This window comes from Prinia subflava, chromosome 5 (genome assembly GCF_021018805.1).
Source record: "Prinia subflava isolate CZ2003 ecotype Zambia chromosome 5, Cam_Psub_1.2, whole genome shotgun sequence".
In the NCBI taxonomy this organism is placed as follows: domain Eukaryota; kingdom Metazoa; phylum Chordata; class Aves; order Passeriformes; family Cisticolidae; genus Prinia; species Prinia subflava.
The window spans coordinates 44,922,004-45,066,182 of record NC_086251.1 but is presented as its reverse complement, the minus strand read 5'-3'; the positions used below and the strand labels follow the sequence as shown (position 1 = coordinate 45,066,182).

The following is a 144,179-nucleotide window of genomic DNA, read 5'->3' as shown; positions in this document are numbered from 1 at the left end:
CTTGGTGTCACTTGAGGCTTCTCAAGGTACCAGCAGCTGAAATGTTCAAGTGCTGAACATTTTCTGTTTGGAGAAGATAAGCTAATGTGAGGCAATCTGCAGTATTTATGAGTCTCTTACCACCTCAAGGAAGCTATATTTTTCAATTCTAGAAATAGATTTCTAGAATTATGCATGCAATTCTGGAAATATATGCACTGAGGGATTCAGGTCTTCCTCTAAAATATTTTCAGTAATGAGGTACATAGAAGCAGGTTCTACACCTTAATGTCTTTTCTGTTGAAAATGATCACAGGCTCTACACTTAATATCCTGTGGTTTACAAAGAAATCCATGTCCAAGAATACAGCTTTTCTGTTAAATTAGCTCTATTTATCAAATAGGTATCATTCCAATTATAAGATAGTTAGGATGACACTCATTAAATAACTTCTGAACACAAGTTGTAACACGTGCCAAGTCTCTACATATGGTGAAACTTTAAAGAAATACTTAGTAGGATAATAACTCACAAGGGAGTTAATTGTCCTGGTTGTCCATTTTTTCCTTGCACAGACTGTTAAAGTTCTGGCCTTTTTTGTTTTTGTATGAGCATGTCATTTTGCTAATGGCTTTAACACCATGATTTGGTCCAATATCCTCATGTCTACTTCAATCAGCACACAAACCACTACACAGAAAGAAATGCATAGAGATTCATCTCCTCCATTTCAGAGCCCTCAAGGAGGAAATCTGTTGTTCCTTTTCCTTTGAAAAACTGTATTTAGTGATGGGTTAAGAGACTGAAGGACAGCACGCAGTGAGACCTTCCCCAGAGCAGAGCTGACTTCAGAACCATTGAGATAAATGCTGTTGCCGTACAAATTACAGAAAAATATATTGATCTTTCCTAATTTTTAGTTCTCATCACAGTTTTGTCTGTATTGCTATTTACTTTCTTGTTTCTTTGAACTTTCTTTACCTCCTTTCCTTAGATCATAAATTTAATTCTCACGCTCGTAGTCTTTTGACTATCTCCATTTGCCTTCATTGAGATCTGATTCTGGGAATTGCTCTTTTGAAGGCGAGATGTGTATCAGTTCTCATTTGTTGTTTTTCTCTTTTGTGGAGTCCTCTCAGAGCAGTAAGTGAGTAGTGTAATGCTTCATATAGCAAATCTGATTAGGAAAATGTAATCAAAGTTGATTGCCTTTCAAGCTTCACCTTTTTATTAAAAATTGTCTTTTTCATGCACAATTCAAGGCTTTATCACTACAAAAGGTGCCAGCATGCCAAAAATGTCTAATGACCCACTCAGTCTTTTAATGATAATATCTGAAACTTAAAAGGTATTTTCTCCTGTTTTAGTGTAATACTACCTTATTTGCTGTTATGGCATTTAAAAAAACCCAAACAAAAACAACGAAACAAAAATCCATTGTAAAATTATTAAAGTAAATAATCATGAAGGAAAATACTAATAACTAAGCTATTTGGAACAATATATTTTGCTGTCAGAAATCAGTGATTGCTCTTTTCATTTCTCTTGAGATTTGTCTGTATATTAAGAAGGGGGAAAAAATGAACCTAAATCACATTATTAGTGATTTTATTTTCTTGATGAAGATGGAATACATTAATATTTCCTTCTTTTTCTTTTGGATGACTGCTTTCAAAAAATTTAAAATTTCTAGAATCAGTGGAAATCTGATTTCCTCCAAAAATATATGGTAGAAGTCATTATTCACTGCTTTCTGAGACATTTCCCATGTGACTCCTACAGTTAGGAGAGAGGTGTTAAAATTTTACTCTCTCCATTAACATTAAAGGCAACAAGCACCTACATTGACTACACAATTTATTATTTTTATATAGTTTGTGCTACTCAAAAGAGATTTTAATGTGGTTTCCTTAATGAGACTTTCACCCACTGGACTTGCATTTTCTACTGAATTTGAATTTTACTGGCTGTGATGCTTTGGAAGGCAGCTTCCAGATACCTGTCTGTGACTTATCACAGAAACCAACTGGTGACAATAATAATGCTTTTTTATGTATCCACCCACAGAACAGAAACAACACCACATGACTGCTCTGGCCATTCTCAGATTATTAAAGTCTGAAAACTGACAATTCCTACAAAAATTTTGATAAGAAAAATGCATTCTTAGTTGACAGAATATTCAATAAAGAATGACTGGGAAGAAACTGTTAAGTTTTCATAAATAAGAGGGGATGACACTATAATAGCATACTACTATTTTAACATGTTTCACTGAATGTATGCTTGTTTAGTATTTAAAAACTATATTTTTAAAAAATTTGATTTTGTATTCAATTTTATGTTATATGCTGATTTTTTTACATGTCCCCCACACGTTGTTTGAAATGAAGGGACAAAAAACTGAACATTATATCAATTTTCATACACTGACACCTAACATCGTTTGTTCCAAGAACTCTCCTGCCAGATGAGGTCTGTGAAATGCAGTATTTCATGAACATTCAGCATTTGAACTGCAACTATTTTATATTCTTATGACAGACAAGGAAATTATCTGTGATACTTTTCACTGCTATTCCTAGGCCCTAACTTCTCATACAACTTCACCTTGTTATGTATCAGTGGAAAAAAAATGAACTATTTCCTAGATAAAAAAAAAAAAAAATAAAAACATGAGTATGACCTGTGGCAAAGAAGGTCTCAAAGGGATGGTTAGAAGACTGTTCACACATCATTTCTTTGTCAAGACAAACTTTGATGGGTAACATTACTAACTTGAGGCTGTTGCATGGTCAATTTAAGCTGATTGATGGCCCCGTTTCTGTTCATTCTAAATGTCTTGGACATCACAAAAGTACTTCAACATCCTTAGGAAAGGTCAGGAGTTTAACAAACTGTACTGTTATACTACTTTGTCACTGGTGGAGGTGACAATACCTGGATTTATCAAGACAGTTAAGGGGGCAGTAGTCTCCTATGCTGCAGTCTAATTATGGTGTGTACAGTCTCAGTCCTGTAAGCAACAGAGTATTTGGTATAATCATCCCATCCATGTTGGTCTCTGTCAAGCTGTTCACCTAAGGGAGGCTAATAAATGTTTGTTGCAATGTTTTCTCTTGAAATAGATTGTAGATACAAGACAGATTTCTTTCCACAAAAACATTTCAAGGCACTTAGAAATTTTTTTCCCTAGTAAAATTGAAAGAAGAGTGCATCTTATTGGTCCCGTGGGAAGGAACTCAGCAGCCAATGTTAGAAAGTGAAAAATTGAATAACTTGGGCTCTTAATACATTTAGCTGAAACCCAGTAAATTTATAACTGCCTCTATTGTGAGGTTTTGTACGGTTTTCTACTTCAAAAATTAACTGAAAAAGTAAACTATTTTCTGGATCAACTTGGATTCATTTGAGAACTTGCAAGTGTCCTGAATTTGTTTTCTTATATATGATCCTAACTCTGTATTCTTTGAATAGAAGATTGATAGTCAGGAACTTAAATTGTCATCTAGTATTATATTTTACTCCCATAGTCACTGTTGGTTTTTCTTTTCCCTAATCACAGGCATAATTTTACAGCAGTGGGATGGTCTTTTTCTACCTTTGATCAGAGCGAATTACTTCATTGTTTATAAATTTATGTCAAAACTTTATGAAAATAAATTTCAACTTCTGCTTGGCTCATGAATGATTTAAATATTGCTCATGGCAACTCACTGTTTGAACAGAGAATTGTGTCACCCAAAAGTGATATGTTTTTGCTCTATGACTAGATGAACTCCAAGCAAAAAAATTCTGTTTTATGTAACAAATTTTTCTGAAATTAACATTTCTGTAAATATTTTCCACATGAAAGTGAATAAATGTTTTCAAGTAGATGAAAGTTTTATTCAAGGTAACACTTGTGAAAAGTTTTTAATACTTGCTAAAATCCAGACTTTAGCTGCTGTCAGATGATTGCATTTTGTACAGTTTTTGATCAATCTCCTGTAATCTAATTCAGGTCTTTTTTTTTAATTTTACTTTTGTTGGGGTTGTCTTTCCTTTGCAATGAAATATAAGGATTGAAATATATTTCATGTTATACCAGACATTTATTTTAATTAGACTTGAGAATTTCTTGTGAGATATGCAAAATTTGAAGCCACAAGAAAAGTATGAGAGAAAAAAAATGAAATAATAATATCTCTATGGACAAAAAAAAATCTTTCTGCCAACAAGTATCTTTCTATATGCCTAAGCGGGAAAAAATTAGATTAGAAATGAAATGGGAGCATTATCTGCATATTCATGTTTTACAGACAGGTAATGAACCCTTTGGAAAGAGTTGTTCCCTTCCCTAACACTTTGTAAAGAGTTTAGACCACTTGCTTAAATTGACTTTGCTCCTAGATAAGTCAAATGCACAGGAGTCAAAGTAAAAATATACTGACATTTATGCCATTGAAATGGGTGTCACCCTATTTTATTGAAGGAAAAATTTTCATGTTTCCCCATATAGACATATAAAATCAGTTAGAAGTTACAGTTGTGTATCATTGCTTGCCCTTTGTCAAGCTCAGACAAACTATATCTGCCTTTTTGCTTCAAGTATCATACAAAATCTAAATCATAAAAAACATACAAAGAATAACATTGGAAGTCTTAAAAGCAATATTTGAACCTACAGCCTTGCCTTTTTGGAGATGGAGTTTCTGTCTCCTAAGTTCACCACCCATAAGGAGGAAAGAAGAGAAAGGCTGGTCTTGAACCAGATAGGTAATTTGGAAATGTTTTGCAACCAATGACTGCCACTATGGAATTTATAGTTGGCATGCAAAACCCTCCTTGGTGGATTAAAGGCCAGATTTTAGCACTCATTTTCATAGGTAGAACCCATGGATTTTGTTGACTGGTGTCCTATTCATTACCTTTCCCCAGGAGAAGAAAATTTGCTTTGCTGTGATAGCTGGTTGGAAAGTCCACAGAACTGTCCTGACAGCACATGGGGTGCAGAGATTCCTGCTAGCAGCAGATGGCAGATGTTAGCATCTGTCTCACAGGAATTTAATTAATATTTAGCTTGCTTTTCAGGTCAGGAATTCCTTTCAAATCTAGTTGCATATTTTACAACCATCTAGGAAAATAAACCCATCTAATTTGTAACTGACAATGGATAAATAAATAAATTATGTGTCTGAGGGACAGGAAGGCCTAAGAACTTCATGTTTCAGAATCCTTTGAATCAAATCTGAATCGGTAGGAAACTGAACGCTGGAGTCACTTAATGTTGTTTGCTAGAAAATGAACTGCCAGTCTCTGCTCAAAATCAACAGCTGTCTAGACCTCCACATCCAGAGTTTCAAGAAGTATTATTTGTGCAGAGGCAGGAAATATCACATTTGTCATACATGCAGAGTTTTAAAAGATCTTATGACTATAGATGCTGAATTTTTGTTTCAATCTTAGACAAAAGTCTTTTTAAAATCTGGAAGAAAAAAAGAGTATAGAAAATTTCCCCTGTCATTTCTCATGTTATTCATGGGTGAAAGGTGTTCAGGCTTCCTGAATAAAAAACCTTTATTTATAACTTGAGCTATCTAAAATTTCAATATTTGGTCTAAGAAAGTACATTTGCCTTTCCTGTATTAAGTGTTATTGAAAGTTATGCATCTGAAGGACAATTAATTTAATTTTATAAACAAGTGACAATTAAGTGAGATGAGCTTCTCTTTGATGATATTTTTTTCTCTTCCATTCTCTAATTAGGACACCTAGGCTCCTAGATTACAAAAAGAAAGAAATTTGTACACAGAAAAAGTGAAGAGGGAGAAATAGTAATACAGGGCTGTTAATCCCATATCTTTTGACAGAAACTTAATTTCAATTTCCTCTCCCTCCATAATCTTCTTTTTTTTTCCTTTTATTGTTGTAGAAATAAAATATGGTTTTACAAAGAAAACATTGTTTATGAAAGTTAGTAGGAAGAAGAGAAATTATATATATATCCATAAAAACACCACTAGGATTCATCTGAACAACGTCAGCCTACTTCTAGTGGGAGTTGTAAACATGGACCTGCCTAAGAAATCTAATGTAAGACTTCTATCTTCACATCATAGCCTGGAGCAAAACAAGAAAGATGAATAGTGTAGACCAACTGGTGCTTTGAGTCTCCATAATTAGCTGTGTGTAATTTAAATCCTTGTTTCCTTCAGCAATTATAGAAACAAGGACAAAAATCAGAGCTTGGACTGAAATATATGTTACCAAGTTGGTAATCTGCCATCCTCACATTCTCCTGTAAAAAATAAAGTTGTGAGTCAACAGAAACAGAAGACATCATCCCAGAATAACTATCTGGAGAAAGCCCAACTATTATCTCATCAGAAGTTAATGCAACTATATTTAAAATTAAAAGCCAGAAAAAACAACAGACGGAAGGAGTGCAGTCAGCAGCAGAGAAGCCTTGCTGTTTAACTGTAATTTTGATCCTGAACCTTTCCCCAGGGTGCTCTTCCATCAACCAGCTGGCTCACCCAGTGCTGTGCACACGATGAAGATAAGCTGCACATGCTGCTGTGTGTGCTTGGCACACGGGGGCTGCTCTGCACGGCTCTTTGCAGAGCTGGAGTTAGGCTGAGAACTTCCTATCTCCCCCACACTGCTTTAAGTTTCCCTTGCCATGCCTTCAACACCCTTCATGCTGTTTAATTTCAAACAGAGTATCTCCAGAAAGCAGAGAGTAATCTTGTTCGGGCAGTTTTCTAAATTATCGTAAAAGGAACAGTAACATGATTATTTAGGCCTTGTGAATTTCATTCATTAACTGGAAGGGAAAATGAGACAGTAATTGTTGTTCTCTTGTTTTTTAGGGAGAGAAAGATATTAAAGAAATGGTAATACCTTTTACTAGATCACCTCATAAGTGAAGGAAAATCTGACTTTTGTACATGCAGATCTCTCTTTCCTCAAAGAAAAACAGAAAAAAAACACCACTTTATGTTTTCCAAAATTACAGCATTTAATGGTTGGTGGTAAAGGAAGGAAGATTAGTAGGTTGGGGTATTTTTCTAGAAAAAACTGAAGCTGAAATATATTCAGTGTTATATGGATAGAGATATAGATGCATAAGTGATTTGGGGTCTTTGTTTGTTTTGTTTGTGTTGCTTTGTTGTTTTTTGGGGTTTTTTTTAAGCAAAACTTCAGACTCAAACAAAACTCATTTTACACTTCTAAACAGTTTTGGCAAAATTCTAAAGTTGTAATATGTCTTGACTGCTCATGGGTTTTTCTCATGTCTTTTCCAATACAAAGGGTTAAAGATCAGAGGTGTCTGAAACTTATCTAATTTAGGAGAATGCCCAGGATTTGGACGGTGGAACCTGTGTGAAAGCAAATAATCTCACAAAATTTCTTTCTCTTTTGAGCTAGGAAACTACAAGAACAGCATATGAAATTTTGTTTTTGGCATTCATCTTATTCCCTGGCTTACTTTTTACTGACACTTGATTTGGAATGACACTTCCTTGCCCTACTTATTCATAATTAGTCATCTCTTATAGAAAACAAAGGAAAGGAAATGGTGATTACACTAAGAGATAGGGAAAGAATGTGTTCACTTATAAGCCCAGAAAAGCTACAATTATGTGTAGATTTTAAATCTCCTTGCTGTTTATCAGAGACATTCAGAAAGAATGACTACTATTTGTTCTTGTGTGACCTTGGCAAGATACACAAAAACATGCAAGAATCTAATAGGTAAAATTAGAAAGAGAAAAAGAGAGACTGACAAATGCACTATGAAGGATAAAACCAAATATATTAAAAGGTGAAAAGATTACATAAAATGATGATTATGTAGGAGCTGTGATAACATGGAGGATAAATTGGCAGGAGAGGATTCAATTTACATTCTGAATCTGTACTACAGATGGGGAGAACTAAAGCCCCCAGTGTGGTTATTTTATGTTCTGGCTCTTGGGTACTCTTCCTGCCCATACATTTAATCCATAGAATAATCAGGGCCGTGAGCAAGTGCAGGTGACGACAAAGGCACTTCTAGAGTTAATGGCATTTTCAAATGTCTGTCTAAAGTGCATAACTGAAGACTATAGATCTCAAACAAAATACAATCTGAATTTGGAAATGTGGGTGAGAGGTTTAATAAAAGATTAGCCTCAGTATTCAAAAATGAATAACTGATTAAAAGACTTAATGATGCATTTTTCACCTGCCTATTTTTCAGAATTCAAGCTGTGTACATATGTGGGCCTGACATTGGTCTGAATTTAGGCTTCAGGCTCTGCTAGTGTCTGTGTGAAAGGCAAGTGAGCAACTTTCTCATGTTAGCCTGAGAAATCTAAAGGAGGAATTCAAACAAACCTTGGGAAGTGAGAAACCATCCGCAGGTGGTGTTTTTCCAACATGTTTACTGGAAAGAAATATTTACAAAAGAGTGTAGACGCTGAATAACCAATCATGTTCTTTGTACCGAACTACTCTATAAAAGTAGAATTTAGAAGAATAAAGTTTGCTCTCATCTTTACCATCATGGAGAGTCATGTTGTTATTTCTGTGCCGTCCGAAAACCATAGCAACATACATACTAAATTTATAATGCAGAAACTGGAACACACAGACATACACATATATTTAATAACAAGGAATGTTAGATTGCTGCAATGTACAAGCTGGCACAGCCAACTGAAACCCCATTAGCAAAAATGTGTATTTAATTAACACAGTAAAAAGGATTGTCAAACTTCTTTCTACCCCACTACAAACCAAATCCAAAATTAAAACCATGCATGAATCTTAAAAGGAGATTTCCTGTTGTAGTTAGTGTGTAGTACCAGCAAGGTTTTTGTTCTTTTTTTTTTTTTTTTTTACAGGGATCACTTTAAATGTGCAATGTGCTCTCATGTGTGTTTCTGTACATTTGGCACAGATCTCAGATTGGTAAAGATGAATTTTCCTGGCAGACAAATACTTGGGTCTATCAGATCATGGAAACAAACTCTTTTGGACTGAGGTCTGCATGGAATTGTACTCTATGTGTGCACTGACCCCAAGTTGACTAAAATGTTTTATTTCAACAATCTTAATGGAAACTGATAGTTTCTGTTGTTTTCAGAAGACTTTTTTTTTAAAAAAAACATTCTTTTTGTTTTGCCGTGAAAAAGCTCAAGAGACATCACAATACTTTTGCCAGAGAGAAAATCAAGAGGGGAAAAGTGCAAGTACTGGTTAGCTCATATAACATTTAACAGGATTAAATAAAAATGCTAGTGATGCAGAGGGGTTTACCCTAGTCTCTTCCAGCACTAAGATTTCTTGACTTCATGTGGCAAAGCAATTCACATGAAAAAAAAATTGTGAAGATGCACTCAAAAAAACCCACAAAACACAACTACAACCAAAGACAAACCCCATATAACCAACTAAACCAGTTCATCATATTTTGTAGCTGATATATTTTTTACCTTTTGCATGCTGGAGATCTTGCTGTCTACCCTCAAATTTATAGAGATATGCAGGTGTACTAGGCTTTCATAACCTAGTTTGGTAGGCTTCTGTGAGGAGCTGCCAGGAGCTTTCCTTACATCCAACAGAGCCAATGCCAGCTGGACCCAAGGTAAACCTGCTGCTGGACACAGCCAAACCAGCTGACGACAGTGGTAGCACCTCTGCATTCAGAAAGGGTAAAAATGCCCTGCACATCCTCAGTGGGAGAGGGGGGAGTGTGTGTGAGAGAAGCAGCTCTGCAGCCACCCAGGTGGGTGAGGAAGGAGGAGAAGCAGGTCTCCTTGTGCCAGGGCAGAGGCTCCTCTGGTGAACACTGTGGTGAGGCAGCTGTGTCCTGCAGCCATGGAGGACAGGGGGACAGAGGCCACTGGCAGCACGGGGAGAAGGCAACGCTGGGGGATGTGCCCGAGGGAGGGTGAGCCCCCGTGGGCAGCCTGTGCTGGAGCAGGGCCAGGGAAAGAGGAGCTCAACTGGAACAGGTCTGCTGGCAGGGCTTGTGGCCCATGGGGGACCCACGTCAGAGCAGGCTGCTCCTGAAGGAGCCTGGGGAAAGAACCCATGCTGGAGCAGTGTGGAAAGAGCTGCAGCCCATGGGAAGGACTGCAGTGTATTGGAAGGGCTCACATGGAGAACTTCATGGAGGACTGTCTCTTGTGGGGTGGAACTCCTGCTGGAGCAGGGGAAGAGTGTGAGGAGTCCAGCCCCTGAGGATGAAGGAATGAAAAATATAATGTGATGAACTGAGTTTAACCTTCACTCCCCATCCTCTTCTACCTCTTGAGGGTGAGAAGGAATGACGAGTGGGAAGGGGACAGTGAGTGATGGTGGAGTGAGGGCGGGAAGGGGAACCAGGAGTGACGTTGAGCCTGGGAAGGAGAGAGAGGTGGTGTGAAGGTGTTTTTAAGATTTGGCTTCCCTTCTCATTATTCCACTTTGATGTGATTGATAATAAATCAGATTATTTTACTGAAGTTGAGGCTATTTTGCCAGTGAGGGTAAGTGGAATAAACAGAGCACTTGATTGGAGATATCAACATCATAAAGTCACCCTTGGACAGCTAGTTATCTCCATCTCTATTCAGTCTGTACCTGTCCTGACCTTTGAACCTTTCCTTATATATTCTTCCCCCTGTTCAGCAGAGAAGGGATTTGATAGATTTATTTGATGGGCACCTGGTGTCCAGCCAGGGTCAACCCACCATGCCAAGTGTGTTAAAAAATGTTCCATCAAATATATAAATATAACATCCAGTGCAGAAACAGGAAATATAGGTAGTTTCACTGTATGTAATATTACCCTGTATTTAGCAAAGATGAAATAGTGGCAGACAAATCAAAAATATGTTAATAACTTAAATAATTATTAAAGTTTGTAAATGTAAAATGTTTGTAAATGAAAAATGGTTTACCTACTGCTGTTTCTTCTGAGACCTTTGTCATACAGCTTTCAATATGAACAACCTTTTCATCTCTTATGAGGAGTGTTGGCTAGACAAACTTTGTCTTCTCTGTTTTTAGAACGAGTACCTCCTGTACATTCAAGAGCTGTGACCCATATTCTGCATATCTTTTCATAAGGGGAACCCTTCTAGCAGTACAAGTAATACCATTCTGTTGGGCTGCTCTGGGGCTGAACCTGCTGTGAGACTGAGCAGAATACCACTGGCAGGGGAAAACTGTGACCGACAGCAGCTCTGGCTTCTACCTAAATGAGGTCAGCTCACACCCTTGGTACTTTTAGACCAAAAGCAAATCTAATTTAATGAGAAACTATGAGCTGAATTAGCCAGAGAGCAAGTTAATTTTATTTCTAAGAGTTATGATAATTACTGAATTTTTACATGGGCAAATAGAGGTACCTTTTATATGTGGATGATACCATTTCTTGTGTCTCTATGAGTTCTATTAAATTGTTTTCACAGAAATAATATTAATAAGGCTAATTTCAGACAAATTTTCCACCCATTTTTCTTGCTTGAATAGATTTATGATAAGGGTCCATCTGAGGGAAAAAGGTTATCCTTTTTAACAAGCAAAAAAAATGTCTTTCCTGGCTCTAGTGATTGAGGAATGAGGGTTGGGAAAACAAAAACTGAAGTATGGTACTTCTGCATAGTACTATGTTTGTGGTATAATTAACAAACCTGAAAATGCCTTCTTCACAATAGAAATGAGGTGCACAAATTCCTAGCCAGGAGATTGTTGTGGTGCTGTCTATTATTTTGGGCTTGACATGAGTCTGATATTTTTCTTAAATACTCTCTTTTGGAACCTGTAACACAAGGAATTTCTTATTGCTTTTTCTTCAGGAAAAAAATGAAAGCTAAAACCTAGGATTTGTGAAAGTTCAAAATAACTGAAAGAAAAAAAGGCAAAGGGTACCATGAGCTAAATTTGTGGAGACTTTGTTTATTTCATGACTCCTAAGGAATAGTCCTAATATTTCAGTCCTTCATGCTGGCAATATTTTTCTCTGCCAGAATAATTAGTAGCACGTACTATAACAAAAACTTGGTTATTTCCCTCAGAAACAAGACAAGGTATGTTATTTGCCTTCCTTAAATTGTCAGCAAATTTTATTACATTAGCAAAAAGAGTTACTATTAGTTCTATCACCTTATCTGACAGAAGGTGATAGATATTACAGAAAATTCTTACAATAAACAAATGAAGTAGAATCAGATGTCCACTATAGCGTTAATAATTTTATAGAGTGTTATTTAATTTGGATTTTTTCCAGTTCTGTCTAATGAGATTTGCTACTTGTGGATTAACAGGTTGGACAATTAGTCTACTCTTTAGTGTAATTATTCCTTCCTATCCATCTGCCCCAAATCATAAAAGTTCCTTAAAATCTATTTCATTTCATCAGATTTTTGTTTTCCTTCCTCTAAAGGCATGCACTGAAGACTACATTTGTTCTGCTGCTCCCTTTCTGCTGTGCTCCTTATGTCTCTGGGGAAACAGGAGCACAAAGTGTGGGAGTAACTATGATCGTCGTAAGGTGTTAGCCGAGTTACAGCTCTGAGGCTATCAGAGCAGGGATCTGCTGAATATCTGTCCCTCAGTAACAGAGGAGCCTTCCTCCCCTGCCCTAGTTCAAAGAGTGGTGCTGTCACAGTTCTTCTGACCTGTCACCCAGTTTCACCAGCCTGTCTCATGGCTGTGGCTCTTCAGGACATAATCTGAATTTTCTGCCCAGCAGAAAATAAAGCAGTTGTTATAGTGTGACCAGAGAACTGGTCTCCCATGGGAGGTATCACAGCTCCCAGAGCCTCAGGGTTGCATTACAATTTTTGTGTGACACTCCTATCAGTGGCTGCAGACACTGGCCCTGAGGAGTTATTTTTGCAAGGGATCCCTACTGAAATCCTTCTCACCATGATGCGATTCGGCCTTGCAGGTGCAGCCAGTCCACAAGTGGGCCCATGTAGCCCATCCTCCTTACTGAGTTTGAGAACTTTAAAATATGGACAAAATCTTCAACTAGAACTTCACCATCAGTAGACTGTTTTGAATTTGCTGAATGGGGAATATTTGCTCCTTGAATGACACTCTTGAGTCTATAATCATGGATAAAATGGAATTATGCCTCTAAGATCACCTTTGGAGAGTCAGAGTCACCCGAGGAAGCATCATCTGGTGATACCACCACAACACCAACAGGGAGGTTGGGGCAGCCTGCCTCAGGGGTCCTGAATCATAGTTGGCACATTTTTTAATGCAGATATTCTGTCTGGCTTCAAGTTTGTTTCCTGCATATAAGCTAGAAAATTGATAAATGGTGGTTTAGGAAGTTTCATCTATGAATTGTTTAAGGGAATCTTCAGGGACTTGTAAATACAAAACTTCTTTACGTCATCAAAAATTTAAATAAATGGATGATTTAGATTCCCAGTCCTAGTATACGAACAACTCTATGGACAATTTGAGAAAATTAATTATTTAAAATCTCATAACAGGTAGATAAGTTTGAGATTACTTTCCTCGCTGCATTTTCAATACTCAGCTCAAAAAAGAAATACTTGCAAACAGGCTTACATTGAGCAATGGGATACAGAATCAACATTCCATATAAAATGGGATATAACACACATTAAAAAATATATATTTTTTTGAAAGTAGAGAAAAAATCATGTGGGTAAGATGGGATTTTTAAAAGCATGAAGTGTAGGTCTCTGACTGCCCTGAAATCAGTAGGGAAGCATTCAGTGAATTCTACAGGAGCAGATCAAGTACAATGCTGTTCACATTTTTAACTCCTACCCATAAGTAACTTTTAGATGGCTGAGAATAGAGAAACACACTCTGGTAATGAATATTCAGTTACTCCAGAATATTCTTAGCTTTCATTTGAAAAGTATATGAGTACATATGGCTACAAAATGTATGCTGCATCCAACCTATTTTCCTGATGCTTGATAGCACCAGTCTGTAATTGAGCTGGTGAGCAAATTGATAATTGAACTCATTCAAATAGCTGAGGTGCTTTTAAATAGATTTCTCTTCTGCTTGAAAAATTCATTTTTAATAAAATGTTTCTAGCTTTAAAATCCTTCAAAATCTTTTAGGAGTAAATATTGTTGAATTACACAGTGATTTTCTAGTGCAGAGAGGCAGGCAGATATGCTTACATATCCCTTCCTGACAAAACTATAATGACTTTTCAAGTGCAAAAAAACCTATTTAAAGTAGCAATTTTAAAAGAAGTGTCAGAAAATACATAATCAAACACTACAGATGAGTCTGTGCAGATCTGTACACTTTCAGCTGCAGAGCCTGCAGCATGGAAAACTGCCTACAGGATGCTTATTGACGTAGCTGCAGGTCAGCTTTAATAATAGTAATACCTTCCAGAATGTAATTGTTCAAAATGTGTTAGTTAATTACATGATATGGACATGAGTCCAGATAGATCCCTTGAGAATTCAGTTTTCATTATATTGAATGGCAATCTGAGATTTAACAGAGCAAAATATGAGACTGTGTAGTCTGGATATTACATAAGGTGAGTGGGAAACACCACCAGAAGAATGAGGATGCTCAGGAAAAAAGTGAATGCAGGTGATATCTTCTGCCTCCATGCAACAGAAATTATGTAAAAATATAGTGCACATTCTATCCAAGAGGCCTGTGTAATAAATTTGCATTATACTGAGTTCATTAATCACATGTAGGAATAATTTATCTTATCATATGAAATACAGAAATAAATTAGCAAGAGTACAAACCATTGTAGTTCCAGCTTATAACTGTGGAATATGGATCACAAAACCAATCACATCCTGGGCAGAGAAAATTACAATCATAAATAATAATCCATTCAATGTCCTTCGGTCAAGAAATACAAAAGTCTCAGAGAATGTCAATAAACTAATTGAGTCTGAACAAAAACAGAGTGAAATTTCAACAGAAAGCTGCAGTCAAAATTAGACAGGATCTAATTATACGGTTTTAATGGGAATATGAATCTGATTACCTACAGTGTAACAAATATTAAACACAAATATCAACTATTATTGCCTTGTGAAACTCTTTTTCTGATTGGGAAGTTAGAGAGAAAACAAGGAGAAATTTAATAAAAAGGAAAAAACACTGACAGAAATCAAAATAGAACATAAGAATTATTGCATTGGTCTAGGCTGACACTGCACCTATCCTGTCCCTAAAGAATGCATAGGTCAATTCTTTGTTTTTCTCAGATCTAATTTTGGTGTGCAGAAGGCACACACCACACAGAAAATGAAGCCTTTATAAATCAATGAAAAGGTGCATAGACAAAGCATTAGACAAGCTAGACATGCAGTTTGGTCAATACTCAACAAAGTAATCAGCTTTTACTTTCTTGTCTCAGTCACACTTCTGTAATAAATAATAAGGTCCATTAGAAAAATAATTTTAAGACCACTATACTTTCCCATAAAGGATTTTTTCTAAACATGGTGGCACACTAAAAAAGGTTTACACTCAAATAAATCAAATATCAATCAAATCGAATAAATAGAATTATATAAAAAGCATAGATTTTATTTTACCATTAAATAGGACCCATAGAAATTTCAAAAATACCAAAACAAAACAGATATAAACTTGCTCTCTGTAGGTTTAATTTGTCTTAATTGCATCAATATAAAATTTGCGATGTAATCGCATGAACCTACTGTGTTATTTTCACAGATTTCTTTAATCAGTGAACAGTTACTTCAGTAAAATAGTGAATATGAGAAGACTGAAAATATCTATGTTCCACTGAAACCACACCAAATTATTTGATACTTAGTATGCAACTTCTATATCAATATTAAACAAAATATTTTAGTACTGTACTCTCTTGTTACTATGTGGTGTTGATAAGACAAGAAAACATTTACTTTGTGTATTATTTTTATAAAGTTAGGCAACATTTTTAAAATAAAATTTTAAAAATAAAATCTGCTATTCATTTCAGTAGTTCTGATTGTATCTTCCCTGCATTTCAGTTTGAATCACAATCATATATTTTTATATAAAAGATTAATTTTTAAAGTCTTGTTCAAGAATTATAGAGTCGTTTACCATTGTATGGTTGTTGTGTCTCATTGATAGATGAGGTTCCTCTTATTTGTCAGTTTGGTAAGTGTTTTGAGAAAAAGGTGTTGAATAAAGATATCATTGATATACTTAGTTTTAAAGGCCATATAATGCAGCTTCATAAAATCATATATAGTTGTGGTTAATAGCTATTAGGTCATCTGATTTAGTTCAGCCACAAAAAACTCAAATGAGTTTTGCATTATTTGTATCAGGCCCTCTGGGAAATTTTTCCACTGACATAAATTTCAATTATAGTAATTGTATCCTGATACTCAAACTAAATTTTCCTTCGCTCAATTTCACCTCACTTTCCTCTCTCATGTTCTTGGAACTGAGCAAGGTTGTCAATGTACTTTTGTAAAATAATAAACATTTAATCATCTTTTTGTTTTTTATTATCAAAAGACAAAGGTAAGACAGGAAGCCTTCTTAGTAAGGATTAAAAATTAATAAAGAAAGAGATTTAACCAATGCACCAAAACTTCTGCAACTGTTTTGAAGACAGGTGATATTCTTCATGAAACAGTAAGCAAACAGAGTACAATTAGGCAATATTAAAAGGAAGGGTTAAATATTGTTGAGTCAGTGACAGCAATCTGAAGGACAAATATACTTCTGCTTCTAATTGTCCTTCATTTGCATGTCACTGATTACTAGACCTTTATCTGTATTTCCAGAAGCCTGCTATGAAGACATTAGAATATGAGGAATGAGAAGATATCCATATTTTTTCTATTTTCCAATCACTGTTTAACAAGGCTACTTTCAGCAAAAACATCTTAGGTAAACTATCATGATTTTTAACTTAACAGCTGCATAATATGTTATCTAATTCAGTTGAGTAGTGCCTTTGAGGTCAGTTGTCATATCTTCAAAAAAGCTCAGGTCTCATAGGCATCAACATGAATTTTCCAGATTTTTGAAAGTGCTCAGTGAGACATAGTTTGCAATGATCATCATTAAACTTTAGGCTTTTAATAACCATGTTTTAACCACAATTTCTAAAATCATGCTGGTTTTTACACTGATGATTTGGAATATTTTCTGTTTCCTATTCTGTTTTGCCTTGACATATATGTCCAAACCCACAAAAATTAGCCTTGAACTGTGAGTTTTATTACCTCTTTCAAGTATGATATTATTATACTAAACAAAATCTAACTCTTAATTGAGTCAATAATCCTTTTCTTAAATTTATGCATTATTACTTTGTCTTTAATTTTGGTTATATTGTTACAGCTTGTATTCAATCCAAGGCTAAAACAGCTCTGTCGTGCTGACTGCAAGCCCTTTTTAACTCCAATGCATCCAATACCACCTAGCATTGCAGTTTCCTATATATTCTTCTTTCCGTAATGCTCAGCGTGTATTCAATTAGTATTTATAACAGTCACCCAAAGGAAGCATCAAGAGCTGGCAGAGACAAAGGTCCACCTCAGGATGCACCTGATCCTAATTATGTTATTTTATATCAAATAAAGGAATTTGATAAGACAGAATCCAGGTCGTCCTGGCGTGGTTCATTTGTCTCACATGATTATTTGCACAATACTTCTTTTTAAAAATCAGTTGTGGCTAATTGTAATTTAGGAAATAGAGGCAATGGGTTTTAGATTTAAAGAAATAAAGCACTAGGCTGAATCTAGTTTACAAACTAGTTAAATAACATTATCATATATTTTTTAGCTGAGGAATAAACTTCAGTGTCTGTTCACTGTGAACTTTGTGCTGATCTGTCAGTTTTTTATTCTACAGGCTTTTCTTTAAGCCAAACGATTTTAGGTAATAAGGCAATAAAACATTAAAGAACCCTGAACAAGTTTGGGTAGCGAAAGAGCTTGAATTCAGGTAGTTCAGCTTCAGTGAAACCAAAGATTCAGTGTGATGAAACACTGAAACACAGCACAGCAACTTCATGACTGAAACATCACTACGTTGTTACAGAAATGTCATTGAAATCAAAGTGCTCAGTGATCTCACAAAGAATTTGGGATTTGTTGTCTACCAAGTTCCCTCTGCAGAGCAGAGGTCAAAACAAGGGGTTTGCTGGGGAACATGCCCACCAAAACAAGGAAACTGTTTACAGATTTCACTTTTCAGAATTGTGTTTGGCCAGGAGAGATTCCCTAAGCAATAATTTGAAGCGGAGGGAGGGAAGGAGGAAGAGAGGGGAGGGGGCAGAAATTCTGTGTAACTTGTCATAGTTCACTGCCTAATTATTTTCAATTTTAAAATGAGAAAAATGATTTTCCTAGCCTCTTGTATAACATTGTGACATAGTATTTATTAAGGTGTAGTGCAGCCCAAATGACATAGATTCCCAGTTTACAACCTAACTATTGAAAAATCCTTTCACTTGAGTCTAAGCCTTGATCTATGCCTGTACTATAAACTACGTCCAGTTTGCTTATCTATAAATAGATTTCATATTATTTTAGATGAGACATCAAAGATGGTAAGAAAATGAAGAAAGCCACATCACTCCCTTGACTACATTTTGTAAAAGAACCTAGGATGCTATATGGTTTTCTAAACGCAGATGAGCATTGAACATTTATGTTCTTGTAGACAGTATCTTCAAGGGACCAAAGATATTCTATTATTTGGTATTATATGGTAATATAATATTACCTTGTAAGCTAGTTAAATCCTGTAAACTAGTTAAATAACATTATCATATATTTTGTTAGCTGAGGAATCTGAGACAATGATAAGCAGATTATAGGAAATCACAGACTTCAAACTGCAGAGAATGTGTGCCTACATTCCTAGTATTAGATGGGGAATATGTTCAAAACCACCATGAAAGTTACATTTTTCCCATCGTTCACAGATTCTCCCTAATTTACTGAACATGAATCCAAATAAGGTCTCAAAATCAAAATCAAAGTGCAGGTGAGAAGCAGAAGATATCTGACAAATTAAATCTCCTGTGTATTTATTTGACCTTGATAGTTAAGTGTGGCCATTAGATTGACTTAAATTTCAAGGCAAAAACATTATGCCTTGACTGGTTATAGTTGTGGATGTATAAAGGGTTAACTTAGAAATGTAGGAAATTGTGTCAATCCTTCATTGTGATGTTAAATAATACAGCAGAATAGAATCAATAAATATCAATGTATTATAATGCACTTTTATAGTGAAATCATTAATTTTTCTTATAGCAGAGACAATTACATTTTGCCAAGACAGTCAAGAATCTGCAGAAGAATAGATGAAAAGGATAACCAGTCAAGGCAGTGTCACTTTATTATTTTCCTCCCTAACTTGCTGCATCTGCATGCAAGATTTGTCAGTGTCTTTTGGCATTACTCTAATCCCAGGATGTTGTGTGTAGTAACTTTGAACAGATACCCTCTAGTGGTTACATTTTCAATACAAAATGGATATCATTTGCTCCTCAGAATGGAGTATTTACTTAAGAACTAAAAAGATGAAAAGAACACTCTCTCTTTTAGTGTGCCCCTGTATCAGCAAAGGGAAATAACCTTGGGTTTCTCTGCTCTCTGACAAGTTAATTTCATTCCTTCTTTTATCAATTCAAGTATAACACTAGGAGGTTTCATGGTCTCTTGCCCATGTTTTGGAAAGATATGAAAAAAAATCATCTCCTGAAATAGATGTACAGTCACCTTTTGGCCTATTTTCAGTTAATTTCCTGCAATGTCAATGCAGAATAGATTGAATATAAATTATTGCAGAAATATTTTTTACTGTTGGAACAAAGGACATTCAACTGGGGTTTTGCTCCCAGATCTGTAACTGAGTTTTACCTTCAACTAGGCAGTTTCACATTGCATGTCCCAGTATGAAGTAAGTATATTAATGATTGCTTCCCTTAAGCATTTAGCCAAGTATTAAATGTGTATTTGTTAATTTTTTTAAAGTTTAAGCAGCAAGAAGTACAGATAGATCCACACCAATCCCTACAGTTCCTGTTCAGAAATGAGGTTTAATTAAGAAATTGAATCAGGGACATTTCAGGATATATATTTTTTCCTGAAATTCTCAGATGCTCTTATCTATCTCTATTACATACATAGACAACCTGTTCCTTTCTTACCAGGGCTGAAAAAAATTACTATATCATTCAACAATGCCTAAGACATCAAGAGAAAAGAATTTTTCTATCTTCAATTCACATATTAAAAATTTAGCAATGTCAAACAAATACCCACAGGGCTTTGGAATGACCAATGCACCCCAAATCCTGAATGACCTGCAAGTACTGAAAGGTAGCTTGATTAAAATAATTTTTCACTTATATCACTGAAAAATTTTTGCACATAGTCACTTAAAGAAGTCTACATGTAACAAACCACTGGTTACCTTGGATATCTTGTCTGCATGTAAAAATAATGTGCAAAGTCCAAATTTAAAATTATGGATGATCCAGAGATATTGTCTGTCAGAGATCAGTTATTTGTCAATTTATACATTTTGAGGAGAAAAAATAAATATATGGGTCAATGGAAGGAAGGAAATTTTTTGATTGGAATGGAACCAAAAATATCATTGAGACCTCTTTGTATAAGGAAAACAAAAAAAAGTATGATGACTCAGCCTCTTTTCTGGGAAAGCAACCTAGATATAGTTTAATCAATAACAAAAACCAAGCAAACAAATTAAAAAATAACCTTCAAGAAACTATGCTTCTTTTAAAAATGCAATAACTATTTTTGGAATAATAATTTCTGAATTTTAATATTGGCTATTTGGTAGACACATATGTTTATTTGACCTGGAACTTCAAGCATCCTGGATGAATGTTATTTGCCTGTTGATTGTGAAATGAGTCTATTTATCTATCAATGTGAGGAATCAAAGGGAATTACTATTAATACGTTAAGTGATTATTTGATATATGCTATTATAAACAAAAAAACTTTATCATTAAGTAGATAAGAGCAATTCCACTTTGAAATCCCTTCTGTTCTTCTATTCTTCTCTACCAGAATAGTTCACAAATGCAAGATTTCAGAAAAAAAAAGAGGCGGCTAACCATGGTGATGCCCTGTGAGTGTATATACAAAGTATACAGCAAATATATGAGCACAGATAAGTCTGCTTTAGCAAACAAGGACTAGGTATGAGCTGACATAAAGAGCACCTGCAGTGATGGACCTTGGCTTCCCCCATGGGGCATGGGGGGAAGACATCTCTCACCAAGCCACAGTGACACCTGTCCTGCCCGTTGATCTTCTCACGTTACACAAGGCTCAAAGTGGGAACAGCCTGGGATAGCAAAAAAAACCCACCTGTTCTATCTTTAAATATGAATAATTAAAAAATTTTTTTGGAATAAAAAACTCTGACTAGGTAGATCAGCGTTGCTACTGCATGAAAAACATACCCACTCATTCTATTGCTGAGATGTGCCTAGAAAAAAAAAAGCATAAAAATTTAATCAATTGCATAACTTAAAGGCCAGCACTAATAAAATCAACAAATGCATTATTAAGCCCGTAGAGAAAATAATTAGTAATATTTTCAAGTGTTGTTAAAATCAAATCAAATTAATAAATATCGCATTTTATCAGAAAGGCAATTCTTGTCCTTCACAACAGAAGAAAGATCTCCAGAACTTAATGTGGCTACCTTACAATTTCAATTATGGGGTGATAAAGAAAAGTTACTTCATAAATTTCCATCATTATAGTTGCTCACCAACGCTTCATGAAAGTAATACTTTTTTTTCTGGGGCTATTCTGAAGTTTATCTTATTCAGGGAAAGAGTTATGAATTTTGGAAAATTTTCAGTTCTTTCCATTGATCTTTTTTCCCATTTGTCATCATGAAAATGTTGATAGAAGGCATTAATATGGCAGTAGTATGGGAAATGGCAGAAGCATTGTCAGTGCCTGTGTGTTAAGAAACTCAGAATTGCTGATTTGTACCTTTATAAAAATTAGTCTTCTCTTTTTCCTACAGCCTTGAAAATTCCAGGGGTACTTGTTGAATGTTTGCCATTTCCTTTAGTGGAAATGAGCTGTTACCCATATATGGATGATTTCACTTATTGTTGATTCACAGTAAGAGTCTCATACACTTAACCTGTGAGTAGTCTTAGATGTCAAAATATGAGGTCTTTAGGTATAGAAAAGATTTCCAAAGAAACATAATCCTCAAACACATTGGCCTTGATTCTTGTTTACATAAAGACCTCTTTACAGATTCTGGCAGCACAAAGGAACCCTAAAGTGTATTTAAATAAAATTTATGCCCACTCTAAAAGTTTTTTATGCTGCCAGAACTCTGTAAAAGAAAATCAGGTCTATTATATCTGAGGTGATTTTTTCTTTCAACTGTTGCACTGCATATATGAAAAAGCATTTCCTTGTAACTTCCAGAAGGGCAACAACAAAAAATTTAGAGGTAAAGAGAAAACAAATTTGTGGAGTTAAACAGGGAAGAAAAGTTAGGATTATTCTGTTTTAAAGATAATTTTAAAATATATTAATTTAATGAAAAACAATCAATTGAAAATTCCTTTCCTGATTTTTTTTTTTTTATTATTCTGAGAAGCTGGGGTGGGGCATGCTAAAAATCAGAAACATTTGATTTGGACCAGGTTTCAAAACAGACTAACTGAAAGATGGCTTGCATAAAATCAAGCCTGTGACCCTTCTTAGCCACAGAGCAGTCATAGCTGTTTTGGAATCATAAAATAATACCCAGAAAGAATAATGTTAAATGGCATGTATAGGATGGTTCTTCACTTACCTTGAAAAAACTGTGTTATGGAGGCAATTTTTTAAGAGTTTTAGATTCACCATGAAAAGACATGCTTGAAATTATGTTGAAGGGACACATCCTGTGAATTGTTTTAAAGCCGTAGTACCTTGGGCCTTAAGAGTCAACTGCAAACAAAAAATGACATTTCTGTTTTATTACAGCCCATTTCCTGGGCAAGTTGAATGCTGCCCAAGGTCAAGCATTTGTATTGTCTCCTTGAATGTCCTTTCTTTAGGCCTCTTACCTGCAGTTCTGGCATTGGCCTTGCTCCATTTTAAATTTGTTTTTCCTTACATTTATGCCAAGATTCCAATGGATTCCAGCCTTTCCCTGTGCATTAAAATTCTCTTATTTTTGCTCCAAGTGGAATGTGAAAGCATAGAAAACAGAAGACAGCTTACACATTTTAAAAGACTTTTTTTTTCTGCATTAATTTGTCACTAAATGCATTATGTTCCAAATACATATTGACCTGAATTTTCCCTATTATTGTTTGCAGTCTATAGAAACTGAAAATCTTCAGTACTCCTTGGCAGTGTTCTCGTACTTTGGGGTTGCTTCAGTGAGCTCCACAAGCATTGGCAGTAAAACAGGGGATCCTGTTGGTAACTGTGATTTGTACTCCAGTTGGAAAGAATTCAAAACCCTTACTCTGCCCTTTCTCCCTTTTTATCTGCTCTTCCTGCCTTAGCTTTTGCTTTCCCCTGGTAATTTATTACTCCTAAGAACCTGTACATAGCTAACAGGCAGTCTGCTCTAGCAAAAAATGTTTGGAGACAACTAGTTCGTCGTGAACCTCAGTCAAGTTTGAACAAAAATCAAAGTTGTTTCCAGTCCCTGAAGTGGACAGCACAGTTTCCTGGATTCAGGTATAATAAAAGAGAGTATCTGGGCTTTTTAATATGTTGGTGGTTTGTATTCATCTGTTTCATCAATCAAGATACAGTAAAACTTAGATTCTTGAACATACTCCACTTCTTGGATTTTCTTATGATGTTATTATTAGAGGTCTCACAACACTGTGTGAAAAGTAGGAGCTGCCTATTATCATGAAAAGAACATGGAAACTACCTCAGTATAAATTATTTTATCTTCACAGACACAGAGAAAAAAATGCTGAAATATCTTGGAGGAAAGCCAAATGGTAGTGTGAGGTGGAACAAAATGGTCATTAGTTAGACAAAGTGCAAAATATTCAGGTATAGTTACAAAAATGAGCTAGCTTTATATGCACATGTAAATCAAGCATCTAAAATATAGAACCTTCTTCCTCGATGAGATTTTACTATGCTTTGCTTAATATAAGTCTACTTTTTTCCTGTCTCCTTTGATTCCTTGTACAACATATGTCTTTACTCAGCTTAACTTCTATATATAGCTCCAGTTTGTTGGACTTTAATTACCATTTTAATTACCAATTTGATAATAACTTAAAAGACATATAACATATAATTCACAAATGAGTGAATAGTTCTCAGATGCTGGTTAAAAGTTCACAATCCATATCCATCATTGCAAATCTCCCTTTATCTGACAGAACTGTTCTTTAATATTCATATTAGAAAACAGAAATAACCAACAGACATACCAGAGTGATGTTTAGATTACTAAGTATTTCTTCTCTTTCAGTGATATAATAGATGCCACAGCTGATACAGAAGGAGATAGGGAAGTCTGAATATATCAGCAGGATGAGGATCAGAAGACTGAGGACTGAATGTGAACCTAAAGAGACCTGTTTCTCTTAATAATTACTTAACATTAGTCATTTTGTAAGCAGATATTAAAAAATAGAGCTAAAAGAAAAATATATTGTACTGTATACACTTCACAACCTCAGGGCTACAAGCCCTATATAAACCAAGCAAACAAATAAAACAACCAAATCCACTTAAAATCTTCAAAGACAGGGGTGAGTGGTATAACAGTTTCACCTTTCTTAGCACAATAGGTGAACCCAGCCAAAATCATACCATAGTTTTGTCAGGTTACCTTGTTGCAGCGTTTGTTCTGATGCTAAACCTGAATCGTCAGCACTTTAAAGAAACAGTTAATCTTCCTTGAAAATATTCATAGTGAAAAATATAGCAAAATCTCTTTTTTGCCTTTAGAGGACAATAAAGACTGTATGCAATTACTTTATGAAATTACACAAGGCTTGACTTGTAAAGGTAAGATAATAAGGATTTTATCTGAATTAAACAGAATTTTATAGAGAGACCACATAGCAGTTTAGGCCCCAAGTCCCTCACTGTTTTTGCAACTACATCTGGCTAGCTCCTTTCATGGTACTCCTGCATGCAGAGGTAGCAGTTCCAGAAGGGAGGGCCTGGGAATTCAGACAGGCAGGAGATGGATGAGGAGAGGTCTTCTGCATGTAGGATCAAGGTTGCTAATCTGGTTTGCTGTCCAAACTGCTGAAACTCTGATGGATTCAGAGTCCTTTCAGCAAGCTTTTGGAAACCCGAATGCTCATTAGCTCCTACTACAAATGCACTGTTTTACTGAGGCAAAGATCTTTTGTGATGTTGAGCAGAACCAGAAATCAGATCCCTTATGACAATGTTTATATATTTCCTACAAGGCTTGTTTCCCCTTGTAAAATGTACATCTCATATGCCTTGAAGTATGACATCACAGACCTCCATAAACATCTTTCTTTTACTATAGTCCAGGTGTAGTCATTCACCTGAGTCAATATATCCAACACAATTAATTGAAATAAATCTATAAATCTTGAACAGCTGCAGCTTTTGGAGAATAAAAATGCTTTATGAACACAGATCTATTGTCACCCCCCTCAGAGTCACATTTTCACCTGCACACATAAACACACAGACACTCATCGTGTATGACTCTGCAGCCATTCTCAATAGCATTCATTCCACTTTAAACCACCTGTCAAAACAGCCCTTTAATTAGGTTAAGCTGTCTGGCTTTGTGAAAAGGTTTTACTGTACTCTGTTGTCTTTGCCATAAAATTAATAGTTTGACCAACTTCTGAGGGGACAGGTTTTTGCACTTGTGAAAGTCAAATTAAAGCCACTTTTGCCAAACAGAATAATAATAATATAAAAAATAAAATCTCGATGTCTGAAACTTTGAAAGCAACACTTCATTTATAATCTTTTCCTAGTGCCAAAGTACAAATTATGTAACAAAATAGAGCTGCAGCTGCAAAGAAACTAAGACTGTAACCTGGAGCACATGTTGTCCTTGCAGTTCTTGGGGCAGTTGCAAGGCAATGAAGATATCAAAGGACTTGTGCTTTACTCTGCACAACATATTTGCTGTCCAGTTCACTGAGGAAGAGGGAGTCTCTTATTTTACTGTCATCTCTCTTACCCCTATGTAAGTCTCATTCCTGTGACTATCAAGGTAACTTTGTGCTGGCCCTGTGAATCACAAGATCCCTGAAATACCAATTTAGCTGAGAGTTGAAAACAGTCTGGTGGTACTGATATATCAGAATAATCTTTTTTGTCAAGGGACCACACTCAAAGTGGGTGTCTAAGCAAAAGGGAGCATTGTTAGGCATTGTTAGACGTCTTGGTGATTGCTAAGGAGCACAGCCTCCTGCCAGCAGAGGCTGATTTCAGTGGGAGTAAAAAATGTCCAGATTCCCATCTTTGCTTCTACCTTGGTTTGCCTGGGGTTTTTTCAGGCTTGTGAGGTTCTAAAATATAATTCAAGAGAAGCTTCCATTTTTTGTGGTAATTAATACTGGTGTCACTTGCTAATACAAGTGACAGTACTATGCTGAAGGTCTATTAAGAATACAGGACAGGTTCTTTAAATTTATAAAAAAAATTAATATGATCCCTGAGGCTCATACAATCTAATTAAGATAGAGTTATGAAGGAGATGATCAATTAAAGTTTACCTGACAAGGCATATGCAGGTTCTAAAATTTTATTTTAGTTTTGAACTGGTTTCTTATGTGCATTGCCTACTAAGATTTTGGCCAATTTGTTTATTTGTTTTGTAACTGCAAGATATGAAATTTATTTTATCAGAATGACAGCACCTTCAGTACATTAGAAATCAAATAAAGAAAATGAGAAAGAAAAAAAATTAAACAAATTTAATTAATAATTAAAACTTTATCTTCTGCTAGTTATGCATAGTTGCTTTTTTTTTCCTTTTCCTTGAAAAAAAATCTTATTTTAACTGTTGCTCTGGTTTGCTCTGCTCACAGAAAACTGAACCACTTGGGATAAGATGAAATAACTAGCTTTTATCAATAGCATTTGAAAAATACACTTCTCTCAAATACTCAGGTCTGCACAGAGACTATCCTCAGGTGCACCTATCCTACAGTTGCAACAAAATATAACTCAGGTGAGATTTCAAATATGCTTAAAAAGCTTTATATATGAAAACTTGTAGTGTAACTTCTATTTCAATGTAAATATTGCCCATCTTCTCTACAGCTATGAAATAAGCTACTTCTGTTTTTACTTCTCCTTATTCTCTAGATGCACTTTCACAGACTCACAGTAAAAGCTGAATTGGAAGGGACCCACAATGACTGTCCAGTCTGACTCCCAGCACTGCACAGCACCATCCTCAAAAAGTCACAACATGTGCTGAGAACATTGCTCAAATGCTTCTTGAAAATTGTCAGGCTGGTGCTGTGACCAGTTCCCTCACCAAGACTCTATATTTCTTTTGGTATAAGCCAGCCTCAATCAGCAGTTTGCAATCTACCTTCCAAAGTCAACAGAACCCGGTTTGGAACAAGCCAGCAAGTCATGTATTTATTCTTTTTTTAAAAAAATCTAACATGCAATATTTTTTATTTCTGCTTGCTTTTCAACCAAGCTTCCTTCTCTTTATTTTTTTTCTTTGCTATTGCTGTTTTCTGTAAATCTGTATGAGATGAGTGAAGTAGGACTTTGTTTTCCAGGCTCATATTATACTTCCATGTGTGGCTTTCTTACAGTCTTTCTGTTTCTCCAGTGTTGCTCTAGCTGAGCAGAAGCTGTGGTTTACCAAGAATGTTCCCTGGAATGTGCAATCGATGGCAACTACAGTTTCCATAAACCTAAGAGGTTTTTTTCGATAACCAGAAAATGTCATTTAAATAATTATATGTTTTTATGCATAATTCTACTTAGCCAATACCAGTTTTCTGGATTCAGCTAGAACTTTCCTGCACTAAGATGATCGCATTGCTTTTAGGCCTTTCCTTGCTTGCTTGATTTGTTGTAGAACAACTGAACCATTTCTGCTTCAAAAAATGTTTATTGTAGACTACTATTGAGAGGTTTTTCTGTTTGTTTCTAAGATTTTAACTTTATGCAGTTTGATACAATACCTAATAAGTACCTTGAGGAAAAAGAATTGCACCTCCCCCTCGCCCTGCTTCATGCTCCAAAGCATATACTACTGCAATTTTTCTTTTTGCTAGGTCTGTTAATCATACAAGGCACAATGATTTGGTAAGCTCATCTGACAGAAAAAGAACTACTGAAAATGTTCTGGTACTTCTATGGAGCAACATGCCCTCAATGGCTTTGGTTCCTGTAAGTCTTTCTAAACTTTCTTTAAAATTTGCACAGCTTTTGTGTCAGAGATGTCCTGCAGATTTCCCGCAGATTTTCCTGCAGCATCATTTCCTGACAGCACAATAGTGTCAGCTGTGTTCTGCTGATCCTGACTTGTCAGTAGACTGAAAATACTGGCCACAGTGGAGATGTCCTACATCTGCTCACCTTTTCTGCCTTTTTCTTTATTATTACTCTGTGCAGCATCCAAGATTTCAGTCCAAGATCTGCAAAGGGCTAAATATATTTGCAAATATTCTGGATTCACAGAGAGGTTTTGGACTCCCATTTTTAGGTCATATATCTCTTTATTTGCTGTCAAAGTCAGAAAAAAACCAGCTAAACTTCTATTTCCTTACTACTCTTTTGGCACGCTGATTTCAGTGGAAGCAGTGTATTTATAACATTGTCTAATGTAAAAGGTTTAATAAGTCCTTTTTGCATTTAGATAGGTGTTGGCTTTTGGTTAGATTACCCTCAGAACCAGAACAGTGCTGGAAAAATAAATAAGGCATGGATTTGTTAGGACACTTTTCTAATATACTCTCTTCTCAGCAGCTCAACCCATCTCAAAAAAGAATGTCCGAGAAGTCATATCCTGGGGCACTTACTGTTCTGGGTCCTGATGGGGTCAATGCAATACTTACCTAACGGTGCATGAATCTAAGTTAGCAGTTAGATTTAATATAGCTGAATTTATGAGAGCAAGCAATTTAGCCTGTGCCTGAGCTACAGACTGAAGCTCATTTTCCTTGCATTCCCTCTTCGCTTGCCCAAACAATCAGCCCAGTGGTGCATAACTTCTTTCATTTTGTGAAAATTCTGCGCTGGGTGGTATGATAACTCAATATCTTATTCTTGTGATTTCCTTATATCCTGGCAGCTGTGACACTACTGCTGCTAAAGTTTTAATTTTGTACTGGATCGTGGTGTGATTGTTAATGCTTGTTCTTCATCAAAAGCATAATGGATGGGAACAGTAATTGCATAGAGTTAAAAGGGGTTAATTGGACACACAATCTTCTCTGCAGGTCATCTCTTGGGCTGTAAAAACCAGTGACACTGCAAAAAAAATCACCTCAGTAAAAATATGATGTCTCTATATAACAGACAAAGCACACTGACATAATTTTGACACTGCACTATGCTAAGCCATTATTAGTGCTGTGAATAAATTTATATAAATATTTATATGAGTTATGAATTCATTTTGCTAGAGGTTCTATTACCACAGTTTAAAAAAGGAAAAAAAATGCTTTCAGAGCATATATGTATTTTATAATCCAGTAAATGCAATTTAAAAAAAAGTAACCTGCATATCTCTAAGCGTGCATAGAGAAAAATGGGAGAAGGAGAGGCAGAGTTCTTATGAATTTGTTTGTTTATCTGCAGATTTCTTTCTGCCTCACATTTCATTGACATCATTTTCACTTTACAGTTTTGCAGGAAAACAATGACCAGTGTCTGAAAATCATAAGGCCCTGAGCAAGCACTAGGCACAGATCTATATGCATTTATATATACCCATGTAGCTGCTGCTGCCACTCCATTCAGCCTCTGAAGGCTCCACGTACTGATGATGCTCGAGTATTGTAACTGATGGCGGAGACAGATGCCAACAATTGTTATCTCAGTGCAAAACATTTATGCTGCAAAAGCAGCTGACATTAATGGACCTTCTGTGGCAACCCCATGAGTGAACAACTCTGCAGTGAGAGTGGAAAAACTCAGATTCTGACTGAAGTTATATACTAAAATAAAATTCCATCTTCAGTGCCTCTCAGTAAATATATATATATATATATATATAAATGTTTAAGAGTTGGGATGACTTTAAGGGATAAAAATACTTCCCCATTTTAGTAGTGCAAGAAGTATGTCAATTTTATTAAGGTTAGAAACAATGCTACATATGATTCTTTGGGACAGGAGGGATGGGACTGACTGACAGCCAAACTGATGGAAAAGGTACAGATAACATCCACAAAAACTGCACACACAATGTTACTTAAGACAATGGATGTATACAGAAGACAGGACCATACTCTCTATTTATGTTTAAAAAGCTGTTAAATATAGTTACAAATACTCTAGGTTTGCTCAATAATTTTACACTAGCAAAATTTAACTACTTACTGCAATCTTCTACTATTTGATAAACTTCAGAGGGACAAAGTGTGCTGATGATATTGTGTTTACCATGTTTTCAACCTTGTGTTCTCATAAAAGTGCCCATCTCTGTTTTGATAGCACATTTATATAAAGGATTTCTATAATATAATATATATATAATATATAATAACTAAAATATTCACATTGACAAAGTTTCATTGATGCAAATTTCATTTATATAAGCAAAGCCTTAGTAACTTGAGATATTTATTTATGTCTAAGGAAAAAATCAGTCAGTGGGCTTTTCAAATCACACTTTAAAATATTTTGAAATAAAAACTGCAATACACGATAATATTAAACACTCTGTATTTTTTTTTTCTTGAGTAATTTATGAAATAAACAATAATCCTTTGCAAGAAGCTGTGCTTGCTTCACTGTGTGCTAGATTTTATGCTAGTAGCAGTTGGTATATGCATCAGCAGGGAGATACAATTTATAACAGCAGCCAGGGTGATTTTACACACTTCCTTTACAGCAGTACTTTCTCAATATTTTACAAATTATGATTAAAACTCATGACCTCACTGGATTTATAATAAAATATTGCCTATCAATCATAAAGATGAACAGAATTATGTTTTAGAGAAGAGTCTGCTCTCTCAAGCCCTGCTGTAAATAAGACATGTCCAGATAGCTTTGAAGAAACCTTTTAACAGTCCTACTGGGTATGGTTGCTATTGTATTAGAGATGCAACCAATGGTTAATAAAGCAGTTCATAAATCTGCAACCTATTATCTGGCCATAGAAATGATGCAGCTCCTTAAAAGTACATAGAATGGGGTCGTATTGAGTGAAATTAAAGAGACATGGTCAACCTGATATCTAACCAATTACTATACATGAGCTAAAAGTGCTTCTACAGACATTTTAAAAAGCACTGGCTGATTCCTAGAATTTGCAGGAGGATTATTTCTAGGTAAATCACATATTTCTGGCTGATTGCTGGCAGGTCATAATCCCAAGTTTTTTCTACTGTGATTGCTTTGAGTTTCAAAGACCTTAGAAATGGAAGCTTTCCTTCCCTACAGAGAATAACCATTCCATACAGGCTCACACAAGTTTTAACAGAGTAAAAAGATTCTTTGTGTTCTCTTCTCAAGCTGCAAAAACACATAAAGAACTGCTACTGTCTGGCTGCAGGTAAGTACTGTGCTTGGAAGAACGAGGAAAATATAAAAGGTGTTTAAAAGTAGTTCTTGTTCTGCTCACCTATCAGAAAATCACTGCAGGGCTGGTCCCTTGACAATACAAATAAGAGACTCTTCATTAGTGGTGTTGTGCACATTATACCTGTCTGAATGGGAAAGATGAACTTCTAGTGTGGGAGAAAAAATCCCAAATAATATATAGGGTTTGGAGTTGTACTGTAAGGAAAGCAAAAGACACCAAAAATCTTCCATGGAAGTAAATTTAGGTTTACAAAGAAAATAATTATTTAGTATGGTTTTTTTAATACTCATGTGGTAGTGACACAGAGAAAATGTAACTCATCAAAGCCTTCAATATGCTGGATCTCCTCTGGCAACTTCAAATCTTTACAAATTTTATCCTATGTAACAACTGAGAAATGTCTAACAAAGATCATTATTCAGAAAGAGACTCTTAGAGGTTAAAATGGGGTTAAGACATTTGGGAGAGTAAATCTTAGAGGTTATTTTTATTTTTCAGGTGCCAAGTACAAATTCAGAAGATATTTTGAGACATGCTGAAAAGCACAGAGAAAACATCTTACTTCCTGGACAGATTCATCTTTAGGCAAGTGTGGACAGAGTGACCGTGTCATGACAAGCTCAGAGCAACCTCCAAAAGTGTCCAGAACAGGATAGCACAGAAGAGTCTGACATGTAACAAATCTCACTCTCTCCTTTGTGAAAACTAATATGAGTAGGTGTGAAGAGGAGCTAATGTTCCATTAAATTCTCTGCATCATCCATATCTGATTTAGTTTTTAATATAAGCTCCCAGTGGATTTACAGAGAACACTCTGACTGTTTATGTAGTGATGCTGAGCTGGGCTGTTTACATAGATAGACAGTGAAATTTGTCTTAAGTTCTGCCTTGGAGAAGCAGAAAATGTGCATCTTTGCATATATGTTGTTTAGGTAAAGACCAGGAAAAATCCTACTAGAAAACTTGATGATGCTTTAAAGTAGTTCATTAAGAGAGTAAGTTGTTCACTGAGTGTGGGATTCTTTGTGGAACTTTCACTGCTTTTCACAAAAGCCAGAGTTTCTATGAAATAAGCTTCATCTGCAGCAATGCAGACTCCTCAAAGTGGTTATTCCAACTCTGGAGGTGTCTTAGGCTGGTAACACCTTAATCATATAGGGCAGAGGGAGGAGAGGATAGGAGAATATTACACTCTAAGCACAAGTTGATTTTCAGGTTTCATAGAAACAGAGACTATGCTGAGTCCACCAGGACCTAAGTCCTGGCTCTGAACATGAAGCCCCAAGACGCTCATGCCTCCTTTGGATACTATCTAATAGCTTAATGTCTTTTTTATGATGTGGTTTCCAAAACTGCATGCCTTATTCAAGGTGAGGTCGCCCCAGTGCAGAGCAGAGCAATCCTCTCCCTTGCCTTGGCAGTGCTGTGTCTGATGACCCCCAGGACACACCTGGCCCTCCTGGGTGCCAGGATACACGGATGGCTCACACTCACCTTGCCATGGACAGGACCCCCATGTCCATTCTCACAGGGCTGCTCTCCAGCCTCTCATTCCCCAGTCTAGGCACACAACAAGAGTTGCCCAGTGTCAGGTGCAGAAACCGGCACTTGCCCATGTTGAAATCCATATTTCTGGTGATTGCCCATCTCTCTAATGTGTCAGAGAGGTCTCTCTGCAGGACCCCTCTACCCTCAAGGAAGTCAAAAAATCCTCCCAATTTAGTGTCCTGGGCAAACTTAATATTCCTTTGAGTCCTGCATCTGTTATTTATAAAGACGTTGAAGAGAACGGGACTGAGGATGGATCCTTGCCCAGAACTGGCTGCCAGCCTGATGTCACCCCATGTACTATAACTCTTTGTGCCCAACCTGTGAGCCAGTTGCTCACCCACTGTACAATACAGTTATCCAGCTGTGTGCTGGACATTTTGTCCAGAACAATACTGTAAAAGACAGTATTAAGGTTAAAAAGTCTAAAAAAGCAGAAGGTCTGAATAAAAATAAAATTAAAACTCTCTTCATATGAGAAGGATTACAAAACAATAATATGATCATTCCTGGACTTATTCTGTGTGCAATATGCAGAAATAATTGAGCCTCAGCAGTAGAAGGCTGTCACTAACACATAAAGGTCTGTGTCATGCTGTTCCTGAACCTCTGCCTGTGGCGTGTTTCAGGTCACAATGCATCTGTCCACATCCTCCTGTAATGCAGAAATCCTAGTATTTTGTACCAAAGGAGAATACTGTTTCTCACCCGGACTTAGAGAGCGCCTTGCTTTGTGTTTGTGTGAGCTGTATTTCCAGGCCCCAGAAGGGTTGCAAAACTCTTCAGGGATAATGGCTCAGTGTGACATTTAAGCAAACTCTGTGCCATGCTTACCTGTAGCCTGAGTGGCCAGAGACTAGAGACCAGCCTTTATGCCATTTGCACGTTCTGAGTCACTTTTTTCTGCCTTTGAAACCAGAGTCCATAAAATGAAAGATTAATGAGATCATCTGCAGCCATCCCTCACACAAATAGCATTCATCCCCTCATCACTCTGCCTCTACAGAAATGACAGTCCTGCTTCATAAAATGCTCTGATATCACAGGCTGTGCAGGGTCTCTTCCCCAAACCTCTCTATTCTAAAACTCACGTGCCTGAACAAACGAAGGTCTGAAGTAAGTGATTAAAACAAATCTTTCAGTACAGCCACAACACATCAACAAAATAATTACTATAAGCAAATTAGATTTCCAAAATTATTTCCTTACTTTTTTCTTTTTTTCTGAAAAATGATACAAAAATTAGTTTCTATATTGGGAATAAAAGGAGGTTTTGCAGAATAAATAGAGAGAAGAAGGTGGGGAAGGAAGGAAGGAAGGAAGGAAGGAAGGAAGGAAGGAAGGAAGGAAGGAAGGAAGGAAGGAAGGAAGGAAGGAAGGAAGGAAGGAAGGAAGGAAGGAAGGAAGGAAGGAAGGAAGGAAGGAAGGAAGGAAGGAAGGAAGGAAGGAAGGAAGGAAGGAAGGAAGGAAGGAAGGAAGGAAGTTGATAGAAAAAGAAGAAAGGGAATAGGAGCTGAGTGACTTGCATGTGCCCACAAAATACATTCTCTATAGTGCAAGAAACTGAATACTTCATACCCAGTGAACTCATGTGTTAAATGATTTATGTTAAAGAAAAAGTTTTACCCCACTCTATGTTTTCATAACCTGTTTACTTTGGTTACAAAGGAAACTACAAATCTGCAACTGATAACTGATATTGCTCCTTTTTCCATAATCAACTATTTAACTAAAAACCATCTGGTAATCTTCTATATGCATTCAGCTCATTCTTCAGATTTTCATTGCAAATTATTTGTTATGATATCCAAAAGACCCTTGCTATAGGGGGAAAGGAAATTAATCTATGTCCCATTGTTTCTTGCCGCATAAAAGTAAATCCTGTTCTTCTTCCTCCTTCCTTTGGGAATTCCTGTGGTGCAGTACAAAGCATGCATTAAAGAGGAGATGTTTTAATGGATCATTAGCTCCTTACTGGAGGCTTCAGCTAAAGAAATATTTTGTTGTGGTCACTGGTAAGCACAAAAAATATTAATGGATATGAGACACATACTTTTATACCCAAGTTTTTCTGTGCTTCTACAAAGTCCAATGCAGAGAAGCTTAAAGAAGCTTGAAAGAGACTAATATAAGGGGTCTGATATTTAGAGTTTTTGCTTTTGCAAAGACAGCAGGAAACTCAAGTTCTAGTCTTAATTCAGGCCGTAAAAAGGACTGGATCCTTTCTGATTACCAGGTGTTCTACAGTAACTTTTCTGTTTCGCTTTTTTTGTGGGTGCTTGCCCTCTTTCTCCCTATTCTTTAAACATTGAGCAAAAAAAAAAAGTCCTAATGACCAACTTGCAATATTCCCAAACAGTTATTTTCATACAGTAGTAAAGCCCTGTCCACTACTACCTATATGAAACTCATCATTAGTACCAATGCACTGGATTATTCTCACCACCGAACTGAGGCAGAGAAAGGTGGAGAAACACCATATTTAGCATACCAGACATGAGACTAGCTGCTGTAACTAGACTAAAAGTATATAGGGAGGAATAGGAGTCAAAACCATCTTGAATCAATGTCCAGAGAACTAATTACGAGGGATGTTCTTGACAAATGAGAACTCTAGCTACAATAAAGTAGGGAATTTAAAAAATCTCATTTATTTTTTCATTTGTTTCTAAACAGAATTTTTAGCTATTTTGTACACTGGGTGCAGGGAATGAACTCTGCAGCTCTTGGCAAGTCTGCAGTGCTCTGTCTTTTTCTTCCTCTCGTATGCTTCTCTGCCCTGTTTGAAGGAATCACTGTGACATGCTGTATCAAATAAAAATCCATACAGAGCCTTCCTAGCAAAACAGACAAGAGAAGGGAGGAGGCTAGACAATATTAAATAGAAAAACAGCCTAAATCTGAGAGTATTTGAAAACTTCTTTTTCTGTCTGCATGTACATGTGACAAACAAGAAGCAGATATAAAGTGACAATAGTGAGAAAATAGACTGCAAATTTGTAAGTCTCCTGATATTAGAGTAGAATTTAAATAATGATAAAGCTTTGGGTGGGGCTAGTCTTACCATTAAAGACTTACTTCTCTTTCAGTTCTGCTCGTGCTGTAAAACCCAGTGAAATGGATTTTGGAAACTGTAAAGCTGATTGGTGAAGTTGAATCGGTTTTGAGAAGATGAATACTGTGGCTATTGCTACTGACTCTCACTCTCCCATGTTCTGTCTTGCTCATTCACTGAATCCATTTTTTGGAATGCAAGAGAAACATTTCTCAGCTAACATGACACTATATTTTCTACCACTGTTTGACACTTTCATGGCCTGTGATCACAGTGGAATTTTCTCCATAAAGTGATATCATCTCCACATGACAAACCTAGAGTTGAATATCAGGTTTAGGAAGAAAAAAAGCTAAACATACCTGACCACAGCCTTGTATCAGGAAGGAAGGTGACCCAAGACTGACAAGCAAGGGGAACAGGTAGAAGAGGAAAAGGCTCCCAAGGGGAGTATAAATTACCTCGTTTATGTTCTTTTAAATAGTTTGTGTGACCTCTAGTGGCCTTTGCTGCCTGCTGTGTCCCTGTGACTTCAATTTGTGGAAGCCACCTGGACCTACAGATGCAGAGCATATTCACATGAACATTAGATACTTCTAGATTTCTGTTGTGGAAGCACAAGTCAGACGGGGGTTAGGCATAGCTATAGCCACACTTTTTCCTTAAACAAAGGGGAAAGTATTTTAAAGGAAATAAATATGTCAACTTCCCTTTTCTCCCAGAAAACCTCTCCCAAGATCGAATCCCAGAATTTACTCCAAACCCTGGCTAAAGCAGAGTCGCCTAGAACAGGTTGTTCAAGTCTGTGTCCAGCTGGATCTTGAATTGCCTTAAAGAATAGAGACTCCACAGTATCTCTGGCCAATCTCTTCCACTGTTCAGCCACACTCATAGGGAAAAAAAAATGCCCTCTCTCTTTTTTAAATATTGAAAGGGAATTTTTTGTATTTCAGTTTATGATAGTTACTTCTTGTTCTCTCACTGGATTCCACTGGAAAGACCTAATGCATATTTTTGTTAAAGAATGTGAAGAACATATGATACTCATAGGAGAGACAGATTAAAATATTTTAAAACTACACACATGCACCCCCCCCCCCCATATATTTGCAGAGTGGATTTTTCTCCCTTTCTTTCTCTTACTCCAGAAATTTCCAGGGCCTCTGAGCTGTAGCACATTACACACAGTTTTCAATCTGTGCCTTGTTTGACTTGGCTGCATATTTAGTCCCTACTGCTCTCAGGAGCCTCCTCTTCTCTGCTCCTTCTGCATGTTCCCAGACTGCCCTTTTTATTCCTTCCCTGCTGACCTGTCGTGTTCTCTGTGGCATCCCTCACTTCTGTTGACATTTGAGCTCATGAAAAGGCATAAATTCTCCCTCAATCTCCAAAAGGGAGATAGCATTTTGCTGCAAAGAGAATTCAAACAGGTGATCTTCTTCTATGCTTTTCAGTCTTATTTACTAATGGATCACAATATAAATAATGTACTGTAGAAGAAGAACAAATAAACCAGATACCTCCCATCATTGCTGAATTTGCTGATTGTTGTGTATAAATGACAAACATTATTGCGAGTTTTCCAGTATACTGGTGTGCTTAGATTAAGATGGAAATTTTCCCAAAACTCTCAGTGAAGAAGATGCATTTATCTAAATGAGAACAGTTTCTTTTACAGGAATTGCATTATGTTGTGAGCTGCTGATGGTGGGAGTACTTAAAACAAGGTATACAGAGACAGATGATGTAATGCAGGTATTCATTGCTTGAATTATTTTATGTTATAATTTAGATGTTAATAGATTTATCTTTGTAGATCTTTCTTGCACTGCATATCATTGTCTTGTCCCTATTTTACAGAAAAGGAATTGAGTCAAAGACAATAATAAAGACCATTAAACATTATCATGTCAATACATTATGCACATTAATGCCAGATTACATATTACAATAATGGTTTGAATCACTTGGCTAAACCAACACAGGAAATATGTAAGAGAAAAGGATGATGTTCCAGCATTTTAAACTTATAGTTCTTATGTTTTATGGGTTTTTAACCACATCTACCTCTTCTAATGAAAAAAAAATAGATATATAATCCCCCAATGTATCACCATGTCACAAACCTTGATTAACTTTCAATAATGAGGATGGCAGTAAGAATAGTATCACACTAAAACACCATCAAAAAGGCATAGGTGACCTTGTTTTTCTCATATGTTTGATCAGGAGAATTTTCTGATTCCAACAGCATATCTGAAAGTAAACAAAAAAACCCAACAAAATAAAACCCCAAACAAACAAAAACCAAACAAAACTGAACAACAACAAAAACAAACCACCCCAAAAATCAAAAATACTAACAAACAAAACAAAAATTCCCCAAAAAAGCCCAAACCAAAAAAAACCACCCAACCAAACCAGCCCAAAAATCCAAAAAATTAACAAACAAAACAAAACAAACAACTCCCTGCAAAACAACCAAAAAAACCAAAAAACCAACCGAAACACACACACACACCCCAACCCAACATTCATCCTAATTATCAAAATATATTTCAAGTCATCAGACTTTGCTCTAGACTAGACATTTTTAAACTCAAGGAATAGTTAGGTTTGCTTTTTTTGCCTTTTGATTTAATAATTTTACTGTACAATTGAATTTTAATACTCAGGTATGTCCAGAGGGATGGCAGGTGCTGAGCAGACTCCATTGGAGTCTAGGAAGAAGAAGTTGGTGTTTCTTCCTAGTTATGTTTACATTGTGCTGCAATTAAATTAAATATACACACCTAGATTTGTAGGTTTTAGTGATTATTTCTTCCTAAAGAAAAAGCTCACTCCTCAGCTCTTTTTGAGAGATAGGATGCAATGTACTGTTAGCACTGAGTTTTATTTCTGCTCAGTTATAAAGACGGTTTATAAATGTTATCTCTGCCATAAGGTAAGAGAAGATAATAGACCTGATTTGTACACAGCATATGGGCCTTTGTATCCAATTTATTTCCTGTTTTATTTCTTGGATTTGCCTAAGGCCTGTGTTCTGTTTGTATAGGATTTCATCCAAAAATGAATCCTAAAAGCATCTCTTCGAAACGTGTGTTGCCTTTTTTATTAACAAACTATAATTCAGACATCTGCTAAACTGTCCCCCAATATAACCATATGAGAGACAAAACTAACACAGCTCTAGCCATTTATCGTGTTAATTCTACATTGTGGAAGTTTAGCATCTGCATTTAATGGAAATATGTTATTTATAAAAATACACAGTTTGAAAACAGCTTCTGAAATTTAATCACATTTAATCTAGAGCAAAATTCTGTTACTATATAAGCATTAAGCATGATTTTTAGATCATGCTAGGTGTTTAAAATTGTGTTTTTTAAGACAAAAGAATAAAGTTTTAATTAATATAGTTGAAAGAAAGCCATGAAATAGCTTAGTGGGTCTAATTCCCACCTAATGTCTATGAGACTTGCCAACATTCAAACCTTTGATTCCAAAACCTTCACCAACATGTTTCTAGCCCTGGAAAAAACCAAAAATCTCTCAGAAAGGAGTCTGTGGTTTTGGAAATTAGATTATAATCTCCTATGAGACTGTTGTACCTTAAAGAACAGAATTAGATTTTAGTTTCTGTTTCAAAGAACTTTGGCATATGGGTCAGAATTTTCAAATGGAATTATTTCTGTGTGGGGTTTAAGTCCTAACATGACCAACAAAAACTCAGTAACAGATCTTTTCTTACTGTTTTTTACTGCATCTACAACACCAGTTTGAGATGCTGCAGTCATGGCCCACGTGGCTGATACCGTGTCTGTGACAGAATGAAAAATTGAGTGATGGTAACAGATGATGCGTCCACTCAAATCCTCGCTCAGACTAAAAGAGAATGAGTTAGATGGAACCACTTTCAAGATTATCCTTTATTAAAGTTGCTTTGCCTTTGAAATGGACAAAACAAATTCATAGAATCTAGCAGAGGGTTCAGTTCCAGAATTTTGTTTTCTTTATGAAATCCTAGATTTACTAAACTCCATTAGTACTTAACATAAAATTTCTTTGTAACAAACCCTCATTAACTTCCAAGGGATGAGGATTTCATCCCAACATTTTACAATTGTTAGAATTTACCAGACAAATGAAACTTATGTTATTTTCCTTTTTTTTTCCCCTCTGTGGAATAAGCTAACTTCCTGCTTGCACACTTCCTATTTGGAATTGCTCCAGAAATCCATGCCAGAATGCAGACTGTGATTTATAGTTCTTGTCAGAAATAAGACAACTATGCTTTCTCCCCATTCTGATCAGGAGAGCTTGAATGGCAACCCCATCTACAAGGACTATAGAAATATTAGAAAGGCCTTACCTCTTATAAATAGAAGGTCTGTTTTTATACTCTGCCTGGAGGAAATTTTGCCCTTTTGTTTTTATGTCCCAGGTGACAAAATGAAATCCAGAGCTGAGTTCTGAAGGAAAAAAAAAAATCAGTCTTGAAAATTTTCATTATATCTACCTTCACAAAGTAATGAGTGAGAAAACAGAATGTAATTTTCCATGTCCATTTCTAGTGAGTGCTCTAAAGAAGCTATATTCCATTAACTCATTAGAAGATTTAAAAACAGACAGCTGAAGGTGCACAGGGTGCTCACATCCCAGTCTGGTCTTTGTCTCCAGAGACATTTCTTGCAGGTAGCTCAGAGGAAAGGGCTGTGAAGTTTTACTAAAGGTGTAAATATTATCTGATTCCATGAAGTTCCAGTCCTCTCAGATGTTAAGAGGCATGTTCAGGTTAAATTCTTAATATTCAGATAAGACCTCAAACTAGTCTGACATATTTACAGTAATTTTAAAAGCCATGACTCTCAGGTATCTATGAAAGGACATTAATGTAGAAAAAAAATCATGAAAATTCCTCTTCTCATCACATGAATGCTGTAGGATCTGTAAGTCATTTTGAAATAAGAGTGGAATGTGGAAGGGACCCAGAAGGATCATCAAGTCAAACTCTTATGTAAATAGCCCATGCAGGGATTAAACTCACAGCCTTGGTGTTTTTAGCACCATGCTGTGACCAACTCAGGTAATCTCACAGTCATTCATATATGGATTCTATCCACATATCTTGAAACTACAACTTGGCAAAGAAGAATTTGAGGGTAGTAGAACAAGCAGTTCAATTTCAATTAATTTGAATAGCTCATCAAGCCAATCATATTTATAAGCACTTCAGGAAAACCTGATGATGAATATTGGCTAATTTTGACTGTAAAGGACAACGAGTAACAAGGTAGTCTCATTTCTATGATCTGAAGCAATACAGTTTGTTTTCTGAGAAGCTCTTGTCTCACATGGAATTTTCATGAATAAATTAAGGACATACAATAGAACCATTCTACATGAGACACAAAACTAGTTCCACACTCAGAGTCATCAAGAGCTGAAGGACAGGATGCCATTCACAGGGACCTAGACAGGCTTAAGAAGTGGATGCCCAGGAAACTCACGTGGTTTAACCAGATCAAGTGCAAGGTGCTGCACCTGGATTGGAGCAACCCTTGGTATCAATACAAGATGGGGGAGGATGAAATTACGAGCAGCCCTGCCAAGAAGGATTTGGGTGTGCTGGTGAATGAGAAGCTGGAGTTGATCCAGCAATGTGTGGTTGCAGCCCAGAGAGCCAATTGTGTCCTGGGCTGCATCCAAAGCAGCATGGCCAGCAGGGCAAAGAAGGTGTTTCTGCCCCTCTACTCTGCCCTCACAGGACTCCACCTTGAGTACTGCATCCTCAGCAGAGGAGGGAGACTGACCTGTTGGAGCAAGTCCAGAGAAGAGTCACCAGCTTGATGAGAGGGATGGAGTACTTCTTCTGTGAGGAAAGGCTGAGGGAGCTGGGGGTGTTCAGCCTGGAAAAGAGTGTGACCTAACTTCAGGGTGACCTAACTGTGGCCTTCCAGTACCTCAAGGAAACTTGCAGGAAAGATGGGGTAAGACTATTTGCAAGAGCATGTATTGATAGAACAATAGGAAATTGAAATTCAAATTCAAGAAGAGTAGGTCTAGATTAGATTTTAGGAAAATTTTTTACTGTGAGGGTGGTGAGGCACTGGAACAAGTCATCAAGAAAAGTGGTGAATGCCACAGCCCTGGAGTCATTCAAGGCGAGGCTGTATGGGGCTTTGAGCAACCTGATCTAGTGGAATTTGTCCCTGCCCACAGCAGGGGTGTTGGAACTGGATTGTCTTTAAGGCCCCTCCCACCCAAACCATTCTATGATTCTGTGATTCTGTGAACTTACAAAGCACAAAGTGAAGTGGCAGAATGGGATATGTCCACATTCATATTCAGGGCACATTGACAAGAATATAGTTTAGAAGATTAAGAACATGTGAGCTCAGAAACTTCTAAACTATCATAGAACTTTTTTGACTTGAGCATCAAACTGAGTTTTTGAAATAAACAGATAAAATTACCATTAATAAATAGCCAAGCCATGCAATATTAACTTTTGAGTCCTACAGAGACTCAGAAATTAAATTTCTGAAAGGTGGTAGAAAATTTAATAATTTTGAAAGACACTTCACAGAAATACACGCAAATAATATAAAAAGTGCTTCTAGGAATGTACACATCTAAGGACCAACAGGTCTGACTTTCATGCTGTATAAAGTATAAAAATGTATAGAATAAATAAAAATAAATAGAAAAAATAAATTGAATTAATAGAGAATACAATTTGCATGGGAAGGTCAGTATGAATAAATAAAATTTCATATCTCACAGAGTCACCAGAAGTCTTTCAAGGATCACCTAATATATGGATAAAACATGAGGAGAAAATGCTATCACAAGCTGAACAGGAATCAATTTTCCATTGCTGTGTTGTGAAAAACATAATGCCAAACTTGAGCAACAACTGTAACAGCAACATAACTCTGATTTCCTTAGTACTGGCTGCATCTCAATATTATATGTAGCTTTGTTGTAATGAACCCCAAAGAAGAAAAAAAATCAAACAAGCTGCTTGGACAGATTCATTGGGAAAGAAAAGATCTTAGAAGCATAAACAGTAATGATTAAAAAAATCTGACCTTGCTTAGTTAATACATGACAGAGGTTAGAAAAACTAGTAGTTCCTGCAATCAAAGAGATCATGTAGAGATAACTAATAAATGTTATTTCATTGTCGATGTCCAAGGCTTGTAGGATAAGTAAGAATGTATTTAAGTTTCAACAGGGGCTAGACAAGGTAACTAAACTCCAAATGCAATTCCCCAGAACATGGTATTTTTTCACTAATTATAAAGCACTGGATACCTATCTGGAATGTCATCACATAGAAGAGAGGGAAGGATTAGAGGACTTAGAATATACTTACGAGATAAATTTTCTATGATTCAATAATTATATCCACACATTTCAAGTTCTGTTTCAGGAATTTTAATCTAAGCACTTAACCTCAATAATTACAATAGTTTAGTTGTGACTTCAAATTGTATATTTCCAACAAAATGTCTCTGTTTTCTCACCAAAAAGCACAGGTCCAGTGTTTGTTGAGAGTTGCTCAACAACAGTGTTCTTCAAAGATTAGTTAAAAATACCTTTATGCCAAGCCATCATCCTTTCAAAGCGTTCATTAATATCATGTCTGGTCTCAGTCAAGAGATGGTAATGAATGACAGGCATTTTTTCCAGCTGTAACCTTGAATTAGGTATGTTTTTCAAATTGCAGGTTGGTTTCAGATTTAAGGCGTTTTATGCAGAGTTGTTTTACATTGGAATGTACAAATTTAGTAAGCAAATGGGGAAGAGAGCTTTACTTCACTACTAAAAGAATTCAAGATATGTAAATAGGCAATTTTAGAACAGGTGGCTTTTCATTAACAATGAAACTAAAAAAAAATCCAAGCACCACTGTTTGGATTTATATCATTTAATAGGAAAAATGTCAAAAATATCTTTGTGTACTTACAGGTGAACAAGCTTTGGGGAAAGAAAATTATTTTGGAAGGAAAAACTTATGGAATCCCAAAATATTATGGGCTTGAAGAGTTCCTAGGAGAAGGTTTAAGTAACAAAACCAAAACAAACAAGCAAAGTTCAGTATGTCTTAGAAAGAACATAATATTCTCCAGGAAGAAGCCCTCAAAAAGTAATCATGCTCTAAAACAGAGACCTGTCTTGAATAAGAGTGTGTTCAGCTAAATACTAGCAGTAGAAAAACTCACTGTTAGCATAATTCAATAAAGTAGTGTTCATTTGTTACCCATCCTTTACAATTGTCCATAACATTGTTGCATGTTTAAAGGCATAAATAGGGGTGGGTTTTTTGCATTTTACCATAATTCAGTTCAGACTGTGGACATTAAAATACATAGAGTTACAGAAAGCTATTTGAAATCAACAAGTGTGGTGATCCTTGAAATTGAATTTTTATCAAGCTCATGGCTTCCCTAAATACTGATGCAAGAAATTAGAAAGGTAAGAAATCTATTCTTTAAGCTGCATGGATAAGAGGCTATATCAGGAGATTAAGAAAGAAAGAAGTATTTCTCAGTAGTAACAGTGTGTCACTACAGTGAACAGGACAACTAAAACCTGATGGTCCCAAAGGAATTGTTCAAAAGTGCTGCAGCCAAGGTATTTTCTGTTCTTACTGCCCAATCACTTGAATCTTAGTCTGTGAAACAAGCATGAATACGAATTTTGAAGGTACTGCCAAGGAGAGATGCTCACTTTACTGAACAGGCAAGAGAAAAAAAGAGGAAGATTCACCCAGTATGTTTCTAAAGGATAAGATAGAAGAGAAAATTCACAAATTAAAAAAAATCATCTGTGTGACTAAGGAATACTTTACCCAAGAGAATGGTCCCAGCTAGAGCTGTGGCTGCACAGAGAGAATAAAGTGGTTGCTTTTGATGACAGCTAAACAAGACATAATGTGTCTGTTGAGAACATAGACATAGAATATAGGACTGTGGGGGAGAATAAAATGCTAGAATAGACAAAAGCTTTTATTGTGCAGGACTACATCATGAGGAATGAGGAGTGTTATTAGGACAATACAATTGGAGGAATTGGCTGGGGAAAGGCAAAAAAAATGTCTTTGAGTAAGAAGTGTGGGGGGACTCTTACTAGTGGGAGTTACTACTTATTTGCAAACACACTGACTGGAATTATGACCTCTCCTCCACAATAAATGTTGAATGGCTAAAACCAGAGAAGTTGTGGAAGACAGCACAGATAGGCCTGCTCCTGCCAGCTAGCCAAAAATAACCAGGGCCTACAATCCACCCACTGACACAAACACTGGAAGTTCAGAGTAGTTAAGGTATGGAGATCAAAGACCACAGTGCAGCCTTGAGGAGGGAGGTGATGCACCAGCACACAGCACAAGAAGACTTTACGTGTCAGAAAAGAAAGTCTAGGTAGACCTTGTCTTAATGTGTCATTGCAGGCATAAAATAGAAATGGCTCATGGAAAATGAGCAGAGAGGAATACAGAGATTCTACACAGATGAGGTGCTTCGTCAGAGACAGACCTGTAGATTCTTAGACACACTATCCTTTTACAGCTATCACATTATGATACTCATTTAAAAAGTTATTCTATTTCATGCTAGCAGGCATGGTGAAGTAAGCACTGCTGCAGCTTCTTTGAGTCAGTAGCCAAGCTCAAAATCTGAAAAGAATATTTGCTTCCAGGAAAGTCCCTCTAAGCTGCTCTCTCAGATGGTCCAGCAGGCATTTTGAAGATCTCCATCAAAAAGGTCTCACTCCATTATGGGTACCCTGATGGATCAGGCTAGATGGAGAAAAATACTCTGTCTCTAAACCTGGCAAGAAATTTTGCTGTCGAACGTCTTATAGCAAGTTCTTTGTCCTTTCAGATAACAATGGAAAAAAAAATGACCTATTAAAGAATTATAAAATTATGACATTTGTCTCCTATTTTATCCATAAATAAATTATTTAATAGACATTAAGTGCTTAAGGCTAAATTGAAATATATGCAACCAGAAAGATTACAATGGCAGCATAGTATTACCCCGTTTGGTCCTGGCTTCTCCAAGATACTTAAGGAATCTCTGTGGTTCACGAGTTTATACACCCACACAGAGAGATAAAACATAACTCTTCAGATCTCAATGGATACTTTTCGTGAAGCAGCACTAGATTAAGTGAGGAACTTCATATATTCAGAGTGTTATGTGGTGATTTCAAATGCACATTACATTTGATGTAATAATATACAACCAAAGGCCAAAGGGCCTGGAAAACGTGGTACAGCCAGAATTGTTTCAAGAATTCTTTTGAAGTGGAGGTCTTGGTGCTACCCTTAATCCTTGAAAACTACTTTAAGATGCAAACTTCGTGGAGAGAAGCCTTTGAGGAAGTGAAGAGGCTAATGAATGTACTGACAATGACAGGAAGTGACAGTCAGGCTGTGCCACAAGCAATGCACAATAATAATTTGAAAGTCTATTACAGATGTAAAGAGGTTAAAACATGGTTTGTAGGAAAGAGGAGGCACCCCTAAGCTCTCTTCTGGCAGATACTCCCCAACAATGAAAGGAAGCCCTTTCAAGAACATAGTTCTGCTTTGGGAGGTGCCTTTTTCAACAAGGGCGCATTTTGCATAATCAATAGAAAAATGTTTCTAATAAAATTGCAGGCTATGATGAAGATCCTATCAGACAAAGCTGCAGCCAGTAATATGAAGTCAGTGATTTTTAACATTATAAATAAGGACTAAGGGAAAATTAAGTAGTCCTTGAGACATAGATAGAATATCTTGAAAATATATTTTCCATATGACTTGGCAATGGCTGAGCAGAATAGCAACTTTTCATCTATTTTCTTTTTTCAAGACAAATAATCTGCTGGTAACTTCGAACTGATTTGCCTATATCAACAGAACTTTCATTTGGTTTGATAAGTTTATATTTTTAGACTTTGTTCAAAATGTTCAAATCTGCATTCACTATAGAAAATTTGGGAGATCAAGATATCATCTCCTGGTCTGTCCAGTGCTGAATTCACATTTCAGAATTCAGATACAGAGATGCTATCATTATCTTGGTAGCAGTCATTTACAGAAGCAGCTACAAAGACTACGTAGAGCTGGATGGAGTCTTTGAAAAACGAGGAGCTGGTTTTTAGAAGAATGTCTGATGCATTCAGAGTTAATCACTTGGACCACCAGAACAAATGACTTTTTAGTTCCCAGAAAAAGGCACAGTGAACTGGGAAAAAATATGAAAGGTGAAAATCAATGAATAAGAAAATTCTTTGGACTGTAAAACCATGCTGAGGAGTGTGAATATGTGTGAGGCATGGAGGCATGACACAGAAACCTACTCTTGTTACTAATTGTCTTTTTAGAACTTTATTGCAAAGATATTCTTGGTCAAAATAAATATGATATTCACCTTATTTAACTGTAGGAACAAATAAAGCTGTGAAAGTAGGACACTGAAGTAAATTCAGAATCCAAATATGTTGTGGGATTGATTTTTTTTAATATTTCTTAGATATTTCAGTGGATTGATGTAAATTAAAAGTTTCAGTATTCCATTTCATTTAAGATGCATCAAAGTGCTAAAATTCATACATGTCCTTTGAGACCAGAATTTACTTTTTGTCCACATTTCCAGGCTTTCCTTCAGTGGAATGAGTTCTGATTTAAAAGGAAATCAGTATTGTATTCTTTTCTGAAAATTGTTTGGGTTTTTAATTCTTTTGATTTTATCACCAGTGGCATAAGGGACTATACTGGTGTTTTGCCTTCTTTTAAAATTAGAACCAAGCAAATGTATATAATTAACATAATTGTTTTTTTCAAATTTAAAATTGTGCAAAAAGTTTTGAAAATCTGTCTGATTACCAAATATTCCACAGCAAAATAAAAAAAAAGTTCAGACAAAATGATTTTTTTTAAATACTAAAGTATTATGTCTGATATTTGATGTCAAGATTCATAGCTTCTTAAATTTACGGACTTGGTAATATTTCAGCAATAATAAATCAGCATATTTCATCCCAGATCAAGGTGCTCCAAGGCACCTAATATGCTGCAGCAAATATAAACTGCCATTTAGTTTAAGAAATTCTAAGAACTTAACATAGTTGTTTGTGTTAATTTAGAAGTGCTGTTATCAGTTTGAAGTTTAACTGAATTAGAAAACACAAAAGTAACCATATTCTGAAGTGCAGAAAATGGGCTTGCATTCAATGCTTTATTACACAATATATAATAAATAGGTTTAGAGTAAAGCTTTGAATCAAACCTCTGCTGAGAGGCCCCTCAACACACAGGTTAATTAAAATCTACATTTAGATCTTACCGTTTAGGACACATCTGTTTAGCTTAACATATGCCAAATTATAGGCTATAAAATTTCTTTGCAAAGACGTTTTTTTAAATGCAAAGAAGCTTTCACAAAGGCCGTGCATTTGTTAATGTCTTAACAGAAGAACAAAGTGATGCACTGGGTGAATTACATCCTCTTATTCTCCTCTTATGCTTCTTATCCTTTCTGGATTTCAAATTTTCAGATTCTGTCCCCGAGTGAGGCTTATGCAATCACTCTGATTTTTCAAAAATGTGGCACTCTGTAAACACAATTCTAGATGTAATTTGTTTGGTTTTCTTGCTCTTTTATCATAGCAATACCCTGTTATTCCCTACTCAGCTGGTCTATTGTAATTCTGTAGATTACTTTCTTGCAGCATCACTTAACCATTTTTGATTGCATTATGTAGAACACAAACATTTTATGTCCTGTTTCTCCCTGTCAGATTGCCAACCACACCTGCTTGTTTTATTTGCCTGGTTTTAATGTTTTTGGTTGTTTTTAAGGAAGTAATAAAGCAAGAGGTATCACAAACAGCCAGATTTCTTTAAAATGTGTGCAAACTGATGGTGAGGTAGATTACAAAGACTCTGCAGATGTCCATTCTCAAAGAATGAACTCAATCAGTTGGTCAGCCAATGGCCATGCACTGGCTTACCCCTATGTCACTTCATCACTATTTTCTCTCAGTCAGCAATGGTATCTTTTGCCTATTAACCAGCTAGATTCATATTTAAATAAGGGTAAATACCATGGGAAGAGCTAGAAGAGCTGTTTTGGCACAACACAGATGTTACACTAGTGATGGCTTTGAACTGAATGTAGGGACAAAGTGGAAGTGGACATGAAAAAAGAGGGGAGAGAAGAGTGGAGCAGAATACGGGACATAGTAAATGAATTTCTAGCATGCTGGTTTCATCACTTGCTCATGCAAGGATTGTGTTGTGGAGGGAGGATGCTGTCTGGGAACTTGTGCTTTTCAGAAAGCTGTGATACATTTTGGGAAAGAGCTCTGTGATACGTTCACTTAAAAAAAATGTTCACACGATTAAAATCAATTAAAAGTAATGACAAAGAGTAAAAGGAATAAACAGGTATGAGAAGAGAGATGCAGATACAGATTTCTAATACTCCTCTGTGCTTGGAATACTACGTCTTCTACCTATAAATATTGGAAACACTGAGCATAAGGAAAATTATGGAAGTATCAAGAGGAAAAGTTTGCTAATAAAAAGACTTTTTCATTAGGAAAAGCAAAACAGCTAAAATACCTAACATTTAGACTCAGAAAAATGATTGAAGAATACTTAAGTCTTAGCAAAGCTTCAGGAAATAAACCATAAAAAATCTTTGTCAGATAAATTGAGGAAGTTATCTAATGCTGTTTACAGCCATATTTGGATGGATGAGGAGGGCACAGAAGTGTGACTGGAATTCATTCTTCCACTATCTAAAAACTGATTTGTGCCAGCTTGACGAACTATTTTGTATCATATCTGGGGTGCAAAAAGAAGAGACATTCAAGAATAAAAGAGAAAAGGCATACATAGGACACCCAGCTGAACAATGATCAGAGGCAAAGAAGCATATTCAGGAGTTTGTTTTTGCTGTGTTAAAAGCCTGTTTTGAAAACAACTTCAAATTGTTTCATTTGATCATTTGAGGAATGTAAGCAACACCAGTAGGTTTTTCAATCAGATTATATTGGCTCTTCTTCTCTCTAGCATTTTTTTTTCAAAATTCAATATACAGATATTTACAGCTGAAGTACAGATACGCCTTCAGTTATATCAGCTCTAACAAAACAGAGGTTTATTCATTTATAGAGGTTTATCCATTTCAGCACTGTCTATTCAGTGATGTTTTATTTAACAGCAGAAAGTCTGAGAATGCGTAGCAATAATGAAATCATAATGTTTTCTTTTGAGACTGGGTTTTCCTCCTTTAAGAGAGGAAGATTTTATTTTCGTAAAGGCAAGTTGATTTAGCCATCTGATAACCTTTGATTAAATTAAAACAAAGCCTATCATCCTATTACAAATGCCTCAAGTAGTCACATTATTCTGTAAGACAGACAAGATATAATTAGAAATTCACCAAACAAGAAAAAGGTAACAGAAAGACTGCCTTTCAAAAAACAAGAAAATAAGAAATCAGGACATTTGCGGAAGCCTAGTAAGGATTCTATTTAAGTAAGAAAAGTATGAAAGATGCCCTGTAGAACAGACTAAAACATCTCACTTGAATATGATATTACTTTAATATCTGTCTAGTAGTGTATTTAAGCCAGATTTCTGATTCCTATCTCTTTAGATGAGCAAGCAATCAGCATATAACATACAACCACATAAATGTATGCTTCTAAGAGAAGTATTGAGTGATCTGGAATATTTATCCTCTTCAGATTAAGCAACAATTCCTTGCATTTTAACTTAGAGAACAATATCTCAATATGATACTAAATTAATCAATTACTTTAAATGTCAGGAAGGTTAAAGATTCAGAATCTACTCACAAAAGAAAAATAAGCCAGAGCATGAGAATAAGACTTTAGGAAAGTCTTATGAGAAGTATAATCTCATTAGAGAAGCCAACCATCTCACTGAGAAGGACAGTGTCTTCTAAAGTGGAATTGACAGCTTGTAAAGACTTCTCAGAAACAGATTTTTGCTATCTAAGTTAAGGGTGCAGAACCACTGCAGAAACTATTACTTACTTTGTCATGGGTTCCCACACTAAATTCTCTTTCAGAAGGCTTTGTTTAGACTTAACCATAAACCTTAAACTTTAGAGTAGTAGTAGTAGAAAAAAAGACAACTTTTTTAGCCACACTTTTGTGTTTTTCAAACTTTTAAAGCAACTTTGCAGGTACTCCTACAGCTAAGATAATGCTTTCTAATCTTTAGTAGATTTTCCTACAGTTGTGCAGATATTAGTCTCTAAACTAGGGTACAGAGAATGTACAGTGGCTGTATTACAGCATTTTTAAGATGTGCACTATGTGTCTTAGCCTGTAGCTCAGTATTACAGTGTTTTCATTGCTAGAAATGGGCCACAGGATTTGTACTGAGTTTATGAGGCCTCAGGACTATTGCTTGTCAAGCTTACTTTGTACGACTTTTTCGTGATCTGCCTGGAACTTTGCTTTGATCTATTCAAGCTGTAATAGTATTTTTCTTTCATAAATGGATAGCCATGTGCATTTGTTTTAATATGGCTTGTCTTCCTATGGTATAACTATTTTCATATACAGTTGTAAAAAGCAGTTGTTCTGTATAAAATGTGAGCCTAATGTAATAAAGCAATGTATAGAATTGTAGGGCTGGTATGTTGGCGGAGTCCCTGAGAAGAGGAAGCCAAGCGAGCAGTGTGGAGGAATAGTGGTGTGGGACAAGAGCTGAGTCACAGCCTGGCACCACAGATCCCATGCCTATGAACAGCTTACCAAGAGTTAGGTAAAGAAATGCAGACCTGAACAAAATTGGGGTTTGGGGGTATGACAAGTGCATCATATGTAGTAAATTTGAATGTATTGTGGACTTGCACAGCAATGAAGAAGAAACCATGTGTGAAAGACCATTAAAAATGAAACAAATATTACCCAGCAGATCCTAAAGTGAAGAAGAAAACAAAAAATTCATCATAGTCTTCCCTGTGAAATCGTTTGGCTGCTGGTGATTTCTACATGGTACCATAACAGGTGGAAGGATCCCAAAGGAGAGTGAAAGGTTCAACTAAACTATTAGCACCTAGAAAATGTGTGGTACACTTCTAACTGTATTGTTAATGAGGGTTGTTTTGATTTTTTTGCTTTGGTTTGGGGCTCTTTAGTGGTGGTATTCGTTCTTTATGATCTTTATTTTCTTAATTTTTGTTAGATGTTGGCTGGCTTTCTGATTAAACTTTTCAGTTATACTAATAATGAAGTCCTGGATTTACAGCAATCACTGGTTACTTTTTTACCTATCATGTTTTTAAGCAGAAGTGTGGGTATCATGATAATTCCATTGTATTTTGTATATTGTTATTGAGTTGCTGTGGAGTGCACATACAAAGTTAAGGAAAACTGTCAAAATGGTAAAGCAGCTTCTTATGTCATACTAAAATGGTATTTACTGTAGGTGAATGTACTGTTTTTCAGCAGAGCTGCATATTGTGAAATAGGAAAAATGCCTAGCTTTTATCCAGTGCTTATCTCCAGGTCAATAAAGGATGTATCATTTTTTTTCCCATTATAAGCAAGACTCAACAAGTATGCAGGCTCAGGATCATTAGCATTTTGGTGTCAGAATTTGTCTTTTCAATGCACTAGACGATACTGAAGGTTAGAAATCTATACGTGGATCTACAGAAGAAGTCATAACTGACCTAGGTGGCCTTCTATATAAATTATTCTAATCTGACAGTGGTTTTATAAGGTTTTTGGCTAAAAAGATATACTTCAAGATTCATTCCAAAATGTGAAACTCTCAGAATAATTCCCTTTGAAGAAGACTGTAACAGGATCCACAGATTATTCCACTCCTTTTAAATTCCCATGCAATTTGCATTTTGTTAATCTTTTTTATAAAGAGACACATCCAAGTACTCTTCCAGGCTGTGCATACCCTATTTAAAACATTAATATAAATTCTTATATAATATGCAAAACTAGAGCCTTTAGCATAAACTTTGAATTTGCCATAAGTTACAAAATCTTCCACTTTTGTCAGTTTAATTTGTGGTTCCAACAGTTTTCCAGGAATGTAGTGCATGTAGCTGGTGAAAATGTGGATCTCACAGAGCAGATCCCAGTCCCTCTGTGCCATTCACGTTCCTCCCCAGGCTCACAGACACACAGAGGTCACTGAGCAGGGATCCATTTGCTGATGCTCTGTGTTAGACTGCAGGCTGCAGCAGCACAAGGCAGGATGTGTGATGCTGAGGAGAGGGCACAGGCACCACGATCACACCCTGCTCATCCTCCCCACCTGCTGAGGCTCTGTGGCACCTTGCAGGGGACACTGCCTGGCAAACTCCCTGTGGGTCACCACCACAGGGCTGAAGGGCGCTGTCCTAATTTGCTTCTTCCCTCTTGTCCAGCTGCCCTGAGAAAAAAAATGCACATGGAAAAATGGCACATGCTTCACATGATTGGCTCCAGCCAGGGTAGTCAAGCAGGAAAAACAAAAGGAAAAACCTGCAACAACTCCAACAGAGCATTACCAAAGACCTGTCAGGGCTGGAAGCAGCTAAAACACCAGAGTATTTAGCATGGCTAAAAAATCTTTATGAAGGACAGCTTCTGAAACACAATCTTTGAATAATTATGAGAAATATCTGATCAAAAGGTTTTGAAGGTCATAGTGTTCATTGGAAAATACAACTCCACTTACAGCAAGCAGTAAATTCTAACTTGAGGAAATTCATATTATTTCAGGCATATCATACTCTGCACTAAATGTTGTTAGTGTTTACTCATAACTTTGTTAATTGCTATGGGTATTTCACTTATCCTTCATCAGCTGTCTAAATCTAAATTCAAATGAGTACATGTCATCTTTTAGAATTAATGCAAAGAAATCATTCATCTGACAGTGAATTTCTTTAATACTTCAAATTAATATCAGTCTTTCAAATATTGCCAATTTTTTTCTCCTGATCCAGCTGTTTGCTGGATTATTAGGACTTGCAGAAATGTTTCTCTGAACAATTTATTTCTATAGCAAGGTGGAGAAATGTCTACTATGGTTTTTTTTTTTAACTGATAAGCATGCAGCTTTCCAAATTCACTGCAACACAGCAGACACTAGTTTCTTTGGGGAAGAAAATGGAAAAAGAAAATTCAAATTTTTAATGGAAAATGTATGAAACGATTTTTCTCAACCCAGGCAAAGACTTTATAATGGTGTACTAATTTAGTTACTTAAAATAAGCAGCAAGCCTAATTGAATTCCACAAAGAGAGAAAAAACAGAAGAAAATTTTTCATCTTTATACTTACCACAATTATTTGGTACGCTACGTCTGGATAGATCTCTTATATTTTGGCCCATATTTATTTAAAAGGCATTTTTATTGGCATAATTTCAGTCTCTCAAATCTGTCTCTCTGTCTCCACCCCTGCTCCAAATACTAAAACAGCTTTGATGTTCAGAGTAGTCTGTTAGTGGAACTTCATAAACTAGAAGGAACTTCACTGCTTATATCAGTTCATCTACTATCACTCCAAAGTAAAACACTGACAGAGTATTACCTACCAAATTTCTAAATTTTCCTGTAACAGCACACAAGCTGTGTGGCTCATCTCATAAAAAACTTTTTCAAACAGTTAGATTAATGACTTGAGCAAGATGAGTGGCGATGAACAATGTCCATTTGGGCTGCTACACACAAATGTATTTGCTCATGTGTAACAGAAGTGCTCATTTGGGGCATCCCACAAAAATCCTGTTTAAAAAATCAGGTTCTTCATGAAGCAGAAGGTGAAGAGTGAGTTAAAAGCTCCTATGACAAGGAAAAAATGACAAGCACAGGGAAAGAAATATAGATCACAGAGAAAAAGTTACATAGAAAGTCAACAGTAATGCTAATGATGTAGAAATATCTGAATTTTTCCCTTCTTGTTCATACTGGGTTTCAGTTTCATACTGCCTTCTCTCACATTCTCCTCTGTCTACATTTTATTTAGTGACCACAGAACAGTCCTGCTATAAACTGATGCCTCAGATGTGCTTTGTGCATTCTGAAGTGTATTCCAAAAGGTGCACACTGTCTGCTTCCAGAAGCTGTGATAATCTTCTCTGTAATTTGCAAATTTTAGTGCATAGGCTGTCAAAGCACATAAATTACTGAAAACATGTTCTTACTAATACTGACATTACAGTTCTTAAAAAAAACCCCAACATGCTAGTCTACCTCTTTACTCTCTTGAATAAGCTAAAGTGGAACTGAACTGATGCATAAATCCAGAGCAAAAGATCTGTAATGGACTCAACATAGATTAATTCATATTTATACTACAGATACCATATGTCTATATATTTGTATACTTGAGTATTTGAATATACATAAAGAAAATGTATAAATACAGTTTGATTGTGCATATGTTTATGTGTGTGTAAAATGGTGAGAAACCAACAGCGCAGTGGACAGGTACAGAGTAAATTACTCCTACAGCAGCCCAAAGATGCAGGCAATCAGAAAAGAGCTTTCTTTTCTTGTTTTAATCTTAAATGTAAACACTAATAAATCAGATAACCATATGAGGCATCAAGCAGCAATCTGTCCTCTAAGCCAATCGTGCTAGAGAAGGTTGATGTGTCATAGAAGAAATGAGGCAAAAGCAACAGAAATTGTGAGATTGGTGCCTCTGGATTGTTTGTAGTCTGGATATAAACGGAATTGATATCATGGTAGAATATCATTACTTAATGACAAACGGTTCACTGTATTGGCAGCATTTCTGTGGCTTAACTTTGCTGGATTATCATCACAGTTTGCAGGTATAATGGTTTTGTAGAAACCTTTTCATTGTGTTGTGACAAATAAGCAGTAGTACAAACTGCTTAGTTTTGACTTAAGAAAAAAATAATTTCACAAGAAATAAGAGAAAAGTAATAGACATCTAAGCTGAAAGTGGTGCCTCATCTGATGATGGCTAACACAATGATCACATCTTCTGTGAATTGAAATCTTGCCTGCAAGGACCTTACTAATAATCTGCATTGATAAAAGGAGAGTCATGAGAAATGTGACCTTTCAAACCTGCCTCGTTGCACACTCCTTGAACACTGTGGTGTAGTTGCCACTCCAGAACTTACAGGAAAGAGTAATTAGAGACCCACAAAACAAAGTAAAACCCAGATCCTTCCTTGCTTTTATGGGCATGGGTTTTGCCTTTTGACACAAGCCCTCCAAGAGCACAAACCTCAGTGAAGGTAGCTTAGTAGGGTCCTGGATGAGCCAAATGTCCTATATAAAGATGCAGAACACCTGCAATTTGCTGCATCCCTCATAACATGATTCAGCTCTACTTCTGCCAGCTTCTGTAGTCATCAAAGAGAAATGTCAGGACTGCATGCATCTTCCTTCTGTTCTGGCCACCTTGTTTCTTGAGGGAGATCTCTGTGAAGTAGCTGTATTTCCTCCTTGATCACTAAATGCACAAAGGAATCCAATACTTGAGTAAGGAAGAAGAAACCTTTGTTCCCTTCTCTTTGGGCAGCTGTTAATAATAATCTGTAAAACTGAACCAATGACCCCAAAGTTCCTATAACCACAAAACTGAGTTTACTCAGTGTTTTTAGCTCAAATTCTCAGCATGACTATTGCAACTAAATGTTGAAAAATAATTAATTCAGCTGAAAATTGATATCAAAATTCTTCAAAGTAATTTTTCTTTACTCAGTATTCTTAAATTTTGACTTCTGTTGCAATACACAGTCTTACCACTGCTGGAATTACAGCACAGAACAGCTAAATTTTGGTCTACTTCAAATTTGGTCCATTTTTGTAAAGTTAAGTTACAAAAAGGAAAGCCAAAACAAAATCAGAAAGCTCTAGACATAAACTTGCTACTTGTTTCTCATTAAAGCAAGTATTGCACATAGAATAGTCTATTCCTCAAACTCTTCATAGCTAATAAGATAAATCAGTGCATGCAAAGACTTCAAATAAACATCATGACTGAAAATAAGGAAAATGCTTCAAAACTAACCTCCAACGAAAATGTAAGTAAAAAGCTGTCTAAATCAACTTATTGTGAATTGGAAATGGAATATATGTTCCTGGGGACAGGAAATACAAAACACTTAAATACTTTTATGAACCCTTTTTTTAATTGCCTAAAGTATACTATTTCCTAACTGTATACTATTAAAATAACTATAATAATAGGGAGTATCTCCCCCTACTCAGGTTTCTACTTGTTTATTTTTCTAAAATAATCTTTCTTGAAGATGAAATAACGTGCATGCCTTGCTTCTGCAGTCCTCACTTACAAACATGTGCTAATGCCCTGTTTGAATAAATGTCATTATTCACATCAGCATATACTGCAGGACTTGACTTCACATCAATTCTTAAATTTTATTTACATGTTTCCTAAATGGGTAGAAATTCCTAACATTTGCATTGTAAGTCAGAGAGCAATCAATTATGTTTTGGTTCCTGACCTCTGAATGCCCAAAGTAGTCTGTGAAAATATATGAGGTCAGGATTATAAGATTGTCATTTAAATTGACTTTCTAGTCAAACCAACACTCTCTCTTCCTTTTTTCTTTTTTCTTTCTCAATATTCATACACACACTTTTTAGTCACAATTCAGCCATAATATGAGGTTACAAACAAAAATGTTCCAAAAAAGTTCCATGGCTTTATATTGGCCAGTGTTGCTCAGCACATACTTATCTCCTCCCTCATTTTCTGCAGTTTTTTCCACAGCTTTCCCAGCTTTTCATAAGAGAGACGTAGGCCTACTGCCTTATTCAGTTGATGTATTGCATTTGGGGATACATAGTGTGACATGCTCTACCTTGTGTCATATTGCATAGGATATTGTTTTTAATAATCCTACTGTTATATATTATTGTGATTTATAGTTCAGAAATCAGTGGGGTCAGGATTTCACCGTAAAAATATGCTAATTTGTTTTAGGAATGAAAATTATTGCTAAAAATTCACCAAGTCTCTGTGTAATGGAAGTATTTTAGTAATTTGTAGTTTCAGCCTTTGTTGACAGTGGCATTTCAAGTAGAATTAAAATATTTGATCCATACATTAATGGTGGAATGCAGTTTATCATGTGGTACCATAACTCTTCTTCAATGGAAGAACTCTTTTTAAAGTGGAATATTAAAAATTTTGACTGAACAATAATGAAAAATACTCCTCCATGTGCTTTCTTTGAGAGAACTTTTTAGCTAAATCTATACACAAGAAATTTATACACAATTGCACGTGTATGAACAACTCCAGATAACTGAGTTTAGAAGTATTAAAAATAAGGTTTTATCTTTGCTACAGTAAATAATTTTGGGTTACTAAAAGTTTACCTGATGAAGTCAGAAAGTAGCATCCATTTTTTTTTGACAGAAAATATTGTCAATTGAAAATGATGATGCCTTCACTGTCAGAAATTCATAATTGATGGCAGGCATTTGTTATGTTCATTATCTCTATTGTCCACCCTCCTCTGGTTAGGCAAGTAGGTTTAGTTTCAGGGTTAATGTGCTCCAGTAGAAACATCAAATCAGGGGAGGCATATTACAGGCAAAAAGAGGCAGGACTAGGAGTGCATGTACTGCACACCAGCCCTCGGGAGCTTTACGTGATACTCAGCATTAAGAAAGAGAGTGAGATAATTTGCTGAGGAACTGTGACAGTCAGCAATATTAAATTTCTAAGCTTTGAAATAACATAGCTTGCAACATTCTCACTGTCTGGTAAAGCAAAAAAAATAGTTCTTGTATATGGAAATAGAAGAAGGGTAATTTCCATTTCTAAGTAGCTAAACCATCTCTTTATATATAGTATATATCACCATATATGTTATGTGTAAGATTTGCTTTATACAAAAATTTATTAAGGCTTATGTATGAATGTCGTGCATTCTGAAAATTCAAGAACAATTCTGAAGGGAGAATTGGAAAAATAAAATCATATTTCATGTCAAGGAAACAGATTAAATAGATAATAATAATTTAAAAACCAGATCCATGATTTTCATGGATGAATGTCAAATGCATTTATCAAATGGCTATGCATATAATGAGTCACAGCTTCCACATATATATATTTGTTATAGACATGTAGCTCCTTAAATGTACCTATTAATTGCAAACACTGGAGTACAGTATTCTCATTTTACATTGCTTTTCTATATGCATATTAGAAAATAATACCTTTTTAAAGATAAGATTAAATCTGAGAAACTGAGGTAAAAAAATTATTAGCTCTTTGAGAGAGAGATGATATTTGTCTTTTAGAAACTGAAGAGAGGATTGAACAGACAGAAGTTTCAGTAGAACATCTGAAAATATCTCCATGAATGAAAGTATAAAAGTTCGATATTTTTGGTCCCTTTCAGAAACCCACATCCTTATTTTAATTAACTTGCTCATATAAATACAGCAAGATTTTTGTATTTTTTTAAATAACTCTTTACTGAATATGTCAACAAGATAATATATAGTGTATAGTGAGGTTTTGAAGTTAACAATGCGTGCAACATGGCAGATTGCAGAAAACAGATAACGCGGACTTCAAACCATCTATTTTTCCATGTTAAAGATAGAAAGTATACCAAACACAGAACAGAATCAAGTGTGCATATCTCAGTTAAAATCAATTTTATGAAAGATCATCTTCCGATATTTGGGATCAACTCATCATACCAATTTTTTTAGTAGCTTATCTGTTTCTGAGAGGATCAGAATTCAGCTCTCATGAGGCACATTTCCACAGAGCCCCAGTGTAACAAAAGGTTGCCAAATCTCTTCTGTGCTAGTTTTCCATATGGACTACTAGCCAGTGTCCTTTTAAAGAGCAAAACATTCTCTGCTGTACAAAAGTTTAATGCCAAATGCTTCAATATTGCCTGTAGTATCATCTGGGATACAAAGTGCCCTGTTCAATAGAGTTCAGGGAAGAAGTGATCACCAGCTTCCTAGGATTATCTCTGTGTTTAGAAGAGAGCATCAGGCAGGATTTGATGAGGTTCAGAGCCAGTAGCTTTTGGTTTTGGCACTCACTTCTGTTTTGTTTTTCCACTGAGCTGGAAAGATAAGTCATATGTAAAACCATAGTTCTCATGTTCTAAAGAAAAAAAAATAATACCTCTGTGTTAAATTTAAGGTGAACAAGTATTTTAAATGTAGAATTCAATGGGAATTAACCACTTTACTGTCAAAAGCTGACTGAACTTTCACTTCAATGCCATTAATAAAGTGCCTTATGTAGACCCTTAAAACAATAATATCAATATGCATAAAGTTCTTTTGCTTGCAAAATTGAAATTAATAAATTTTTCAGAGGGAAAAACTTACTCTCGTGAAAAAAAGAAAATGATTCAGAGAAAAATATAGTTGAACAACTCCAGCAGCAAATATCATATGCTACTTCATTTTTTGTTTTACATGATATTCACTATAGTCCTTTGTTGGCTTACAGGGAAAACTGCTAATATTTTTCAGTTCAAAGTTGCTTATTCCCTAAATATTCTTATAAAGATATTCAGTAATAATGTTCCAGTAAGAACCTGTTAACCCAAAGTCCATGCACTAATCAGGTGTTCATTTCTGCCAGCAAGCCACATGCAAGGAACACTTGTAAAGTGACAAAATCCATGAAAATAAGAACCTGTTTGTAAATAAATACATCTTCAGAAGGAACCCAAGTACTGGGAACAGCAGTGTTGTGATACTTCAACATAATTTCACTTAAATGCTTATTTTATTTTACTCACCAATCTTTCTGCACATCTATGTCAACTACTAGCAGTGTACAATGGAAGATGGGTGAGATTTTGTCATAAAAAATAATTTGTCCCCAGATCCAATGATCAAAACAAGACTTCAAAGTGAGCATTTTGAGTGAGTTGTATATGCACATCTGCTCTATAGCCTTTAGTTATTATATGTGGTCAGATATTTGTCCTAAGTGAAGATGACCCAATTTTTGCAAAGCTCAAGGAAAAAGCTACTAATCTTAAACTTTTTATTGCCAAAAGATCATTGTCCATTTTTAACTGTGACTTTTTCTACATACTTTACCTAGTGAAATTTGTTCACTAAGTGCTTATCTAGGTGGGAACTGAAGTGAAATCTCAGATGTTTGTGTGACTGACACTTTGAGAAGTCCCAAATTCTGTTGAGGGTTGGAATACATTCACTGCTCTGGAGCTACAGAACAATTAAATTGGGAGAAACATTCATCAAATGACACATATGACTCTTCAATTGACTACAACTCTGAAATTTTTTAGATAATATTCCCAGCTCTATCCACAAATTTCTGTATAAGGCGCTTGCTGTGTTTTTTCAGAAGTCTTCATAGTAAAGAAACTTTTGTCAGTATCCCCTACAAATTGATATATTTTTCTTCATACTGAAAAGAAGCATAAAGTACTCTATCTTTGAAATCATTGTGATTTTTGATCTAGGTAAGCGAGTCATAGTCTATATATCTATATAGATATCTATAATATAGATATAATATAGATATATATGTTTCATCATTCAAGATCAAAGCAAACAGTTTGAATGCCTTCTATTTTCACCCTATTTGAGAAGGAACAAGATTTTTTGTCATCAGGTTGGGCTTGTGGATCCACCTGCAGTACAGGCCAAACTCCCTGAATAAGTCAACTGCTACAAGTAAGGTGCCTATGGTATACTAAGGTCTAGAACAGAAGATTCCTCCTGCATCAGTCATTGAAGTACAAAATACTAGTAAGCATGTAGTTTCAAAGGAGGCCTTTTGAAACCAAATTTACAACCAGTTGTTTAATTGAAATTAAATACCATGGATACCACATCCAACAGGAATCACTGGCTCTGCTTAACTTCAAGCAAACTCCAGCAGGCAACAGAAGTGTTCAGAAGCACAACTATTTGCTGCTTGTCTTTTGAGCTGTGGCACCTAAAATATGTCAAACAAAACAAACAATAAAACAACCAAAAAACCCACCAAAACCAAAAACCAAAGCCCAAAAGTATCAATCTTATCACCAGTAAAGAGATCACAGAAAAAAAGCCCCTCCACTTTGCATAGACGTTTCTATCTAAAATTATGCCATTTGAAATCATATGGTAAATGTTTAATCAGCAGAATTTTAGTGCCTTAACTACTATAGTAGCCACAGAGGTTGCTTAGAATACTGCTACAGCTGGAGAAAATAGCAAATATATAGAATAGAGAGTGGAATTTCAAATGTAATTTTAAAAGGTGTTGGTGGGAGGACATGGTTCTTTATAAAATGGTCATACTTTGCCATCAATCATAACTGGGTTCATTGTGTGATTGCAGAAAATTAGTGTCATCATGTGACCTGAATCGCAGAAAATACATGCTTATAGACTGCTGAGTTTCAAGAATGGGTTGAGTGAAATGAGTGAAGGAAAGGATTAAAACCCCCTCTTCCAGCATAAGGAGCTTCATAAAGTGAAAAGTCTAAGCATTCCACTGTGAAAGTGCTTCAGTCTTTACTGCCAATCCACATGCAGCAACTTTCTGTCTATCCCTAGGTTATCACTGTAAAACTTTCTCTCTTTGGTTCCCTACTACCTCAGGGAAGTCTTGTCTCTATATTTTTGTTTTGTTTCTTGATTTGTTTTGTTTTCAATGTGATGTCGCTTTAGCTTGTCCCCAAACTCAGGAGAAAATTACATAGTTTAAAAAGCAAACTGAAAAAACCCCAAATAATTAGATTCCACCACAGTTCTTGGTAGTCATTGAGTTAGCAGAGTGGCTGAAACATTACATAATTTTGAGAGCTGCGTTATGGTTTTAATACAAGCATGATGTTTTGCATAGTGCATGTAAAGATCAAGGACTGAGAAGGCATTGCAGCTAAAGAATCTGAGGGTATAAAAAAACAAACTCTAAACCCTACTGCTTGTGAAGCAGAAATCATTATGGAAAACTGAAAAATGCTTACAGTAAAAGAAGGGTAATTCACAGGGGCACTGTGTACCTGTGTTCTCAAAACTCCCCAGTCAATCAAATGCTTAGCTAATGTCAGTCTCTGTATACTTTAATTGGGAAGGAAAAAAAAGCAAAACAAACAAACAAAACCCACCAAAATTTGTACATGATTTTCCCCACTGAACATATTTCAGTTCGTAATAGCCCTGGAGGTCTTTCCAGTACTAAATCCTTTTTTACAACATATTTCTTGTTTGTTTTCTCTTTTTTTTTCTTTTTTCCCCCCTCTTTCTCCATACTGAACATAACTCAGACCCTTAAGTCAAACAAAGCTTGCACCCCACAAACTATTAGCAAAACCTTTCCATTGCCATTATATTTTGAACCAGGTTTTCAGGAATACGCACTTTTAGATTTCAAATTACATGAACATGTACATGAATACTGCAGAGCTTGGAGCACTCAGAATTCCCCTCACTTTGGCTTTACCTGAACATGCTATGTCAACAAGTGCTGCTCTGCTAGGAGGTGCACCTTAATGACAGCTCTCTGTTACACACTCTTACATAACCTCCACCTCCCACTGAGAAGGGTCAGAGAATGCCTAAAGCCTCTTAATCCTAGTGAAAAGCAGGAACAGTTTCTAAGATAAAGTATCTAGTATTGGGGACATTTTCTGAGCAACTTTTGCAATTAGGAATCAAGGTCACTTTGAGTTTGACACTGAGCTCTTTCCACGTTTCCTATTCCAAGTAGATTGAAAGAAAAGTAATCAAACAAGAAAGTAGCTTTTTTGGCAGCACTCCGAACTCCAGCTTTCAGCTGGAAGTGAGAAGTGCAGAACTAACAAAGAGGAACGGATGTATTTCCAATTGTTTGAAGCTCAACAGCAACTGCTGAGTTCAAGTCAGAAGGGTTGTGCCCATTTTATCTGAATTGCTTTTGTCTGTTCCTAGTGACCCTGTTTTAATATGCACTTATTTTCCTGTAATCCGGGACACCTAGAAACTTAACATCCCTCAGACTGCTTCGACAGCAAAGTGGTTAATGTTTGAAGAATGAGTCATTCTTTCCTTTGCCATGACATTGGGTTCTTATTGTACAACCCTGTACAGTACTCAGCAATATTTTTTTAAAGATTTAAAAAGCAAAGAGTTACAAAACCATTTGCAATTAACTTGAAATAGAAAAGATAGCACTTTTTTTTTTAAATCCCATTATATAGTACACCGTATAAATTACAGAGTATTCAAATGCATAAATGCATCTGTGTAACATTTATCAAATGTAATTTTTTTCATTATTGTTAGGGGGCTTATTTTCCTAGAGTTTTTTCTCCTTGTCCTAGAGCCCCCCATCTTCCCTCACTATCACGTATGACAGTGCTCCAGGTCTGAGACGTTGCTGTTGCAGTATCGCATGTTGTTGGGGATGTGGCAGTCTGTGTAGTTAATGCCCCCATTTGGGGTATAAATGGGCTGCAGTCTGAAATCTCCTTTAAGGAGCTGATCATTATTTAAGGAGACAATCTGGAAGCTGGTTTCCGTCATCTCCAGGATGGAGTTGTCCTTCTTGGTCCCCGCCTCACAGTAGTCGTCTTTCCGACGGCCCCGGTTATATTTCCACTTCTGGGAGGTGTAACGACCCTTTTTGTGCATGTGCCAGCAAAAAATGCTGAGCAAGACCACGAGGACAAATATCACTGCACCCCCAATCAACCCTGCCAGCAGAAATGGGGAGCCCAGGTTCTGAGAAGTCGTCTGCTCGTGGCTAGAAGGGATGTTGCTGCCATTCAAAAAGGAAGCCTTGGTTGTGGCCTCTGAACAGACAGTGTCTTCTCCAGTTCGGTAGTTGTTATAAGTATCCAGTGGAACCAAACAAATCCGGTAAGTGGATTTGGGCTCCAGATTTACCAAGCTTGATTGCTGCTTCTCACCACTAATTATTCGTTCATGAACAATTCCTCCTACCAGACTATGGCCCATCTTAACCCATGTGAGTTTATATGCCATCACAGAAAAAAGTGACATCCAGTTGACTTGGATGCAAGTGTCATTCACAAAATGGATGGAGAGCTGAATCCATTCAGACAAAGGAGGGGTCACCCTTTCTCTGTCCTCCCTGTCAGGCACAGTGGGGAGTGTGGCTATGATGGGAGTGAGAGGATTATATTTACTACTTGAGGGAGGAAATGATGAGCTGGGAACTAATGTAGTTGGCATGGTTGTAGCTGGGACTGGGGTGATGATAAGAGGCAGACCAGGGGTGGTGGTGGGGCATGACAACATATTCATATTGAGCTCCCTGACTGCCATACCTCGGACATGCTCTGGTCCCTGGCACATAAAACCCCGTACATTGATGGAAGTAGGAATAAATTTGAGCCATTCAGTGACCCACTTTATACTGCAGTCACATAACCAGGGATTATTCCTTACAGTGAGTTGTCTCAGGTTATAGAGATTATCAAATACTCCCTTTGCCAACATCCGAAGCTGATTGTTGGAAATATCAAGACGTTCCAGTTTGTGGAGGTTTGAAAAGGCTGTAAGTGGTATATGGGTTATCTGGTTGTCCTGCAAGTAAAGTCTTAGCAGATGTGTACCTGGAAGATCGGGAGGAGGGTAAGTCAGTGAATTCCGAACTATTGAGAATTCCTTGAGCTTGGAGAGGTGGCTAAAGGTGCCTTCAGCTATGCCTTTATTAGTAAGGAGGTTGCCATCCAAGATCAGACGCTCCAGACTTGTAAGATTCTGGAAGGCCAGGTCTGAAATGACAGCAATCCGGTTTTCGTCTACACGAAGTTCCTGTAAGTCCAGCGGAAGGCCTACTGGCACACTGCTTAGGTGATTCTTGGACAAGAACAGAAGCTTGAGGCTGATGGCTTCCTGGAACGCCCCATCCTCAACGCCAACAGTGGAGATGGAGTTGTCATCCAGGTGCAGTTCTTCCAGCTTCAGAAGCTGAGCAAGAGCAGCACGTGAAATGGTCTGAATGTTGTTTTCCTGCAGGTGGAGAACCCTGACATTCTTGGGCAGGTTCATGGGGAATTCATCCAATTGATTGCCATACAGGTAGACCGTGTGCACAGACTGGACATTGTGCAACTCTGCAGGAAATCCAGCATTATTAATTTGGTTATTATGGAGGTAGAGCACGGTTACACCCTCCGGTATCCCAAGAGGCACTGAGGTCAAGCTTCGTTCATTACAGTAGACAAAGTTTCGGTCACAGCGGCAAACTTTTGGGCAGGCCAAAGTTTTGGAGACCTGCATGTAGAGCCCCAGGGAGAAGATAAGCCATGATTTCATGAAAAGAGCCCAATCTGTGGGCCATATTTTAGTCCGCGAACCCATTTCTAATTTAAAGAAATAAAGTACCGAAGTATTTAAGAACTGATAACAATAATAATGCACAGGTAACAAAATCTCAGGTCATTAAAATTGGCTTCTACTTATGTCCAGTGTTCAGGCCAGAGTTAAAGTCCTGGAGGCTAAGCATAAGATAATCCTTTTATAACTGGCCTACCTCCTACTTTTGATAAGTAAAACACAGTCTTATTAGCCAGGGTTACAATGTTTGTTGCCTTCTTCCATATGTGCTGAAAGAACCAGTAGCCATGTCTTTGCAGATGAACAACAGGTTACTTTAAAGCTACCAGAAGTCTCTGTGCTTGGAGGATTATTTCACTGAAGTCTGTTGGTTTCTGTCAGCTTTCTGAAGTCAGCAAAGTCCTCATAGCCGCTATCTGCCAGATCTGGCCTGCCTGTAAAAGGAAAGAGAAAAGAAAAAGCTGAATAGCATGAAATGTTTAATAGGGAAGATCAAGCCCATTAGAAGACTATTCTAAGGCTGAGCTCTTTATGGATTTCTGGAAAAAAAAGGGAAAAAAGGCATTAATATTAAACATTAGCTTAATATTACTGTTAAATAGTCTTGAAATAGATTTGATGCAAAGTCATTGCAATGACTGAAGGACTTTCAGTGACTTCAGTGAAGGCTAGATCTATTACTTGCATTTGCATACTATACCTCCAGTCTTTGTCCTCTCATAGTCTGTTTAAATTCTAGAACTAAAACCAACCCAAAACCTAAACCATTTAACTGGAAATTTTTGCTCAGGTAATTATTTTTCTTTTGCAGAACCACTGACTTCAATGACTGGTATCCACTGATGCCTGACAGAGCAGACTCTGGGCTACATTATTTAATCCCACTCTATGTTTTTTCCATTTTCTACCAGACTCTGGAATACTCTGCTTCTATTTCTGTAATAACATTACATATATTGTCCAAATTAATGCATACTGCCAAATTATTGTACCTCACTCTAGTGAATTAGAGACTTACGAGGAGAGTCTTTTAAACAAGTATGGTAGTCCACAAATGTAAGATGCCCTGCTGTAAGACACGTATTTGCTAAAACTATCATCTTGATATAGGTTCTGATGTGAACTGTGCTGTCAATAGATTTCACAACTTTCCACTAAATGAAACAGGCTCACATCTGCTTAAGTATTGTTTTAGGAGATCAGCTCAAACTATGGCAGTTTTGCAGAACACTTCCTTTGAAACCATAAAGGTTAGATATGGCTTTTAATTTTGCTGCACAGTTATCTGTGAATGGCTACATAAACAAGTGTGTTAGCTTTAGTATAGTCGAGTTCCTTAATGTGTATTTTCAGCTTGTAAGCATACTTTTTATGTTCCCAGCTGCTATTTATTATTCAGATCTATAACCAAGCATTCCCACTCTCTAAAGCATGCAATGAAAGGTACTGTGCTGTTTGATGTTGTCTTGTCCTGTTATATGTTGTTTCCAATGATTGTTGTCCCCCTGCCCCTTGCATTATCCATAGCTGGGCCTGATGAAGGATATCAACCTCGGCAAGTACAAAGCATCTGCAGATCTCAGGGTCTTCAACTGCAGTGAAATAGGCACAGTAATTTTCCAGGTTTTGTTTATCTAGATCAAAACTCAGGCTGGGATTTCAAGAACATAGAATTTTAGTGAATGAAAATCCTGTTTCAAAATGATGGATGCTTTTTAAAAAATTTCTTTATTTTTTATTATATTTATATTTATTTAAACAATTTAAGAACATCCAGGTCATTCAGTAAGAAACTTACTTTATTGATACATAAATCTTTGTTCTTCTGATACACCTGTATGGCTTATAACATGTCCCTGATGCTAGTTTTGGGAATCCTATGTAGTGTAAAAAGCATCCTTAGGAGTCAAACTGTTACAACCCTTGAACCTTGCACTTGCAGATTACTGTATTTATTTAGAGCATCATCAGGTATCAGCCTCAAGGTTCAATCAGCTGGAGATAAAAAAGTGAGACCCTGAAAAGTCCTGTTTATCATCATGAATTCAAATTTTAAAGATATGTAAATGTAATACTGTAATATAGCCTATACTGTGTACTGTCCTTTTATAGAAACAGTAAGATTAGGTACCCCACTGTTCATGGTTTTCCTCGCACAGGCATATTTCAGTCAAGAGTGATTTCTTTTCAATTATGCCAGATGATGTGATACTGTGGAGAAACTCTTAACAGGATTACATTCTAACATGAGCCTAAGTGTGACAGTTTATCCGCCTTTAATACGGCCTGGCTCCCATCTGGATCACAGTGCTCTGATCTGTCATGACACTCTCTTTTAAAAGGAGAATGGATATGCAGTGCATCCTCTGAGATGCTCGGGACCACACAGAGTAATAACAGTTGTTCCCTCCCTTTTCCATCATCATCAGAGAGAGACAGCCTGTACCTCCTGGCAGATCCAATACCCTGCACTAGGCTCACTTCCCATGGTACGTCCAAGTCACTGATTAGGTTTTATTTCCCTCCTGGGTATAATAGAAAGCCCAGCTAAGAACATGCAGCCACAGGCAGCTGCAGTTCCTGGTTCACTAGGAATCTCCTGACTGTTGTATAAAAACTGATTTATGCATTCACCTCATTCTACTACTCTGTCCAGTGTACCTCTCACCTAAGTAGATGTGGCACCTGAATTCAAGATTTTAGTAATGATTCAAACAAATTAGTCTAGTACACAGCACCTCCCATTAGATATTACAAGAAAAAGAGCTTTGGACAGTCACTCAGTCACTTCTGGAGTTTCTCTCCTTTTTGCTCTTACACTGATTTTGCTATTATAAAACTGTTAAAACTGTCCTAATGTTTTCTTCCCTCACGATGGTAAGAAAGGTAGTCTTCTTATTATTGCCAGTATCCTAAACTCTAGATATCAGTCCTTAATAAACTGATACAATAAAAATCAACACAGATTATATGCATTTGATATTAATCTTGATCATACTAAGCAAGAGCACAAGGACGTTTCTAATTAGATATTTATGACTTCAGGGTTGGCTGTGGTGTGGCAGACGTAAAGAATGAGGAAGCAAGGATAAAGCTGAATGCATTTAAATAACTTTTTTGGGAAGAGTTTTACTTCAGTAGACTTTTACAACTGCTTAATACAGACTTAAAGAAGCTCTCATAGTGCTCTAATTTTCCCTAATGCAAAAGCGAGTTCTGTCTGTGTAGACAGAAATCTGGAGTAGAGAAATCTCCACTGCAAAGATATTAAAAAGATTTAAGAGTTGGAAACCTGCTTGGATTAAAAAAAAAAAAAAAAAAAAAAAAAAAAAAAAAAAAAAAAAATTTTTGGAAGGAAAACCATTGTCTGTAAATTCCAAAGGCTAGAAAAGTGTAAATAGTTTTTCCTTCAGTAAACTACCAGAACTGAAGGCAGATAGAGTCACTCAGTTTCCCCCGCCCTATTCCTGGCATACTGGCTTCCTAAAGCTTCCTCTGTTTTCAATATGACTACAAATACTAAATTCAGTCTCTCTGCAAATTTACTGATTTTTTCAGAAGTAGAAATTTGGAAGTAGAGGAATTAAAGGCATTCCTTGATTATTGTGATTGTAAATCTTGGGAGTTGACTGACAAGCTATAGGTGGCAGTAACTTTGCTTATTTGAAGTCAGAAAGCTCTATAAACCAATCTAGGTAGAGAAAAAGTAAGTGTCCCAATTATCTTAAAATTAAAGAAATCAACGAGCAAATACCTCAATAATAACCCATCTGTCCGTCACCAATTTGGTAATTTTTGTTTCTATTTCCTCCCCTGTACACTTGATTTCTATTATTTCTCACTATATCCTCCTTAGATACAAGTTATATCTTCCAAATGTGTAAGACATTTCCTGCCTTACTGCAGCCAGGATATTAAATCCCATTAGGATTTACGGAATGACACAATGAAGTTAAGAAAGCCATATTGAAATAGATGAGAAAACATCACATGTTTTAGGTGGCCAAGTCTGAAAATTTGGCTTAGTAGCTCCTGCAATCAATGGAAATATTTATTTTCATAAATTACAATGCATTTCTGATCAACATCTTTATCTCTCGTTTTTCAAATCTGCTTTGCTTAAATTCCCTTTTGGCATAACTGATGCTAGCTGGAAAACAAAAATTCTGGCTTTATGTACTGGATAAAATATAAGGGGTTTTGATTAAAGATATTTTAAAGGCTGAAACATCTGGCTGCAAGTCAGGAAGGTGAAAGTTTTTTATTAGTCTTAGCTTTACTGGTCAGAATCCTCTACACAACTTCCAACCTTTGTCACTCTGCTGTGCATAGCCATGAAATAATTAATATATTACTGAAAATGATTTTCAATTATAAATTTGTGGCATCTAGGGGAAAAAAAAAGTCGACTCACTAGTAGTCTGCTTGTGGAACTTTTTCCTACCTCACTGACTGGTATACTGCCTCAGTGGCTCTGCCTACGCTGTTTAAAGAATCTCCAAAACTGCCCTTAAAATCACCTTTTCCATTTTTCATTCTGCAGTCTTCCAAACATGCAGTCAAGGTCCCTGTGGCTACCTGAGAACCTAGTGAAGAAAACAGAGAATAAAGGGAGAAGATAGCATATGGAGCCAAGCCTGCATATGAATACTTACAGCCCTATTTATATGCACAGCATTTTGAGGTGCTCCTAAAGCCAGGCTGTCTGTCTTCATTTGCCTAACCATGGTTTACATTAAGGCTATAAATTTTTCAGAGATAGTAAAATTAAGAATACTTGGCTATTCTTTCCTTCAAGGACCCAAAAATAATAATAAAAAAATAGGTCAAAGCAATCAAAGGCCTTTTTTTTCTGACAGTCTAACAACTTAGCACCACTTTTCCCAGCAGTTTATCCATTTATCTGGACCTGAGTTTCACGCAACATAAATTGAAAGGCAAGCAAAACCAAAACCAAATGGTCATACCTATTCTTTTCACTATTACCAGTCAGTGACTCTTATTTAGTACTAAACAATTTGGCATAAATTTTCTTGGCTGTACTGCAGACCAGGGTTATAATCAAGTCATAACCTTACTTTACATAATTATAATATACAGTAAGTACAAGGCTATTATGTCTAGAATTGAATGACAAACAGAAAACAAATCTAATTCCATTTGTATAAAATCTAGTACACAGTTCCTTGTACTTAAGAAAAATGTCCCTGTGTATCTATCAAGTGGTAACAAGAAAAATTACAGAATAATACCTGACAAATACCTTCTTTCCATATAAGTAGAGTTCATATCTGTGAGTGTACACATTAATGAATATCCTGGTTTTTTGGTTTTTTGGTTTTGGATTTTTTTTTGTTTTGTTTTGTTTTTGTGGGTGCTTTTTTTTGTTTTGGTTTGGGTTTTTTTTTGTTTGTTTGTTTGTTTGATTGTTGTTGTTATTTTTTAAGTGATTAGGAGCCTTGGGTGATAGTTTACTGTATATATTTCTTTATGTGTTACTTGGGTTTGAACTTTGTGTTCAAATTTTAATATGATTCTATAATCTCTGCATCAAAGGAACAGGGAAAATGACCCAAAGGAATCAAAATGCTTTTATAGGAAGCCCTTTTGCATGCCTGCTGTTCTGGCTGCTTCGTAGTTATGGGTGTGTATTATGTAAGAGGAGGTAAGGAGGAAGAAAAAGAGGAGAAGAGAAAGATAGAGAGGAAGAAACCATCCTTGGTGCCCTCTTCTAAAGTGTGTTGATGACAGGATCATCAGTAGCCCATACAGGAAGGAAAGCTTAGAGTGTCTCTGTACACTGTTACAGACACAATGTAGTCTATATGAACCGATTTTGGCAGAGAAGTGCGTTACTGTCTTTGCAATATTGTTAGCAAAATGATTCAGCAAATGTACACATCTGAACTCTTGTGCTTTTTTCTACTCTGATCAGGATGTTTCTACTTTTACTTCTCAATCTGCATTAATAATTAGTCTCAAAACCTCAGATCAGGAAGCCTGAGAATGTAAGTGGAATTGATTTGGATCTGCCTTGGAGGAGAGAGGAGAAAATTTAGAGAGCGGTACATCTTGCAACAATGGGTGTAAAGACCTAATTTGCCATGCTTCCCCTTCTGGTTCTTCTGTAATCTTCTGGTTTTCCAAGCCTTTTTTCTCTTTCTAGCTACATTCCTGCAAATAATTACATGGACACATTGACCAGAAGGATGCAGGCTTCAGGAACCCCTTTTTTAAAAGGCATGCTATTATAGTGAACAAGAGCTTTGTCTTTGGAAATTTGGGTAGTGTACACGTTCAGCAGGACTCTGAGACAGCCCAATTCCCGACTGCCAGGAGAGGGAGCTAAGCCAGCAGGAAACTTTCCCTCCCCTGAATAAACAAAGAAATAAATAAATGTGGGACTTGCTTTCTTCCCACTTTGACTGTCCTTGCACACATGCACACACTTCTTCCTCGAAGCTGTCTGTGACTGCTGACTTGTCTGATGTTGTTCCTGTTACATACCTGACAAACTGAGTTGTATAGGACTTTGCTACTGGGAAAATTAATGTTCATGTAGTCTTATAAAAGCACTATTCCCAGCTTCATGGTTCAAGTATTTTTTACTTGTGGGTTACTACAGAGTGAAATTACTTCATAGGCATGAGGAGGAATGTAAGAGCGAGGGAGAAAAAAAGAGAACAAATAATGGAAAAAAGATAGGCTTGGAGTGGAAAAAGCTCAGGTAGAACAGATTTTTTTCCTTGCACACATTAACAGGAATCAGTAACAGGTCAAGAGAGAGAACCTACTACAAGACATAATCACTAGAGTGACTGCTGTACTCCAGGAAGCAGAGCTGAAATAGCTACAAGATCAATAACATTAATGCCTCAGGTGGGGCCATGAATTCAAGGCTGCCAGTCATCCTGTCAGGCACTGTGCTGTATGACACACCCTGCTCAGCTCCTCAGACCCCTCCATAAATGGTGTTGAAGTGCCAAAGTTCAGCTGCTAGACTAATGTTATCTTCATTCCTGGGTTTAACAGTTACTGAATTGTAGCAGAAGGAAGTTATTCTAAAAATTGATATTGCATAACTTCATCAAGACTACCTCACCTGTGAAAACCTTTCTAAACCCAGAAACAACCATTTGCAGTCTGTGGCAAAAAAAGAAAAATATGTTCTTGCTTATGCACACATAGGTAAACACAAATTTTGTCATTAAGTAGTTCAAAAATAAGACTACTTTTGGTAATAAAACCCATAAATTAAATACTGTAGAACATCTAGTGAAAACATATCCATTCAAATTCACACTTTGGTTTTTCTTACCATCCACACTTATCCGAATGACTGTGTGCCTGAATTAATCTTGCATGGACCTATTTCTACTGATAATTTCATCTTAGGAGTTCTAGAAATGGAAAACTGCCACTAAGAATGTCCTGCCTGTGGAGTCCTGAATTCTAATGTAGGAAACATCTAAGCCTAGTATTTCAAATAATTGTAGCTGTTAGAGTAATAGTTATGAGGTCACACTTGGCAAATTAAAAAGCAAAATCTTTATCTGCCTGTACATGAGCAGACAGGACTCCCTTACAGAACACAAGGAAGAAGAAAAGGTGCAGATCTCCAGGTTTTTAACCAATGTGAACTTCTAAGTTGTGTAGGATTTCAAGGCAGCCCAAAGACATTGATAGCCCAAGCATCTTTTTATAAAGAAATATCCCTGCTTTCATTTTAAAATTGCTGAGTGCTGTAAAATTACTCCAGATGGTAACCATCATGATATTTTCACTCCAGTGGGCAAAGAGGAACAGATGATCACCTCCAGGACTCATATTAAATGGAGTATTGCACCTACTAGCAAAGGGTTATTGGTGTCTTTATTAACCTTGCCCCAAGGCCTACTCTAATTTTTCACCAGTCTAATGCTGCAGTGTTCAAAACTTGACAAATTTGTCAAACAGTGAGAATGATCTATTTAGTATGGCAGTAAAGTAATTCCCTGGTCTTTCATCCCCAAAAGTTGTTCTCATATCTTAGGTGAAATAGCTTTGATGGATCTCACCTAAGACTCCATAAACTCATCAATGTACCATGGCGAAGTTGGTTTGAGGAAGTTGGAAATGGCAGATGAAAAGACTCTCACATGAGAAGCTATCTGGAACATTTCAACACAATACATTTTCATTAAAATATATCGTTTCACTGAAGCCAAAAACTTGCATGTAGATTTGTCAGTTTTGATCATGTTTTCAACAGGAAATGTGCCTGAGGTCCAATGTTTTCTGATCCTTTCTGACCAGAGACAGAGAGAGGAAAAACAATAGGGGAAGAATAAAAAATTGACTTCTTCTACCCAAAAACATAAGTCTGGACACAATTCCACTTCATAAAAGCATTTGTAAAATAGTGTTTACATTCCACAATTTAAAACTGTGAAAATTGTTGTGGAATTATCTGCCTCTGGACAGCTGCACTTAACACAGTGAAAGAAACAGAAAGATAATCTTTCTTTGCCTTCTTGACTGTTTTCCAGAGGGCTTACAGCTTTTTTTTGACAAAACTGGACACGACTGTTTGAGAAAAACTAATAATACTAAACTAATTTCAAATATTTCTCCTTTTGGAACACATACATTCTGTACTGCGGTTAGCATAATGCATTTTGCACTAAGAAAAAATGATGGCAACCTGCTGTTTCTTTGCAAGCAAATTGGTCCCTACCTATAAATTATTCTACACTGTGAAACAAACAGTTTGCTTTTATCTAGAGATATGTGGGCAGCCTGGCAAAACGTCTGCGGAGAATTTGAAAAAGCTGCTTTTAGTGACCTAAGTGGCTAAACACTGCTGCTTCGGAGACAACATTTTGACACATTTTAAATGTGTTGCATGGTGCTACATCATTGCTGAGATCCTGCACGGCGTCACATTACCTTGTGGGGTATCGTTCATTTAGGATCTCAGGCAAATAGGCGTGGGCTGGCATATTCTTGTCTTCCATAGCTGTAGCATATGGTGTGGAGAGAAAATACGGCAGGAGCTGCCCCTCAACTTCTTAGGCACCTCAGTATAAATACAGTTGAAAGTGTCATCATACGTTCATCTTTCCAACAAAGGCAGATGGAGATCTTCCTATTTTAATATTACTTAGCATGCTGCTCCTTCACAGCTCTAACAACTACTCCCTAAACACTTCTAAGGAGCTATCAAGAAAGACTAATAAAGCTGTTTGTGCTATTAACTTCTGCTTCAGAGAACCTGCCATGTATGGTGTAGCCACTTATGGGGCCAGTGAACAAAAGATGTTCCCCAGATACAGAACAAATCCTGCTCATATGACATAGTCCCTGTAACAGGCAAATAGAAGGCTATCAAACAAAATTCTTAAATCATTGCCATCAGATATCCAGCTTCTTTCCCCAGAAAAGGGGAAAGATATTAAAATGATGGATGAAGAATGTACAGCTAAGCCTCTGAAATCCCTGTTCAGCTAAATAGCTGAATTATTTATCAACTGCACAATATCTCAGCATCAACAGTGCCTGACAAGAGCCTGGGGATCTGGATTTGTTATCTTTTCCCAGTGATCTAATTACACTTTTCCGTATGCACAAGTGGAGAAAGTGCTATAATCTCACTGTGACACACCAGATGTGACACAGCGCTTCACACAGGAAACAACTTGTGCGTCCACATATCATCAGAAAAAAAAAATCAGTAATATTAAACATGAAAGGTATAGCTGCAACTGTAACTGTCTTACAGCAACACAAAAGCATCCATACACTGGTTATCTGGACACCAGTAAACCCAGTGATTTTTCTGAGCACAGAGAGGAAAGAAACACCAGCAGCAGTAGGAGAGAAAAGTTTACCAAGACCATTAACAGTTTTTTTACCTCATTTACTCTTGTTTGGTTCTACCATTTATTTTTTGCTAATTGTCACACAAGATTCTAGTAACTCTATGTTAATAACTATTTTCAGTGACACAGTCCTGTTGTCTCTTTTTAGTATTGCTGCTGGTCAAGCACATATCCTAAGAATGTATACATTAAAAGGATTAAAAGGATTAACAAAAGGTTAAAAGGATTGACAAAATTATGATAAGATTAAAGAATTTCTTTGTAACAATGGGGATGTGAATCATCCCCAGGTCTTGATTCTGACAAAGAGCAAACTTCTTGGCACTTTGCTCTGATTTGGTTCTCATTTAGTGAAAGGGTACATTACTACCTTTCCCCAAGAGCCATTCAGATCTGCCATTCAACCTTGAAAGTTCTTTGAGAAAAGCAGGCTGCATGGGACAGAATTTAACAGGAGGAAGCTTCAGTTTTAGGTACAAGTAGAAATAAGAGCAAGCTAGAAATAGTAAATAGACATTTCTAACCAAGTGATTCTCAGCTGTGGAATTAAAACCACAAGAATCTCATGAGAACTCTTAAGGGATCACAAAATAATACATACAGGCAGTGCTAGCCAGCAAGAGCACTTTTCCTGCAGGATGAAGGAGTACCGATTATATGTTTAAACAGTGACTGCAGCAGTTTACATCCACCAAGAAACTGCTATCTGTCTTTAGTTTCTGGCAGCAGCTCAGTTCCCTGGGAAAGAAGAGAAAAAGCAGCAGAAGAAATGGTGTTTACATCTGCAGTTACGATTTAAGTCACTTTTCACTCTTCCTTCTGCTATACTATTTCCTTGAAGGAGCAGAGATGCTGCCAGCACAGAAGGTGCTCAAAGACAGAGCAGAGCCAAGAGGACATAGTTTCTTTTCGGATGTGTTGCTCCAGCCAATATTTCTTCTGCCCATGCTGATGACTGTGGGACTGAATATTCTGTGTTATTAGTTTCACCTGATATATCAAATCACAGGTCTTCTGACCATGAACAGAGAAAGGAGGATACAGTAATGGCACTAGGTCTAAATTTGTCCACAAGGGACACAGTAGATACACAAGAAATAGTCTGCCATCTTTGAGCATTTATGAAGAAGCAGCTCAGAACAGAATAAAGCTCTGCTATTCTGTCCTGAAGCTTCTATCATTATATTTTCTCAGTAACTGCTCTAAAACAGTTTTAAAAGAGCTTGTCTAAGCTTATGTCAAATGTAAAGTTCAAAGCCTTTATGCTGAACAAATCCTGACAAAGACGGAAAAGAACACAGAAAGCAATTCTGCTTTGTTTTTCCACTTCTCTTTACCTTTGAGGTCTGTGTGTGGTTACATCAGTTGATCAAAATTGCCAGGAGGCCCACAAATGACACACACCAATAGTAAAGCAAAAAGCATAGTCCTCTGCCATCAGTGCTTCATGGTAGGTGATTTTTAGCCATGTGCAGACAGCCAATAAGAGACTTGCAAACCACTTAAACTCTCTTAGTAGCTTTTAAGTGGTTCCTAAGAGGTACAGAAGCCTGGAGTTGGCTTTCAGCTCAAATGCAAATTCCATCTGGCATGTGCCAAATCATTCCAGGCAGCAGTCCTTATCAATATGTGTCCTTGTGCTACTTTTCAGCACGGTTGTTACCACAAGGAATCACAAAAGTCTTATCAGCATTTTGTGCTTATACGAAAGTGGACATCTCAAATGAGTTCAGAAAGGCAGAGAGGCAGTGCACAATAAAACCTGAGAGAGGGCCAGAGGGAGAAATATATAAATAAAAAGTGAGATAGAGTTTTAAGCTATTCTACAGGCAGCAAAATATGCCTGCTCAAAAATGCAATTATTGTTTTCTTCTGTTTGTGAGCACTCTAGTTTTTCAGGTCATTGCATGAATCAAATAAGAAGACACTCATGTTTTCTAGGCAGACCACCGGGTACTTTAAATGAACTACATGTAAAAATCTACTATGGGATTTGGGGATTTGCTGATGGGTTTTTCTTTGCACTAAAAACTGAGTTAGGTCCCTAATACAAGTATCTTTGTAAGTATGGGAAATCTTGTATTTTGATTTATGTCTACACCAAAATTTTACATACCAAATGCACAGGTTCTTTACTTACACTTCTACTAATAAGGCGTACAGTGGGCATAACACATTGATGTAGGGTACAGAGATAGTGTTAGCTTTACATGCAATCCATGGTATTTTCACAGAATCACAAGGTTGGAAGAGACCTCCAAGACCATGGAGTTCAACCCAGCCCTAACACCTCAGCTAAACTTCAGCAATATTACCTCTGCTCATCTGCTCTGACCTCTACATGTTCCTTTTTTATAGGGAGTTATAAATTAAGGGAACTTAAAAGCAAATCAACTTGATGGCCATGGAGACATTGCTACTGCTACATGCATAACAGCAGGCATGGGCTTGCATCTTCCTGCTTCGTTGCATACACTGGGTACATACATGCCTACATAGAAGCAGAGCAGATGAGGAAAAATATCAAAAATCCTCTGCTTTATGGGGACATGAGTGGCAGAAGAGCCTGGAAACAGCCTGCAAAAAAAGAATTTTGAGAACTTGAGTAACTGCAGATCTTGTTTTGATTACACAAAGGCAATTCCCTTATAGTGCAAATCCCTTTTTACTCCACCTCTGTCTTTGGGCTACTGCATCTGTGTTGTGTTATGTAGAATACACAGCTTAGACAATAAAGTGGCACTGAGGATTAGGATAAATATGAAGGGGGAGGTCATCTGAGGCTTCACCATCACCACCACTCTGTACGCCTTCCATTTGGATTTGGCAAGAATTTGTCAGACATTTCACTCCAAATCTATCTAGGCATCTCTGACCCATTTCAGCAAATAGCTGACCTTTACTCAAAAAGTAGTGTGAAGTACTAAAGCACAAAAAATAAACCATTACAGTAATTCTGATAGATTTACTGACTCATATGAGTTCAGCCCCCAGCAGTTCAGTTTGTTTCCTTTAAAGCATTATTTTAGAAATTCTTTCCTTCCTATTTGAATCGAATTGCATTTCCTAATGCCATACATTGTGAGAGATGCTGCCACATGCTCTATCCAAACACATGCTCAAACTAACCCACCCTGGCAGCAGCTACCTTCAAGCCTTTTGAGTCTCTTGGGAGATATTGTCCTCCTCTGTTCCAGTGAAACAGAGAACCGTCCTGTATTCAAGAGAAAAAAAACCCCAAAACTTCTGTTTCTACATTCACTGAAAATATTTCAAGCATTAGCCCCCTTTAAAAAAAAAAGTTCAAATCTTTAGCTTAGACCTCATATGAAGGAGCAAATCTTGTCAAAACAACAGTGTTCATTATTATTACTAATAACTAACTACTTTTAAAGCACAGATAAGGACTGACTAAGCACATATCAATGTTTAAATACATTCACTGTGGCTGCTCTGGTCACCTTCTGAGTTCACTTCCCACCAATCACTGAGCTTCACCAGAACAAAAGAAAATGTGAGGTGATTTGAATGGGTACCTGCAGCAAATTAACTGCAAATACCAGTCTTCATCTGGGAAGCTTCTGACTCACACTGCCTCACAAGAAGCATTAAATTTGCAAAATTCTTGCATAAAAATTGTATTTTGAATACCAAGAGACATTGAGATTCATTAAAATTAGTAAGGTATCTGTAAAACAGGTAACAATGAATATTCCTTTCCACTGCAGACAGTGAAAATTTCTGTGGAAAGGGTTCCACAATCTATTTGTCTTTAAATAGGTTCCCTTAAAGGGAAGAGAAAGGGATGCACTCTCTAATACATCTAGTTCCAGTATTTCAGGCACTTCTGGATGTGTACGGGGGAAACTGGATGTCAAAAAGAAACTCCAACAATTTCTTGTCTTTGTTGGCGATAAAACACTGAGATAGATGGAACACTGTCGGTCTGTCTCAGCTGAGAATTTCTTGTTTTAGTCTGTCATATCTTATGGTCTGAAGCAGGAACTGAGCACAACAAGAAAAATGCAGCATGCATGGACCCATCCATTACATTTCCAAAGTATTTGAGACAGAAATTAGATATGGTGCCTTCCCGTAATGTATCTGAGAGCTTAAAAGTCATTGAAACAGCTCAAATTCTGCATTTTGAAATTCTGGATGGCTGCTAATGACCATAAATATAATGTTAAACCTAAAATGATCAAATAATGTATTCTCAGGAGCATTCCAAATACAACAAGGAGGGTGAATTTACTCATCTATATTGCTATAAAGACAGGAACTTTTAAGGCAAGTAAGAAAATAAAATGATAAAATGATGATGCAAAAAATGTGGTTCCAGGGCTAAGTTCTGGTTCCCTAAATAGCAATAAGAAGTTCTGCTTTGGCTTTAGAGGACTGGAAACCTTATAGAATGAAGTAGTGACCACAGAAGGAACCAAAACATATCATCATGTTTTATATTCTTTTCTTCAATGACCTCTGCACCTTTCCTACGGAGAAAAACCCAAGCCAAAATGTCTGTCTATAGAATTGTATTCCCTTGAAACTCAGACTGTTTTGAATCTAGTATTTCAGTTAGAACACTAATTTTTATTTTTATTTTATTTATCTCATTTTTGTATAAATGTCTCTTTTTTTTTTCTATTCCATTTGTAGTCTTTGTATTATATAAATGGGATCTTTCTTCTCAGTGAAACTTTGGTGAAAGAGGTCATCCAATCAGCTGCTATATAAAGTCTGTATGAAGTCTGTGAACTTTCTAGGTTATGTAGTTTTCTTTTTGACTGCTGAGAAGGTTGTCAAACACAATCCTTTGAAGAAAGCCCTGCTCACCATCTCACTTCACCTCCTTTGAGGTAAGATATTTAGAAATATCCTCATCTTCCACTAACATATAGAATCCATAACTTTACTTGTGTTTCAGTGCAGGGAGAGTTTACAGAAAATGTCTCCCTTTCTAAATTAGACACTAATCAAAAAGAAAATTTCAAAATAAATATAGTGATAAAAAGAAACAAAAACAGAGGACAACCACATCTTTACTTCTGATACTGCACTTGATTCCATTCTATCACCACCCATAACACATCAACATCCATCCAGATCAATGTATTTCCCCTTTTTGTGGATGAACTTCAAAAAACTTCCACTATTCTCTGCCATTTTTAACCTGAGAAATAACAATCACAGATTTTAAAGTCTATTTTCTAAGCAATCATTATTTTCCTGCTGTTTGAATCTCCTAAAAATAAATTCAAAAAATCCAGAGCTGGTCTCTTGACAGCTGTGGCACTGGCACTTAGTAAATGCTTGGTATCAGCAAACAAGAATTGTTTATTTTCTTTTCCAAAAAAAACCCGAAGTTACAAGTTTTGCAGAAGATAATTTTCTTTCCATGTTATATTTGCAGCCTCTCTCTCAGGGAGTCAGGTCAGCTTTTGCATCAGTTACTGCAGGACATAGCAAACATCATCAGAATGTTAACACAGCCATGAGAGTTCAAACACTGCTTTATTCCTAAAGCATAATTATATCCCAGGATCTGCTGGGCACAGTCATACTTGTCATTGTATACATTATTCACCCTCTCATCATCCTTTCTAACCCAGACTAGGGCAGCAGTGTCCAGCCATCAGTCATTAGAATGGGCTATGAGTATGGTGAAAAATTAGGTGGCAACTCAAGGCTATTCCTCAGGAGAAGTAGAGCCCAAAGTGGTGTGAAGAGGAGGCAATGCTTATGTGATGGTTTCTTTTTCCTGACACCAAATCCTTGATTAAATACTGAGCCAGAAGCAGTCAGGCAGGCCTCTAAAAGGGGAGCCTGGAGAGATTAGTGTCAGTCCATTGATAGAAAAAGACTCCACTCCTCAGTCTCTCTTCTTGGTAGACACTGATGTTTTCTGTGGCAAGCTCTTTGGATGAAAACCACTCTACAGTTAGAAGCAGTAGATAAAGACAGGATGGAAAATGAGACCATCCTTCCAATGTATGGCAAGTAGAATACCCCTGCACCTCTAAAAGGTGCTGTTTAATTGATGAAATAATTAATTTTTCTAAGAAACGCTATGGTGGCCTGGACATCCCTTAGCCTTTATATTTGCAATCTCTATTTTCATACCTATAATCACAAAGTCTTGCATCTCAGGGATGACAACCTGAAGTACTTCTGGACCCACTGGTTCAAGAAGATGCCATAAAAGACATGACAAGCATATTAAGATTCACAGTAAAATCAGGTTGCAAGTCAGAACCTCCAATCAGACCTAACACCAGTGGATGTGTGTCTTAAACTCAATATGAGCATTAAGTAAATATAACTGATTAATTCAATTATCCTACTTAAATATTTATGACAACTCTATCTCTCCCAAGCATAATAAAAGGTAAAATGAAGCGAAGCACCTAAAACCAGCATTCTCCATCAAGCTGTGTGGGTAGGATGTCCCAGATATCTCGTTACAAAGGTAACAAAAATTAACAAGACAAAGTGTTCTCTGCTGCTTGTGTTCAACAGGCAAAGAAACATAGACTTTATTTAGCCAGTATTAGGATAGAAACAGAGGACATTTTCCTCTTCTGATACTTTTTATTGAAACTTTTAATGTTTTGGATTTCCCTTCTCAAAATAAGGAATCAAAAGGTCGGGCCTCATATGGTTATGTGCTGGCTTTGTGAAGGTTTCTTTTGCTAATACCAGCTACAGTCAATTATATTCACACTAGTGTTCATTTACTCCTGTCAGTTTGGGGTTTGCAAGCTCTGTCCTGGAACAGCAGCACTGGCCTTGCTTCTGACCAGAAGGCTGTCAGCAGGAATGCAGATCATTCCCTGGTTCTTCCCTGGGCCTGGAACCCACCTCCTGCCTCTCAGAGCCCAGACCCCTGCTCTCAGCAGCCCTGTCACTGAAAGGTGATGCCTCAGCTAGGAGCTGATGTATGGTTTGTCCTTCCTGCTGGGAATCCCTCCCTGTCTTCTCCGGGGAGATGAGAGTGTCTGCTTCAGCTGCTTTTGTTCCCAGGGTTAGCTAAAGATCCCTCGCAAAGGCACAGCACGGCAAGCATCATCAGCCTCCTCCTGGAATTCAAAAAGCATTTTCATTTTTCAGTTTAGACTGAGAAATTGAGACATAGGGCTGCGTGTTCTGGGTTCAGCTGTGAACTGCATACAGCCCTGTGGTAAAGATAAATACTGCAGAAACTGCTCCACTGCACAGCCACTATCAAAAGCAGCTCAGACTTTGCCAAGAAATACAGGATGAGACTCAGTAAATGGGATATAGAAGAGTAAGGTCAAGGGCTTGAGGATAACACGTAAGTGCGTGATTCAGTACACAGAATTGTACTAGCTTGGGTGATTATCCTGAGCTACCTTTAGGATGCTTCTTGCCCCCTTGGAGCAGACCAGAATGAGCACAACTCAAAGCATGGCCTAAATCTGCCTTGGCCTTTGGGATTGGTGTTGTGACTCTACAAAAGATAATGCTAGATCTTCTGCAGAGTTAAATGAAGTTGCTTAAGGGTTGCAAAGTGAGACGAGAGCACAAGTAAAATTAAAAGTTACAAGTTCCTGTCTCTCAGTCTGCATTCAATCAATGAAACCACATGTCCTCTCTGCTTAGACACATGGCTTTGAAGACATGGCCCTTAATGGCCTGAGGTTTGACTGTTCCAGCTTTGTTATTTTGGTTTGTTTTTTTCCTTTTAGCCTTTACTACCAACCCCAGACAGAATCATTCAAAGCAAGCAGAGGGAAGAAGACTGGTGTCACAGTGGGGAAGTCAATTTAATAGAAACACTTGCAGATTTTTTTTTGTTTCTTGAAAGCATGTAAATAGACAGTATGATTTACAAGGATACAGGGAAACAAGCACACAACTTCCCCTGATGATGTGGTTAAGACAGCCTGGAAACTATAGTGCTGTGCAGAGAACAGCACAAACATACAGTGCAGAAAGCCAAGGCAAGTATTCAAATCCATCTTTGTTTTAAGCAACAACTATTAAAGTGACAATGCTGGTTTTACCTTGTTCTTTTTGACAATGGGTGACAAAAGGCTTTTAAAATGCTGAAAAGTTGCAAGTCTGCCTTTTCTGAATTGCAGAGGGAATTTGTCTTCCTGGCTTTTGAATAACAAAGAAGAGTGAAAGCCAGAAGGAATAGTTGCATATACTATGTCAAATATGCATGGAAGAAAGAAAAATAAATATAAACCTTGAAAAATGAGACTCATATGGATTAAAGTGCCTAGATTATACAGCATGCATGTTTCCATGTGGCCTGAATGAGATGTGGTAGAATTCATGGCAATTATTTTACTACATGAGCAAAAAAAAAATAACCTCATGTTGCTAATGCTGCAGATTATCCCCATCCCTTGATTCAACTATACCATGTGAACAACTTTGTGCCAAAGTTAAATAACCTTGCTGTGTTTCATTGCTTCTTTCAATTCTTTACTATTGTTTGGATAAGCCATCTTAGACCTCAAATGGAGATAAAAATTGCAATAGCAAAAAAGAATCAGCTTTTATTCTGTTCCTGAAGTGCTCTTGATTCAAATATTATGATTTTCTAAAATACATTTATGATTTTGAATTGTATAACAAATTCTGAAAAATTGCAGCAATGAGATGGCTTATTATCGAAAGTGTCATTAATTGCATTTGGTCACATTAGTCATGTGAAGAGCTTTTGGGTTCATGCTCAATGCTCAGAATTTCTAGGATTGATTTTCTGGGGGAAATGCACGTAGAAAGCTATGTAAGACAAACTCAACACAACAGCTTACAATTCTCTGTTAAAGTCCTTCTCAAGACTCATGTAAATGTGCCCAAAAATCAAGGAAAAAGGAATGCAAATATCTCTCTCCCATTTTCAGGAATTCCTGCTTCCAGGGCCAAATTCTCCTGTGATGAAAATCCTTGTCTGGCTGAGAACATACCTCATAATATTTTGACACTTCAAACTGAAGTCTGACTAAGGTATGGCATGTACATTTGAAGAAATCAGTAAAAAGGAAATGTATAATTCTTAGCAGCTTAAAAAGGTTTTTTGGGTTTTTTTTCTTTTCAGGTTTTTTTTCTAAAAATATCTAGGATCTGTGGAGAAATACTTATTTTTTAAAACAGATGCCACAATGTGAAAATGAAATTTGAGAATGTGAATGTTCTTCCTCTTTTAAAACAAACCCAAACCAAACAACAACAACCACACTGACAAAAAAACCCCCACCCTCCACTACAACTTTCTTCCCAACATCATGTGCTAATATGTCCTCATAACATCTGTCATCTGTATGCTTTCTGAACAAAATTAATTTTGATGTTTTTAATAGTGTTACTGAGTTATTTTATTGCTTAATTTTAGATATTCAAGTTCTATAATGCTCTATTTCTTATATTTTTCTATTTTAAACTAGGTTTATTTGCACTAGGCTGCCAGACTATGTTCTTGAATTCAAGAGAAGCCAGAAATTATTAGAACTGATAAAAGAAGGTGGTCCATAGGAAATGTATAATTTTGAGATACTGCTACAAAATCATAGTCAAGGATTCCTTTCCCATGTATGAAATTTCATGGCTCTGATTCTATTCTACTGCCTTTGAAGTTAATGGAAAATTTCCCATTAGTTTCAGTAGGCCCTATTTTCAGAAGCAGTTTTTAAAGTTTCCCATTTTGAAGTTCCCATGATTTAACCTTGGGTGTGACCTTGAAAGAATTTTTATGCCCATGAACAGAGAGAATTACTGAAGTCAATGAGCCTGGAGGGCTGGACCAAATATCATCACTTATAGTGCTCCATTCTGTTAACTCCATAGAATGCCAATCATTTGACTTGATTTCTCCATCCCACTTTAGAATTCGAGATATGTAGCTGTGCAGCTTATGCAATAGTTACGCTGCTAACAATGGCAGCTCAGTAGAAAAACACAGTTAATACTTTGTGGAATGACAAGAACATAAAACTACAAAAGAGTAGTTTCAGCATAATAGGGAGAAATAGCAAAAAGGCAATTTTCTCCAAGTTTCTTGGGACTGTTCTGAATGACATTTAGTGTAATAGGCTTGAGAGAAATATTTTCAAGAAAGTAGCTGCAACTTTGTTTTACATAAATTCAGTTGATTTAGGAAAGCAATTATTGCTGCATCAAGGGATTTTTAAAGACCTGAATAATAAACAAGATAATGGGCTCTATCAGTTTCATGGGATATTTAAGGGTGTAATTCACTTTTCAAAACGAGAATTTATCCTAAAGTTTCATCTGGTTGCAGTGCACCATCCTGCACTGTGTAAAATCTCACTGCCATGGTTTGATTTAATTGGAAGCAGAGATAAAAACACCACTGCGTGTTAACAGCCGTCTCCCTAATTAATGTCAGCCAAAACTTTAACTCATTCCAGGCATTGCCGTATTTTACTTTTACTCACATCTTTCTAAAACAATCAATGCTCCCTCCACCTGCTCCATCCTGATGAAGCCCCCATTGGTACCAGCATAATGCCAAGGAAGAACCCAACTGGAACCCTGTACTGGGTGTTCTTTCCCCTGGTCTGTAACACTGACCTAAGTTCACACACACACGTCTGTATTTCCACCTTTTCACTCCCTGTTTCTCTACTGCACGTTTTTCCTCCTCCCTCATCTCTGCACTCCCCAATGGGAAGCACAATCCATTCCAGGAGGATTCTGTGGATTTCAGCAAGCGTGGACGGGCTTCTGACTGATATTCTCTCCCTCCTGTGACTTACATAAACTAAACAGCATTTGGATTTCTGAAAGAACTGTATTTAGTTGGAAAGTGAATACTTCTTTTATTCTTAATTTTTCAAAGCAGAATTTCTAAGGGGTTTTTTATCCCTCCTAAATATCAAAGTAATTGTGTCTCAGCAGCTCCAAGCTCCCCTTAGATTTGTGAGCTGAACATTTTGTTTCCTTTAGTATGCTGATATCTTTCTGAAACAGTATCAATGAAAAAAGCACAGGAAATAAATCCATCTTTCTTGAAAAGGCCTTCTCTGCTAAATAAATGGATTTAAGGATGCTCAGGCTCTACCCATAGGAGAAAGCAAGAGCATTTAACACTTACAGTAAATGTACTTCTGTACTTCTGTACTAAATTACTTTTCACTTCTCAAGTGTAGTAAAAACATTAGGCAATGATGGTCCAGTCCAAACGAAGACCAGCAAATGCATAATCAAGAAGTGAACATTATAAAACCTATAAAACGCTGACATTCAGCTAGGCCAGTTCATTACATTTGGTCTGACTTTATTTCATCTGTGAGTACAATAGTATCTAGCATGTTGTAAACATGAACAATTCACCAAACATTTCTGTAGGGTAGATAAATACTATAGAACTAGCTGAAGCAGAAAAGTGAATAGCCATATTTTGAAGATTTTGAGCAACCACAAGATTTCTCATAGGATTTTAGTTGTGTTAGTTTACTTGACTGTATGTACTTTTCATCAGTGCATATTTTCTGGTGAAAAGTTCTGAATCAATGACATTAAAAAGCTTTGTATAGTGCATTTCTATAATTAAACTTTTAATTGCCATTTGGATTTGAGTACTATTTAGACATGGCTGATATTTTCAGTGTTCATGCCAACCAGCATCCTCCTGCTATCTGGGAGCAGTGAACTCTGAGGGCTGACTTCAATCAGTCTCAAGATTTCTCACAGAGAGAACAGATAATCAACCACTGCACCTCTGCTTGGCCAGGTTCCCACCAGCTACTCTGGCTCCTTGGAGTAAAGGTGGATCTGGATTTACACAGATGTGGGTTAATATATATTCTTCTGGGCATATACTCTGAAAAAAAACGGTATCTAGTAAATCTGATAAAAAATATTAAGGCTAAGAGGCTTCAAAAAATATCAAGAGTTCTATTTGTCATTACTGTTAGAGAGAAAAAATATTTTAAAATTATAAAATTCAATATAGTTGTCATTTTCTCATAGGTTTTTTGAGGTACAAATAGAAAATAATCAGGATTTAGAGCTAGGATAGTTCAGATTCACCCAAAGCAGTAAGGGTCAAATGCAATTAGCCCTAGCTTCCACATCAAAGTCAGACAGATCTATAAGAGTTTCTGCATGACCTGCTCCTAGCTTCAGCCTATAAAAGTATAGACTGGAAAGAATGTCCAGAAAGGAACACAGATTTTAGACATGGTATTAGATTAACATATGAGGAATTATTTGGTTGAAAACTGAAAATAGATTACAAAATCCCTCAAACTTAGTCATGTTATTTCAAATGAATCTCAGCTGGACCCCACAACTGTTACCAGCTGATGGCAGTTCTGTGTGAAATAAGGAATTTGATTGCAGTGCAGTTACCACTGGGTACAGCCAAAACCACAATTCCCATCTGGAGTAACTGCACTTGTGAGGCCAAAAATCCTCAAACAGTAACAGAGATGAAGCTATCCAGTTATTCCCTAGAAGCTCCCCCTGAGATAAGGTGAGAGATAGAATGAGATGATATGTATGTGTGAAAGGAGGATGAAAACACAGCTTGAACTTCAATAGCACCTGTGCTGTATTTCTTCTTTGAATAGGGACATTCATTGTTTGAGACTTTCAGTCTGATAAACCAGCACTACAACAATTAATAATTGAAAAAGTTGAAACTAAACCTTTTCTACTCACTGAAAGGACAAGATGGGAAAATACAGTACAATATATAAGCATGTTAGTATATTTTCTACTCTGTATCAAAATGAGAAGTCATTTAAATGCCTTTATTCTTAACATTCTTAATATGGTATCAAAGAAAAATTGATCACACTCATATCACCCTTCACCAAAAAAATGAAGGGAAAAATTTCTCTATGCTGAACATGAGATTTATGTATGATCTCCATTAACATTAATGAGAGCCTTCAGCTAAATCCCCAAGCCCTGCAGCAGACATCTACACTTAATAATTTAGTCAAGAACTAAAAAGATGGTGGAATAAGACCTAACCAATGGCAAAAAAACCCAAAAAAACCAAAAAAAAACCCAGCAGGAATCAAACAGTATCAGGAATTGCAACATGGGACAGCAAAAACACTGCAGAAATTTGTAGTTTGCAGAGGAATGGAGTTGCTGGATTCAGGCTGCTGAAAACAGAGCTGGTGTGCAGAGAAGTGGCAGAAGTCCAAGAAGCTTAGGAAGCTCACTAGCCTATCATCACCTCCACAGACAGTGGCATATGCCTCCATGATGATGCAGGTTGGAAGGTATGGTATTATTTTCCAGGGATTAATCAAAGGGATACTTTCTGTTTGTGTATTGGTTTGTTAGTGGTAATTAGCTTCATGGGAAGAAATTTATTTGTTCTTTGTTTCAGCAAAGGCAACAAGGAAGAATATATTTATGAACAACTCTGTGCTTTTCCAAGAAAAAAACCCTCAAAATAATACTTTAAACCAGATGAGCTGTTGTTAGAGCAAACTGTGTATTTAACACCATTTTGCAGCATAAAAGCTCATTCTTTCAGTTCTCCTCTGTCTCGTCCCACTGTAAGTGCACTGAAAGCAAATGAGACACATTCAGGGATGAATATGTCAGTTTGGCAATCTAAGCTGTTGTACCTTTTAACAACTTCTGTTCTCTTATCCCACATCTTGTAAGTTAAATCCCATATCAAATCAGACCCCTACAAATGAGTAGAATTTGATGTAAACAGAAAGTTAGATTTAATGGAATTACACCAAGAATACTTTGGGGCCTAACTCTAAATAACAGAATTTCTGCCAGTGAAGGTCGTCACAGGAGCAAAAAATCCAGTAAACTTTTTTACTATGCTGTCACCTTAGGATTTAACTATAGACAAACAAATGTCAGAAGATATCATTTCCATGCCATGAGGGGCTGCAAAAATATATATTTTGAATTAAACAGCTATTCGAAAGGCAGAAAAGAAGTTGAATTTAAAGCAGCCTGACCCAGTGTAGCTGGGAATCTCTAGTATGTGGTGAAAGTATTTTTTACACCTGGAAGAGCTTTGCTGCAGAACAAAGTCCTTATGCAGGGCAGGCAAAATGAATAAAGATTTAATCTACCATGTGTTCTAGGAAAAGGCCAACTTCTTAAGGAGTTGAACAGGAAGAATTAAATTCAAGTATTAATTTAACATCTAAGAGACATCTCCAAATTGTAATTCGCATTGTGATTCAGTTAAGAAACTCAGATTTGGTTAACATTTGTGTAATTTGGTCAGCATTTGTGAGATGCCTGTTTCCAAAAATGTTCAAAATCCTCCTGAACTCATTCAAACCACCGATCACGGCTTGCTTTTTTTTCTTCAGTTTCTCTGTAGTGAAGTTCAGAAATTTATCTACAACTTGTAAATTGACACTGCAAATACTTTTTCCCTCTAGCAGATCAAGAAGCCTTGGTTAACTGGGTGTCCATTTTGTCTTCTTATTTTGCATTCAGTCATATCTATAGTTAGATTATTTCTTTATTAATAAAGAATCACCAGAGCAAAATGTCTACAAAAAATTACAAAGACCAGGTTTCACAGTAACAGATGTAATCTAAAAGTTGCATATCATTAAACAGAGAAGAACTGTGATTTATGATTGATATATTGAGAAGAGTTACAGTTACTAAAACAAAACAAGAACCATTGGAACAGCTGAGTGCTTCTCCCTCTCCCTCTTTTCCCTCCTGCTCAATCTTCTACTATTGAAATTAATACATTGAGGCTGACAGAGTTTATCAGAAATTTCTGAAGGACAAAATTTTAAATGTACAGAATCTCATTTTTCTTTCACTTATAAAGACCTGCCATCACTAATGTCATCATTTTGAAAAAGCAGCGAGAGTTCCAAAGGAAGTCTATTTTCTGAAATTTGTCAATAAGAAATACGCTGTATGGGTGTATGTATGAATAGGTGTACATTTTCCTGTGAAGTTTTTTCTCTTCCTTCTAAATATGATTCACAATTACCCAGAGGAATGGTTTCAAAAGGGTTAAAGGCACAAAACTAATGCTGTACTACACTGATGTCAGCAATTTACAGCAGGATGGTGGGTTCCAGTGCCAGAAGCTATGGCACAGGAGAGAATGTTATTTTAACAGCATGATTCTCTATGAAAGCCTGTCATCTTCTGTTCTTGAACCTTTGCTAATGTACTGAGGCGACATGCCCAGATAGAGTAGGAATGTTTTTCAGCTGTTATGTGGTGGCTATTAATATAAATACTGCTATACAATAAATACGATGCCACTGTTTGCCATCATCTTAAATTGACAAAGACACAGGAATCTCTTGGGACACTGTCTCCAAAGGGCCACAAACTTCATTCCTTATTCAGATGAAACTCTTAATAACCTAGCTCACAAGAAACTTTCCTTTTAAGAATTTTAAGCCCTTGAGACCATCTGGGCACAAATACCATGCTGTGTCAGGCCACATTCACTGTGACTGACAGGGCATAATGCAGCACAAGTTTGAATTTTTCTGCATTGCTGCTCTCACACTCCTTAATATTTGCTTAGCATGCCTGACAATACCACAGTCAGATCCAGCACATGCTCAGTGGCAGAGAAGAGCTGAAATTCTGAACATTATGACTGATGAACCATTTTCTCTAACAGCCCTCACAGCTCACAGTGGATGAACAAAAAATTTGGGATTTAAGTCTTCCCAAATTCTTTCTGTTATCACTTCCCCAAATTACTCAGCTGTACTGCAAAGATATATGTAATTATTTTTCAAAACAAAATAAAAGGCAGAGAGAAATTTTCTGTCTGCTAAAGATTTTTTTTATGTATGACATTTTACCAGTTGCTTACCATTTTCTTTGAGCTAATAAGTTCTTGCAACATCATTACCAATGACTCTAGAGGTAATTCTTCAAGACTTACATAATATGCCCTTGTAGGCAAATTATCAACAATGCATGTTCTTGAAAAGATAATTCTGTCTATGCAACTTATCAAGAAAGGAATGTGAGTAACCAAGGTGAGCAGATGCACCTTAGTCACCTGAGCCAATTAGGTCACCCTAAGCAAATGTGGCACTTCAAGGCATCAGGTCACTCACAAAATCAGCTTGGTGACCTGAGAGAGTAAGAAATTTCTGTGGGATCACTGAAACTTACAAAAAAAAAAAAAAAAAAAAGGAAAAAGAAAAAAAAGAAAAAAAAAGAGAAATACAGCGTTATATTTGAATTTCCTATATGTCTGTAAAAATAAAACACTTCTTTAATGTGAAATCAAAGTAATTGTTAATACTTTTTATACCAACATTAAAACATAACATGCATGTATATATTAGTGCTCGTATTTGAAATACAGTGGTGTAAAACTGGTTGTTTTACCTATTCCTACCCATTCATACATAATCCCTGCTCAGAAAGTTTACCACCTACCTTTCATGTAATTTTTTGCCTCCATTCACCCTGATCTGCTTTTCTGCCAAAAATACTGGAAAATGCACAAGCCTAATATTATTTCTCTTATACATTAAAAAAGAGGGAGAAAGTGTGTGTGTTTGGAGGTGGGGGGATCTAAACTCAACTCTGCATCACCGCTGGAAAAGAAAAAGTTTTACAATATTTCACCAAAGGAAGTAGCTAACCACAGAAATAGGTGATCTACTAGTCAGAGAACAGAACTGGGATTTGTACAAGCACATGCTGTAGAACTAGAGGAGGCATCCTGGGTCAGTGAATCCAATTCCCTGCTATCATAAATAATCATGTCATATAATCCCATTCATCTCATTTGAGCTCCATCTTAAAACCCTTTTTATGAATTTGCGGAACAAATGCATTCACAGCTAGTTTATATTCATTTGTTCTTGTGTAACCTTGTCCTTTTGCAAAAATAACTCATCTTCCTCCTGCCCTCCATTTATTTATAGAAGGCAATCATACTTTTTCTCTGCTATTATTTTGCTAGGGTAAAAATCCAGCTCTTTCAGTCCCCTCATGTAAAACAGTTTCTTCATTCCTCTAGTTATCAAAGCAGCTGGTCTGTGTACCTGCTCCAATTCAAACACATTTTTTTTATTAATATGCTCTTCAATGCTTCAAATAGTTTAACTCTTCTTATTACTAATGATCAAAATTTAATTACTTACTGGAGATTCTTCATGCATACTAACATTTCCCTCCTTTCACTTCCTTCCTTCCTTCCTTCCTTCCTTCCTTCCTTCCTTCCTTCCTTCCTTCCTTCCTTCCTTCCTTCCTTCCTTCCTTCCTTCCTTCCTTCCTTCCTTCCTTCCTTCCTTCCTTCCTTCCTTCCTTCCTTCCTTCCTTCCTTCCTTCCTTCCTTCCTTCCTTCCTTCCTTCCTTCCTTCCTTCCTTCCTTCCTTCCTTCCTTCCTTCCTTCCTTCCTTCCTTCCTTCCTCCCTCCCTCCCTCCCTCCCTCCCTCCCTCCCTCCCTCCCTCCCTCCCTCCCTCCCTCCCTCCGTCTTGGCCAAGGCACTCAAGTATTTTGTGACTGACACACATTCAAGTCTCCCTTCCCAGCTGTTGTTCTCCTAACCTACAAGTTAAACCTTCTGTTAAGTAACAATATAAATCCACCAATACCTAAAATGTTTCAGTATTTTAATAATTTCATCAAAATTCTTTCTTAGAACAGTCAATGAGTTGTCAGATATTATGGCAGTACTCTCATGAGAATTTATTTTATGTATGTGCTATTAGTTAATTTTATTTTAATAAAATAAATTTCTAGATGAAAATGCTAATAATTGTCAGCACCAAAGATAAGGTTAGAGGAATTATAATAGTAATACCCATGGAGAGAAGTTACTGCATTTCTTAACTCTCTTCCTTTTAGTTGTTATACACTAAAAAAGTTGTTTCCAGTCTCTAAGTCTCTAACATTTTTCACCATGCTAAAGAATTTCACCAGATCAGATGTTCTTTTGAAGTCTAGATAGAAAAAGTACATTATCATTTTCTTCAGGAAAACCAGTTATCTTGTTAAACACAGCTATCAGGCTAGTCTAGCATGACTCCTCCTCCATCTCTCGCTAATGCAAATTGTATTCCATTCCATTTTACACAGATATTTATATTCTTAAATATTTGTCTCAAAATGTGTTTTAAATCTTTGCTTATGAGAAGAGCAAAGAACCTCTAGCCACACTAACAAAGATAATTACTTCCCTATTTTTCTTTTTTCATATCTTCTCCAATTAGTGAAGAATGCCCCAGGACTTACTGTTTCAAATCTCTCAGGTGAAATTTACGCATCCTTAATACTTGCTGCATTCTCAGATGAAGAAATATCAGTTTTTAAATACATCCTTCCACTAGCTTTCCTCTTTGCCTTTGCGTTCCTCATGTCATCCCCACTGAAAACTCAGTAACAGAGTTTGAACCCTGAGCCTAAGACTTAATTTAACCTACCTGGAATGAATTATAAAAAATTATCTGTTTCCCTGCAATAGGGATAATGAAATATGTCACTCAGAGCACACTTGTTTTGCTTGCATTTATATGTTGCTTTAGAAATAAACCTCAGTTTTTAAACCCACAACAGTATCTCCAGTGAACGACACTAGGATCTGCTATTTTAAGTGTCCAAATGTACCATTCTGAGATCCTTGCAAGTTGTTCTGGATGAAAAACCCTCACATTAGGTATCTTCTAGGAGTCTAGGAGTTTAATCTAGATTAAATCATTGTGGTCTCTATTTTCACTGTTGTGCTATGAAAATAAGTTATTATAATATTACTATTGTTACACACTAATCTTACAATGTCAAAAATTGCTACTGTTTTATTACAATAACTTCATAATTCATTAAAGCAAATGAGAAGAAGAAAATGCTGCATAGTCTGAAAATTATAATCAGAAATACATGCTGCATAGAAAGTATTATGTGGAAAACATCTTTATACAACATAGCTTACTAACACAGGCTGGTATCTTAGATATAGGAAGATTAATCAGAACTAACCTGGCAAGTAAATATTGGAAAGGCACACAGTATTAGACAGAATAACAAGATTAGTGTTAAAAAATACATGAAAAAGAAGTTAGTATAACTTCTTTAACCATATGGTAAATGGCACAATTCTGAGTAGAAAAAGAATTGCTTGATATGGAAAATATATGCTATACATCACAAAAGGCAGAAAAAGAGCAGGGCAGACTAGTCAAAAGCAGCAGCCATCACCAAAGGCTTCAGAATATCCTGAAGACTAAAGCACCACAGATTCTTAAACTCTTAATTGTTCACATTTGTGAACAGGTTTCTGAGCTTCTCCCTCGTTCCTGAATGATTAACTACTGTCTTACTCACTCCCATATAAGGGCACATAGAATATTTTTTTCTACCTAAGAATGTCTTGTTATCTGTATAAATAGCTTGCATTCACTTATTGTGACCATAAATTCTGCAGCACTTAGTTCAGCAGGATAGCTCCTAACTATAGAGAATACAATCACTTTAGGAAGGAGTGCACTTCCAGACCCTTGATCTGATCTAAGGAAAACGACACTTAAGAATATTCTCCTTATCTACCTAATAGTTCTTGTATCATAACATCATCTCCCTTCTAAGCTAAATGCTTCTATTTTGTGAATGTCTCCTTACAATTGCATCAAATTATATTGTGAAAAATGGATGTTTATTTTGGGGGGGAAAAAAAATAAATGCAATAAAAGCAGAAAAATCTCTCTCTTACTGTTGACTTCGATTTTGAAGAATTTGAGATATTTTGAACTTTATGGGACATTTCATACAATGACGGTTTTTCACTACATCATCTTTAAGTGGTTTAGAGACAAAAGATGACACAGCTCTGAACATAATTTTTGAGATTGGTAAGAATTTATAACCAGCTAGGACCAAAGGTTAAATTACTTGACCAAGTGAGCTCAGTGAGTCAGCAGCAGAGTCAGAAAGAATAAGCCCCAGGAGTGAAATTTCATCTTTTTAGAGCCAACATAATTTTCCCATCACTTTCTGCTTAGCCAGGATTTCACTTCAGTTTCTATAATATGCTTCTGCCTCTTCTAATCACTAAAGCACAATGGCTCTAAGTGGCTCTTCAGTTACTAAATTTTTAAAATCTTCAGTTACTAAACTTTTAAAGGCTGTTTTGATGGTGTTGCTGGTGATATTTTTTGCCCTCTCATGTACTTGATTTTACATGATTTTACAAAAGTGCTCATCAATCATTATTTCTGTAATATAAGCTTAGGCAAGTAGCTTGATTTAAAATTTACTGACACCATAATCCCTTTAAATAGTTCCAGCATAGCATTAACTTATTATAGAGAATGACAGTATAATACAGAAATTGAATAAAGTAAAATATAAATAAGATTTCTGAAGAGAGACCAATCTCATGTCAGGCTATTTGCTCCAAAGAACATGAGGGCAATGTGCCATATTTGCAAACTTGATCTAGAAACACTTTAGCAACTTTTGTTTATATGCATGGGACTAACAGTGGTAACATTTCCTGTCATAAATATTTGGAAACTGTGGAACAAAGAAAATAAAATAAAACAAAAAAACTTCTGTATTTCTGTGTAGTCTGGAAAACCTTGACTAGCCCGTCAGATTAAATTTTTCTTTTTTCAACAGCAGAAAAGCTATTCATATATTTCCTTAAAATAATTTTTTAGATCATTAGTATACTTGATAAACTTATCACAAAAATTTGTAAATGCCAAACTGCTTGTAGTCTTTTGCAGCAACACTCAAAAATTAGTGGAAGCTTAGCTTTAACACCTTCAATACTTTATTGAAAATCCTAATTTGCTGATGACTGTCCAGAATTTTGCTCAATATGCTTGAGAAATATTTGAAATTGAAGAATTGATTCTTTGATTTAGTACTTTTATTTTTAACTGATTCAGATGGGCATATTTTCCAATGCAATTTTACAATGACATTCAATCTGGACAGCTACAGTTCTCACATTGCTGAGATAATGTTATTGCTATTAATAATCTCAAAGAACCTCTGAGTTTTAAGGCATTTCGTAGAGCCTCAGATGGCTGCATAAATTATGGCTGCTCATTATTTTAATAACTATAACATTAAAAATACTGGAAAGTCCATACATATGGCTTAGTTATCCTGTATATTTACCTTCAAAAAGTCAGAAATTATTGTGACAGGAAGAACACTTGCAGGAAACATAACACTTTATAAATGACACTCTAGTGCAAGCTAACCTTATGGTAATATAAATATTGATGTTATTAACGCCACCTAAAGTATCCACTGAAAGTATCCAAATTGAAATACACCTGCCTGTCTTGTGTGCAGTGTAGCAGTTTATGTCAACAAGGCATTGCCTCTATTGCAATGTTTTACTTTAAACTGATTTATTGCACTGATGTCCATTAGAAAGGGAAAGGAGATGGAGGAGATGCACAATGGGAGTAATAGAGGACCAGGAAAAGAAAGAAGACCCAAATGCACTCACTGTTAATAACATAAGTTACATGGTATCTTTCTACAGATTTCCACAGTGTGTGATTTCAACTACAGGCTGCACTGTAGGTACTTCTGCTGTGTGAATGTGGTTTCCTGACGTGAATGGAAATTTAGACATTTTTAAGGGTTTAGCAATTAAGGCCTAAGGATACAATATCTGAAAGATATACACAACAGATTTTATGAATAGGCGCCTGAACAAAAACTCTTCCAGTGTTGATTCTTGCTACTATTTCAGTGCCTTGTGTTCTTAATTACCTACACCTCCAACTGAAGACAATGTTGTAGTCAGTGTATTCTCTGTCAAAGGAGAATATATGAATCCTATGGTATGGCTCAACTCTGAGCAATCAATTTTGCTATTCCAAATGACCAAACATGGTTAATTAATTTATCTTAAGTAGTGTGAAAGTTTCCGTATGCCAGCTGTGCCTGCTCTATCACTGCAGATATATTTTCAACACTAATACATCAGTGCTTTGTCAAAGCTAATTCCATTTGTGCCTAGAAATGAGGCTTATGTAATTTCTTGGAGACTATGTATTAATTTTTGCTTTTATGAAAAAGATCCTGATGTTCTGCTTATCTGAGACAAAGGCTTTAAAAGAGTGCCATTTCAGCTAGTGGGACAAGTATCATGATTTTCAGCTTCTCAAAAATGCTCAGCATTTCTCACTCTTTTTTTGGATGAAATCTAGAAAGAATACTGTTTCAGAAAGGCAGTTTATTAGGTCTGTGAAGGATTCAAGCTTGAATGTTCCAAGTATATATGGAAAATACATATAGATGTATCAGATCCCACTTTTAGAAATTTTCTTTAGATCATTTAGGTTCAAACCAATTGTTGCATAGTTTTGATGAAAAATGCTAAGATGCAGTACTGGGCCTGAATCATACTCAGAATTTTTGTGTATTAGCTTAGATTCCAGGTGCTCATATAATAAGTTTTTGTCTCCCTTTGTGATGCATTCTTGTCTCAGTGCCCATGATCCACTGAGACAAGAAGAAAAGGAATACATCCTTTTCCAGGCTGCTTGTAGGACCTTGCAGTAGAGCTAAATCTAGTAATCAAATCACAGGCTTTTATATGTGACCATTTATTGGATGGATGCTCCTTTGCATGACAGGGAAACCATAAAGACCTCATAGACATATGAAGAGTTTTAGCAACTACTCAATGAATTGCTTGAAGGAAGTCTTAATTAACCATAAGGGACATGTGAAGGATAGTCAGAAGAAGTTACCCCTATTTCTATTTATTTTGCTGAAGGACAAACCATCACCTAGGTCTTTGACTCCAGGAATTTCAGTCACTTATGTCAAAACAAAGAATCTTAGCTATTATGCCACACAAATACCTAAAAATAGATTATATCCAAATTAATCAATTACCTGTCACAATGGGCTGGTATTAAATTTCAGGGGTTTATGCAGCACAAACTTGTGTTTAGGACACCAAATAAGTAATTCTGCATCACTTTAGATACAATGTTCCACTAAGTCAAAGTGTTTTATTTAAAAATTATTTAAATATTTCTAAAATTTTCAGCCAACTCTGGACATTAATATGGGAAAGAAAACTTGACTGTGTTAAATTCAGGAGGAATGGATTCCTCATTAATGTCTTACATTCTCTTTAAGTTTTTGTTATTCTGGAAAAGTAACAAGATCAGATCATCTAGTTGTCTGTTCATTCTTCTGCTCAAGTCCTGAACTAGCATAACTAATCTAAGAAAATTATGTCAGTACAGACCAAGTGAGGAGCAGAGCTGCATGTTCAGAACACAGAGTATATATTCTAGCATCATCAGATACACTGAATATTGAATCAATAACTGGATGCCACATTTCAGCCCACTGAAGCTTACCCAGTATGATATTCCAGTATTTTCTCTTCAGGAAACACTTGGGAATGAAAATTTCACATATATATGAGAAATTGCTAGGATTAACTGCATATTGCAAAAAATTATTCCAACATTCTTTATTAGGGAAATTAGTTTGGGAAGTTTTAGCCCAGAGACAAGCTGTGCAAACCAAGATGTTGGAGACATGAATAAAAGCTTTCCCTTGAAATGAATCTTAATTCCTCCCATGTCTCTAGAAAGAAACGGGTTTTGACAGACTGTATTTTGCCTCTGTTTCATTTAATTATTCACATCAACATTTACCAAGGGAGACTGGTCTTTGCTTAAATTCTCATTGCATTCCAGACAACCTGCTGCCTATTCTTATTACTTTTATTACTTATTGCTGTTGTTTTGTGGACTTTGCAGGCAATACTGCTACAATTTAAACAAAAAAAAAAACCAAAAAAACAAAACAAAACAAAAAAAATTATCATGAGACAACTTGATCTTCAGAAGAGCTTTTACTTCAGATTGTCTGAGATTTATATTTTAGGCCATACTGCGTTTTGAAATTAAATCTTCCTCACTCAAAAACCTAAAAATATAAAGGTGGTTCTTCTTGGTCTTTCCAATGGAGATAGTTGAAAGAAATTTCCACTGTGTTTAAGTATGTGTGGAGACCTTGCAAAATGGTTATCATGTTCAAAACTTATTCACTTTTACTGGGATTGAAAGTATGCTGAATTCTGAAGGACTTGACCTCAGCTGTGGAAAGAAGACTGCTTCTCAAATTTATTTTTGATCTAACTGGAAACAGAAGGAGCCAATGTCATATGCAGCATGAAACAGAGACCCACATTTCACAGGAATAATATCTTAGTCACTTTTGGGACAGAGTGGGAAGGTAGGGGAAATCTAAAAAACTTCTATTGTTTTATCATGAAATGACTGCAGTACAGCTGCATGATTCTTAAGCTTTGGGGAAAAATAAAGTAATCATAGATACTGTTGAGTAAGTAATGTTTTTAAGTAAGTAATTTTTAATCAAGTAATGCAGAGTTAATTGTCTCAGGACCAAAGCCCCTAGAAGTCGGCCATTGCTGCCTGGAGAAATCTGTAAAAGTGATACATACCTATGTTGCAGTCATGGTCTCTTTGTTACAGTATTCTTCAGATTTTTGATATATTTTATGGAGAGCCTTACAATATCCTTCACCTATTTACCCCAAATTCACTTCTTTATATAGAAAAATCAGTTATTTTGAAGCTGCAGCTTCATTAGGAATCATCTGATTATAGTAACATTTTTAATGCTTGTACTTGGACTGGAAGCAGACAATTGTTTTGCTGGGTTGATTTTTATTATTCTCCCAGGTCCTTCACGTAGCAAAATGGTGATATATACTAAGCACACATTTGAGTTTCTCTACAGGATGGCATATTAATCATCAAAATAAATCAAGGAGCTCTGTTCAAACAGTGTGAAAATTTTGCTGTTTGTGGAATACCATTTTTTTAAAGTTTATATTAAAAAGCAGACAATTCTTTTACATTTACCTATTACTTAGTATTTTAAATCAAAACCTAACACACTTTTAAAAATGAATTTTTGAACATGCCCTTTGAACTAAATATTGTGCTTTTGATTCTGTTTTCAAAAGTGTGGATTTTTGCAATTGCTTTTTACATGACTGTGGACAAAGGTAGCATGCAAAAATAGACTGATCAGTGTAGTTTCCTATTTGATTTGTCAACGTACTGATATCTATAATCTGTCAGTGTACTGATATCTGTTCATAAACCACGAGCACTCTCTACTTTATTCAGCCATTCAGGTCTGTACATGCACTGTACATGCACTGTTTCTGATTATTTACAGCTCCAAATATGTTTTGCCATGACACTGTCAATTGGTTTGATACAAGGATGTTCATCTCCTTTCTGCTTTATCCTGTAGGTGAAGATTTGAAACAAAGAGTAAGCCTCTTCATTTTCATTTATGTAGATGTAAAGTAATTCCTGCTTTCAGAAGAAGAAACCTATCTTTATACTGGAGAAAAATCTGTGGTGAAAGTGTGACCAGTCACACTTTAGTTTTGCTATTTCAGGTTTTGCAATTCCTTTTTCCTTATTGGTAATGACACATCATGAGAAGATTTAAACAGTGAAAAATTATCAGAAAGATCTGCCCCTTTTTAAGAGCAGTAATATGAGATATGGCGTTATTTATTTAACATTATTTTATTTGCAGCATAGCAATGCAGATAAGGGAAAAGTCCCCTCAAATGACTGTCAGCAATTATAGAACACAGGTACTCATTTATAACAAGGAGAATCTTCCTCCTGTAAATTGCCTGAAAAGCAAGAAATACACAGATTCATGAATTCAACTTGTGTAATTACCTGAGAGAAAGGAAGAGGAGATTTGTTTCTTGTCAGATCAGCTCTAATCTCATTTTCCCACAGCCTAAAATGACAGCTTTGTACTGATATCTATTAGTGAACCTGTGGACTCCTTCTTCTCTGATAGCAGTTGTTAAAATAGATGGAATCATGGTACCGTGAAAATGCAACCCTTTAATCTTGGTGGGAAGACCTGCGTTTCAGCATATCGAGGGCTTTAAGCACTAGAGGTTACAACAGAAGGGCAAAGTGAGGGAGAGCAAGAGAGCAAGAGAGCAAGGGTGAGAGATGCTGTATATAACATTTCTAGAGGAACAATCCATCGGGAGTAATTTTTGCAACGTTGTTTGCAGCTGGAATGTGCAGCACCATTGACGTCATTTTGCTAATTACTTATCTAGACTGTGCATGTGTATCAGCGGAGTTATAAACATGATCGATGCACCCATAAATTATTGTGTGTACAAACCACTGCCATGAATTTCATGATCAGAAGGGAATTTAAAGATTTGCAATTTAACTGATCGGGTCTCATGTTGAGTATTAATAATTCTCTGCATGATATAAAGACATGTAATATTATTGCACATTGAAGAACACTTTTGTAAAGGCAGCCTTCACTAAAATTTTCCATACTGGCGTTAGGTTAATACAGTGATGAGCAGAATAAGATCACATAGAACAGAATGCAATGTGGCTCATTATTACTCACTTTGCTTCATATCTAGTTGCAAAATATTGTACTAGTTTCTATAAAGGTAACAATGACTAACGAAAGGACACATTTATTATTAGACATTAACAGCCTCTGGGGTACTACTGAAATTTGTTCTGGAAAAAGGCCACTAAATCCTGAATGAAAAAAATCACTGGTTGCCAGCTAGCAAAGTCTTACTGTAAATTCTGGAGATAAATATTCACTGCAACGCAACAATACTGATTTTTTTCCAGTAACATTACAGCAGTTGTCTCATGCTGTTCTTATCTTTCTTAGACAACACCACCATCAGAATATGCACAACCATAAGCCCAACTGAAATTTAAAAATGGCAAACTGATAGAGAACCTCCGTCATTACTCTTCCTATTCCTGCAATAGAGAGTTCCTGCAGCAGGAGAAATTATTTAACTCATTAAAACTGGTAAGTTTGAAATTTACTGCAAGTGGCAAAAGTCCACTGTTGCATTGATAAAGCCATTATGTCTGCAGTCCTCCAGCAGAAGGAGATGATGGTTAGGCTGGTTAATTTTTTAGAGCCATGTTACATGCCCAAAATGGTCACATGACTGTGAAAATCAGCTACATTGGTTATAGCAATGGTGGAAGGCATGAAAAATGTCATGGAAAACATGTCAGTCACAATGGGCATAACAATTGCTATGAGACAGATATAAGGATCATAACTGCAGTATAAAATAGATGCCTCAATAAATTACTCCACAGATGTTTCTGAAATTCCAAACTGTGTGGCAAATAACTAGAGCAGTGCTGTAAACTTGACCTTAGGCAATTGCATGCCCAAGCATTTCCAGCTAAATCAAGAAAAAAAATATTTACTTTGTGTGAGAGATTTGAAGAGCAGGGTCCTCTATTGATTCTGAGGAAGCCAGGGCACAAACAGCAGTGTCAGCTCCCGGACTGCAATCCTTTCCCCTTATTGTTTAAAAAGGAAGGCTGGCTTACAGTCATGGCTTTAACAAGGAGCTCAACAGAGAAGTTTTCAGTTTTATGTTGTGGATAATTCAGCTGTAAACTGGTCAAGCCCTGATTTACACAAGTGCTACTACACATCTAATATCAAGCAGCTTTCTGAAGCTGCTTGTGCATCAGAATTCATTGATCAAGTGCTGTTCTTAACACTTCCTCCTATCCTATTTTTTTTTATATTCCTTCTTTTTATGTCAGGAAAAACAGTGTAGAGTTTGTTTCTGATAATGTGCTTTTTACGAGGACTTGTACAGTGTGACTGAGGCTCACGTCTGCTTTGTAAGAGCAGAGGAAGAAGAGCATGTGGAGGTCAAAGAGCAGTTTGTCTTCCTTACCTAACAAATCTTTTCACTTCTGACAGGGACCGGAAAATAATGCGCTGTTAATAGTGGTGGGTTTACCTGAACCCACCTTGCATTTCATATAGATCACCAAAGACTACGCCTGGATTTCAAATAGTAAGAAAAAGATTTTGTATTCAGCAAGAGAAACCCTGTGTCATTTACTCCCATCAAACGCTTTAAAGTATTGCACTTTTTTTTTTCTTTTAGACTTTTAGGACAGATGAATCAGAAATTCTGATTCATTCATTTCTGACAATTTCTGTTGTCAGAAATGACATGTTGACTAATTTCTGACCCTAGTAAGGGTATTTTAATTTCCAGTTGTGCTTCATTTGTCTGAATTGTCTAGTAAAGTATTTGCTAATCTGACAAAATTTGAGTTTTCTCCAATTTCCTAAAATCAATTAATTAAAAACATGTTTGGCTAAATTTTAGTGCTCATGAAAAGGGAAGGCAGATACCACCAAGCAAACCATCACACACAAGTCCCCTGGCACAGTTCTGCCGAAGCAGCTCAGTCCCACACCTGTCCTGGAACTATTCACAGAGCTAATCTATGCAGTAGTTATTCCCGTGTGGGCAACTATCCATGAGAGGCTTGACTGAGACCAGCCAAATTCATCTGCCTTGTGTTTTATTACTCACAGGAAGCCTGATCTGAAAGAATCAAGGGCTAACATGTTAACTCATACAGTGCCATTTTTCCACTGAGCTTTTTTTTTTCTCTTTTACAGTTACAGTAACTGAATTCTAGTCAGATTCTTTACTGGACTTTCTGCAAGATAATAAGTAAGCAAATAACCAGAATTACATGTTGTTCCAAATATTATTGCTACCACAACACTCATGGATAAGGCTGACACTGTAAAAAAAATTGCACACCCTCACTAACAAAGCAAGGACATATATCTTTAGTACAGCTTTCACCATGAATTATCTCCTTCCTTTATATTAAGGGCTCAGACTTGGTGCTGATGCTGATTGTGGGCATGTGGTGTGCCTGGGGGAAGAGAAATGCCAACCCTCTCATATGCACACACAGAGGGAGTTTCTGCAGCCATCGCTGGTTCAGCCCTCAGTCTGTACCACTTCTTGTCCCCTGACTGCAGAATCCAGTGCTGAATTCTGCCCTGCCTTCAGCTGCAAGAGGCAAAAGCACACTGCAGACCACAGCACAGAGTTTGATCAATGTCTGACCTAGCCAGTGATTTAATCAACAGGACAGCATGAATGCACTGATGATGCAGAAAAAACATCACATTTCTGAATGTTATAGTGCACAATGAACATTTCCTTCATCGGGTTTCTTATAAACAACAGTAATAAAGACTCACTTTGGTGTCATTTGCTCCCATGGCACTGTCCCCATTACTCCCCTAATTCAGTCTTTTTTTGTCACATAAAGGATCTCTAATCTCTTTCAGATGGGATGTCTAACAAAAAAAGCCGCCAATATACTCGAAATAACAAATAATTATTTCCCTTTGATTTATTCACGTTAACACACTTTCTGTGAATAAATCCATTTCTGAGAGGAAAATTTAAGACTAGTTTCTCACTAATTGCTTTATCTATCCCATCTTTACTCTGTATCTATTTTTTCTTATGATTAAAATGCATAGTTTCTAAAGACACAAAAATGAGAACACAGGATAATATTAATAAGGAATAGACTAAAGAACAACAGGCTCACAAAACCAGCAAGGGATCTGTTCTAGAGGTAACACACTCTGAGAGAACATTAACTGTATGATAATTCAAATGTCCACCACAGAAACAATCAGGGGAACACAACAGATCCTTTTGTCCCATCTTAGCTTGTCCTAGAAAGTGCACTGTGCTACTTCTTCCTCTCATGGCAGTCTTTTTCTTCTCAGATGAATAACAGCTTAGGTGGTTAAAACTGTGATCACTAGAAAATTCTGATTTTCTATTGCACATAAACTTGTTTATCTCTGGACTTCATTTGGTCTGGATGATTTTGATTACTCACTTCCATCCTGTTTTTCAGTTATTTTCTAGTTACTTTCCCTTTCCAGCTTTTATCTTCCCTTGGCACAACACTTCCCTACTTAACTTTCCAAAATTATATGAGGAATATTTAAATGAAAATAAAAGCTTGCATGACCATTATTATTTCAGTTTTGATGGTATCTTTAGGATACTTGTCCTCAATGCACCTGACATGACAGACATAAGAGGATGAAGTCCAGCTTAAAATAAAGATCCTTCTTAGCTGAAGAGCTAACTAAAAATTCTGATTCAGCCTATGCGGCCACATCTATTTAAAAATTAGAGACAGTGAAAGAGAGAAACAGAAGAGTAGTATGTTGCTACCAGAATACAAACACATGTCAATAAAAGCACCCCAGACAGTTGGAAGGCAAATTTCATAGCAAGGCTCCAGGGCTTTTTCTTTTATTTCCTATTGTACTAAACAGGAGATAATCTTTGAGCATTGCACTGAAAGAGTTAAAAAGAATGCCTTTTGACAAGCACTGGCTATCAATCAACACAAGACAATATACAGCACTATATTTAAACACCCCTCCCCAAGATTGCCAAGTATTTTTTTACAGGACTTAAGCAGCCTGTGAACTGACACTGATGTTATCTGAAATTTAAAAGTGTTTATTCTCCCAGTGCTCAAAAAGGATCATCTTTCTGCAGCTGGTTGGCTACACTCGAGGATGCTTTCTCTGGGTCAGCACATGCATAACCAGACAATCATTTGGCAGCTTGTAAAATATGATTGCATATGAGATATTGATGGCCTAAGGGAAGTTCTGAATATCAGAGGTTCATAATTAGAATATCTATGCATTTGATTCAATAGAGTTTCCATCAATGTCACAGAGATGAGTGGTTATGAATTTCAGAGTCATCTCTGCTCGTACAGACTGATTTATGTACTTTCAGCTTTGGACAAATGAAGGGTGAAGAGTTAAAACTCTTCTACCTAGAGACCTCCTTATCCTTTGAAGGGCTCTGAAATTTATAATTGTGTCTCCTGGTGCTCAGGATCAAGCTCCACAGTTGGTAACTCATGACCTATTTATGATCATGCCATCCATCCACTTTCAGTCATTCTGTCCTCTTATCTGTAAATTCACAGTCACACCATGTAGGATGTGTGGATCTGCTGATAAGACATTTTTGCAGGAAAGAGAATCTGGGCAGATCAACAGTTCTGTTGCCAGAGCTGCTGGCAGCAACTCTAACATCTCATTTATTCCAGATTTATAAAGATACACTGTGCTGATCTGAGAATAGAACTGAGTGTTTGACTTCTGTGATAATAGACAAACCTGCATGTGGTACTACATATAAAGTTAAATAGATACAGATAAGATTATCCAGTGTGGAACAGAAAACAACCATCTTGTTAGCATTGAGATTTCCACAGCTCCTGAACTGTGGGCTTGGATGTTCTTAGGGTTTTGCTTTTGGGTTTGTTTTAGTGGGTTTCGGTTGTTTTTTTACTCTTTCTTTAGCTTTCAATGACAGCATTTTACTGGAATTATACATAACTAAAAGCTAAGGTTCTAGGTTATCACACAAGAAGGGATACAGAACTCTTCGTCCAGAATTTAAAATGAAATAAAATTTCAATGTTTTTCTTAAGATTGTATTGAATGAAGTAATACTTGGGAAAACTGTTCTGTATTAACTATGGAGAGGAGGCACTACAGTAGAAACCCAAACAAACTAGAAAAACTCATATAACAATTTACATTTCAAAGTTCTGCAGTATCACTGCCCCACTACCTACTTAAATAATACTAAAGGAAGATGCTAACTAAGCTTCAGAAGGAAATAGATTTTGTTAAATTATATTTTGCTACTCCTCTTGAAAATTTCTTTTTTGTTGTTTTTTTCTATATTTTGTGTGTGTCCCCACATGAATTTATTTCCATTTTTATAATTTTAAATACATAATACCACATGAATAAAGCAGATTTTTATAGGGCTCAACAGGGATAAAGGAACGAGAGCAACATTACTGTCAGATGCTCTGCCACAGATGCTCAGGCATCTCTGGGCAATTATAAGGGACTTGGCTCTGTCTGTGGCATTCAAAGTGCACATTCTTAAAAGAATGAGAGGTGTCCATTATGCTTCTTTCTTTCCTAAGCATTTCCAAAGCCACAGTGGTAGACACTTCTCTCTATGAGTAAAGACTGTAATTCTGCTGCACCACTGATAAACAGTAAGGTTTTGAAATTAGTTTTGTTGAACAGTGAAAGTAATTTCTCAAATAAAATAAAAAAAAAAAAAATACTTCTACTGGCAAAATGCATTCCACAATTTACTGTTGAACTGTTCAAGAAGCAGCTCTTCACCGAGCAGCATGGCACAGGGCCAAAATGAGCTATTTCAAAAATCACTGTTAGGCATATACCAATTTGATACACAGGATTTAGCAATACAGATGAGAATGACTGCCAGTATGTGATCGTGTTCTGTTAAATCTTAACAGTCCCTCACTGTATACTCATATTCAAAGTGAGGAAATTTGTTCTTAGACAATTAAATCTGTTTTAAAGGAGGAAAAAATTATCAGGCTGGATAACAGCATGTTTAATTTGCCTAGTTTACCTATTTTGTTTTGGAAATAAATTTTCAATGGATAGTCCAAAGCATCAAATGGTGAAATACTGAAAAAGTTTAAATTAAGAGAAAATGTTATGAGCATATGAGAGAAGTGTGAGCTGTTGGTTATTCTTTCCTGTCTTTTCTGCCTCCACTTTCTCTTCTCCAATGAACAATGTGGGGACTTACAGTAATGGATCTGTACAACATGATGGAATACGCATCTAGAACAGTAATATATTTAATTGGAGTCCTACAATCACTGGATCTAAGATCATGATAATTCAGGTATCAAAATATTGTGGGTTTTGTTGGTTGTATTTGTTTGTTTGTTTTTAATAACAATTGATGAAATTTAAGAGCAAGTTATCAATGATACGGCTCAAGAAATAATGTGTAGTCTTGGAGCATTTATGACTAACTCCAAAGCTAAGTGGGAAAAGATAAGAATAAGGTTAAACCTAGATGAACTAATGAGATGGCCAGTGAAACCAGACAAACAAGACTGTTAAATAGGGTACATTTAGTTGCATGCAAATCTCTCAATGACATAAGAAGCACCACCTAGGAAAAACTTCCTAGATCACAAATGAAATTACAAGGTACTGCTAACAAATACTCCTTCATTTAGAGGCACCTGTCATGGTTTCGGTTAGCATTTAAGGGATGAAACAGGCTCCCTAAAACTCCCTCACTTACTAAAATCTTAATTGATTAAATGATATGCACACACTATGTCCCATCTACAGAGAGTTTTTACAGAAGTATACCTATGTATGCTGTGCCTGTGACAAACATACTGCCACAATCCTAATAAAGACACAATTCTAGTAACTCAAATTACGTTTATCTACATAGCTTCTATATACCTGAGGAAACTACTATTGAAAGCATATATACATTAGTATAACCAGAGACATGCTGTTGGGGTTGTATCATCTTCAATTACAGCTAAATGACATCACTTTGGGGTATTCAAATCATTACTCACATGAGTAATACCTAATAATGAGAAGAGTGTCTGTGAAATTAACTTGCCAGTGAAAGAAAGAAGGATTGAGTCTGGAATCAAGTCCAGTAACTTAAAATGCAGTTCTTCAGCTGTGAAGTTGTATTTCATAAGCACAGGTAGGTTGCTACACACTCTTTCCACTGACCTTGGGAGCAATACCTCTTGGGAGCACCTCAGCTTTTACTCAGTATATTTCCAACACACTGGAGGAAAAGTACACCTTTTTTTCTTATTGTTTAATTTGATTTGCAGCTCACCAAGAAAATTAATTTTGAATTAATATTAATTATATATGCTTTGAAAGGTCCGAGGAAGACCTCTATGACTGGACAGTCACAGTCACCTATATTTGTAACACAAAGAAAAACTATATATATATGCATGTACATATATATAACCCACATTTCTTTTTCAAAACTGCATATTTAGTCTCATGTTCAGTCAGTATGATATTGATATAAAATATTATTTTTTTGCATTAGTTTCCAATGACATTTTAAAGGTCATCTTTTTCTCTTTAGGAAAAACATACAGGAAGTCCTAAGAGAAAGAAATATTTGTACTCTGAACCTACAGGTCTGCAGCTGATGAACCTATGACTGTAGTTTGACCATGTTTGGATCCTCTGCCACCTCTGTGAAGATTGAAGACTGTGCATGAGCACCAGCAACGCCCCCCAGCACTCCTAGGACATGGTGCTGGAGCACCCCCACGCAGACAACCCTTCTGAAGGCAATGTCTCTTGGGTAACTCTTACAGAACAGCTTGGCCAGGTATGAGCTGCTAGTGCAGCTGTGTGGCGCAGCACTGGAAGCACTGGCAGAAAAAGCTCTACTCTTTAGATTAGTTTGACCTGCTGGTTTTGTACAGGAACGACAAAAGCTGCCAGTGAGAACTGGGAGTAACACCGCAGCACACTGACTTCTGTCTTCAGGAGATGCTGATGAGGCTTTTCATTCAGACCTCTCACCTCCACTGCTCTCAAGAGGTCATGGAGCACTCCCATACAGTTCACAGTGTTTACTACAAGAGGAGTGAGTAGTAATTGCCCAGGTTTTCCTTAACACACATGTACATGACAATAAATGACTAATATATCAGATGTGGAGTTTCAAAATCTTTTGCTTCTTATGCTCCCACAAGATCTCAGACATTTAAAAAGTCTTGAAAATTTTGCCTGAAGAGAATATTTGGAATTACTTTAGGTTTAGTCATCTAGAGGGAATTAGCTTGGTATCTATATGGTATTTTTAAGATAATTAGATTACCAATGACAACTTGGACATGATAAAGAACTTTGGCCAAAGAGTAGAACTTCTGTCACTTCATCCAAACATTTTCATTGTGAGATATTAAAAATAAATGATGATTAAAGGAAGTAAGTACTGAATTCTGTGGCTCAAAGTATGCCTCTGCCTGGGCCAGGATTTCCAAAAACACAGTGCAGACCACCACAGTAATCTACAGATTGATACAGCCTGAACTACCTTTCAAAATTTCTCTTTTTTCCTCAAAATGTTTTGACTGCAGTCTTTAATCCACAACTGTTGCATAAAATTACAATGATAACTTATATTGTGAATAGTTAGGTGGTGTTTAAGAGTTATGAAAGTTGCCTGTTGATTTAAAAGCCAGGCCAGAATATTATCTGTGACATCTAATATTCTGCTCAGTAAGGGGCAGATCCTTCAAAACACTGACCAGGGCTTGTTGGAAGCAAGGCTCCTCTCACCTGGGGCCAAAGTAAAGCCACCACCTTGCAGGACCAAATCTGGCAATGATCTGATCCTGTATATCGAAAGAGGGGTTTTTTTTCTGAAAGGACTTAAGCAGTTTCAAAGACAGTAGCTTTGGATGATAAATAATTCTGTGTCATATGCCTTTTTAAATACATCCTTGCACTAAACTCAACTAGAAAAGGTTTATGAAAAAAAAACAACACACCAAATAAAGCAGTCATAGCTTGCAGTAAAATATACAGAAGACTGTTTCTAGGCAGAGTTGAAACACAAGATTTCTTTTAAGAGGGGAAACTTTACAGACCTTGTTCTGCATCATTAAGTTTTCAGGCATGCTGAATAGAGCATGATGAATTTGTCTTAAGTTGCTGCTAGTATTTAATTTTGATACAGTTCAAGGGGCTACATCAGAAGAGGGAATCAAAGACAGAAAAAAACAAACTACCTGTTGACCAGAAAAATCATCAATTAATAAAAAAGGAAAGATATAAGAAGGTCCCAACACCTTTCACCAGTGGCTGAAAATATCATATTAAAATGTAGTATTCCTGGGGCATATTGTTTGATGCGATTAGAATGTAATTTGTTAAACAGAGTAGAGCCTTTATTTCAAACACTTCTTTCCTGAGTATCATCAATGGATTAAGGTTTGGGTTTGTTTAAAATAAATGAATAAAACATGCCATCATTTTAATGATGATCTTTTTGGTTGTTTTTCTTTAAAAGAAAAGAAGTCAAAAAGAAGTCAATTACTTGAAAGGTGTGGGTTACACATTGCTGTAGGGAAATTGAAGCTCATATCTTCAGTGTATGTTAAATTAGTCTTCTTTAAAAAAACAACAATTGTATATTCTTCTTTTCTACTTTTTTAAAATAAGAGAAAGAAAAGAAAAGAAAAGAAAAGAAAAGAAAAGAAAAGAAAAGAAAAGAAAAGAAAAGAAAAGAAAAGAAAAGAAAAGAAAAGAAAAGAAAAGAAAAGAAAAGAAAAGAAAAGAAAAGAAAAGAAAAGAAAAGAAAAGAAAAGAAAAGAAAAGAAAAGAAAAGAAAAGAAAAATTTTATACCTCTGAGGCAAGTTTCAATTCTTTTGGTTTCTTGAGGAAATAAATAAAAAGCTTTTCAGAAAGACTCCTAAGAAGACTGCCCATGGGGGAGGGAAGGAAACACCTAAAAACATCACATTACCAAGCACTGAGGTAATCAACTACAATCTGAGAAATGTCAAACAGTGGTACTCATCTACTCAAAGATTTTGCTGATCAAGTCCTTAACTGCCATTTACAATCACTAACTAAAATATGGAATAAAGTTGTGGATATAAACAAGAGGCAAATTAGTATTGGAAAGCTGGGTTTAATAATCCTCTAAAAGAGCCCATCTGTTTTATAAAGACCCCTTTTCCCTTGATCTCTGACATGTATTCCTAATATAGACAGCACTGGAGGGGTTTCTTTGGTTTTTTTTTTTTTTACTTTTTTTAAACACCCTGCTACTATAAACTCTACTCACAGTATATCTGATCTGAGTGTTTCTCTCAAGTTTCAATTATGTAAGCACTGAGGGGCAAAAAAATTTCACACAGGTTCAGCCTGCTTCAGAGTAAGTATTATAACATCAGACAATATAAATGCAATTCCTTTAGTACTGATGTTCAGTAGCCCTGGTTACTTCTTATATTGATGATTTTTGCAAATATTTATCATATTATCACTGCAATAGCTGAAACATACTGAAAGCACTTTCATGTATGGAACTGGAGTTCGGTTTTGTTTTCCTGCTTAAAACACTAGAAAATCACATTGTTTGCACTGAATATAAGACTGAAAACGTTAAAAACTAGGTGATTTGCAGGTATAAAAGACTAAACCAATTTATAGTCTGTGTTTCCAATCCACTACAGTGAAGGGAAAAAACCACCATTGACTACACCCTTCTCACAGATAGAGGTCACTAATGGACTGGATTTGAATCTGCCTAGTGAAAGCCTGAAAGTTACATGAAAGTATCCTAGACAAAAATGAACTCATTTTGAGATTAAAGAGGTAACAGAAATGATTAAGAAATAAAGCTCTCACCTTCCTGGAAACAGTATTATCTTAAGCGTGTCTTCTTTCTAGTCCTTTAAATAGAAAGTTCTGTACAGGAAAAGCCTGATAGTTGTACTTGTTTCAACTCCTTTTTGTTTTCTTCACTTGGTAAAACTGTTTCTCCTTCTTTGCAGTGGGAAGGGTAGGGAATCAGCCCTAATGACATCCCACACTTTAGATACTGCTATTTTAAGCAGTTGAATGCAAGCACATTCTTGATTCTTGAAGGAAAGCATAGCCCGTGTAATGCAGATTCCAACTGGAAGGGTGTAGGGTTGCGCAAAGGAGATATGTCTGCATCCTAAATCAAACTCTCCAGCAGGCCAGGATATAAATGTGACTTGTAACAGTGGCTCAAATTAGATCCAGACTTCCCCAAGCCAAACACAGATAACATCACCTCACACAAAATATAGGGTGTACGTGTGTGTGAGAAGCGACTCTTCAGAAAGCTGGGTGCATTCCAGCACCACTTCTTGCTAAAGCCTTGGACTTTGGAAAACACTGATGACTGCTCTAGTCACAGGTAGTTTTACAGACACTGTATTTGCACAGTGCTCTGCCTTGTTTTACCTACAGTACTGCAGGCCTGACCCCTCTTAACTGCCTCGCTACCATATCAGGACACAGAACAACCATTGAAATAGTCTCTTGAAAACTCTCCTCACATAATTTTCAGAAACAAGATCAACACTAACATTCTAACATCACTTTTGTCACATAGAAATAATAACTTCAAAATCACATCTGTTATGTCTTATTATGCAATGTTTAGATCTTTTTCATTATGCCAAGTTTATGTCTCAGTGATAACATTGCATATATTGACTCCTTCAAAGAAGAAAGGAAACAGAGGTGGATAGAGATACAGGTACAGCACCTTTTAAGAGTTTTGAAAAAATGCTAGGATGAACTTTTCACCTTTCAAAAAATACATATATTGAAATCAATTAATTAGCTTTGTCTTAAACTACAAATACATAAAGGTCTGTCTTTGGAGAAAGACCATGTAAGTAAATGAAGCAAGGAATTAACTCCATGGAAAATTGTGAGGGTTTTTGTATGGTTAGTTTGGTTTATTAAACCCAAGCACTGATCAATCCCAACCTCTGAACTGGTTTAATTTCCCTGCAAGCACTGTAAAGTTAGTTACAGTAAATAAACCTCTCTTTAACATACATCCGGACTTTCAGGGAGAGAGAGAGAGAGAGAGAGAGAAGGGAGAGGGAAGGAATGAGAGAGGGAGAGGGAGGTAGAGAGGGAGAGGGAGGTAGAGAGGGAGAGGTCTGACTTGCTTTTAGTATCTTTTCCTGCTCCTCATGTAAGGAACCTCTTCCTTTCTATTTGGCTGAATGCTACATTGCAAAATCCAGTATCTGAAGAAATACAATCAGTACCTTCCACACACAGTGCAGGAATTTACACGGATTTGTGCCTTGGATTTATTAGCTTATTGTAAGCCTTAAAACAGATTTCCTCCATTAAAATTAATTAAAAGCTCCTGTTGACTGCTCCCCACTCTAAAAAGAAGGTGGAGAATCCTATTCTCTTAACTTTGCTGATTGTTTATTTATCTTTTATGGGGTTTTATATCATATTCAAGAGAGGTCTTTTCAGCTGCTTGACTTCCTTCTGCCATCTGCTATTTTTTGTTCACACACCATCCCTACGCACCCAGCCCCCCGCAGTATTTATTCCTATTTTGTCAGATCCCCGTCTAACCCGTCAGGTCTCTGAGCCGCTCCTCTGTATTCCGAAGTCTTGATCGGATTCTCTTCACCTCGCCCCCACCCACTCACCGGCAGCCCCGCTCCGGAGGCTGGGATCTGATGGATCCTCCTGCCGGGCGCAGCTCCCGGCTCTCCCCGTGGATTCCTGAACACTCGGCAGCGCCCAACTAAGCCGACCACCTCTTCCAGGCAAGGCTCACCTCTAAAGGTCCCGTTTCTCCGAACCACCTCCCACACAGAGCCGCCGGTGCCGCTCCCACGGGCGCTGTGCCGGTGCCCCCGCCGCGGGGGGATCCTCGGCCGTGCCCTCCCCGCGGGTGGGGGCCAGGCTCCGCACCCTGCCGGCTCGGCAGCGAAACGCGGCCGCGGAGCCGGGACCCGGCTGCAGCTGCCAGCCCCGAGTGCCGCTGCTGAGCCGCGGGCTGGCGCAGAGCAGCCCGGGGACCCTGCTAGCACTTGCCGCCGGCCATTCATAAATCCACACTTGTGTGTGCCCGGCGCCGCAGACGCGGGGCTCTAACGTAGCGAAGGCGGTGTTTCTGACACAGCCCGATCCCGGCTCCTCAACTTTGCCATCTGGGAGAAGGCAAAGGGCACCGCGCCTTTAGATCGCCCGCGGCTAGAACTACCAGAAAGGAAAGGAGTGAGAAATGAAATCCCAACTGTACCTGGCGGTGTCTGGGAATCCCTCGCCGGCACCGATCGTAATCCCCCTCCGCGCCTCTGGCCCCCCACACCAAAACTTTGCCGCCGCCGCTCCTGGGTGGTGGCCGCCGCCGCCCTCCGCCCGGCGCCGCTGCCGGCCGGCCCCGCGGGCCCGTTCCCCGCCGGCCGCCGCCGCTCCGAGCGACCCCCGCGCCTCCCGCGCCTTCCTCCGCCCTCGCGAGGCGGCGGCATCGTCCTACCCCCTGCTCCGCCACCGCCTCCTCCGGCGCGCAGCCCGCGGCTCTGGCATGCCCAACGCACTTTCTCTCCTCGATTCGCTCTCTCTTGCCCCCGCCGTTCCTCCTTCTCCGGTAAAAAAATAAACGAGAGGGAACCGCGGCTACGCTTGCTCTTGGGGTTTCTTTTGGGTTTTTTTTTTCGGTTGGTCGCTTTTTTTTTTTTTTTTTCGTCTTTTGCTGTCCTCTGGAAATGATGAAAGGATCACATGAGGAGCAGGCACGGCGACCCAGGACCCTCGTAAGTCGGAGAAGGCATCGGACACATGTATGTGAGTATATGTGTGAGCGTGTCTGGCTCTCTCCAAGTCCTGCGCCTGCCTCCAGCCGGGATTGCAGGCTGAGCTTAGCAGTAATGATGCCTCACATCTCACTATTCCCTGCTAATGTAAGTCGTGCCTTTTTTTCCTCCCTGCCTGACACCCCAGGGAGATGTTTACAGTAATGAATTCAGTTGATAGCCATCTCTCTCTCTCTCTCCTGGAGTCCCTCCCACATTTCTAGTTTAAAGAATGCTTGGAAGGCAGGGCTGCAACCTAAAGCTTTCCAAGAGGCAAAGTCAGGCTAGATTTTCTCTTTTTCTTCTTTCCTTATTTCCCTCCCCGTCCCCCCCGTTACCCCCGTCCCCCTCGGCTGCTATTAACCCCTAGGTTGCTGAGGACAATTTAGCGAGCTTCACCCGTTTGGACTCGCCCCCTGCCCCTCTGTCAGCAATGGGAACCGAGCGGGCGGCGCTGCCGGGGGATGTCCGGGCTGGCAGACCCCGATGCCCGCCCTGCCTCCACCCGAGCCCGCCGGGCCGGCGCTGCGGGGGAGGGAGCTGCGGGCATCGCCGTCCTTGGCGGCGGGACTGCCCCGGCACGACTGCTCCGGGGGCTCTCGGAGCGTATCAGAGCGGATCGGAAGGGAAGCCGGGAAGTGAGCTGAAAAACTCCCCGAGCGGCAGTTCTGGGAGATGCCCTCGCTAGCAATAATTACAGCCGTGCTCTCCACCAACATGGCGATATTTCATGTGCAGCCGCCGACAAGCCCGCCTCCCCCACCTCCTTTTTTTCCTCTCCTTCCTCCCTTGCGAACTTTTAGATACGCAGTACCAGTATTCAACAAATACAACACAGAATAAAAGAATCTCCAACCCTCAGGGAACAGACGGACCTCCTCTCGTATTCTGTCTGATTTTCATCATCAGTCATAAAGACTTAAAAACCTCTGGAGAAACCGCCTTTTGCCCTAAAGCGGTAACAACACCCACTCCCCCCAGCCCCCCTCTTTCTCCTGTACACAATCAGTGCGTGTGCACATGACAGTGTGTGTGTGTGCATGCCGGGCTGTCTGCGCTTGTTTCGGAGTAACCCTTCCCCCGCCGTCCAGCTCCCTAGTAGGCTACTGCCTTGCCCTGGCAAGCCCACTTAAAGACAAGGGTATTTAATACCGAGGAGCACTTGAGCAATAGGATACAGCCGTCAAGGTAGGACGGGGGGTGTGCGAAGAGAATTTGCCTCAAAGTCCTACATTAGTAGAGAAAACGCACAGCACAGCTTTTGCAGCGAGTTACTTTAAGAAACGGGCTGAGGAGGGATGGAAGAGAGGGAGCTGATCAATGCCATGTGTCGAGGAAACAGAAAAGAGAACCGAAATGCCTTGGGGTTGGCTTCCCCCTCACCCCTGGCTGCTCAGTGCCTTCTATTTGCTCGGCCGTACCTCAAAAGCTGAATCACTCGCTATTAGCTCCGCGCCTCCTTCGCCCTTCGCTTGGCGGGGCTAAACCACTCCCGACTTCAAAGGCTCAGTGAAGCCGTACCGAGGAGTCCCGGCGAGGGTCAGCCGTGTGCTCGGCGCGGCTCCTGCCCCCGCACTCGCCCTGCCCTCCACCGCTGCCCTCCGAGGGGCTTGGGAGGGTCCCGCTCCGGGACAGCCCGCAGCCGCCCGCCCGCTCCGAGGAGGGCTTGTGCCCTCACCTACGCGCAGTGAGGGGGTGGGGAGCGAGCACGGACGGGGAAACGCAGGTAGCGGGCATTTCTCAGGGGACTCAGCAAGAGGAAGGGAGTTAAGGACGAGACCCCGCTTCCCTCCCTGCTTACGCCCCCAGGATGGAGGGGCGGCAGCCCGGGGCCCTCCGCGGGTGCCAGGCGGCCGGGAAGAAGAGGGTGTGACAGCGGTCAGCCCCGCGGTCTGAGCCAGCATCCCCACCTCGGAACACGGGCTGCTCTGTAGTCGAGCCTGCTCGCAGCTGCCAGCTGGTCCCGAGGGATGAAAGGATCAGGAGCCCCGTAGAGTACAAAGGCCAATGTTCTAGGTATTTTTTTACTTTTTAAGATCTTTCTTTCTTTGCCCCTGCATACTTTTCAGAGCTCTTATTTGAGCATGATTTATATCTCCCTCATGAAGCTGATGGACAACCAGTGCATTTTCTGGCGAAAACTCCCTCTCTCATGTTTAGTCCACCTGTCCCTCTGCTTTCCACGTCCCCCATACTAGCAACCTGTCCTCAGCACAGAAGGCAGAGCCGGCCATTGTCGATCACAGGTATTTCTGTCCTCTGTGCCCCTAATCAGGGAGGAGAGTGGGAATGTTAAAAACTTCTGCAAGGCTGTAGGTAGTTGCCCTGCTCCGCAGTCTCAGAGGAATTAGGCGGAATTATTTCTGCTCCCGTCCTTGGACCCTCAACCAGCCTATCCTTCAAATCAGTGAATGGTACTCAGGACACGTTTTGGTCAAATCAAGATCGTGTCAATCCAGAAAGTGACTTAATCAGGCGTTACCTGCTCCTGCGGATGTGGGTTCCTTCTCGGTAGGTCACCCAAAGCCCACCGGGTCCGGCAGGTTGAAAGGGGAGAAGGTGGCAGAACAGCTGGGCTCCAGCATGGTACTGTTTTAAGGATCACCACCGAGGTCTCTGTTTTCCATAGCTGCCAATGGTCACCAACACCCAAGGTTGCTCTCAAGGAAAGGAGGAAAGATATTATCTCCCCAAAATGCTCTCCGGCCGGTCATTTGACCCTGACACCCACCGATGACACTGAAGAACTCCCCGTTGAAGCGGCTAAACGCCTCGCAGTTTCCTGTCTTCTCCTCCCCGGGCGGCCCCGGCGCACCGCCGCCGAGCGATCTTATCGCCGTGCGAGCATTATTCACCGGTGACAGCCAGAGACGCGGCGCGCCGGACTGAGGGTGGCGGATTTCAAACGCGGGGCTGCAGCGTATCCAGCCTCAGACATAGTCTTCCTCAAACTTTGCCTAGCAAGCAAGTCAGCGGCTTAACCCTTTGCAGCTCTTTCTGTCTCCCGAGGACCGCGACCCCCGCACCGGGGAATGCTGGTTTGGGGGGAATGCAGGACACCACGGCTACTTGTCTGGAGATTCGTTACTACGTGCCATTTTCTATTCTTGGTTATTTTCACTAGAAACAGATGAGAACCGCCAACTCTGGGGAGCAGATGGAGTGCTTTTCTGTAATTAGGGGCTGGAAAAATCCTCTTGGCAAAGCAGATCGCTGGGGACTCACCTGTGGTCCCTCTCTGTCACCAGATTCTGCAAGCTCATCTGCATGGCAAGAATTCCTCTCATACGCACATATACAGAGCTTCTGCACTTTCCCCAGCGTGGTGTGGTTAAAAGTACAATTCCAAAAGTGCCATTTCACTGAGATCTCCAGATTCAGCTCTTTTACAGGTATTAACTACAACAGACAAAGGAGCAAGTGAGAAAGAAACGTATTTTCGGGAAAGAAAAGGGAAAAGAGCCTTTTTCACACATGCAATTTGTACTCAAAGGAAATATTTACCACCACCAAACTCCAGCATGTCAGAACATGTTTTCTCCTAAGCACAGAAAATCTTAAAACTGAGAGAAAAGTATGTGCAATTCAAAGATGAAATGAAGTGTTGGAAAGCTTTCCAAAGTGTGTAACACCAGCCCAGAGCCCGATGTCAAGACAACATCATGACAGCAGGGAAACATGATTAACAAACTCTGTTGGTTGCTTAGTATTCATTTATATATACTTTCAGTGCATTATGATGCTTTTGTCACCCTTTTCTGCACCCACCCCCCCCGAAAAAAAAAAAAAAAAAAAAAAAAAAAAAGGGACAAGACCTCTGACTGCAGCTCCGGGAGGTCCTTCCAGAGCCCCTGTTGTCATGTTGTAGGAAGGATGGAGAGGCAGGTGGATGTGTATGAATGGGAACATCAGTGCTTTAGTGCTTTCTTCATTAAATGTGTAAGATAAGGCTGGACAAGGGAGGAGAAGAATCCTACAGCGAGCAAAAGGACAGGAAAAAAAATCTCCCACCCACATTTCCAAGTTCGATTTTAAGCAGGCAAATAAACCCTATTTGAAGAACAACCCCCAGCCACACTCAACCCCTCCCCCCCCGTAAAACTCCCCCGAAACTGACCCTTCGGACATGCCATCTATCCTTGTCCGGTTTGCAGGCGCTGAGCGGCGCTGGCCGGGCCGGTCCAGCCGCGGGGGCGCCGGGGGCTCCGCGGGCGCGGAGCGGGGCCCTGCACGTCCCGCGGCGCGGCCAAGGTGGCAGCAGAGCACAGCGCTACGAGGGACGCTTCCCCCCTTCGCTGCCTCGACACGGGCTGACGGAACGCCTGCACACCCCTTCCCCCTCTCCACCTGATCTGGGTAATAGTCTGATTACTTGGGCTTTAAGCAAATTTCCCCCCTCACCGTCACCAGACTATAAACGTGTCAAGGATGTATTTATTTATTTATTTGCTAGCAAACCGCTTTGCATGGTTGAAAAAGCTGTAAACTGAGTGGAGAATACAGAAATATGTTCTCTTTAAATTATCTGTGATCATACAAGATGGCTAGCCTGGAGTGATGGTCCACTGATCCATAATACAACCTCACTTATTTTATAGAAAATTTAAGATGGGGTAAGATTAAGAAATGTTATAAAAATGAAAGCATCTTTTAATTTTTTCTTTTCTTCCAGCTATATTGTTGGATTGATTTCTGCAGCTTGCAAGAAAGAGGGTAAAAGGAAATTGACATAATTTTGTAACTGGGAGGTTGATCTAAATCATACTGAATAATCTCAATTTTTGTCAGTAATGTAAAATTTTACTTCAGGCCTTAAATTCATGCAGCTGACAGAAGAGAAAAAATCACTAAGTATATTCTTCGTCAAATTTTGGAAAATTGGCTTATTAAAAAAGGTGTTGAGGAAGGAAAGGGAAAGGAAAGGCATGAAAAGAGGATGGGGAAAGAAAGCAATGGAAAGAGAAGGAAAGGGGCAGAAAAGAGGAAGGGGAAGGGGAAGTGGAAGGGGAAAGGGAAGGGGAAGGGAACCAAATAGACACATTTATAGAATATTGATTTTTTTTTACCATCATTTTCATGCTGAAGACATGATCAATCCAACCAACATGTAGTGGAATTTGATAAAATTAAGGTAATTAAGATAATTAAATTATGACATAAGAATCCAGCAGTCATTAAAAATTGTTATGCATTGTTTCTTTGTGGTTTTACTTTTTTTTTCATGTATAGACAATGCAAGGGGAAATAGAATAATGAGAAAAACTGAAATCAACATATATATGAAAAAAACTTAATTTGTGATTGACCTAACTACCTACCATGATGAGTGGAAGGCATAAGCAAAACCTTCTGAATAGCGTACAAATAGCCAACATAAGTTTTTTCTTTAACATTTTCTAAGCATAATCATTGAGGTCCTTTTCATTGTCATAGCAGCTTTTAAAATAAAGGAATACCTTCCATCTCTGGTTTTGTCACTGCACCTTTATGTTTCTGGAGAACATAATCCACACACTTCTATCAGACCAGCTCTTGCTTCACTCCATAAAGCCAAAGCACCTCAGTGCAAGTCACACAGCATCCATTAAGTTGCCCCTTCTGCATTCAGTGCTCTTCTTTTATTCTAAGTGGAGAAGCTTAGAAGGCAGACTATCAATCTGCTGTAGAGAAAGCATCCCTTTCTGATGGCAAGACTATCTACCCAGCCTCCCAAGGGAGCTCAAGAGCTCACTCATTCTAATTTCCTACTGATTAAAAAATCAGATTTATTTGTATTTTCTTATCCACAGGTATGGCAAGCTCAAATCATTCTTCCACTTTTGCATCATTCAAGTCCATTTCTGTAACTTTTTGTCCTTTCTAGGGGATGGTTATGATTATGACATAGTGCCTCCAAATGATCAAAGAGGAGCCAGTTTTCTTTCAGCCCAGTAAACATGAATGAACATTAGAATTATGAGAATATAAAAGTTGGACAGGAGAACGTTATTTTTAAAAGATTAGCATGATCAAAATCTCTCAATATTATTTAAAGAGAGAACATTTTAAAATGCTACAATTTATAATATAGACCCCAAGATTCATGGCATAGCTTTAGCATTATATTTGCTTGATTTCCATGCATCACTTTACACAAGGCTAGCAAACTCTGATCTACAGTATTTCAAAATACTTTTAACTCAATCTGACAACTTTTAACCCTTTTTCAATTCAAGTGTCAGCTAATTTAATGTAATAGAATACAAGAGAGAATGCAAAATTTCTATTGAAATGTATTGATTTTTGCCTTTTCTGGATTAATCCCTAGATTCTGATAAACGGGTAGCATCATTTGGTAAAGCCTTTTTTAGTCTTTTCTGTTTATTATTTTAGAACATGTTGCTGTGAAAAGGATAGGTGAAAAGAAAAATTGGTTTCAATTACCTAAAGAAAAAGCTATAAAGGTGTTACCCTGACCATAAGGGCCAAGAGGCAGAGGTTACATGATTACACCTCCAAACTCAGAAATAAATGAGTAGTAATCTTGGCATACTGGTGCACCAAGAGGTTCCTTTTCCAGGGCCTATTCCTAGAGGGCAGAAAAACGTGTCACCATGGTACAGACCAATTACCTGAAAGGAAAGGGAAAAACAACAAAAAAAGACTGGGCAGATGGTATCTGTTTTGAATCCTGATAAATTGGCAGTAAGCTCTCAGGTCTTCAAGAGGATTTTGAGGCAGTGAAAATATCTTGTGAAACCATTTGTCTTGCTCTTTAGCAGTGCAAAGCACCCACATCACAGATTTGTGGACTGAGGGGGATAGGAAGGTTGTCACAGCAGTCAACAACTTCAACTCTTCAAAACACAGGGCACCAGACTGATTTTGTTCAGACCTCAAACTTTTTCTTAGGATTTAGTAAAAGAGATTTTTTATCACTTCAGTAATCTCTTTATGAACAGGAGGGCACTGCCTTTTAGACTTAAGGGAAATGTTGTCAGGAGGAACAGGGAATCTCTGATTAGACCTACTGAACCAGTGAAAGGTACCTATCCAGGTAACCATGGCCTGCTGACAGAAAGTGCATTTATGAGGGACATGTGCTATGTTGAAGTAGAAATACAGTGCTAAAAGTTATGAGGCTGCTTACTAATCAACGCTATGAAGAATATGGTGCCTAGTGCCAGTAGATTTTTTTTTTATTATTTCATTCCCATAGTATAGCAGAATTGGAAAAGTCTAAATTTGCTTCACTGGTGGGATGCTGAAGGAACCTTCTGGTGAAAAAACCCATCTGCAGAATTGCACCAGGACTGCAAATTTAGGGCTAACTTAATTCAGCTAGGAGTCATTGTTAGGCAATTCCATTCCTCTTGTGGAATTGTGTTTTCCATTCAGCAGTCTTTACAATTCTCAAGACCTTGAGAAATCCCTGAGGAAAGACCAATTTTGCCTTTTATGTATACTTTATACATTCAACCTCTGAGAGAGTACTGACCATTTTATATAAAACCTCAGCTATATGCAAGGATAACAGCACATGGGAAATTCTTTTTCTGGATCATTTGTATGCATATATATATAATTGTCTTACAGAATTTATAACTAAGTAATTGAGATCTGCTTCTTCTTTGCTTTTAACTCAAACCAACCTTTCCTCAGTTCATGATGAGTTTTCTATTCAGTTAATTCTGTTTGCTTGGTGGTGACAAATTGCACTTGAAATCTACCATGAGATTATTTAGTTAAACATACCACACTTAAAATGTCCTAGGTGGAGTAGTTATGAAGAAGAGCCAGGAATATACCCCCAGGATAAACTGAACTTTTTACTTGCATCATAAAATGATCCTCCTTTCTGTGCCTCAGGCACAGAAGAATGCTAAGAAGTTAAGCTATTCTTTTTGGTAGGGTTAGAGAAGACAGTGAAATCCTCCCTGGAGAAAATGAAGCAGCTTGAGTGTGTAATTGCTCATTGGTGAACTTTAGTAAGTCCAAACAATGAGTTAAGGAGAGGAGAGTTTTCAGGTTTTGGCTCATTCTTTTTAATTTTGAAGCATATGCATATTCGTGAGCATTTGTTCATCAGAGAGACAGATTTCTGCAAGCTCAGAGAAGCTGGGGTTTCACTGTAGGAACATCTTTGGTGTTTGTTTCTTGCTTTTGTCAAACACAATTTGTCTTAACCACTGTTGAACAAAATAGGCTGACTATATACTTCTGTTGTCATTGTCCTTGGATTTCTCTGGTCTCAAAGGTTACTGTTGGCTATTGAACCATAAGGCCAGTCTTAACATTCTCATAATTTTTAGCTTACTGCTGGACTTGGTGTAGTGAACAGCAAGAAAAAGGGAGGTTGACCTGGAAGTCAAGAGTGATCCCAAAAAAGGCAGTTCCCTCAGCCAGTCCTGCAGAAGGTGGACAGAGAGGACAAAAAAGGGGGTATGGTACAGGGTTCATTAATATTCCCAGGGATGCCAGGACGGAGATTCAGGCTCAGGGTTCACAGAGGACTGGAGACCAGACTGGAAAGAAAGCCATCATGACCGCCCAATGTCCATCCAGAAGAGAGGACTGGAGAGCTGCACACCTCCAGCAGTGAGTTCGTCACCCCCAAGGTGACACAAAGCCCCTGCACCCATGCAGAGTTGGAGAGGAGTGAGGAGAGGGGTTCCCAGGGAAGGTGGATCTAGTCAGGGCACATGGGTTCCCCCAGGACTCTGGATTTATGACACTAGCCACCAGTACCTGCACACTAATACTTGATGAATACATAACATCAGCTCTCTGAAGGGCCATTTTGTAAACTCACAAACAAGCTCAAGCTCTTTCCTCCAACAATACTTAGTTTTACCAATCCATACTGGATAGTCTATTGTGTTACATATTTGAAAGATCAGATATTTTATCTAATATGTAAGAAAGTTTTAAGCTCTTTTCAGGTGCTATCGGTGCTTCTCTTTTCTTAGTCTTTTCATTGTTGTGCATGAGATTGGACAGTCTCAGAGAGGAGATAGATACACCATTACCATTTTGAACAACTGTCTTATAATTTTTCTTATAATTGATGATAATGTGATGGAGATAATTTCTGGAGTAAGGCTATTGCTTGGCATGCAGACTTTTGCAGTCATCTTAAAATGAGGATGTTTAAGAAATTTTTGATCAAAACTTTCTGCTGTGCTCCTGCAGGTACATTTTTTTGCAGCAGTTATTACTGAGATGTGTTCTTGAACCTCTGCAAATGACAGCAAAATATGTACTAGCACTGACCAGGGTCAACTTCCAGCTTCCTTTTTTTTTGCTGGGCTGTAAACTGATAGCTATCAGGGGATGCTGCCAGTCTAAAAAAGCTCTTCCTATTGAGGGAAAATGAGGAAAAGGATGGGTGGACAACTGGGGGAGGTAATAACTTTAACCAGTGCTGCTTAATCCCCCACTGCAAATGAGTCAATAGTCACAGCTCTAATTTAAAGTTTAAAAAAAAAAAAGTCTTTAACTTTCAAGAATGCAAATCCTCAAACTAGAAAAAAGTCAAAATCCCCCAACAAACCCATTAATGAACCAATACAAAGTAAGTGAACAAGGTAATTATTGGAAGAAAGTAATTCCTAGTGAATATTGGGTTAGAATTCCACATCATGTCATAGACTGCTGTCATGATTTCCATTAGAAATGCAGGTTTTGAATCTCATGATTTTCAATTTTGTCACTAAGAAAAGATTGGAGTTGACAGTTCCGGTTTTATTTCACTTTTTGTTACTGCTAAAGTTGCATATAGTGGGTTGTTTGTTTTGATTTCCCCTCCCTTTTTTTCTATATTTTAAACTGCCCAGAAATGCTGAACAATGTTTGTGCCATGTGATACCTGAGCTAAGGAGCATGTTGCAGTCAGTACCTGTGAACTCTCCATTGCCTGTAGCCTCAGGCCATTGTCTACTGTCACCTACCTTATCCTCTGATGGAATTATTTGACTTAGCTAGGCTTATTTCAGGTTTGCAGGGGATGATATTAAATTTATCATTTCCTAGGAAATCTGTTCTGGGAGACATGTGAGTAGGTCCTTTGGGAACATCTCTTCTGTAGTTGTACTAAAAGACAGACCATTAAATTGCTTTCTACGTATTTGGTTACTATGACAAATCTGGAATTCTATACTTGGAGATAAATGGACAAAAAATGTCTCCCGCTGTTGCAGGGCAAACTCTATTGAGTCAGCTGAGTCAGATCACACTAACTGCACAACTTTTGATGCAATGAATCAGAGAATTGGTATAGCTGTGCCAACCCCCTGCTACTTCTGGCCATGCCGTTGTTTGACACTTTAAGAAATGTGTAAAAAATCCATAAACCACCTGGCCAATTGTTCAAGTTACATATCTTGATTAAAAAAGTTATGGATGAAGAAGCAGAAGTCAGGGAAACTGATGATATTTTTCTAGTTGAGTGCTCAGTTAGACACCTTGTATTTAACAGAACATAAAGAAGCTCTCTTTTGTTTCTCAGTTTTTTCTAAATGATCGTATTTTATGAAGCATGCACATACTAATCCAGACGCATAGACAATTGGACTATTAAGATTCATTAAATGCATTGATTTGTCTTTTTCTTTCTGTTTCTTATCTCATATTATTGATGCACAATGACTTGTCTCTCATTTTTTTCATCTGTTTTCATCTATATTCCTCATATTTTATCTTGAACAAAGAGTAGTCTTGTGTCACGAAGGCTCATCAAAGTCATAATTGCACTTCATTTATCTGCATTGAGCTGTCTGTCATTCGTTAGCATTTTGAATGCTCCATACATCTTTCTGCACTTGTCTGCATTCCTCCTCATTTACTTCTGGACCATCCATAACTTCTTGCTAGCTGGTCTCTGCTTTTAATTTTTTTAAATTACCAGGTGTGTTGGTGACCCTCTAGCAGTTGCAACCCAGAAATATCGGTAATGCTTTTTTTTCTGCATTTAGCAAGAGTTTATAGTCAACACTACTATTTATCTACATGGCTAATGTGCTCCAGCAAGGCAGAAAAAATCTCAGTATTGAGGATCTGTTAAACACCACAACAGCCTACACACCTTTTCCTAATCTATCTTTTATGCTCTGGACAATATCCTTGACATTGCCTAAAACTCAAAAGCATTTATTGTAAGTAATTTCTGTAGAATTGTCAGCTGGTAATTATTGGATTGGTGACCAGAAGGGGATAAGGACTGTTACTGATGATTTTAATTTCTTCTTGGTTTTATCATGCATCATGTTTTATTTTCTAGTTAATTAAAATATTCCCTTATTTTTTTTCCTATCATACAACTGCTTATGCTTGTGCTTTTCCTCCTGTGTACCTGTTTCATCATCTTTACTATATCTTATTTTAAAATACCTGGCAAAACTGGGTTACAGAAAGTGCTTTACCAATTAGATAAAGAACTCAAATTTAAGAGGGCTGCTTTGAAAGAAGTAAATGTGGAAACATTAATTTTGGGCTGTACAGATGCTGTGTTCCTTACCTGTAAAATGGGACAAAGGAGCATCCTTTCCTTCACAAGGAAATCCTTCTTATGAGTAGGTGAAGGTTATCAGACAGAAGATTTCTGTAGAAGGATAAAACAGTATATATACTTTATGTTTCAGATTCTTATCTGAGGTACATTGGTATAATGGAATCAATGAAACTATGGTGGTTTATATAAAACAAAAACAAATGTAGATGGGTTTGTTAATTTGTTTTTGTATTTAGCAGAGAATCAGGCAGATTAACAATGGTATCATTACCTCATGTAGTCAGGTTTCAGAGGCCTAGGAACTTTATTTACTTGAGCTCAGGTTAACAAAATACTATCTAGTGTTTGGTAATTCTTTAGACTAGAAATAGTACCAAGTCACAGGAAATCTGCTGAAATTCTGTTTTCATTAATATCTCTCAGTAATTAATTTTTCTGTCTTCACTTAAACTAAAATTTCCAATAGTGTGTGCAAACTATTAAATAGTTTTAATAAAAAGAGCAGAAACCAGGTCAAAAGGGACAAATACTTCACCAGCCTTCTTAACTTTTCATATGTTGTTTTGTTTTCAATTAGTTTTATAAATACTAGAAATATTTTATATCTTTATATACACTGTACTATGAAATTAAGCAAACTAATCTTTAACAGGTGTTATATTTTTAAATTAGCAATGGAACCATCTAAGGCATCTATGAAGCATTCCTAGAATATGCCTAATTTGATTTTTAAATGTTTTTATTAAGGCAGTGAATTTTAACTGAAAAAGAACACATAACTTGGAAACATAACATGATAATCCATCATGATAACTAATTATCTTCAATGCCAGTTAAACATTTGAGTTTGTCTACCTTGAATTTTCAGCTATTGTACCTTACTACAGATTATGACATATGAACCTTCTCATCATAAACAAAATTGAATCATCTCCTTTACTTCCTTAAGTAGCAAAATCTTTTTCCCTCTCTCCACTCTTTTGTTGGTTACCGGTTCCTTGTCAACTACAGCATCACCCACCCACACATCCCAGCTGCCACTCTCTCGTTTTCCTTCCAGAACAGCAGAATACATCACCTGTTATCAATGCTGCCATTCATTCTCAAGAAACAATCAAGAAATAGGTACTTATCCAAGGCTCCTGACAGCCACCCGTGTTTGAAAGATTAAGGAATTCCATTTGTAGTCTATTTCCTGATCTTTGTCAGCATAGAGTATAACATGGCTCTGGAAAAACTTCTGAACTTCAACTAGAAAAAGCCAGTAACACAATGTGAATAGAACAAGTTTGTGGTTTGGGCTGACCAACTGGTGAAAAACCAAATTCCAACTCTTCCAGTAGAAGGAACTCCATTTTTCTGTCCTTCAGGGCCACAGATGGGACTTTATCACTGACTTCCCGTGTTCTCTGCTTCTCTGGTGTTCTGAGGAAAATTCTCTAATATTTTTGTTCAGCTTTCTTTTTCCTGCCATATAATTTATGCTGCTAAACGCTATAGCAGTCAGGTTGCCTGTCTGTCTCTTCTTCATTGCTATTTAATCCCCTTTGCCACCTTATACCTCCTTTCTGCCTATAGATTGGCTGTGCCACTGCTGCCACTTGTATCGCTGAGGCTGTTGTTTTATTCATCTGCGCTGAAGTGTGCTGTGGATTAACTATTTCTATTATTCTTAACTTGGACTAATTTATTGCTTCAAAGGACATAACTCTTCTCATGTTGCCTGATTTTCTCATCTTCCACTCCTCTTCCCTCCTTCATTCCCTTACCCTTTCATTTCTTAACCTCCTTTTATCTTAGCACAGAATCTCAAGCCCTAAATCACAAAGTGCAATGTAATAAGCACAAGTGGCTGTGCTGTTATAACTTACAAAAGAAAATGAAAAAGGGTCAGGGAAAATACCCCCATTAATCTCTGCTCTTGCATTTTGTATGGCTCTTTCTGCCCCTGTAGGAAAGATTGCAAAAGATGCCAACTTTCAACTTCATCCCAACCTGCCTACAGGCAAAGACAATATGAAGCGGAATATGAAATGACCAAAACCCATTGACATCTTCTAGAAGTGACATATACCTGCCTTTTTTTTTTCCCTCCCCACAAGCTATATCTTTTCAAATTTTCTCCTCATGTGTTACCACCAATGTTTTTTTTTCGTATCTAAACACAGCACAGGGTATACCAGGGAAAGCTGCAGTCCTCATTCTCAGGTTTTGCTTAGGAGTGGCAGGCGAAAGCAAGACCTCCCCTCTCTTGACAGCCTCATTTAGAGCTGCTGTCTGCTCAGCTGGTTATTGCTCAGCCTCTCCCCCTGACAGTAGCTGTCAAACTCAGTGGTTGCTGGCTTTCCTACTCCTGCCACACATCTGCCAGGGAAGTTCATGAGAGTAACAGGCCTGAGAGAGCTGTAAGTTAAAGAGGTGTGGAGCCAGAGGGTGGCTGTCTGTATTTGGGACCTTGTGGCACAGTTCCTGATCAAGAAGAGGGTCTACTGCTCTATGGATTTGCCACTGAAAGTCTTCTTTGTGAGTCAGATTGAGGTGAAAGAGTTCTTACCTGGGTCCAGCAGTGTTTTAGGCCATGAATCCCAAGTCCTCCCCTATCTTTTGGTAAACAATACGTTTCTGCTGTCTCTGAAACTCAGTAGAAACCTTCTGGTCATACACCAGAGCACAAAAACATTTTGGAAAAAAAGGAGGTTGTGACTTGTTTTACATTTTGGGAATGCAGTGGTAGTATTTTGGTCATGTTTTGAGAAGGGCCCTCTAAAATTAATCACCTCCCACTTCTTTCATCCAAATAGTTCATCTACCTTATGATGTATTTTCTACGTGTCTGTGACCTCTCACTTCTTATCCCTCCAGAGTAAAAGAGTGACAAGATGGCTTATGGCACCATATATGACTTGAAAGATATTTACAGAAAGAGCTCCCTAAAGAGGAAGATGCAGGGAACACTATAATTTACACTATTTGTGGAGCCTTCAGTGGAATTGTGAGAAAGGAAAAGGATTGGCTGAAAGGAAAATAAAAGTTATGAAAACTGAAAATGTGGGGTAGAGATGGAGGAAAGTTTAGGAGCAGTGAGTATCTGAATGCTGATTCCTATTAGTTTAAGTTCAACGTGTTGTAACCAGCAGCCTGCCACTTTTTAAATTATTATTTATTTTTTATTTTTATTTTCACTTGGATGCATTTCTCAAACCATGAAAATCCAGGGCAAACCAATCATTTTTCAGTTTTAAATGCAAATTAAGGTTTTTTGCTTTATTACCTTTTCCAATGCAGTATTTTATGAAAATAATTTTTCCTTGGTTCTTTCTAACACAGGCAGACATCTTCATATATACAGTGTGTGGTGTACAAATGCAGTGTATACACAAATAAATATATTTGCATAGCCAGGGATCTGTCTATACTGATACAATCTTTGAGCCAAGTTCAACATTTATACAACTTGTCTCTCCATATAATTCTAGTGTGTTTGGATTAAACAAGTCTGCAGCTTTCTAATTGTCATGGTTTAACCCCAGTTGCCAACTAAGTGAAACTGGCACATTAATAAAAGATCTGACTCTTCCTTCCAACTCTGCACAGATTGTACATCTGGGACATGATTTTGGAGGTGTGAAGAAGACAAAACCTCACTTTCTAGCATGTGTTCTACTCCAGATGAACATGTCAGCACGCTCTTTTTGATTGCTTACCTGGTGTTAGTACTGTGTGAAGGGATCCCATCACCACAGGACTGTTTCCCACTCAGGTTAGTGGAACTTGTCAATTGTGTGTCAACCATTTACAAATCCCAAATCTATTTGGGCTGTAATGAAAGAGCAATGTCCTTTTTAAGCCAGTATAAATCAAGACTGTCTACTCTGGATGCCTTGTTCAGTGGCTAATCACTGAATGCTGGGTGGGGAAGGAGTCTTTTGGTGTTATTGGACAGAAATTCTTCCTCTTCTCTCCTCTCAGAAGAATATAATTAGCCAAAGGCAAATCCTCATGGATTCCAGTTTTTCAAAAAATCCATACAAATCACGGCTGTGATCATCAGTCTTCATGGCTGGCAGTAGGTGTCTTGCTGTGTTGAAACCTCAAAAACTTTGTTTTCTTACAAAGTCTGAACTCTCAAATCATAAAAGTTATATCAATCTGACTGCCTACTTGCTTTTGCCGTGTTTTGCTTCTAACTTAGGAGCAGTAGTTATTGTCAGAGTAATTGATGATAACATCTCTTAAAAGTTGAAAAAGCCATACAAAGGATGTTGCAAAAGGTTTGATATTTTCTCAGGAATGGTCCTTCAGCCTTCCATTCTGGATTTCTGTTAAGGAAGCAGTTGTTCTTGCTGATGTATCCTTGGTTTTGGTTACACCTGTTGCAAAGGAGATGGCAGATTTTCTGCTTCCTCCACATCTCAGTAAAGGGTTTGCAGTGACAGCAACTGTATTCATTTTTAGATCTCATAAAAACATGCAGATGAGGTTTGGTACTGGTAAGACAAAAGTTGAATTATGAGCAAGTTGCTGCAGTGATCTTGGCAGATCTAGTGGTTGTGTGCCTACTGGAAGTTTGTGTACATTTCTGGACATTTGTAGCAATATCCAGGGTGTTTTTATCATTGCTTTTCATAGATATGCTGGACTTGTACCTGAAAAGTAAGCAGAATTCAAAAAAAAAAGTTAAATATATAATGATAGAATGTCATTATGTGACTGGATATATATTTACACAATGTAGAATAATGGTTCCCAAGCCTATTGGGTGAATAAAATGTATTTCTTAAAACATTCTAAGAATACTTTCATAGTATTAAGGGGTAAATGGGAGAATTGCAATTAACTCATTTAAATTAGTTTCTTTGTTTATATTTATGTGTAAGACTCATGCTGCTACATAGGATTTTTCAACAATTACTACCTAACCACTTTAATAGTGTCCTCTTTAATTTTAATGGAAAGGAAACAGGCTGAAGAGTCATAAGTAAGGCTTTAATTTAATTTTCTCACTTATCTAAAGATAAACAAAATTTTAAGATAACACACTTAAAATGCAAAAAACAACAACAACAAAACCCCACACAAACACAAACAAACAAATCCCCAAAACAAAAAAACAGACAGAAAGAGAGAAAGAGGTATATTTAATGTGAAGTCACTGAACCAAATCTCTTGACACCAAAGATCACAAGATTTATGTATATTAAGTATATATGTTTCTGATGGACAGACAATTAAGAAGTGCATGGCCAATATGTACAGATTGACTGGCACAAATGCCTTTGACATGGTCATTCCAAAATGTGCTGTGACTGGAGTAGTCTATTTTCCTTGGTGGAAAATAGGTATGAAAAAAAAGATTTTACTTGGAATGATGTGTGTCAACTCTGGTAGTATCTTGCACAAGTGCTAGAGAGAGACATGGTCATTCAGAACAAAATCCTCAACAAGACAATTTGACACACAGAATATTTTTTCCCATGGGTTTTCTTCTCACTGTTACTCCAGTGCTGTTTAACACTAGTTCAATACATTGCTGAAATTAAGTTCAACTTGTTGTCAAATGAACTTTATCCTCTCAGCCTCTCAGAACTTTAAAACTTCCAAGGATGCAGACTGTACTCTTGGCAATCTATTTCATCTTGACTTCTTTCACTGGGAAAAAGTTTTTCCTTATATTATGAGAAGTTGAGGTGGTCAGGTAAAGCCCATGGTGACTGCAAAATAGACAACCACCACTTTAATTTTTAAAAAATGTAAAAAGGAAGACCCAGGGAACTACAACTGGTGAGTCAGCCTGGGAGGCTGTGACGAGTTGTGTCCTTCAGGGCTCATTTTGGGACCAGTGCTCTGTAATATCTTTGTGAATGACACAGACAGTGAGATTAAGAGCACCCTCAGCAAGTTTGCAGATGACAAGAAGCTGAATGGTGGGGGTGACAGAACAAAAAGATGGAAAGTCACCTACAGGAGCCTGGAACAAAACTGGAGAAGTGTGCCCACAAGAACATATTGAGGTTCAACAAGCTCAAGTGCAGGGTAGTGCACCTAGGTTGGGGCAATCCCAGACATGAGAACAGATTGGGAGAAGTTTTGGAGAGCAGCTGAAGGAGAAGGACTTGGAGGTTCTGGTGGACATGAGCCCACAGTGTGTGCTTATAGCCTGAAGAGGCAACCATATCCTGGGCTGCATCAGAAGAGGAATGGCTAGCAGGTTCAAGGAGGTGATTCTTCTCTACTCTGCTCCCATGAGACCCCATCTGCAGTCCTACATCCATCTCTGGGGTCCTCAGCACAGAGAAGTCATGGACTTGTTGGAGCAGGTCCAGAGGAGTGCCACTAAGCTGGTCAGAAGGGTCAAACATCCCTCCTATGAAGACAGGCTGAGAGAGCTGGGGTAGATTTCCCTGGAGAAAAGAAGTCTGTGGGGAGAACCTGATGTGTGTGGCCTTTAGGTACGTAAAGGGTGCTTATAAAATAGAGGGGATAGCGATAGGACAAGGGGAAATGGTTTTAAACAAAACCAGGAGAGATTTAAGTTAGATGTTTAGAAGAGATTCTTTACTGTGAGGGTGATGAGGTACAGGAGCAGGTTGAGAATCTGTAGATGCCCTGTACCTGGCAGTGATCAAGGCCTGATTGGATGGGGCCCTGTACATCTGATATAGTGAGTGGCATCCCTGCTCACACTGGGGCTTGTAACTAGGTGATATTCAGGGTCTCTTGCAAACCAAGGCATCCTATGACTCAATGATTCTGTGATGCTCTTTATCAATGTCTTTACAGGATGCAGTTGGCTAAAACTGGAAAAAAATAGCTTTATAATATTCTAAAGAGTAGCATGTAAATGAGAATCAGAAATTGTCTTGATTTCTTGAATGTGCTCTCCTCTTGTTCCTACAGCTCAGAATGCAGTAAGCCATTTCTGTTGCATGTGCACACTGATGGCTCATGCTCAGCTTGCTAACCACTGCAAACTCCAGGAATTTTCCAGCAGAACTGCCTGGAACCAATCCCCCAGCCTGCAAAAGTAACACTGCAACAGGCTCTGCTTCCCATGTACAGGACTTTACCTTTGTCTTTGCTGAATTTGATAAGGCTCCTGTTCACCCCATTCCTTCAGCGAGGGTCCCTCCACCCTCAACTGCATTGACTGTTCCTCCCCTCCTGGCTATCACCTGCAAACTTGAAGAAAGGGCACTTCATCACCTCCTTCAGCTTATTGTTAGAGACACTAAACAAGACAGATATGTAATGCAACATTAGTGTTTCAAGAATTCAAGTAGTTCATTCGGTCTTTCTGGTTCTGACACCAACAAGTCTCCCTCCTAACTTTCTTAACTCTGACCAGCTGAACTAAGGGTAAATTGATGGGCTCTACACCAGAAAATGTCTTTTATTTCACTGAAAATGTTGTCTGAACAGAGACCAAAAGATTGTGTCATTCATCATACTGGGCAGTTTTTCAACAAAGGGATTTCAAGAAAATCTCTGGTTCAGCAAATGCATAAAAGAGAGTCTTTTTATTTTCATAGCTGTACAGTGCAGTACTAGCAGGGTAAGCTTGGTGTATAATTATCATTTCTGAGAATGAATTGAAATAAAGGACCTTTGTGATGAAATATGTACTCTAAAATGTGAGTGCTATATTCTATGGATTCTCATTATTTTGAAGTCTTAAAATAAAAAATATTTCCAGAAGCAAACACAGGCTATTTAGATGCCAAATTCTTTTGTTTTCATAAGTGTCCCTTTGAATGCATGGAATCCAGCATTTAGCACTTGGCATCTAATTAACTTGTTATCAGGGAGAAAGTCACAGAGCAATGCCATTCCCCATTCTTGTAAGTGCCAGAATCTGTTTTAGAACTGTGGAGGCAGAGCACTAATAATAACAGCTTTCTTGGCTTTACTCTTTCCCTTCCAGCTCTACACCATACCTTAAAGAAATCCTCCCCCTAACTCAGGGGGAAAAAAAGGCAACAAAAAACAAATCCTAAAAAACCCCTCCACAGCAAGATATAACCCTCGGGATGTTTCCTATTATTAACGTACACTGTTCTTTTATTCTGCTTTGAGAAGCCTCGTTCTTAGTACATTTTTAAGTTAATGCAGATGAGATTCTGGGGAAGATGAACTAGGGAGTTTGCATATTTTCTATAACTAGACTTCCAGGAGACCAATTAATTTTAACTGGAATGATGGAAGGACAGTTCTATTATTCACCTTTTCAAAGTGCAGAACAGGCTTCGCTTGTATTGAGTAGGCTCATCAAATTTACATCACCATTTAATTAAATGTTTGTAGCAATAATTGACCTCAGGAGTAAGTAATTTGTTAATAAATAGATTCCACTGTTTCTAAATACGATTTTACTTACTCGGAGATGCTATTCATAGCCTCACAGCATTGCCACAAATCTCATTAGCAATTTACTTAAATGCATATTCCATTGTAGAATTGTCAGTGAACCAGAACAAAGTTTAGCAATAGCGATTTCAGAGCATGGTCCAAAACAGAAAATAACATACATTTCTCTGAAATATTTTAGGAGCAGTTCAAATCTGACAAGTAAAAAAAAAACTGCAAAAAACTCAAAAAAAATCAAAACCAAAAAAAAACCCCCAAAACCAAACAAAACAAAATGCCCACAGAAAATGAAGCTAAATTCTGATATACTTAGTATCTTCATGTTTTTCTGTTTTTTTTTAATCTATCTTAATAATTGCTTAAATAATTTGGTGCATATCTCAATTTGAGTTCAATAGTGTTTCAAGTAAAAACGCAGGACCTTTTTATAAGTTTTGATGAAATACAGTGATAACCTCGAGAAACCAAAATGGACACACATTTCATGTCCTCCCTCCTCCAAACTGTCGATTTATTACTCTGCTTTTGTTTAAAACCTATGAGCTAAGTTCAGAGGTGATGCATAAAATGTGTAATTTAGAGTCCTTTATGCTCAGTTGGACACCTTAAGACCTACTTACACTCACTTACTACAGTATAAGTCAGTGAAATGGAGTGTAAATGGATGTGATTTACATGTGGAGGAGCTGGCAGAGTGAGAAGGTATTACCTCTAGGAGGGAATAGACTTTGTATGAGCCCTTTCTAATGTTCAGGTGGTTTTCTTGCTGCTACTCCTCTGTATCCCAGAGTAAAGATGTCTGCATTTGACTGCTTAAGCAACTGCACATTCAGGGAGACTTGCTGGGCCAAAGGCACTGATGAAATACAAGAAGCACGATAAAAGCTGTGTGCTGAGGAGTGAGTATGGGGTTTATAAATAAATAACTAAAGGCTACGCTTCCCATTCCTCTTTGTAGTTAGCTGTAAACCCAGCAGTTTTGTAGTTACTTGTAATGATTGTTCTCATCTATGGTTCTTGCTTTGCTTTCTACAAGAAAAGAAGAAAGGGAGGATTTTTACATCCAGCGCATGCTGCATGTTTTGCCCTGATGCCTTGTTTGACAAGCTGGCAGGTAAGAGGAAAGCTCCACCACATTTTCTGTGGGATAAGAACATGCACCTGGCAGTTACCACGCTGCTGTAATTTCACACTCATACCCTGCGGTAAGTTGCTCTTTTGCCAAGTGAGCTATGTAAAACCTTGTCAGCTCCCAGAATTGTACCACTTGAAACATGCCTGTTGAAACACTACCAGTGCAGAGGCAATTCCTGCAGGAGAAAGAGCCATAAATCTATTAATATCAGTTTCTACTGCCTTAAAACCTCTCCTGGTAGTACACCAATTCAATAATTTAAAAAGCTCCCAAAACCTGACCAAAATACTTAGCCTTAGATCATGGTTATAACATAAGCAAGACTCAAGTTTCAAGTTAATCTGAAGTACAAAGAAAATAGTGGGATAAAGGATAAAGAACAAAGGAAGAGAAGTAATGGAGATATGAGCTATTCTAGTAAAGTCTCTGGGAAGACTTTAGCCTGGGCTCCCCTGCAAAGTTTGGAGCATATATACATAAAGTGTGAAAAAAGCAAAGCAAAAAAATGTATCCAGCTTTTGCTTTGCTGGCAAAACCAGATGCAATTGTTCTGGCCAAAAAGTATTTCAGCAAGTGTTCATTTTTCTCAAAAATCTAACACTAGCTTTTCTTTTTTTTTTTTTTTTCCATTTTTTCATTTCTTTTTGTTGTTGTTGTTGTTTTGTTTTGTTTTGCTTTTCTTTAATCCCACATTTTGACAGAAAGCCTTTATCAATTCATTTTTGTAGTTATATATTTAATTACACAAGATGATAAAGGTGTTCATATGGGTATGATCTATATGTAAGTTTTTTGCTAAGTATATTAGTATTAGATATTGGTAAAATTAAATTTTATAAATAGAAAGAATTTAGCCATTATATGAGCTATAATTTTTATGTAAAATATGGGGGGTTTTAATTCTATTTTAGTTTTTTTCCCACAGCTCAACTGTAAATAGGTTGCTAACCACCCTAGGATTAAATTGCTATTTCAGTTTCCATTCAAATCTCGATTTATACTAAGAAGATTTTGCAGTGCAGCCAAAAGCCTTTTTTGGTGCAGGACTGAATCCAGCTAATGCTTTCTGAAACTGTAGTCAAGACAAAGAAAGTAATGTTTTTTTGTATATTAGAATGATCGTGTGTTCCAATATAAATTCAACTCACTTTCTATACAACTAGCTTCATCTTGATTAGAATTATAATTTTCATCCATTTCTTCACTTGTTTCTAAGTGAAGTCTTGCAACCAACCTGGAATTTTCACATGTACATTTCCCAGATAGTAATATTCATTCTAAAATGATAAGCATTAATGTCACCTAATTCATCTATTAAGTCCTTCTTTCAATAATAAAGACATGAAGTTATCAAAAATTTTGCCTAATCGGTGGCTACATTTATGGTCCATTTTCAGCTCATTGTTAAACTGTATTGCAGAAAAACCCGAAATATTTACCTAATTAATAATTAAAGGAATGTCCTACCTGTTTCTGTTTCAAAATAGTTAACATTATATCTTAAAACAAGTGTTTTAAAAGAAAAAAAAATATAATTGAGGCGAAATATGGCACTGAGTTTAAAAATAAAAGAAAGAGTTTGGGAGATCATATAACTAAAGAAGAAGTAAGGGTTTATTAAGTTGCCCTTTGTTAAAAAAGAAATATAAAGCGCAAGGAATAAAATAAGGAGAAAGAGAAAATATGCCAGCTCACTTGCATAGTATATCCCCAAAGAGGAAAACAAATGTGAGGCCACTTGGTCTTACTGCTGATGTCCATGTGAACAAATCTTCCTTGTAAGGGGAACTGACTCAGCAAAGCAGATAGCTACTGCAAATGTCAGTGAAACAATTTTCTGTGCACCAGCAAGGCATTGGGAAGAGTTTGTGCGTGTAAATGCAGTTAAAGGCAGCAGCAGTCTCCCCCACAGGGGCTGTTTCAGGGGCTGTGATCAGCAGGATCACTTGGGGCAGGGTGAGGCCGGGCCAGGTGCAGGGTGGCCCTGGCTGACCTGAGAACTCAGCACAGTCAAATGCGGGGAAGTGTTGATTTGCCAGCACCACTGTGACATTTGGAAAGTATGGCTGTGGTTTTGGAATTAACTAAAGGGAATATAATTATCTATGATATTTATGTGTCTCCAGTTACTGTGCTGTTTTGGTGCCAGATGTAGTGCTGGGATAATGGCAGTAGCCCAAGGAGATACTTCTCTTGCCATGGTTCTTCTCAGTACAGAAGGAGAAGTTTTTATGTTTCTTTATCTTTCTGCACTTTTGCTATTTATAGGATACCTGAGAAATACCACACTGTGTCCCTAAGATTCACAATTAACATGAAAAAAAGGCCAAAAATAAATAACAATGATGGAATTTATTTCATACAGTCATTGGAGATATTGGCACACTTTGGCACACATTAACATAGGAGTTGAGGAAGTACATTCAGACTATGAACTCTTGTAAGATGAAGCCCTAAAAATAGTTTGTAATGAATTCATTACCTAGATTTAGTAATTTTTATTTTTCTTTCTCCTGCCTAATTTAATCAATTTTCTGGGGAAGTTTTGACTAAAATTTTGTCTGAATTGTAGGGTGAGGTTCTCGTTCATTTTCATTTGACAGACTTCAAAAAGTTAAATTTCAAGATACAAGAATTCACCAAACAAAATTAAAAGCTATTTGTGAACACCCTCATATCCTCACAGTTTTAGTAAACATCTTCAACAGATTTTCACTAAATTCGTCAGCACTGGTATCAGGCATAGGAGGAATTGTAAACCTGAATAAGTGCCTTTAAGCTGTTAGAAATGCTATGTAATTTAAGAACAACAAGGTTTTGAGTGCATTAACTAATTTTCTGCTTTGTAGAAGCCTTAATAGCCTTTGCATGGGTAAATTAGGCATTTTCTTCAAACATTACCCTTCTATTGAAGAAGTTCCTATATATGCAAAAATGTGCAATGTTAGCCAAATCCATCTATTTGTTTCAGCTAGGATTCTTTTTTATAAGGAGAGTGCATAGCTATTTGTGGATGTTTATTATATAGTTGCTTATTGACTTGAGAACTCTTTTTGAAGAGCAGATTCATTGCTACAGTATTTTCAAGAGCACCTCACCTTTCTAAGATGGTTCTGCACCTTTGGGAATTTAAATATTTTATAAAGTCTGACGCCTGATGTTTATACATTGACATAATCCCAACTTTTTGTTCTTGTTCTTTGGTTTTAAAGGGTAGACTGTTGTATAAAGTTTTTGTTCAGGGGATGCATATTTTTAGGGTGAAGAAAAATGCACCTTCAAAGGTAAATGCCATGCTAAAATCTAAGACCCACATTCTCTCATGACTGAACTACTGTATCTTCACTGAAGTAAAATGAGGTGCTCCAGATTGTCAGAAGTGTGAAATGAGAACAGGATCCTTCCCTAACATGCATCACTGTGAATTTTAACACCATACATATGTCTAAAATCCAAAGAAATTCATATCTATATTTGGCTTTGGAAGCACATGAAATTTGAGTGAGCAGTTTTCTCAAGCAAGATTTAAAAATAGGAGATAGAGGTTTCTAATACAGAGCAAAATCAAACAAAAATGGCCTATGAATCAGTGAACAATTCAGAGTACAACCTTGTTGATTGGTTTATGAATCTTTATATTAAGCAGAATTATTTGTGATTTTGTGACATTACCTGCACTGAAAACAGCATATTCCCTGATCATTGACAGGTCTCTTTTGGGTCAAGTTTTTGCTATTGTGTTCATGAAATAAATTCATATTTGATACTACAGAATGAGATAAGGTAATCCGCTCTAGCAGTGTTAATGTTATACCTCACCACCATCTCTTGGCTTCAGCTCTAAAGGTCACTGTTGGTACTATTAGAGGAGAAGTGTATTGAAGTGTATTTAGTTAGGAAATGCCTAGACCAGAGTCACAGAAAGCCAGGAAGAGAGGATCTTTTCTAAAGCCTAGTCTAAGTGACTGGAAATTATTAACTGTCCTACACAAAGGGAGAGCTCATGAACATCTCTCAGAGTAGAAATACTCACTGAGATCTTTAATGAAAAGCAGGAAAAGGAAACAAAATAGTCAGTGGGGCTGTCATATCCCGAGTTTCCTACTCTGCATCTTTTTCCATGTCTAAAACTGTGATGGCTATATTTTGGGTTTGAGGCCATTCCACCTATGATCTTGGTGAACCTTTCTTTTATCTGATGTCTCAAGCAACAAAGGACAACCAGACACTCCTAAGAAGAACACGTTTCTCTCCAGCTCTCTTTTCCTTGTGCCTGTAATATATGCTTGAAAGATGTGACATCTTTCTCAGGAAAGATCTATTTTCTGTATGCATTAGCTAATCCCATTAAAAACTCCATGGAGTATTTTTCATTTAGACACACAGAAGAGCAATTTTTCATTGTTTGGAGAGCTCCATCTGTATTGTTTTATTAAACAGAATGGAAAGAAACAATCAAGCTCAATCAAAGCACTTTCAGCAAAAGATCTCACATGTATGGAACCACAGAGAAATCCCCCCTTATGTCAGTCACTGACTCCCTGTAGGAACACTGATTTTTCAGCAAGAATAGAGTGGTGGACTGTAGGAGTGCATGCCCCACTGGGTTCTCCAGGGAGAGAGAAAGATGCAGGGGTTGAATTGAAGCCTTTAGAGAAATTAAAATATATTAAGCCACATAAATATGAAGTAGAGGTTTAGGCTTTAGTTTTAAGTAAATATACTCTAAGTACCTTAAGACTCAGTCAGCCAGCACAGGGCCCAAAGCCCTCAGGCCTGGTAACATAGCTTTGGACATAACAAAAACAAAGTAGAACATTGCTCATGTTACAAAATAGAGCAGGTACAATTTTTACATGAATGAGATAGAACCTTTTATGTTAATAGATATGGTATATGATAGAGCTTTTTACATTAATAGATATGCTATATCTAGATGTAGGTTTTCTAGGTCCCTCAGTTTTTTGTAGTTTCACATACTTTCAAAATTAAGTTTAGATCGCTGTAGAAAGAATGTTTTAGAATTGTATTCTTAGCTGATTGGGTAGCCTATAGATAGGGACATGAATATATATTTATGGTTTACGGATAAAAATCCCCTCGTTTTGGGGAAATGGTATCAATTCATCCATTTCTCAATGGATTGATCCACCTTCTACCATCTACAACAAAAGAGAGGATGGGGCTTTGCCACAGAGCTGCTGCCAGGGAGTTGTTGTCAGGACTTTTTAAGTTATAACTGCTTGGGAAGCGCTGCTGCTGCTGCATAGGGGGTGCAGCTGCAGCTGCTGCTGCTACGGCAGGAGCTTTGCTGCTTCAGCTGCAGCTGCAGGGAGCGCTGCTCGGGAGCTCTGGGCTGGGGATCTGCATTTCCCCGTGGCTGGGACTCCTTGTCAACCTGCCTTTCCCTTGTGGTGGGGACTCTCTGTCAATTTGCTGTTACACCCCACTGGGACTTTAAGCTTTATAACTTTTAGTATGACCACATACTATAGCTTAGAACTCTTGTTTTCAAGACTGATGCATTTATATATGAAACAACCCTGTAATAACCACAAAATGTTCTTGGCCTTTAAGACCCTAAAGCCATAAATAGCTTGACAGTGGACTTTGGATGTCTTTCTATCTCAAATTACTGCATCATTCTTAGACCACATTTTGGGTTTCTTTGGTCCAGGTTATGGTGTTTAAGACTGAAGTTTGAACCTCTCTGTTACCACAGGAAAAATATAGCCTTAAGAATAATTCCTTTAAATGAATCTAGTAACTTGCATGCTCAGGAATCACTGAGTTAGTAAGTGAAAAGAGTAGGTCACACCAAGCTGCAAAACATAAAATAAAATTCATTACATTTCACCATTAAAACTCACCTTTTTATCCTCAGAATTCCATGTAAAGACTGTTAGTGGGCTAGTCAAGTAAATCAGATCTCAAGCCGTGGTTGAGAACCTCAGAAACCTGTGCAGCCTGACTGTTGGCATAGCCTTGTATCCCACCCTGACAGCACTGCACGGAAGGCACCCCTTCAGGACACTGTCACTGCTGTCAGGGTGCACCCTGGTCATCCAAGTTAAGGGAAAAAATAGAATATAAGGAGGTCTTTCTTTTCTTCACTCCTTCCCTTCTTGACTATTTGGACAAGATTAAATGGGATATCAATGTGAATATCAATGGTGACATCTTTCCTTGTTTATCTACTTTGGATAATCATTAGTTTGGAGCTTGTCTTGGATTTGACCTCTGATTTTCGCCCCTTGGTATGTTTTCAGATGCCTCAGAAAGATGACAGGATAAGTGTAAAACCCTCTTACCAAGGACACAAGCAGACAACAGCTAGCACAAGACATATGCTGTGACAGGAACAGCCACAGCTGTTTCAGGAGCACTGAAACTCTCTCTTTTTGGGGTGAAGTTAGAGAATTAACTTAGAGAAGGAGGAAAGAAAAACTAAAGAGATATTACACTGTTGCAGCAATGATTTCTCCAGTTATATTTTATAGACCAAACTGCACTAGCCATTTCACTATCTGTGAAAAATGGAGAAATGATTCATGAGTTCCAGGAAGAAATTAGAAATACATTTATAAATTTGTTCATTAGAATTTT

General features: G+C 37.4%; 1 protein-coding gene across 7 annotated transcripts; it reads right to left on the bottom strand.

The window, feature by feature from the left end:
- Window positions 1-63,371: 63,371 nt before the first annotated feature.
- Window positions 63,372-121,576, bottom strand: FLRT2 (fibronectin leucine rich transmembrane protein 2). Of its 7 annotated transcripts, none has more exons than XM_063399115.1 (2): window positions 119,318-121,576; window positions 63,372-67,046 (listed from the first exon to the last, which is right to left on the bottom strand). In XM_063399115.1, the coding sequence occupies exon 2, from the start codon at window positions 66,634-66,636 to the stop codon at window positions 64,651-64,653; it is 1,986 nt and encodes a 661-aa protein (XP_063255185.1). In that variant the 5' UTR covers window positions 66,637-67,046; window positions 119,318-121,576; the 3' UTR covers window positions 63,372-64,650. The 7 variants fall into 7 exon arrangements, with proteins under 7 accessions (XP_063255185.1, XP_063255181.1, XP_063255183.1 ...); XM_063399111.1 differs by lacking the exon at window positions 119,318-121,576 and adding an exon at window positions 119,069-119,222; XM_063399113.1 differs by lacking the exon at window positions 119,318-121,576 and adding an exon at window positions 118,008-118,124.
- Between the last annotated feature and the right edge of the window lie 22,603 nt (window positions 121,577-144,179).

What these genes read in the sequence shown, in the direction of transcription:
- FLRT2 (XM_063399115.1), bottom strand. Translation starts at nt 66,636, where the DNA reads ATGGGTTCGCGGACTAAAATATGGCCCACAGATTGGGCTCTTTTCATG.